At 43.7% G+C, this 144,179-nt stretch overlaps 4 protein-coding genes across 5 annotated transcripts in view; 1 reads left to right on the top strand and 3 right to left on the bottom strand.

Moving 5' to 3' along the window:
- Positions 1–23,575, bottom strand: part of LOC115403905 (kinesin-like protein KIF21A) — a 29,416-nt gene extending 5,841 nt beyond the window's left edge. The window contains exons 1-25 of one of the 2 annotated variants that reach the window (XM_030112934.1): positions 23,274–23,575; positions 12,949–13,171; positions 10,032–10,214; positions 9,385–9,534; positions 8,910–9,044; positions 8,648–8,812; positions 8,163–8,278; positions 7,660–7,855; positions 7,386–7,575; positions 7,111–7,174; positions 6,682–6,870; positions 5,916–5,963; positions 5,165–5,225; positions 4,966–5,077; positions 4,687–4,875; positions 4,402–4,601; positions 4,212–4,319; positions 4,022–4,090; positions 3,791–3,936; positions 3,574–3,721; positions 2,436–2,630; positions 1,553–1,654; positions 971–1,136; positions 684–704; positions 40–97 (exon numbers count right to left, since the gene is read on the bottom strand). In XM_030112934.1, the coding sequence (XP_029968794.1) occupies positions 40–97; positions 684–704; positions 971–1,136; positions 1,553–1,654; positions 2,436–2,630; positions 3,574–3,721; positions 3,791–3,936; positions 4,022–4,090; positions 4,212–4,319; positions 4,402–4,601; positions 4,687–4,875; positions 4,966–5,077; positions 5,165–5,225; positions 5,916–5,963; positions 6,682–6,870; positions 7,111–7,174; positions 7,386–7,575; positions 7,660–7,855; positions 8,163–8,278; positions 8,648–8,812; positions 8,910–9,044; positions 9,385–9,534; positions 10,032–10,214; positions 12,949–13,171; positions 23,274–23,317 (3,278 nt within the window). In that variant the 5' untranslated portion in view covers positions 23,318–23,575. The remainder of the gene's footprint in view (positions 1–39; positions 98–683; positions 705–970; positions 1,137–1,552; positions 1,655–2,435; positions 2,631–3,573; positions 3,722–3,790; positions 3,937–4,021; positions 4,091–4,211; positions 4,320–4,401; positions 4,602–4,686; positions 4,876–4,965; positions 5,078–5,164; positions 5,226–5,915; positions 5,964–6,681; positions 6,871–7,110; positions 7,175–7,385; positions 7,576–7,659; positions 7,856–8,162; positions 8,279–8,647; positions 8,813–8,909; positions 9,045–9,384; positions 9,535–10,031; positions 10,215–12,948; positions 13,172–23,273) is intronic. The other variant, XM_030112935.1, reaches the window with a different exon arrangement.
- A 1,327-nt stretch (positions 23,576–24,902) lies between these two features.
- On the bottom strand, positions 24,903–37,053 carry abcd2 (ATP-binding cassette, sub-family D (ALD), member 2). The gene is made up of 10 exons (XM_030113406.1): positions 35,981–37,053; positions 34,658–34,838; positions 34,276–34,397; positions 31,931–32,093; positions 31,138–31,232; positions 30,850–30,995; positions 29,978–30,123; positions 29,306–29,390; positions 29,062–29,187; positions 24,903–28,979 (listed from the first exon to the last, which is right to left on the bottom strand). The coding sequence occupies exons 1-10, from the start codon at positions 36,923–36,925 to the stop codon at positions 28,775–28,777; spliced, it is 2,214 nt and encodes a 737-aa protein (XP_029969266.1). The 5' UTR covers positions 36,926–37,053; the 3' UTR covers positions 24,903–28,774.
- A 7,699-nt stretch (positions 37,054–44,752) lies between these two features.
- On the bottom strand, positions 44,753–91,502 carry slc2a13a (solute carrier family 2 member 13a). The gene is made up of 10 exons (XM_030113811.1): positions 90,853–91,502; positions 82,204–82,363; positions 80,783–80,991; positions 64,298–64,406; positions 48,505–48,668; positions 48,288–48,408; positions 46,531–46,656; positions 46,324–46,442; positions 45,867–46,019; positions 44,753–45,037 (listed from the first exon to the last, which is right to left on the bottom strand). The coding sequence occupies exons 1-10, from the start codon at positions 91,430–91,432 to the stop codon at positions 44,811–44,813; spliced, it is 1,968 nt and encodes a 655-aa protein (XP_029969671.1). The 5' UTR covers positions 91,433–91,502; the 3' UTR covers positions 44,753–44,810.
- A 3,517-nt stretch (positions 91,503–95,019) lies between these two features.
- On the top strand, positions 95,020–115,252 carry LOC115404632 (mucin-19). The gene is made up of 40 exons (XM_030114037.1): positions 95,020–95,068; positions 96,073–96,298; positions 96,911–97,040; positions 97,136–97,199; positions 99,429–99,554; positions 99,634–99,754; positions 99,862–99,997; positions 100,092–100,169; positions 100,250–100,319; positions 100,393–100,530; positions 100,693–100,842; positions 100,981–101,075; positions 101,190–101,322; positions 101,978–102,221; positions 102,321–102,361; positions 102,503–102,591; positions 102,845–102,999; positions 103,083–103,221; positions 103,360–103,464; positions 103,646–103,840; positions 103,917–103,989; positions 104,072–104,241; positions 104,330–104,486; positions 104,601–104,711; positions 104,882–105,023; positions 105,303–105,922; positions 106,817–107,038; positions 107,127–107,368; positions 107,464–107,650; positions 107,725–107,953; positions 113,128–113,300; positions 113,399–113,468; positions 113,579–113,685; positions 113,782–113,813; positions 113,975–114,128; positions 114,250–114,287; positions 114,379–114,486; positions 114,694–114,733; positions 114,847–114,955; positions 115,084–115,252. Exons 1-40 carry the CDS (start codon positions 95,020–95,022, stop codon positions 115,250–115,252), a joined length of 5,637 nt encoding a protein of 1,878 aa, XP_029969897.1.
- The last annotated feature ends 28,927 nt before the right edge of the window (positions 115,253–144,179 follow it).

Raw genomic sequence — 144,179 nt, 5'->3', positions numbered from 1 at the left:
TATTGATGTGAGAAAAGGAGAAAGCGAGGCTGTATTTACCTGCCCTCTGTGGCCGGACTGGGGGTGGATTCATCACTGCTGCTGTCGTCTCCATTCTCTGGAAACACACACACACACACACACATATACATAAAAATGAGAAATGAAACTTGGTGTATTTTCAAGACACGACGTCCATTAGGAAAGCTGAACACTGGAGGTCAGGGTTCACCGGGGCTAATCCAGCGTCACGAGGGGCGATGACAATGGGAACACAGAGGATGGAGAAAGCGTGAAAGAGACGCCGAGAATGGACACAAACACCAAACACGGGCACGCAAACGTCAGGAGCAGCTGGGGTTTTTACTGCTGGTGAGTTTTAGTGACCGCTGTCCTGGTCGGGCGGGGCCGGCTAGCAGGTGACGGAACAGCTCATGCACATTATGGCAGAGTTACTTAAACCAGGGTTAGTTTTTTTGTTGTTTTTTTTTCTTGAAAGGAACGGGATGCACTCGATGCGCACGACAGGATGTCATTTCTGTCTTTACATCTTTGAAGATTTAACACTTCACATTTGCATATTCTCAGGTTGAACTGTCCCAAAATCGTTTCTTTTTTTTTTTAAATCCTGCTTTAAATGGAAATCCTGTCGTGTGCATGCGCCTTGCTCCATGAAACAAACTCGCTATCGATCTTTTACTCACCTGGCGACAGGTAACCTAACTCTGAGTTCACACCAACACAACAGAAGAAACAAACAGAAACCAAATCAAAATCAAACCCAAAGATGATCAAGTGGCTGCTCTTTATTTCACTCGCTGCTGCTTAGATCAAGTTTGCATTTGACAACAGGAACAATGTGTTTTTTTTGTTTGTTTTTTTTCCGGTCTGTAAAATAAAGCGTAGCCACAGCGGAAAAGATGACTGAGAAGGTGATTGGCGTGCTGAGGCCGGCCGGCCGGCCGGCGTGGATCGGCGGGGCGCTGCGTACCTTGCAGGGCGCTGCCCAGCAGGGCGTCCAGCTCCGGGTTGATCTCCGCCTTCTCCTTCAGCATGTGGAACAGCAGCTGGTTCTGCGTGGCGCTGTTGATCTCCGTCTGCTTCAGCCGGCCCTCCATCACCTTCAGCTGGGAGTCCTTCTGAGCTGCCTGCAGACCCTGACAACACACACACACACACACACACACACACACCTAATGTTACAAATAAACCCCTTTTTTATGTGCGTTTGAGAAAGTGATAATGATGTCTTCGGGTTTCGTGTGGCGTTGTAATCACTTCAACGTCTTCCTGTGGGCTGAATGTGTTTCCTCCCTGCACCAATTAGGTTTCATCAAACGTAATCAATTTAATCTAATAGAGACTTAATTTAATTGAGTTGTTCCATTTAAAGTCTCATTGAATTCAATCTCGCAAAGGGGTCACGGCTATGGAAACAAGCACACCGAAGACGAGAGGCGACCAAAACAACCCGAATTACACACTACCACCCGAGTAGACTTATTTAGAGAGATACCTGTAACAAATAACACAACATCAGGCAACACTTCAGGTTCTAAGGAGTCGCAGGCACCTTATTGATGGCCATTGTTGTGAAATGGTCCAGAAGGAAGCGAGCTTCTGACAGGTTACACGTGCTGATCACAGCAGCGATGTCGACGGTATCGCCTTCCTCCTGCAACCAAGATCAACGGCAGTTGTTATGAGAAAATCAATTTATCATGGAAGAGTTTTGGGACATATGTAGTTCTGTACTGTTAGTTCAGAACTATAATCAGAGAAACAGCAGGAAGTTCAACAATCAGTGTGGGGGTGGGGGCCATTTCCTCCCACAGAAGATTTTCCACGTCTAAACCGATCGGCGGTCTCAGGGACCGCCCACACAGGTGGTCCGCGGCGCACAGATGCGCTCGCACTTCATTACATAACGCCGCTTTCTCATTAGCGGCTGCAGGGTTACGTCTGATGAGTAACGGCACGGCTAAGCCCCTCCGACAGCAGTCATACGTCTCTGAAAGCCAATACGGCCACTTTCTCTGCTCCCATTCAACTCCAAAACTGCTCTCTTCAGGAGGAATAATTACACGGTGGAGCAGTGCAGGGAGCTTAAGAGCGAGGGAATTTACCTCATTACACGCTGCTGCGCTTCGGGCCGCATTTATTGGCCAGAGCTTGTTGTTTTATCGAGCCGCTGTTGCTCGGACAAATGAGGGTCTGATGGTTGTTTGTCAAAGTGACGTCCGAAAAGCTCGGAGGTGTTTAACTGTGCAATTATTTGCTGAATTGACTGAGGGTTAAAACCGGACGCTGGCCTGTTTTTGCCAATTGGCAGTGGTTAGCGTAGCACAGTGTTATCGCTACAACATATACAAACTATCTGCTTTCAGTCATTTCTGAATGAACGTTAAAACAAAAAACACCCTGTGATCATGGAGGAGTAATCCGATCCCTCTCACCTTGGCCTCCTCCATCTGCATGATGTTGGCCTGGCAGTCGGCGATGCTGTCGTTGATGTAGTCGATGTTGGCGCCGAGAGACTCCAGCTCCTCGCTCAGGGAGGCCAGCGAGCGGTCAGCATCCGCGCCGTCCACCGCCACCTTCTGCCTCCTCCTGGACACTCGCTCCCTCCGCCTGGTCAGATCCTCACGTTGCTGGAAACACGGACAGAGGAGAGAACATGGAGCAAGGAGCAGGCGCATAAAATGTTTAAATCACAGTATATGAATGCAAGTTGTTCTTTGTTCTTTCAATATTTCAAAGATATTCAGTGACCAAGTCAGATGATAAAAGTCCCCTACACTTGGAGGATTGTAAGAAAATCCTTTAATTAACACTTTTTGCTTCATTTTGTCACAAATAACTTGGGGAAAAAATATACTGGACTGCTTATTATTTATTTATCTGCACATACACTAACACGTGAATCATGTTCATGACAAATAAGTCCAGAAACATTACATTACCTGTCTAGCATTTTTGTTCTTCCTCTTCTTTTGTTTCCTTAATGTTCATGTAAATAAGTGACATTTGAATGACTGAGCTCTGATCGTTCAGAAATATCTCACAGTAGGAACAGGGCTCCCCCTGCTGGCCTCCTTTTAGACCTCTACCAGACCACACTGGAGACAATTTATCTCCCTTTATATCTCCTCTTTGCCATCTGCCTTGACACTGAAGCTCCGTGGACAAAATGGGCAGGATTATGAATGGATGAACGCTGCAGTCTGAAGGTGCTCATGAACAGATATGCACACATCGCTGGTTTCTGGAGCAGATCGGAGAATCGTCCATCCCTTTAAATGGACTTTACCTTGCATTTACCCATTTTACTGTCTCAAAGCTATTTTCCATGCTTGGATCAGTCACATTCACACACACATTCTCACACTAAGGGGGGTGGAATTGCCAAGCAAGGTGTAGAATCACCATTAAGAGCAATAAGGTGTTCAGCGTCTTGTCAATTCTGGTAAATGGACCAAGATGTGATTTAAACCATCAACCTGGAGCTTCATTGATCCCAAGCAACATGTCGGAAATCAGTTTTAACAGGTTCATCCAGCTCAGAACAGACAGACGTGCGTCTACAGTACCTACCTTCAGCAGTCGGTTCATTTCGGTCTCCATGTTGGAGATGGTCAGCCTCTGCATGATCACGTCGCTGACCCGCCTCTCCAGGGACTGCCACTTGGCCCTGGCGGTCCGGTTGAGGTAGATGCTTCCCATCCGCACCGGGGAACTCCTGGTGGGAAACATTTATTCTTTCACGACCGTCACGAGACAAACTCAGGCTTCCTGAACATACGCAGCGTACCTGGTCCCGTTGGGGGGGTTTGTAGCGGAGAGCTGCTGGCGTCCCGGCGCGGCTCTGGGCGAGGCGTCCTGGTGAGGCTCGGGGACGCTCACCTTCCTGCTCACCTTTCCAGACACGGGCCTCACCTGGCGCCTCAGAGCTGTCACCTGATAACATCGGCAGGAAATGAACCGCATTAGAGGAGAGGACGGAGGGTCGGATTCAAACCCAGGCTGACGGCGAGAGTTTCACCTCTTCGTTTTTCCTGCGGAGGATCAGCTCCTGTTGCCTCTTCTGAGCCTCCATCTGCCTCAGCTGATGCTGGAAGAGTTTTAAGGAACAGGAAACTGAAAATCTCATTTATAGATGATCAACTCTTCACAATACGAGTAAAACTACAGAAAAACATAAAAAATACAGGAATGAGAAGTCCTTGTCTTACTTCAGCTCTGCGCTGGTCTTTCTTCAGAGAGGCGATCTCTCGGTTCCTCCTGCACTCCGAGGCCCGGTTCCTCTCCTGCTGCTCCTTCATCTGACGCATCAGCGTCACCTGGTGGTCAAAAGAAAAACAACATAGCGGCAGGAAAAGAAAAAAATGTGAAAGTGCAAAGGGAGCAGAAGGGAGGTCTTACTTTGGTCTTCTTCATCTCGGTCACATCCTGCTGAAGCTTCCTCAGCTGTTTCTCGTACTGCGACTGGTTCTTCAGCAGGCGGGCGTGTTCCTTCTGGGCCGACTGCAGCTTCTGCATTTCTTTGTTCATGGAGCTCAGCTTCCTCTCGTACTCTGCTTTGATCTTTTTGGCCTTTTCCTCCGAACCCGACTCCACTGAGCCTGTCGAAGGCAAGAAAGTCTTGATTCGACCCTGAACTCCTGGAGTTCTTGTGTGATCGCTCTTCCACGGGCTGCCCTATCTCACCCATGTTGTGCAGCACTTTGTCCCTCTCCAGCTGTGTGTCTCGGATCTTGTTCTGCAGCATCATGAGCTTCTGCTCGTACTGCTGCTTCAGCGTGTGCAGCCGCCGCTGGCTGTTCTCCAGCTCGTCGATCAGCTTCTGCTTGATGGCGATCTCGCAGGTGATGTTGGCGAGATCGGCTTGGACGTTTTCTGCGCACAAACATTGACAATGACTCAGGGTCTTTTTTTTTTTTTTTTTTTATACGTAAGCAGTGTGTGAAGGTTAAAGGTCGACTTTACCTTTCTCGTCCAGCTCTTCAGAGTCGGACTCCTCTGATGATTCCTCGCCGGCCACATCCGAGTCGTCGTCCTCGCCGTCTGCGTCCTCGACCTCCTCATGATCGCTTCCCTCCTGATGAAGTGAACACAGGAAAACAAGACTCAACACATTTTGAGATATCAGCCCAATATTAGTTACATTTTGGGATTTTCAGCCTACCAGCTCGGCCTCTTCATTTCCTCTTTCTTGTTCGTTATCCGGGACTTCCTCTTTATTAACACTGCATGAGAAAAAGTGTTTCAAACACTTGGCATTAAACAAAGCTCACATGGTTTGGACTTGGATTAACAGCATTTGAGATGATGACGATGAGATTATAAAAGACACATGCAAGCGATTACACTTCAGATCGTGAACAGATGTGGGATCAATGCTGATTAATGAATGATTTCATGGCGATTGACACAATGGGACCGACGACACGATTAAACGATCACCACTGACGGCTACTACCATCCACAAACTCATATCACTGTGAGAAGGACGGCCGCACACTGCAGTCCTGCTGACTAGATACCACACAACAGCACAACACAAATTGATATATTATCAATTTTGTTTTTCTGTAAATGAAATTCACAAATTCCTCCAACGAATCTAGAAATAACTTAGAGTAAGATCTGATCAGCGCCTTGCAGTGTGCGGTCAGAGGGAAGTGCAGCTAGAACAGAGGGTTAGGAGGAAGAGGTTGGTTAAAGTATCTGCTCTCCTCCAGGAGTGTAAACCACCTGCAGGCGCAGAAAAAAAAGTTAGTATCAGTCACTTTGGGAAGTTGGGAAGGAAGATTTGGGTCAACAATCAGCTGAAATCATTTCGATAGAGCCACAAACTGGAGCGTCCCAGCTCGGCTGGAAGCCAAATCAGTTTCAGATTCTGCATTTGGCCCAATTCTGGATGGGAAATGGCAAACCTGGCGGACTCAACCTCATGGTGGTGACTCTCCTCGTATCGCCGCAGTCTTCAGAGAGGAAGGGCGAGGGCGGAGGGTGAGGAGGATGAGGTGTGGAGGAGGAAAAGGGAGCGGACAGGCCACACAGTGTGGGTGAGGGAGGGGAGGTGAGGAGAATTTATAGGACAGCAGAGACAGAGAGAGTGAGGCAGAGCAGTGAGAAAGTCCAGACGAGAGCTGACAGATACATTATGGTCAAACTGATGAGTAATATGGAGATGATACGGACTAATTAAAAAAAAAAAACCTGTGTAAGAGTCAGATCTGGAGCTGGTTTTCACATGTACAGAGACAAAACATGATAAAAGACTGTGATTTTTATGCAATATTATAAGAGCTGCAAAACTCTTCTTTTGTGTGCTTTCCATAAAGAAAGCATAAAAGAGATATCTGGTAACTAATATATGATTAATATGTTGATAATTACCATCAACTGGTCTAAATCCAACTCCATTAAATCTGGGGGTAAACTGCTAATGCGGTGAATCAGAGATAATTACCCACAACACACCGGGCCACACACAAAGGCACCGGAAATATTAAAGCTTTTGAGTTTATATCTCTGACACCGTCACAATGAGGCTCTGATAGTCGAAATGTTTAAGTGAGGCGAGATTCAATGACAGAATAAGCAACACTACAAAAACGGAATTGATTTCTTTGATTATTGTTTTCATCCTTCTTTAAAAAAGGAAAGTCAGAAAACGGCCGTGGTTTTGTGGCGTACCTCTTTTTCTTTTTCTTCTCCTTCTTCTTGAGCTTCTCCAGGTCCTTCTTGGCCATCTCAATGACCTCGCTGGCCTCTTTCTCGGGGGCGAGGAGGGCGGGACCGCCGTACAGCGAGGAGCGAGTGGAGGCCCGCGACAGGTTCTTGCGGAGGTTCTCGTTCACGGCCTCACTTTCAAACAGCTTGGCCCTGGGAAAACACGATGGAGGAGGAAAAAATAAAGCATTTCAGATGTTTTTAAATGTGCCACATAAACAAACTTCAGCTTAAAATTAGAAATCTATCTCACGATGAGGATAATCTTTTCAGTTCATAACTAGGAAATTGGAAAGGTCTCACTTTCAAGTCAGAAGAAAAACATGTTTTGCATTTTGAAATGAAAGTTGGCTCTACATGACAGGATTTGTGTCACATGATGTGTGTTCATACCTGAGCTCTTCGATTTCTTTGATATAGTTCTGGATCATGTTCCCGATTTCTTCATTACCTTCACCTGGAAGCAGGCGGGACAGATTTTTAATATGATTATAAATGAATTAGAAATGAAAAACTCGGCAGGTACAGCTACAATCACTCGATACTGTGGTAATAGCAAAAAAGATCCATGTGAATAGTTGACAAGTTGTGGCAGAGAAAGGGAGAAATACAGTTTTGAAGCAAAAAAAAGAAAAGAATCTATGTGGATGTTTGAGGGTCAGTCCCACCTGCTTTGGCCAGAGCCTGGTTGGCCTGGTCACTGAGGACGTGTGTGAGTCGGGCTCTCTGGGCGTCGATGGTCTCCTGCATGGCCTTCACTCGCACGCGCAGGTTGTTGTTCTCCGTCTGCAGCATGTTGTTCTCGTGGACCAAGTCGTTGATGCCCTCCATGCCGTCCTCGCCCACCATGCGCTTTCCCTACACACGAAGAGGAAACATGATCCACTCAACTCCAGTCAGACTTTCCATACCTCCCTCCTGTTCTGATGTGCGTCCCCTTACCGTCTTGTACTCCATCAGCTCCATCTGCAGCCGGGCGATCTCCGTCCTCAAGGCGCTGATCTGCTGGCTGGCTCTGTCCTGGTTCACCATCACCTTGTTCTTGATGTTCCGGGCCCGGTTGGCATACTTCAAGGTGTTTAGGGTCTCCATGAAGTCGCGATCCGACGGGCTGATGCAGGCGATCATCACTGTTTGACTGCAGAGGATTCAGAAAGAGAAGAGCACCGATCGGTCAGACAGAATTACATTTTCTTCCTCGATTTATTTAGTGTGAACAGTGGCTCAGTGCGATTTAAAGCAAAATGTGTGCAAAATATAGATAAATACACTTGTTTGACTGAAGGAATAAGATGATATCAAGTATGCAAAGAGCAACTACCCTAATTTAGTATATCATTTGAGAATTACTATACAAATTTGACCTACAACTATAAACTTTTAATTGATTTGAGTCTAAAAAAAAAATCCCACAAGTAATGTTTGAATAAACAAGCTCCACAAACCTGTTGCCTCCCAGTGAGTCCTGCAGGAGGCGTGTCAGTTTGGAGTCTCTGTAAGGCACGTGAGTGGAACGCTTGCTCCGGTCGCCCAGGGCACTGATGACGTTTCCCAAGGCGAGCTGATGGAGGAGAGATGGGAGGGGCGAGCGAGCAAGAGAGAGAGAGAGAGAGAGAGAGAGTTTTACTGGTTGAAGTATTCAAATGACCTTCGTACTTTCATGAAAGCACAGCCAGTGATCAGAATGAGTAAAGGTTCACTGCTGCGGTACTCAAACTTAGGCTCTCACTCCACACCTGGCTCCAGAACCTGGCAGTCCTGTTCCCATCCTGCATGATTCTGAATTTTAACAGGATCCAAAAACACTTGACTTCAATCAAGTGTGACGAAGCAAGTGTAACTTGCATCCCAGCCAACAGGGGGCGCCATCACTCCACTGATATTCCAACCTGCTCTATAGCCGCCCAGGCAGATGTGACAGAGCTCTCACCAGTCCACAGTTGATGGAGATGCCCTCTTTGGCTCGGTCACCGGTCGCTCCGGTCCTCTTCAGCCTCTCCGATCCGGCCAGATCTACAAAGTGGAACTTCGCCGTCAGCGTCTCGAACTCATCGATCTCCGAGTTATTGGCCAGGCGGTTATCCGTTTCATTATCCTAGAAGAGAGGGGCGCACAAATAGAAAGTAAGAGACTGCGTGTTTCCAGGAGATGTGGCTGTTTCGCCCAGATTTCCTGCGTGCGGCGATACGAACGTTGTTATCGGGCGAGCAGACTCGGACTTGGCACAGGTGGATGGTGAAGATGGCGTGGGAGCGTGAACTCTGGACGTTCATCTGGGTGCTGGCGGTGGTGCGAGACAGGGCGCCCAGCTTCAGACACTGCATCATCTGTGAGGAGGACGGGACGGGGCGCACAATCAGGGCTCCGCTCCAGACACAACACAAGGAGAACATTCAAAAACAAGCTGCCGATATGCAGCCTTGCATGTGCCAGAACTAGTTCATGGAGAAAAACTACACAGTTTTGTTGTTTTTGTTTCTTTCTTTAAAGATCAACCGGTGATCACTGTTTTCTTTAAATTTCCAGCAGCAGGATGCACTGTTGACCCAGCAGGCGTCGTAAACGTCGTAGTTTAGCTTCAGTCGGTGCTCAGTAAATACACTAAAAAAAAAATACAGCCTGTGAACAAATGCGGTTATCGGGACGCGTTGATCTGCTAACGCTGACCTCGGCGGCAGAGGCGACGGTGCGGGTGGTGACCCCCACGGTGTAAATGCCTCCGTTGGCGTCCTCGTGGATCTTGATGTTGGATTTCTGCTTCCTGGCCTCCAGATCCCGGGCGGAGTCGAACAGGTCCAGCACCTCCTCGTTGTACAGCTGGAGAGAAAATACCCCCCCCCCCCAAAAAAAAAGACATTTTAAAAAGATTCTTAAAGAGCTGATCATAGCTTGGATGATTAGCTCGTCAGTGGCGCTGTCATGTTCGGGTTCCCACCCTCACCTTCTCCCTCAGCTGTTTGCTCACCAGCTGTTAGCAGCCACTTGTTGGCTGTTAAAAATAAAGCCAGGAGCTGACCCCAGAGACTGACTAATGACAGTTTAATGGCAGTCGGGTCATCTGGGCACTTTTAACAACCTGAACACATACAAGCGACGGCTGACCCTTGACCTCCTGCTGTCTGCATGTTCTGACTGTGTCTGACTGATGGATTTTTTTTTAGTGGATTTTTATGTTTTGCATTGCAGATGGAGCTGGAAATCTTGATTTGAGGTTTGAATGTCTGACTGTTTCTGGGTCAAACTTTGTGCGCTCATTCAGTTTAGTGTGTGTGTGTGTGTGTGTGTGTGTTTGTGTGCTTCTGTTTGATCTGCACCTCCAGGAACTGAGCGTTGATCTTGAACTCGGGTACCGGCCGGCCCTGCTCCGTGGCAGCCTGTCTGCGCTCCTCAATGCCTCGGAACAGGTGGTTAACGGCCCGGGGAATGATGCCCAGCTCGTCTTCTCCTATGTTCACGTCGAAGCCGGTTCCCATGGTGTAGGTCTTCCCTGAACCGGTCTGCACACACACACACAGGAAAAGAAGAAGCAATGTGAAAGGAGAAATCTCCTGTTCATGTCCGTATGCACAGAAAGTAAAAGAATCAACACTGTATCAACAATCCTGAGTAGACACCCTCAAGTCTTCAGGGTTTAGGGGCTGGAAAAGGGGGAAGGGCGCAGTTCACTGCAGTTTAGGGGGGGTCAGAAGAAATGGGGTGATCACCAGGGTGACAAAAAGAGGAATGCAACTTGGAGTTCAAATTCAGACGTCACCCTCCTCCGTCGCGCCGCTGAAAGGAGACTCCCGACGGGAGTGTGTGTGTGTTTCTGAGCTGATGGACGAGTGTGTGTGTGCACAAGAAATTTAGTGTGTTTTATTCCACAAGCGCACACCTGCGCGGTGGCCACATTCACGCGCGCGTCTTCTCTCTGCGAGCGTGAGCGTGCACGGAGTCCACCGCGCTCCGTGAAAAGCTCTTTGACGGGAGAATAAGGCGCGGGAACAATGTGAGGAGAGAATAATGGAGAGAAAGCAGCGGAGCGCAGGGGGAGATTAACAAGAGGGAGGCTCAACAGCGGCTCTTCCAGCAGAAAGTGTCTCCTCCTTTACACTGACCTTCCATTCAGCTTCAATTTCAGTTTGTACATAAAAAAAAAAAAAACCTTGCAGTACTTCAAACAGACCTTTTCTTTCCTAAACAGCCTTTATGCTGGCGCACCTGCTCTGTGCTTCCTCTGTACCAGACAGAGCCTTCATGCTGTTGCTTTCAGTAAGAAAAGAAGAGACGAGCACAAAGAAAATGAGCAAACGTTTAGGAATATGTGAATACAAAGAAAAAGCACAGTAAACCTCAGGTGTGTGTCATCCTACTGTACGTTACACAGCAGCTGGCATCGTGTCTAATGTACAGTGAGCTGGAAGAGTCTCACTTCCCAGGTGGGGGCGATCACATGCCAAAAAAAGAGTAGAAAAGTCGGTCTAATGAAAATCACCCCTGTATCCACCTCGCTGATGAAACTCAGGCTTGTAAGATCAATGTCGCCAAAAGATGTCAGACGCAAACTACAAAGACGAGGCTAATGAAGCAATTAACTGCAACGGCAGTCATTAGATTTTCACACCATGTGTGCAAAGTTTTAAGTGTTTTAATTTCACATGCATGGATTGTTCATAGTCTGCAAAAAATTAGCAGCACTGTTTTTTTTTTTTCTGCAATCCTCCGCCTCTTTTAATAAGCCTCCACATCTCAGAAGACAAAGCTGACTGCTTCAAGCCCTGCTGGGTGATTTCACCCATCGATTCGTTCTCTGTGCCTGCTTTATTCCACTTAGGACTCATGAGGAGCAAAAGACACACCCTGGACAGATCTCTAGGCCATCACAGACGAACGGGCGCGTTCCTGTTGCATGAAATCTGAAGTCAGCCAGAAGCCGGATTGCAATGACGCATATTTAAAAGGAAGGTTAAGACGACCCGGCGTTGGCTTTCAAGGCTCATGTAACCTCCAGGGATGACGCCCATGAATAAAGATTAACTCAAAAGCACTGGTGTATCGCACCTTGGCTTTCAGATACGCTCTGGCAATATATTCTTCATCTGTGGTATGAGGCGAAGCGGACTCTCCTTACTTGATGGGGTAATAAAACGCTTCTTCTATCACAGCTGATATAACTCCGGAGAGGGCAGGTTGGAACCTGTCAGCTGTTCTGACGGAGCTGCTGAGGCTGGAGGCCTCCTCGCTTCCTGATTACAAGCCTAATGATAAGAAATGAAATCAACCTCATGTCACTCGCTGCCATAAATCTCAAGATCCTGGAAGCTGCTCCGCTTCCTTGAGCCATGCAGCCCTGTGAGCGTACAGTGCGAAAGAAAGAGCAGGCCAAAGGAAGAACTGCTGCGTGTTTGAAATGAGCAGAGGATTGGCTCTGCCCATGAGTAAAAAATGTTAAAAATGACTTGGCAGAAGGAAGTTTTACATCAATAGTTAATAGTTTTTTGTTTTTTTTTACCTTTGGGATGTGTATTGACAAGACACAGACAAGAATTTGGCAGATCTTTGCATACCTCAGCTCAGGATGTAGGATTATATAATGAAATATATATTATCAACACTGTAAAACTAGATTTATACTGCCATTTATTTTACTTTAGGCTGATTTTGGAAAAGTGGAACACCAACAAATAATATTGTAGCGTTACGACATTGAAGCAAATACTGGGAACTACTTTTTCTTTTGAAATCACTACGCCCATATTTAGTAAGTAGTTCCGTCTTAGCAATCTTCACATAAACAAGTCAATCTCGTAATTTTGCATTAATATTTCACACCGTAGTGAATGTGCGGATTATAACGTGTCCACCAAAGTGTTTTGGGGTTGTTGGATTGTGTATTTGATGAGTTTGACGAGGGGGAACAAAAATACCATCCACTTCCATTGTGTCCGTCCCGAAAACCTTCCCCGACTCACCTCTGGATAAACAACAGCTCGCCCTCACAAAAAAGTAAGTATGCTGTTCGAAATGACTTAGGAATTGCGCTAAATGGGCCAATTTGCCAAAATGTTGAAGTATCCCTTTAAATGACCACATAAATTTTATTTACTGCTGCCAATAGGTGGCACTGTATTGATTTAAACTTGGCCATTTCTACCAAAGAAGAAGCACAGCTGCAAATCAAAGTTGAGTCAAGTCAAATAAAAGATGGATTCATCAAATATTCTGGTATTTGGCATAAGAATGTTGGCCAACCTGTCCGTATGCAAAGATGGTGGCGTTATAGCCTTCGAAGCAGCCCTCGATGAGCCTCTCCGTGCAGTGTGTGTAGATGGCGTCCTGCTGTGTGTCCATGTCGAAGACGTAGTCGTAGGTGAAGGCCTTGTCCTTCCCCAGGACCACCTGTGGCTCCCCGGGCATCACGTACGTACAGATGTGGCATCCTTCGATCTTTTCTTTGGCCAGCTGAGGACGGATCCTGACGGACAGAGACAAGAGGAAACACAGGAGCTCATTATTATCAAGAGGGTTTGTTATTTATAGAACAGAATGGCAGATTGTGACTGATCACAGGTTTAGTGGTGAAAGTGGAGTCGAGCTGAAGAGGGTAACACACACGCCCCTCCCCACCCCGAGGTGGAAGGGATGAGTGCAGCTACTGTGCAGCACGAGCATGTTTGTGTATGTGAAATCCACGCAGTGCCAGCACACACCCTGCACACAGCACAGTGCGCTCACTGTTCAGACGCGAGGCCGAGCGAGAGCGCTCTGGGTAAACAGTCCCACCCTGGATTTCATTTAGGAATTGCTCTGTCTGCTTTCCTTCAAATAAACACACCTCTTTTTTTTCCTCTTCCTCTTCTTGTTTTTTCTAATATTCATCGTTTTCTCTGTCACTTTTCATCACTGGACTGACAGTGAGCCCGAACAGGAAGCGGACATATTGAAGGCAGAGCAGGGGAATATTTGGACATATTGGAAGCATTAAAATATTTGAAATATTTGAAGATTTGATGGAACACGACAAGGTCAGAATGCAGATGAAGGGTGTGAATGCAACATGACGAGGCTTCAAACTTGAAACAGACAGCAAGTTATAAGATCAAGATGAGTGGTGTCACTTTTTCATTTAAGAACAGAATGAAGATAACATGGAGACAAAGTGGTTAATAAAACATGCTTAATAACTTAACTATGAGTCAAATAAGTTTTGGACTGTCAGAAGGAACCAAACTACCCGGAAAGAGTTCATGTATACACAGGGAGAACATGCAAACTTAACAGAAAGGCCTCAAACATACATTTCTATTCCAAGCAACATCCTCAGGCTGCAGAACTGAAACCAGGCGCTGAAAGATGATAAAATCCTCTGTTCGGTTGAACAACCCTGTTAAGTCACATTTCACTACATATTCACAATACTGCGATCTAAGACCAGATTTTTTTTTGAAGCACATCATCAGTCACACAGCTTCACAGTACTGTGATGGTGAAAACGTGCGCTTCCCAGCACGATTATCGCCGGTTCGAGTCCAGACTTGGGTTCTTCTCTGGGTGGAGTTTGCATAGTCTCCAAGTGAGTGCATGTTTTTTTTTTTTTGATCTGGTAACTCTGGTTTCTTCCATTAGAGGTAAATTGGCGACTGTAACACTGCCTGCGGGAGTGAATTTCAAAAGTGCCCGATAATTTGTGTATAATAGCGCCTGCAGATAAAGTTGATGTAACGGCAGTCGTCAGAGGGTTTAGATCATCGGAGTTGGCTGCGGTTTAATGGTAGGATGGTTAAAGCAGGTACAAAGGTTGATCTGCATTAATCCAGTTGGCCACCTTCCCAAAAGCCTCGCCGGAGAGCCGTAATCCGGCGTAACAATGGAGTCACTCTTCACAGCTTACAGCGAGGGCATTAAGTCACTGGGTTATCTTCACTTTGAGGGCAAAAAGCAAGAAAACCCCAGAAAAAAATGTCAAATTCTATTAAACTGCAGTCTTAGAAGATAAGCGCGGACTCTCTGATTGTGTTTCTCTGTAAAAAGCTGTGACGCAACATTTGTTTTCTTGAGCTTCCCGACATCCCCGGGGTCCTCCATTTACGAGAGGCCGAGAGTGGGCTGGAGAGGAAAAGAAACGTCTGAGTGAATGGGATGGAAAGATAAAGAAGAAAGAAACAAAGAAAGAAAGAGAAGCTTGCAGTGGTTACAGCAAGGGGACCGTCTCATTTTATTGCAATTCAAACATAAGTTGCTAAACAACTGCAATTCTTAATACTTTCTGTGCATCGGCAGGTCGAAAGCTCAAGTGTGTTCATTATACAAACAATACGCCTCTATTTCCAGTGTTTCTGGGGCATGTGTGTGTGTGTGTGTGTATTCACAACTCGCACGAGTTCTGGCATCAAACGCGGCCGGTAAAAGTAAACAGGTGAGAGGTGCGCGGCGCGTCCTGCCGGCGTGTTATTAGCCGGGCTGACTGTGATTATCAGCTGGCAGGCGTCGCTCTGTGGTTCAACCCAAAACACCGGTTTCTTCTGGCAGAATGAGGGCGGCGATTCAACTCCGCAGACTCCCAGAGCTAATCCGCCTTCGAGGGTGACATGAGCAGGCTCCAGGAAATTTAACTCCGCCGCCTGCTTTCAGGTGCACATGTGAGCGCGCGCACACGCTCACACACACACACACACACACTGCTGTAACACAGTTTCAGTGTACTGTGTCTTGTTTTACTGAGAGGGATACGGATGTCTTTCATTACCAGAGAGATCAGGGCCCCCTCCAATTCAGAGACGTTGCATAATGACTGTAACACATTAATCTGCTGAGTTCACGGAAGAGAAGAAAACACACAAGATTTATAGAGTGAAATTTTACAGTGTTTCTCACACTCTTACACTTAAAGATACAGTGAAGAACTGTAATGTTTCTGTGCTTACCGTAATGTTTTTTATGCTTGTTACTACAGTTTATTACAGGAATGAGTCTTTTAACTTGGAAATAATTTGACTTTAAAGCACTTTTAGTGGCTAATGAGCACATTTCATCTAATAGATGTATCAAGTGTAAAAAAGATTAGTGCATTATAAATTACCAGGTGGAAGGTTCCTGATTGTGATGTTCATCTACATGCATTCACGTTTGGACAAAACACAGCTTTCTGCAATCTTCTTGCTAATGCTTTGAAGCAACACTGAAGTGTTGTGAAGATTTTCCATGATGAAAATGATATTTTGAAACGACTAAGTATAGCCAGCTATTAACACATAAAAATTTGTAGTTTTAGTGGTGCTTCTATTTTTAGTTACTTTGGTGTTGTGAAGGTGGATGAGCAAACTTATTTTTTTCCAAACTAAATTCCAAAAAAAAAAAAAAAGAAGTGACAAAATGCGAACACATTTTAAGACGCTTAAATAAAAATGGAAATAAACCAAGCAGCTTCACATAAAGTACAACTAGAGGAGAGTCTGAATGGCAGCGGCAGAGATCAGAGTGATGAGATCGAGTTGACTGAACCCTTTAAGAGATGAAAGACACACACACACACACACACACACACACGAATACAGTGCAGCGCACAGGCACATATACCTATTCAAACACACACACATTAGGTTGGAGAGTGAAGCGTGCACACAGAGGGGCTTTGTGAGACTCCCCCCCCATGTGACCCGTCCTGTTCAGTTCCTGTTCTCCTTCTCATTACTGCGATTACAGTGACCGCCTGAGATAAAGTGAAACCTTCTCATTCACACACACACAAAGAAAACCTAGACATGACACGCCTTCATCCTGTTTTTAGATCTTAAAGTTCATTTTTTTGAAGGCTGACAAAAGACCTCGAGGAAACTCCTTTTCCCTTAAAAGTGTGTGTAAATTGCAGGACTTGCAGATGTTTTTCACATCATAATATATCTACGTGTTAACACAAGGGATGCAGAATGATTCCTCTTATGTCTAAAATCTGGTAAGTTTTTTATATATGTATTTTTGTCATTTTACTTCATCTCTAATATAATCACAACAAAATGCATAGAGAACCATCAGGTTAAATAATAAAATAAAAAATAAACCCCAAGATGAGTCACTGTGTCGCCACCATGCTGCTGATCTCAAACACGCCATGCTGAAATCACTGACGGTCAAACCAATCAACTGACTCCCAAAGGAGTCCACCGTCATCCCTGACAATAGCATCACGAACCAACATCAGATCTCAACCTAATTAATCTAATTTAATCCCGAGTGCAACTGGTGACTCAGCAGGAACAGAAAAGGAAACATCCTGAGCCCCCCGCCCCCGAGGCTGCAGACAACAAGACCTTGCTCTCTAGAGTTCACAGCAGACTCATCGTCACATCATGTTCAGTGACGCTGCAGTTTAACCAGCTTCGTCATCTTCTTTTGTTTTTTTTTTGTTGCTTTTAAATTTATCTTCATTGCCTTTAAGTCTAATGGAAAATGTTTGATCTAAGGTCAAATTCCTTCAAATCAGTTGGAATTATTATTAATTAACAATCCACCCAATTTACAGCAACCGAATCCAAGATATTAAGTGCTAAATATACATAAGCATTCTCTGTAAAATCATATTTCTGGTCACATATTTGTTAAAACAGTGGAATACAAACGGTGACAGCAGGCCACTTTAAGTTTTAATAAAGAAATACATACTATTTAGAAAGATCTAAAAAAAAAGTGTTATTGTGGTTATTGTGTTTTGCAGCTTTCCAACAGATGTGATTGGATAAAAATATACAGCGGTGTTTATGTAGCTCTGTATATCGTTATGCATCTTTTTTAGCTTTGACTCGTTTTAGTGAGGTTAATTAAAGACTATGAGGCAAGTTGAATTATGGTCTCGTAAAAAATCAAGCCGGTGAATCCGTGCTGACAAACCGTTTCTTCTAAACGTGGAGGCACGAACAGCTGAACTGTCTCCGTCTGCAGTCACATTTTACACAGAGCATGTCAAACAAAAAGCCACAATCACATGTGAGGCTAAGTGCCTGAAGAATGTCCGAAAGAGTTGTGACGGAGATGGGAGCTGACTGTTGTCCTCTGGTGTGCATTAAGGGAGGGACAGTCGCCGCTTTTTGTCATGCTGTGAAATCCCGATTGACGGTAATTGAAGTAATGCTGGAAACAATGGTTAATGCACAGCGAGGAAGTCGGTGGTGATTTTTTTTTTTTCTACTGTATTTCAAACTGAAAACACAGCAAGGCATAAGTGAGTACTTGTACTTGCAGGCACTGCATGCTGACACACGCAAACGTACAAATGCATTCCTCTTTTCAGACAGAAAATGCATTTGTTTATTGTGTTTCATGCACGCGTGCAGACCGGCTTGTCTAAAATGTTCCTGCGGTCTAATGGCCGCCTTCAGCCAGAGGAGGAACGACGCGAACATAAAGAGACAAAGTCAGTAAAAATGGGCGTCAGATGGAGTGCGACTGTTTTTAGAAACAGCATCTACTGCGCAGCAGCTGATCTTGGCATGAAGAGTCCATTCATCGGACCGCTGTCTTCAGAGACGTCAGCGGAGAGCTGAGAAGAGAGTGGCGGGGGGGGGGGGGGGGGGAACTCGAGACAGGGATCAATCTGCGCAGGAGCATGCAGGCTGCATTTTAAAGCAATAAACCTCTCCGTCCGGTCATTATTTTAAAGACATCTCATAAAAAAAGATTTCTAAGTCAGCAAACTGGATTAATTTCAGTGAGCCTGAAGTTGGACAAGGCAGTAAAGAAGATAATGGAAAGAGTCACCTGCGTTGTTGGTCGTCCAATCCCGATTTAAAAAGACAATGGTACTCAGATGAGCACAACTCAGAGTGGAAAGGATTGTGTGTTCAGAGTTTTCACTCCCAGTTAACGCAAACAAATGCTCATAGTTTCCTGATAATGGGGGTCTTGTGTTTCCATTCAGTGGAAGTGAAAGCCACTTCCTTGTCATTGAGCAGTGAGTGTGAACAGTTCAGACCCTCAGCAGGAGCTGATAGAGGAGTACTGTACGGCAGAGGCCTTGAATCTGTCTTTTCTCCGAGTCCGCTGTGGAAACAAGAGGGAATCTGGGAGCGTCGCTGGACAATGGAGGGAGGTCAAAAAGAGTCTGAGTGGGAAAAGAGAGAAAAAAAAAACACAGAGGGGCCTCTGCTGACACAACCTTTTGGTCCCAAACCCTGAGAACGGTGACTGACAGCCATCCAATCACAGGCCGTCGCACAAACCCAAAGCCTTGAACAGACGTCACGGTCAGCATTGTGAGGGTCCCACACACACTGCCCCAACGGGTCGCTGATCAAAGTTCCGACTGCCTCTGGGGTCAAAGGTTCCCGAGCCGGGACGGATGGTCGTCATCACGCTGAGCGGCAGTCGGGACAGGGCACACGAGGATATCACACACCGGTGCTGTTACCAGCCTCATGGAAACATTCCTTGTTGACAAGGACAGCTTGGCAGAGTGGCAACACACACGGGAAATGAAATGGAAATTCAGGATGGAAGCAGGGACGACTCATGCGCTGTCACTTTTTTCTTTTTTTCTTTTTTTAAAGCAACTTCCCGAAACGAGAGGCTCAAAAATGCAGCTAAGTTAAGTCAGAAGCCACATCTTTATCAGAGAATTTCACAGTGGACGAACCTGAGCTGCAGCGAGTTAGACAGAGGTGATTGAGTATTTGGGTAAACGTGAGATCACATGACGGCAGCAGGCAGATGGCTTGCAGCACGCTCTGCTTTGTGTCTCAGTTCACTTGGCTGGATTCATAAATATTCATCATTTAATGTGCTTGGATGGACACCGGATTATGCATGCACACACACACACAAACACACACAGACATATGAGTCCTCACTAAACCCAGCAGGCATCATGGGAAAAGGTCAGAGGGGGAGGGGCTTGTGCTCAGATGACCTCGCAGTAGAGCCTCTGTGGTTTAGATCATCTGGATGTGTTAATGAGTTTCAGGTATTCTAATTACTTTTGCAACTATTACTGGCACATTTCAGCTCAGACACAAGTAATCATGAATCCAAACTACAAGAATTACAACAGTTGCAAACTATAAACACTGACCATGTATATCATATTGAAGGCATGTAACCAGTACAGGTAGAGTTATGCTTTCCATAGTTTATTAAGTGCATCATTTCAAAGCACTTAGTCTGAGTTGTCCAATTAAAGAGAAAAAGCCCTCTGGGAATTCAAAAGTAAGTACGAAACTCAAGTCCTGGTCAGTGTGGATGTCGCCTCTGAATTATTTAAAGCTCTGCTTCATGTATATTTACAAACCAATGCATCAGCGGGCTGGCTCCTCCGGGCTACATGAGCAACACGATTTACTTCTGGGATAAATCGTTAACTTCTCGCAGAAAAGAGCGTCACTGGTGTCAGCAGACGCAGATGGAGGAGTTACGTAAGAGGAGGGATGTGGAGCACACACAGCCGCTCAGGGGGATAACCCAGTAAACATATCCGACAATGTACGGGCGGGCGGCACTTAGGTGTGAAAAACATCCCTAAAAACCACTAATGACAGCAGGGCAAACGCATCCAGGAGGGAAGCTCGCCGGCGAGGAGCGAACACAGCTTCAGGTTGCGTCACCTTTCCAGTAATAAATCAAAAAAGAGACACAGGACCTCCTTGTAGTGCCTTTCCTCTGTTCAGGCTCCAGGCCGCTGCCAAATAAAGGAGATGATAAAGGAACGTTTCATCGCCGCGGCCCTGTTGGGGTGGGGGGATTAGGACCTCGCCAACAGACAGCATTAGCCTCACAAGCTCAGGCAGGTAGTGGCTGGAAACTTGGTAGCTGATTAGTGAAGACACACTCGCATGCACGCACGCACGCACGCACGCAACGCACACACACAGGCAGCTAACTAAACTATTAGGGAAAGTCTCACACAGACTCTCCTCAAAATAATTAGAGTGATTAATAGAGCTGAAAACACGTCTCCTGGTTTGACGTTCAGACAGATGTGACGATGAGCCCGACGGCCGCAGATGAAAAGGTGTTGCTCCCGGCGACCGTCGGGGTAAATGAGGCGTCGGCTTCCTCGAGTTTCATCTTCATCAGCAAAAAGCTTTGACAGCTTTGAAAAAAATACAAGACTCGTCTGTCTGACTGTGTTTAAACAGTGGAGCGTGAGGTTCTGACATGTGAGGGTAATGCCACTGAGAACTCATTAAACTGGAAGGAAATTGATGTCTGCTGAAAGACATTGTTATTGTTGAATCAATATTGTTTGTTGTCCTGAATAAAAATACAGATAATAGTCACAGTGCTGTATTCTTCATCAGGATTATCTCCATCTTCGTTGTGACTCATTGCATATTTTCTTCCATATTTAAAATCCTGTCATATTGCATGAATGCACAGTGCAATGAAGCACAATGTATCACAGTTCAGTTACTCTTTTACAATATGTGTATAGTACACGCTGACATAATGATACATTTTCCCGGAAATTATGCAGGTCTAATCTCCATGAACCTTTTATGAAATCAAACAGTAATTCCATTAAATCTACTTGAGCAACTTGTTTACGAACTCATTTCAATAAATATTATCTCATAATGACATAAGTGTAATTTACAACATAATGAAATAAATGTAGGAGAAGTGACTTTGAGTAAAATGAAGAGTAAACAAAGGCAATAAAGGTAGGTAACATGTGTCTGGGGCTAATTTAAAGCCTCCTTTTGGTGACCATGCTAAAAGATTCTTAAAAGTTTAAGAAATTATAACTGTGGTATATAGTGACAAGTGTTAAAACACAAATATTTACTAAGGCTGGCTGGAAACTATCAAAACGAAGGTGAATAAAACTTAAGAACTTAAGATGACCATAAACAATGAGTTGATCACAAAGTAGATCTGAGGATTCTTCAAAAGTTAAGTTTTTGGTTCTTTTTTTTGCACTTTTCAAAAAGCAGTTTTCTGGTTCAGTAAAATGCAGTAGGTTTCCATGACTGGATTTCTATGAGACATAGGACTGTGTCTGGTTAATACTAAATTAATGATCCGTGTGACTTTGCAGGTAAGGTCAGCGTGACGAGGGGTCGATCAGCACGCAATCGTTCCCATTTTCGTGCTCGAGATTTTGAATGAAACACAAAAGTATATGAAAGAGGAAGGAGACATCACAGACTAGTGGAGTTATGAATTTATGAGAAAGCTATTTGTGTCTGATCACAAATGGAAACCCAATCACAAACCTCTCAATAATTCATGAACCTGAGCTTTTTAAAAGACATGTGAGAAACAAACGTCTTATCTTAAATGGAACTGGTTGTGGTTGTACTAATCAAAACTGTCTACAGTGCTCCTGAAAAGTATCTATTGTAGTTTTCACCTGAACTGTTCAGGGGAAAGGAAAAACAATACACTGTTGCAAAGTGGCGAGTGCATGTGTTCACTTTCTTTCATGTAATTAAGCTCTGATTCAAAGAGCTGACTTCAGAGGCCGGGTAATAAGCTGATTAAGAGCATTGTGCAGTCACAGTGAAGCTGAGAAACTTCATAAACATCAAGACTTTCAGCCAGACGCCATGTAGCCACGCTACTGTGAGCCTAAAAATATCAAAGAGTTCTTTAAAATGGGACTGAAGACTGACGAATGACGGGACAGGGTCTTCTGACGGATTATTTATGATGTAGGAGGGGGAGACGTGGGCCTGTAAGCTGAGTTGACTCAGTAAACAGAGTTCTGGGTCAAAGTCTGAATGCAAAATAACAAGCAAGGCCTGGAGTGGAGAAACATGAGAGGGAGCAGCTTTTGTCCCCTCACTTCCACCCGGTTCACATGACAGTTCAGGTTGTCTTTTCAGTGGAAAGACACACACACACACACACACACACACACACACACACACACACACACACACACACACACACACACACACACGCACACACAAGCTTGATCACAGCTGCTGCCATATCATGGGACTCTATTGATGGTGATATTGATTTGTTTTATATTGTTTTGGCTTCTGTTCAGTCTCACACACACACACACACACACACACACACACACACACACACACACACACACACACACACACACACACACACATAGCAGCAAGCAGACGGTGTATATCTGCTGTGTAAGTGACGGTCTGAGTGGCCTGTGGGACAAGGGTCAGATAAGAGTGATACAGCAAATACACACCGCCTAAAGCGCCACACACTCAAATAAAAAAGAAAAGACAAACAGACAGTTTATGAAGGATCTTGTGCAGGTGATAACACGCATGAAGCTATTTAATATCATTAAATGATGACTCTGCACATGGATCTGAGCTCAGGAGGGAACAGGCTTTTCCAAGGCCTAATCCTGATCTTCATTCATACTTCCCTGACAAAGCAGTGCAGATAAGAAGCTCATGCAATGAAGGCCTACTGGTCTATATCTGTCAAAACACGCATTACTGCAGCTAATAACCGGGGTTATTGATGTGCACGGACGTGAACAGACAACAATACCAGTCCGTGTTTACAATGGTGAGGCGGCGGCGAAGGGGGGGGGACATGTGCACATCCCGGAGCAGGTGTACCACCGGAGCATCTCTGCAGAGGGGCGGCATCCTTACCTCAGGGCCACGCGCACCGAGCTCTCATCCGCTCCACTGGTCATGGTGCCCGCCCCAGACAGTCCGCTTAAAAATAGCGTGAATTCCCTTTCTTCTTGATCCTCTTAGGAGGAGAAAGCTCTCGGCCGACTCTCTTGTCTATTCCTCCCCCGGTAAGGCGCTTCTGTCTTGAGCTCCGCCGTTCTTTCACGTCCTGCGCTTGCGCGCGACAGACAAGCGCATTGCTAGATTCGGTAAATGAGCGTGTTTCCCCGTCATGGCGGTGTGAAGGTGCGTGAGGGTCCGGCCGTGGTCACCTCTCCAGAGGAAGAGCCATGCTGGACTCAGCCTCCGGGGCCGGGAGGAGCGGACTGATCGCGAGCGAGCGAGTGACGACGAGCCGCTCGGTGCGCGAGTCCCCGGCACGGGGTGACGTCACCGGGCTCCTCCCACAGAGCCGAGCCGCTCCTCACGCGCCTTTAAAACACGCTCTTTATAATAGAAAGATTGAACATTTAGACATTATAAGACACGTTTATTGTACATAATATATACTATTCTACCTTCTAGCAGTATATGTCTTCCTTCATTTTGGCATCGTGATAAATAAAAAAAAAGGACGGAGAAAAAAACTGTAACTCAAAGAAGGAGAAGACAATAAGAAGGAAAATGGAGATGATGACAAGAAAAAGGGAAAAGAAGAGGAGAAAGAACAGGAAGGAATGTCAAAAAAAAATGTTCGGAATCTTCTGTCACTTCTGTTTTGGACTTCAAAACACAGCAACGGACTCTTTAAAACGAGTACACAATAAGAAAGCAATAACGTTTTTGAACAACCACTTATTCCCCATATTCTCCAGTTGATATTATGCCAACAATTTGGTTCACATTTTTAATTTGCTCTGTCAGAAGAAAGGGGACAGGAAAGTAATAAGAAAAGTTACAAAAGGAGAGAAAGAGTAGACAAAAGTAAAAGTGGAAGATAACTGTTCACTAAAAATACACCCACATATCAGTGCAATTAAATGTTGTTGTAAAGAATATTAAATTATAATGTGAAGAAATGTCCGTGATGTTTGATATAATTAATATAAATGAATGAAAGAGCCTTATGAACCCAGATGACTGTTTTCTGCTTTGTCATGCTGACACCTGGTGGTCAGTGTATGTTACTACAGTGTTAAAATGTAAACATTCCTTTCAAAGTATCTACTTCAGTGTCCTAAAAGAAACACACAAGCAATCAAAACAAACACAGCCTTCATTCAATGAATTAAACATTGAATATACCTGCTGCTTCCACATCTTTTCATCTGTATTTGTTCTATTGTCCCTTACAAGAGGAATATCTTTCTTAAGCAGCTTAATGATTCAGCATGATCATTACTCACACAGCAGGAACAATGTAATACAGAATTTTCCTAATTGGAAACTGTGAATTTTTCGAAATTGTTGAATAATTCTCAATATATTTGTCATAAGGGAAAAGAATAAAAGGATGTTTGACTCCAAACTGAAACTATTGAAATATCCGTAGCTGACTCTCTGGGTTGTGATATTTCTCCAAAAATGTTTGAATTGCTTTTCATTCTTGAAGCTCTTGAATGTCGGTTCACAAGAGAAAAAAAAAAAAAAACCCAGCACGACTCATTTCTCTGAGGTTGTTCTGTTTTTATTTTATGTACAAGAAAAATACATCTTCATCTCTCAGCACAAAGTGACATCAGAATGTGTTTTCTCAACAGATTACTTTTTTTCTTACTGTAACTAAATTGATGGTAATCTTTAAAAAAAAAGAAAAAGAAAAAATATTCCTACATTGACACTAGGAGATGTTATTAAACGAGGTCTGAGCTACTGTTACATGACGTTAAAAGATGAAACAATTACATGTTCGGGAGTCTGCAAACAGAGCCAAGTCTCTTATCGATAATTCAGTGGTAACTCCAGACTGTAGTAACGCCTGGAGGAGCAGTGCATGCTGGGTACACAGCAATCTAATTAAGGGAACATTTCATCCTTATATTTAGTAGATTACCCATTCAGTCATTTGCAAAACTTTCATGTATGTATATATTGGTTTGAACACCTGATACAATTCAAATAAATGAAAACTTAAGATTTATTTTTTTCCCCACTGTCCTCCCAGCACATGTCAATTGTCAAGTCTTCATGTCTCTGGCAAAATAATGCAACATGCCCTTTCAACACAATCATAAAACAACACATTATGAAAATAAACACAATATATTTGACCTGATCGCATGTATTCACAGGTTTTTGCTGCTTGGGAACGAATTAGGAATGTCGTTCCAATTGTTATCGAGTTGAATGGATTGATTCATGTAATTTTTATTTATCTATACGAGTGTTGAGAAAGAGGAAGTTTCCTTCTCTGACCTTGATTCTGCAGAATCAACAACCTCTCTGAGCTGCAGGCTGATAAACTCACTCCTTCAGCCATCCTTCAAATTAAAACTACTGATCATCCAGAACGAATCCATCATTTCTCTTATGTCCAGCTCAGTATCAAAGCTTCATTATCTGGGATGGATTCACTTTTAAACATTATAGTGTAGCTGATTCACAACACCTCAAAAGAAATACAGTTAACTTTAACGATTTTAAAGTTAACAAATGAAGAAATTGAGTTCCACTATTAGAGAAAATGAAGAGAATTCAAAATGCAGTTTATATTTTTGGTCACTAGGGGGCAGCAGCTGTTTGTGCCACACTGGATTTGTTTGGTTACTTCAGGAGTTTTGAAAGTGTGTTAGAGTTTGAACCACATTGTGGTCAAAGAATAACTCCGTCTGCACTAATTAATATATATGATTTTGTTGTTACTCCTATGGGTTTGAAGTAAAGCTCGTTTTAGCGTAGATTTTTCCGACTGTTGCTGAGTCCTCTGTCACATGCAGAGAACTTTCTATGAGGGAGATTTTATGTATAAATCGTAACCGATCGATCCCCTGAAAATCTTTCCTTTTTCTGCTTGTTGCACCTTGACCATCACCAACTCTCAGCCCTTGTATGCAGGTAAAAAGTCTGCAATGGGATAAAAACCTATTGTCCCTCTGAGTTAAAAAATACAAGTTTATATGAAGCCTACAGGAACCTAGAAGAATCACATGAAAACATGAGAAAAATTTAAGTTTTTAATTCTATCGTTTCTAAATAAAATGTCTGTTTTCTATCTGACTGTTTCCACCCTGTGTCATTCGGCGGCTCATGAGCCGTCCTGTCGACAGAGTTGGACTGACAGCACAGAAAAGGTTCGTTGAGAAACTCCAGAAAAGGCTGACTACGCACTTTAGAAAGGCCAACAGTGCTGTCAGTGTTGGCATGCTCGCCTTGCAAAGTAGCCTACAGCCCTGGACCTCCACTGATATGTGGAAATTGATATTTTCTATTTCTTCAGTCACATTCTGGGGTAAAACACGAGTTCCTTCAATGACTTTCAAGGTTTTAAGAGTCAGAACTGCAGCTTCATCGCCTCCACATGCAGATGTAGATACATCCTTTATACTGGATTCATAACAAATCAGATGATTGATCTGGACTGTATTAGCCTGTATTATTACAGGCTGATGTGGACTGAGAAATCCAGCAGTGTTTATGCATCTGATTGTCCAAAATAGTGGTATTATAGTCATTCCATGTATTATTATACTGTGCTCGAGAATGAAGGCGACATTGATCGGGCCTGTTCGTCACAATTCTCTTACATTAATGATCACTTTACTGAGGCAACAGTAAATCCAAGATGAATTAGTGTCAGCCAGCATGAGGAAGTTAAACTGTAACAGCTCTTATAATGTCTCTTTCAGAGCCAGAATGAATGAAAGGAATCTTTTCAAAGATCTGATCTGATTACAGTTCAGTACATGACATGGTGATCATGTACACAGGTTTGAACCATGGGAAAAAAAGCTATTGTTCCAGCGTCTCACCCATTCATTTGAGTCAGGTGCGACGGAGCAGGATGGCATCAAACTCCTTCCTATTTTAGGAAGGTGTTTGTTACCTAGATCAGAGATAACCTAAAAAAAAAAAATTAAAAAAAATAAAACCAAAACCTCAGCATTTACAAGCTTTTCATTTCAAAACAAACTGTACCAAAGTTTCACAGTATCACAAATTACGATCACTGCCAGCATCTGCCGAAAAACTAACAGCTGGAAACGTTTCTGTGTATTTACAGCTGCAGAAAAGCGTATTGAACCTCCACGAGCGCTAAACTTTATGAAACAGGCCTGAGCTTTTTCACTTCTGCACACAGACGGGCGACAAACGAAAGGATATGAAAGAGAACGAAGCCAGTATGAAACATCTGAGAGAACCGCGCACGTGACTACAAAGATGTTGAGGCTCGAGACGACGCGAGTGGAAAGTCTGTAACTCATTAAACTCTTTTCAGGTTTTTCGTTTGCTTTATGATCGGCCGATTGCATCTGAATACAAACTGTGTTTTTCCGGCAGTTCTCCTGTATGCCTGCAGAGGAAAGTTCAATATTTAACTCTGTCACTTCATCATTAAGTCAGAAAGACATGTAGACCAAAAGCATGCCTGCAAAATACTATTATTCCTGATCATTTCATTTGTCGCCCAACTGTAAATGCCCTGCGATTAAACTTTGTTTGTATGCTTAGATTGAGAATCAGCTGGCTCGTACCGTGGAAAAAAATGAGAACTATCGACACTGAGCAGAGGACAGTTTCTGAAGTCTCGTGTTGTCAGTATTTATTGACGGGTGCGATTCAGCAGCTCGTCCTTTCGGATTGAACACTACGGCGAGTCTCTGCGCCTGTCTGCGTCCCGCAATTGCATTTAACAATTTCATAAACGTCATGAGACACATCAAACGCACCCCGTCTTCTGCTTTCATCTTACAAATCGCACCCTGTGCACTCTCCATCCTGCCTCCACACACACGTCAGCTCGCCCCTACGGAGAGGACCCTCTTTCCAAGCTCATTGTATTTGTTCAGCAAACCAGAAAGCTATAGTTTTTGGAGCCAGGCCGGCGTCACTAATTGCTCTAATAATAGACGCAGCGGATCCTGCGTGTGTCGCTGCGACACGGCGAGGTATAAAGGCGAAGGGACTGTGCGGCGGCTCCAAACACAACAAATCAAACAAAGGCATATTTGGACACGGGGGGGGGGGGGGGGGGGGGGGGGGGGGGGGGAAATGGCCTCTTCTGACCTAATTGAGTTCAAATCTCTGACTAAATGATGGAGGTAAACACATAAAGGACCTGGAATACTGATAGTGGTTCAAGGTTAAAAAAGGTCTCCGTCTGAATTCGGCTAAAAGGAAAGGGAAGAAGCCCTCTAAAGGCAGAGTAAAGTGCTGTAAAACAAATCAAACGTCTCAGCGAATTTGGGTTGATCACATGGGAAGGCAGCAGACTGATCCTGACAGCTGAGCGCTCTAAAACCAAACGTTAAAAGAGAGGAAAGAAAGGAATTGTCAGAATTTTCCATATCTCTGTTTTTTCTTCACCCCCCCCGCCCCCCTCACTCCTGGGCCGTTTTGAGGACGGAGTCGTCTCCCAGGATCTTGCAGAGCTCGTTGAGGCGGAGCTGCATCTCGGGGATGCCGGCCAGCTGCGCCTCCAGCCGCTGCTTCTCCTCGGTGAGGGAGAGGCGCGTCGCCGTGTCCAGCTGCTCGAAGCGCCAGCCGCCCTCGCCGTCGAACTGCAGCAGGTGGGTGTGGTACTTCCTGGAGGCGGAGAGAGGAAGGGTTTGAGCGCGGCGAGCGCGGGAGAGCAGTCGTGAGCCGCTCATTCAAACCGCCGTGTTACCAGAGGGAGGGCCGGTGCGTGATGGAGAGCAGGGAGATGTCCGTATCCTTGGCGGCCTGGAAAATCTTTCCCTCCACGTCGATGCTCACGGCGCTGGTGCACTCATCCAGCAGGGCGTACTTGGGCCTGAGATCAAAAATCAGCCTTGACTGTGACATTTAGGATCGTGTATTCACTTTTTTTTTTCTTTTTTTTCTGTAAGCGTTCAGTTATTCAGCCAACAGTGAGACTTGTTCCGTCTTACTTGTGGTAGAACATGCGAGCCATTCCCATCCTCTGCTTTTCGCCGCCTGACAGCACGTCTTTCCAGTCCAGCTCAGCATCCCAGCCTGGAAAACACAAGAAACGCGCTTAAATCAGGAACTGAACGAAAGAGGAGAAAATTGTGAATGCAAAGAGATTCAGCATCAATGTTTACAGTCAATAATAGTATCCAGAACTCAGCATCAGCTGCTGTAAGTCTTTCGTGTGACTAAGAACAAATTCACTCCTTGTACAAAGTGTTATTATATAATAATAAGAGTTAATTTGCTTGATAACTTCAGCAGCTTCGATCTAACACCGAAGCATGGGTTCATAAATCCACATGTAATTCTGCTGATTTCTTATTGCAAATGTGTGATGAAATATGTGTGAACGGCCAGGAGCTTTTCCCTGAACGTGTTGACAGAGTGGCCATTCATACGTTAAACCCTCTTACGGGGCCGAGGTCGGAACAGGAGCCGACAGCAAACAATGGCGCCGTTTGTCTGGAGGAGCGCGGCGGCCAATTAGTCACAGACGCAGGTTTGGGCAACACCAGTAATTCGCCCCGATCAAGACACGGGTCCAGTATTTAACGCCATCTGCTGGAAATGCCTGGACCGTCTCATTTTGAGGCGGGTTGAGGATGAATCGGTCCTCGCTGCCCTCCTACCTCCTTCTCTGGTGACAATGTGGTTCAGGTTGACGATATCCAAGATGGCCTCCAGGTCCTTGTCGCTCAGTCCTCTGGCGCTCATGTCCTCCACCGAGTCCGGGTAGATGACCTGGTCCCGGAGGGAACCCATTGACATGTACGGCCTGGAGACACACACACACACACACACACACACCCCTGTGAAGTGGGCCGATGTAGCGGGACTTGAAGGTACTTAAAGAACAAACGACACATAAAAAGACCCCCGTTTTGCTCCAGTTGTCTCTTTTGTCCACAGCGTGTTGGATTGTGTTACAGCTGCCAGGTGGCCGTCTCATCCTCGGCATAAAATATTCACCGCTCTGCGGGAGAGATGTCAACCGAGGCTCCGCTCGTTTGCAGCTCTGGATACGATTACATCTGAAGGTGTGTCTTATCTCCAGCTCAGCTCCGCTTCCTGGGCGATGGTCCTACTCCCCGCCTTTGAAGATCTATTTGTTCAAGAACTAACGTCCTGATCAAACACAGGACTTCAGGAAATCCAGATTCATTTTAAATTTCACATCACGTGAGAACGTCTCGCATCGAAAGTATTCATTCCGGCGAGGATATTAAAACATCCACAAAAGCCTCAAACAAACACAATACCGACGAGAGAAATGATTAAAGCCTTTCGAGTTACTGAAATGATTGAAAGAATACCACATCTTCTCTGGCTCTGGCTTTTGTTTCTCGGTCAGCTACACAAACACACACACACGTACACACACAGGTCTGGTTACGGTGGATTAGATTACTTATGAGGATACGACGATCAAATCCTGCAGTGTTTTATAGCACTTCTTTGAAGCTGATATTGGATTACTGCGCGTCTGTGTGTGTGTGTGTACCTCTGAGGGATGTAGAACATGTGTTGAGGAGAGGGTTTGTGCAGCCGCCCGCCGTACACGGGCCACAGGCCGCTGAGGATCCTGAACAGGGAGCTCTTGCCGCAGCCGTTGGGTCCAGTGATCAGCAGGTGCATGCCCTCCTCCACCTGGAAGACAAGTTTATTCACCGCCCTGAAGCAGATCGCCGCCACAATCAATTATCTTGTCATACATGCACCAAACAGAGTAAGAGGAAATCACTCTGATGCTCCCAAAGCTGGAGCGATCAGAGGAGTACAGCAGCGTCACCTTGAAGTTGAGGCAGGACACCACCACGTCTCCGTTCGGCGTGATGATCGGGACGTTCTCGCACACGATGCCCTTATCCACATCGATCACCTCACCTGCAAGACGGAAGAGGAAAAACAGCGACAGATCAGTAAAAATAGATCAGCTGTGAGGATTATTCTCCTTCTGCGGAAGCATGAGCACAGACATGGAAGGGTTGCTTACAAAGCAGAGCATATAGGATTAAAAATATATATAAAACCCTTCTATAGCGCCTCATTTATCGCTCAGCTTAGCAGTATTCTCACATGAAAAGCCCTCCGGGGGAAGTGTCATGCATTGATTCCAATCTCTGGTATTGAGACTGTCGACTGTTAGTGCTGTAAGTTGGCGATCTTTAGCTGTAAATGTTCACAATTCGGCGTTGGGAGTGAGACTGCGGCCTGGAGTCAGAGTGCGGGAGGAGATGATGAAAAGACCGCAGTGTGACCAAGACGCTCCGAGCAAAACAATCACAGAAAGCACATGTTTTCTCCTGCAGCGTCCTGTAAATGTCTGCAGCTGAGACCAACTTACACTGGCTCTCTGTTGAATTACATTCGATAATAACATCACACTCCTCGCTTTTTTTTTTTTAAACCTCAGCCGAAGTCACTGACCTTCTAAACTGCTGTGTCCACTTAAAACTAGCATAGACTTGTCAAAGTTTGATTTAGAAAACCATAATAACATCAGCTGTTATTTTGCACACACTATCAAAAGTGTTTTATTCTTTTTATTTATCATTTTTTTCCCGCAGTGAGGGCGGCCTCACCCTTGATCTCCAGCGGTCCGTCGATGTGCATCTCGGGTTTGCTCTTCTTCTCCGTCGCCGCCGTGGCCGACAGCGACGAGCGCTTGTAGATGCCCTTCTGGACGTCCTCGAACACCACAAACATGTTGTGGACCCTCGCCGTGTAGCCCGCCAGCTCTGTGACCTGCCGGGACAAACACGCAGGTGGGGGGGTCAGAGGTCACGCGGGTGCATCGGCCCGCGATGTGGGTCACCGTCACGGCCGCCGGCTGATAAAAGTAACCGTGCGTGTGAGTGAGGTGCGGACGCGGCTTTCACACACACACACACACACACACACACACAATCGACACAAATACACACGCACGCCCGTGAGAAGGTTCATCTCTGATGAAAGAGTACATTAACATGACCCAAATGACTGTAACCACAGACTCAGCACAAACATACGTGCGCAGAATCCAGAGAGAGCCAAATGTTCACAGAGCGCTGGAGGTCGTTGCTCCGGCCCTCGGCGCAGCGCAGCGCCCCGCCGAGTGACACAGAGCGGCCTGTTGACACAGCTTCACCGTGTCAAACAACAAAACCTGGTTCTGAGAATCCACTGGGTCTGTACTTCAGGAGGTTTGCAGCATCAATATGAGGACTAAAGTGTCGCTGTGACACTTAATCCTGCACCGTGTGTGTGTGTCTGTGTGCAGGAGTGCCGCACGCAGCAGGTGCATCCTGGGAGGTTTCGCCTCGGCGAGTGTATTCCCGGAAACACGACACGTCAGGGTCAATGCACCATTTTCCACTTCATCCAGCGTTCAAATGAGAGACAGCGAGGGGGGAAAGTGGAGAGAGATGCAGAAGTGCTGGGCTGAGAGATCAACAGATGGCTAAGCCCTGGGAGAAGGAGCTCTGTGTGTGTACACACACACACTCGCACACAGAGGCGTCACAGCAGGCTGACCTATAAACGAGTGGCAGTGGGGCAGTAGATTCACTCTTCAGGAACACATGTTTTCTTTTTAATTCAACAAGCTAGAAGCAGTCGAAGGTCTTCACTGAACTAAAAAAAAAACACATCCAGGCACGTTACAAGCCGAGTCACATCACGGGTCCGTCTGATCACACGCGTAACAACGTGCACCCTCTGGTTCGAGAGGCAGAGTGTCTGGGGGCGTGCGCCGGGCACTCTGCCGCAGGAATGCGCTCCATCCCTGCCGCCTGTTCAATCACACGCGCTCGGCCGCTGCGTGCACGGGCTTGCCGCTCCGCATCGCAGCCACCGGGAAGCCAGCTGCTGAAGGCCGCGTCCTCCGAGGAGGCGCTTTACGACAATCTGCTGTGCGAGGCGCTCATGTTTTAGGAATAAGCCTTCCTGGTGGAGTGCAGTGACACAGCAGTCAGTCCACCCAGTTTCAGCTCCTGCTCTCTTCTCGACTTGCTAATTCCTCCTACAAACTCGGCAGATAATGCTCCCAGCCTGCAAACTGTATTCTGCAACAGGAATTACGCAGAGCTGGAACACATGGCACTGCACAGTGTGGCATGTGATCAAAACTGGAACCGCTGTCGTCCTGCAGTACAGATTCAACACAAATGTTGAAGCAGCCAAATCCTCTTACGGACCTCAAACTGCAGCCCGAGAGACAGAATGCATGAATGGGTCCGCCTTTTTTTCTTTTTTTTTTGTTTTGGATTAAAATGCAACAAGAGATCGGGGATTTGGCCCTTAATGAATGAGTCCTTTCATTCACTGATTTCTTTATTTGTTTTTTTTTTTTTTTTGAGCTGGAATTCCAAGTGGATGTGTAGATCCACAAGTGGAGACGCGACGTGCATGTGTCAGTCATCCCGAGGGCGCGCTCGTCCGACACCCACATTCACGCGTTCGGCCACTTGCGCGTCCAAATGCCGCCGGTGGAAATCCTCCAACTGTGCAGAAACTGGGGCTGCTTTATCTCTTTAAGAACAAACCGGGCTCTCGCTGCGGCCTTGTGTAACCGTCTTGCTCGCTGCCGCGCACAAACAACCTTCTTTACTCTTCACTTTTATCGGCATAAAACGGACAAGTCATAACAAGAAAATGGTCTTAGGTACTTCACGATTTAGGAGGTGTATATAACAGCCTACCACTGTGTCGCTTTGCTTTGTTCTGTCAGTTGTGAAGTACTTTGAATTATATTTAAATAAGTGGAAACGGCACTGGCTCTGTGGATTTTCACTTCCAGGTTCATTGGTGACTCTGAATTTCCTGTGTCTCTTGATATTTGCTAGTTCAAGATTGGGAGCCTGCCTGTGTGTAGTTTGCATGTTCTCCATGTGCAGAAGAGCTGGGGCTTTTAAAAAAAAAAAAAAAAAAAAAAAGAAGCTGGCACCTCTTTGTAGGAGGACATGATCCTCTCGATGGCGTCGGCTCCCGACGCCAGGAGGTTGCGGGCGGTGGTGAACGCCTCGGTCCTCTCGCTCACCATCACCTGCGTCTGTCCGTCGGCCGTTTCTGCGGGAGACACGACACAGGTGTGTGTTACGTGCGCGCTCTGTGGCGAGTAACCCGCGTTCTTTGAATGTCAAATAGTTACCCTGCAACTGTGGCAAAAAAAAAAAAAAATGACTCAACTGTAGCTTGTTTTTATAAAGTCATCAGGGAGGTGTGGGAAGCAGCAACTGTTTTCACATGCAAATGGGCTCTGGCTGCCATTAGTCTGTGAATTCACACGGTCGCTTTTCAGAATGAGACGCCTGGGAAGGAAAGCTCACCGTTGTCGGCGAAGCCGGTGGCCGTGATGATGGGCACGGCCACCATGACGAGGCCGCTGCCGCTCCACACGTACTTCATGAGGAACTGCTCGATCATGATGTACCAGAGACGCTTGGACAGGATCAGGTTCATCTGGTCCGCCAGAGCGCGGTAGCACTTCTGCAGCTGACACATCTCCACCTGCAAAGAGCAGCACGCTGTTTTAAAGGAGTTTTCGAAGCTTGGGTGACCCGCCGTACTCCTAAACTATACCTCTATGCCATTGTTCAGGCTTGATGCTTCTGCAATCAGCATTAACTTCTTGAGAACATTTCAATTTATTATCAAGATATTATAACATGAAGACCATATGGTCTGTTGCCACGATGGTCCTCACTGATAAATTCTTTTAACATGTGTGATCTACTGGAATAAAACTCAGTGAACAAGCTAAACAAACTACAGAGTCAAAATGAAGACTTATTAAACATAAATAAAAGAGGAAAGGTTAAATTTGCTTAACTTTAAGCAGTTGCTGTCATCCATCTACTGTGTAATATTGTAAATCATCAATGTTTTCATTCAAATCTGCTTTTTTCAGATGCAAATAATCAAGATTGCTTCTCTTATTAAAGCAAGTCTGTCTTCATTTTACTCAATAATCATTATCTTTACATAAATGAGACCCAGAAAAACAGTTTTGCTCTGAAGTTTTGACTCTACTTAAACACTGTGTACATAAACTAGTGCGAATATAGCCTCGTCAAAAATGCTGTGCTTGGGCAACTTGTAGCAAATAAGTAATTATAATGTCAGACTCATATATGAAATGTCAGTTGAAAAAATATAAATGTAAAACTGAACATTTTACCCAGATCTTCAAGTTTACTCAGATTTTAATTTTATTTTAAGATATGTCAAATGAAATATCGAAGAAAGTGATAATCATTTATCAAAATGTTTTAAATGTAAAAAAAAAAATCTTGAAATAATCTACAATAAGAGGGTTTACCAGTCCAGTTTCTAGTATTTTCATAAGTGAAGAATGAAAGGGTGATCATTAAGTTTGCCAACATTGTTATACTCAGACAAATCTTAGATAACCGCTGAGTAATGTTTTGGTAATGTGTAACTGACGTCTGTCATGTTCTAATTTTATTTTTATCACACTGTGCATCTTGTTGCTTTCATGCAGCACTCTTGTCACGCAACTTCTCTTTCATGCACCCTCTCCCCCCATGCATGCACTCCCTCTCTCATGCATGCACTCTCTCCCCCTGCATGCACTCCCTCTCCACTGCATCACCCCCTCTCCCGTGCATGCCAGCTTGCACCGTGCATACCTTGTGTCCTCTGTAGAAAGCTATTTCCTCCGCATTAGCAATGATCCTGGAGTGCACATATCGCAGGTAGCCCTTCCTGTGAGCCTCCTCGGCTACCAGCTTACCAAATTTGGGCGAGCACGCGCGCAGGACCTTAGCCGTGGCGAAGACCACCAGGCCGGCCAGCAGCGTGGGCCCGGTGGCGTTAGCCCCCCGGGATCTGGCCGTCTGGATCAGCGTGTAGGAGGTCAGCATCACATCCAGGATGGGCTTGGTGAGGTTGGAGTAGAGATGCGCCACCGACTGGGAGAACATCATGACATCCTCGGTGAGGGACTGGTCCGGGTTGGCCAGTCTCCCGTCCATGTTGCTGACTCTGTAGTAGGTCTGATCGGTGAAGTAGGTCCGGTAGGCATGGTTCACGAGCCGGGTGCGGAAGGCCAGAGCCAGCTTGCACTCCAGGTACCGGATGGCGCTGTTGACGAACGTGGCCGGGATGGCAATGAGGAGCCATTTGATCAGCTGGAAGACGAAGCGTTTGGGCTTCTTCTCCACGATGGTTTTCACGATCTTCCCGTCCAGGCTGGCCACGTAAATAGAGAGAAACGTCCTGGATATGAGCGCCACCGAGTGCAAGGAGAGCAAGCCGAGCTCCCTGGAAACCAGCTTGGGGAAGAGGATCTTGCCAAGTTCGAGGATCTGCCTGAAAAATTCCGCATTCACCCCGGGGGAAGCCTTCTTATGCTCCCCGGCGTGGATCCGAGGGTTCTCCGGAAACGCGGAGCCATTTTCGGCTCTGGCTCCCCGGCGGTTGCTCCCCTGCTCTGTGTTTTTGCGGAGCTGCTTGCAGATGATGGGGTACAGTGTTTTGACGCCGTACGCGGCAGCCGCAAGGAACACGGCTCGCTTCGCCGCGGCCGAGCGGTCCCATCTCACTTTGGACGCCGCATCGAGGATGTTGGACATCTTTCTCAAACGTTAGTGTTCCCCGCTGCAACACCCATCCCCCGCACCACGATCACCGCGACGACGACATTAGAACCCGATAGGAGCCTCCCGATGGCCGGATTGATGTGGAGAGACAGCCCGATACATGAACCGCTACATCCTGCTATTTTCTGAACCAGGGAAGCGCGAGAAAACTACGACACTTCCGGCTAGTGTTACCAAAATAAAAGTCAGAATCATATTCAGCTTTTAGTGTTATTATTAATTTTGGGATGTAACTTCCGGTAATCTTGTTGTATTCCAGTACACTTTATGCTTTTGATCCCTGCGTGATGCGTCTTTTTTCATTGGTCGCGCCCCCGGATTGGTTGCGTGACAGACGTAAACAAATTATGCACGACTGCACCGAACCGGACAGAACTTTATCCTCACTGTTGATTAAATAATCGCAAACAAAAGGAACCATGGGAGTAAAATAACACTGTAAAAAGAATAGGATACAAAATAATTAAAATTGTGTACTTATGACAATATAAATTATTATTATTATTATTATTATTATTGTTATTGTTATTGTTATTATTATTATTATTATTATTATTATTATTATTATTATTATTATTATTATTATATCCTTCATGCTGTATATTTTGTCTCACACCAAGTGTTGATTTATAGTTGAAAACCATACTTCGAAGTAACACTTCCTCTACTAGTTAGGCTTTTGATTTGATTTGACATCTGTCTTAATAAACAGTCTGCAGATGTGGTTAAACTTATATTGAAATTTTATGCAATAACTCTTGGTTTTTGCTTTTTAATATAAGAAATTGTAATATAGCCATTACGTCATCAAATCCATATTATTAAAACACTTCCATGTAAATTGTATTAGTCTAAGGAAGGAAATAATTTATAGATATCGAAATAGCAATATGAGTACATGCTGGGGGAAAAAATTAGAAAACAAAAGTGCACCTTTAATAAACGGAATTATTTCCATACATGAATATTGATTATGACAGTCACGTGACACCTGTCATGGACCTCGTGCCACTTCATTCAGGGAATTAGCATTAGCTACCATTTGCTACATAATTAGAACCAATGTTTTACACTTAAGCAAGAGCTGTTTACCAACCTCACTAAAACCACTTACACATCTTAACTTGTGCTTTTTAAACGTAGAATATGAACTGGGTCGGCGGTTCCAGGTAAGAGAAGCTAGAATGCGGATATTAATTGAATAAGTGACTAAGTGAAGCTAAATTAATGAGATATTAACGGTTATGACAGGAACCGCTTGGTGATAAAGAATGAAGCGAAGAGGCAAAGGGTGATATAAACTTTACTGTCACGACTTACCCATGAAATTATGTTTATTTTCTTGCTAAATGATACAGTTTTGTTGCAGGAATTCTTTGAGAGGAGGAAAATGCAACAGAAACTAAAGGAAATGGGCCTGCCAGTTTCCTCCGCTTCAGAGCCAGGCTCAGGCAGTATGGATTTGGTGACTTTGTTTATCGTCAACCAGATTGCTGCTAAAAAAGAAAATAAGGGTAAGATTATATTCGAGATTACAGTGGCTTCATAGAGAACCCATGCTTGTGTACTGTATATTCTTCTTTTGGAAGCAAATGCCATTTCGAAACGGTCTGCTTTATATCGTTCTTTTATAAACACATATGACAGTAGTCATCTAGATCAGGGGTGTCAGACATAAGGCCTACTGGACCAGGAGCAACTTGTAAAAGTTTCAAGAAAATATGGATTGTTTAAACATAAGAAGAGCAGACAAAAACACAACACTGAGGCCTAAGTTGAGATCAAACTAGCCTCAAAGCCTTGCTTTCAGGATAATGCAACAGCTATAGGAGAAGGTTTTTTTTTATTGTGACATTTCAGTATATTTTGCAACAGACTGTAGCACTAATTTAAGATTTGTGTTAAGACTAGTCATTTTTAGTAATAATTGTTTGGTTTTGTGAATATATAGGTATTTTCACTCTGTGCCACAATGTGTTGGACATCCCTGTACTAAATTGATATGCACTACATATATCCTAAAAAGATAGTCGAGGTGCTTCAAAAACATTAACCACAAACAGATGTACAGTAGACAGGAAACCCTACATCACTGCAGGACACCTCAAATCAAGTCTGATGCATAGAACTGTGTGTTCATCAGTGTACGCCTCCTCACTGTGGGAACTGATGCAAGTATAAAGCATGTCTTTTTATAGATCCTCCAAAACTGGCAGTTCTTGGCAGCTCCAAAGGAAGATCCAGGCATAAGGGAAACGGGCCTTTAGTTCTTCCAATGAGCCCCTGTTCTCCTTCACAGCTGAGTCTTGTTGAGAGTCAGCCTCTGTACAGGTACATCTGAGCTTGTGTGTGAGAATGATTTGGAAGATTCACTCACTCAGCACGATTTAACCCTTAATGTAACTTTTCCACTGCAAAATCAAGTATGGAAGGAGGCAGAAGAAGACAGACTGTTATTCCTCAAGCATTCAACCGTCGTCAGGTGAGTCACACTCTAACTCTTCTTACGTTTTCTATTGGACAAATGTTAAGCCTGACAATAACATTTCCGTTAAGCTGTCACCAGTAGTGGAGTCAGCTTTCTCAGACAACAGTGCATCGGACTACCTGCCACCCATAACTGACTCACACAGCCCCTTCTCCTCCACCTCCTCTGCCTCCTCTGGCCAAGGTTGTCTTATGAAATGTTTTCTAGAATAAAGTCTGACGAAATGCTTGCACATAATGTTTTTTTTTTTTTTTAACTTGCATAAGTAAGCCTTGTTGGATCACAAAATAAATCTGATCTCCTCAGGAATATTCCCCCTGCAGCTCAGTCTACAGAAGCAAAGCCAGACCCCGTTATCACACTACTCACCTCCACCCTGGGACAACTCAGGTGTACAGCAAACTCCGGTACTGAAAAGATTCCATCATTTTTCAGAGAATTAAAACACACTATTCGCTCAGTATAGGTGTCTAGTTATCAAATAGTCTTCTTTAAAAAAAAAATTGCATTTCATACTGATATGATACTATGCTTGGATTGAAAACTGATAGTGTCTGGTTCTTACAACTCATTCAGTGCAAACCAGGGTCAGACTGAACAGCCTGCTAACCTCTACACCACTGAACAGAATAGAAAATCGTCAATTGTGACATCCAAAAAAATTAAATAACAGTAATTTAAACTTTAAACTGCCAAAGGACTGTTTTCTGACAAAGTTTTTTTTATATGAGAATGTGAGTGTATTCCTAAAACTGTGCAACCTTCAGTGCTGAATGTGTTTTGTTAGTTTCAGCCTTTTTTGGAGCCCAGAGGGATGACTGGAGCATGGCCCCGTGAATCAAACACACCCTTCTTCCAGCTGCAGACCCCCGCGGTGGCACGGTCCCTCTTTGGAAATCCAGAGCCAGAGTGAGAGAAGGTTACACGTGTAGTGTGTTGTTTTCAATTTCTTTCACCAGTTAGTCATTTAGAATCTCCTGAAATGTGTTTTCACAGTAGGAGTGAGGACAGAGACTATGCAACACATGTCAACGCCTTCTCCGATACGGAGCCCATGTTGGACTTCATCCTGAACCAGTCCGTAACCAAACAGCAAGACGACATCTTCAGGGGCTTCCGTCATGAAGAGTATGAAGGAGAAGGTGAATACTGAGGGAGAGGAATCACAAAAAAGCTCCTTGTATTTTTCTAGTCTTTGCTAAATGTCACATTTTACTCCAGTTTCTCATTTTGAGAGCATGAAACCGAAAATACATCTCACAGACGAAACGTCAACCAGAACTTCAACGCCTCAGTGAGTTCTTGTAATCCAACACTTATCATGAAAAATGTGTTGAATTTCTCATAATGTTGTTTTCTTTCTCCCTGTTAGAATTGTGCCTGCTTCTCAGTGTGTGGGAGCAGAGGTTTGTTTGCTATTTACCACCACACAGTGGTACATTTAGGAATTGCAGTTGAATGAGTATTATTTTAAAGAGGAGACATAACAGAGTTGATATCATTTCATTGGCCTTGATGGGAGTGGATTTATACAGATACTGCTTCAATGTCATGTTTATGTAATTTTTTTTCTTATTATTTTCAGCTCTCCAACTGCACTGACATGAACTTGTGTACGTTTTTAAAACATTTGCAGTTAAATTACCCATTTATTGATCTGCTCAATTTGTAAAAAAATGTTTTGTTTTTTTTATCCCCCAGCATGCATTGGACCGGACGCTGACCACATGAATGACTGTGAACATTTGTCAATTCACTCCTGTCAGGGAGGTTACCTGAGCTCAGATTCAGCCGAGGTAAGTTTGTTTTTCATCCAACATACTGAGATTTTCCACCCGGTTCGTACACCTGTTCTTTCACATTTAATTTAACTGGTGACTCACTGTCAGGATTTTAATTAGGCTTTGATGATCACATGATCTTTCAGCGAACACCTGCCAGAAAACACATCTCCAGTTTATTAACACTTGCTTTAAAAAGGAACTGACACTGTAGTTGCACATTAAAGACCTTTGCTCTGGCATTGTTAAATAGCAATTATGAATTTTCCTCTTTGTGTATTAGGATGAAGAGTGTTGTTGTCCACATGTTCAGGACCAAGCTGCAAATATAAGCAGCACAGACAGTGGATCACTGGGAACTTCAAATCCAAGACACTCCCCGTTCAGCTCTTTGACCTCATTCACAAAACCCAGAGATCAACAAGTTACAAAGAGCATGGCTCATCCAGATCAAGCTCATGGGAAGAAAGACCAACAGACAGAATGCAGCACGGCTCGGATTTTGTCTCCTCGCCCTCTCGGTCAGCCTCAGAGCTCACAGATATGCAAATGCAAGAAAACATCCACTGAAATTCGAGATGCTGAAACCCAAACAGCGCACAGCCCCGCATCCGAGATGTGCAACGCTTCGACTCAGTGCAGCTTTATTACATCCCCCGGGCTGAGCTCGCATCTCCTGCCTGAACCGTGTCCAGCCACAGGGTGGCAGACCGACGCCGCTGCACAGACGAATCCAGTCACTCCTTCAGAAGACAGCAGGGGCGAGGGAAAGCAGACGCCCCGGAGGACTGGTTCCACATCAAGCAGCAGCTTTATCCAGAAATTCAATCCTCCCAACACTGGGAAAGTCATATTACAGGGACCCAAAAATCCATTTCTGCATGATCAGAGCAAAACTAATGGAAGAGGTATAACAATTATGTGAAACATGTCAAGTATCCATATATTAAAAGCTCTGTTACATTTTACTTCTGCTGCTGTGTTTCCTTTGTAGGGAATGGCAGCGTGGAGGGCAGAGATGAGAGCGGCCGAGAAGACAAGAACGACCTCCCTGATGGAGGGACAGAGGAGGTCACATCAGCCTCCAGAGCCAAACACTCGGCGGAGACCGAGACTCTTCGGGAAATCGCTGACATCCTGCTTTTGCTGAAGCAGAGGAAGAAGGACTGACTACCAGGGCGGGTGGAGAAGGCAAACAGGAAGTAAAAGACATAAGTTCTGCGACTGTTCTATTCCAGACTTTTTAAGTTTAAAGCACTAAAGCTCCTTGTTCTTAACGTCTTGATTCCTTCAAATAAAGCCCCAAGGCATGATTCAGATTCATTGGTTTATTTTTTTCACCATATACATAAGATTTCATGAAGATATTCATCTTTATATAATATAAACTCTAGCAAAACATTTACAGCTTGAACAATAATCAAATATACTATACAGCACTCCTTTTTTTCATTTTGTAGTTCTTCTTAAACGTTAGAAACACATAATTGATTCACATAGAAAATAAACCGCAACCGTTTCACCATAAGTACACATCAAACGTCCTCCAGCTGTGGTGGAGGACAGTGTTAACACAGGTGGATGTCAAGGGCCGAACACCACAGCATCCTCCACAAGGTGCAGCCTCAAACAATTACATTGAATATTTGGTCGACACAAGTTCCTTTCACGCAGTCTGTGTTGTGGACACGCTTAATCAGAGTGTGTTTTATCTGTAATAATACTTTCAGTACAAAACTAGTGTGGTTGTCGGACAGTACTTCCCGGACCAAAACAAACGAACAGTTTCAAAAAAGAAAAAAGAAAAAAAGTCGTCACATTTCGAATTATAGTTTCTTGATCAGAAATGACAGAATAGTGTTTTGCAAAGAATTGGTGGTATCTGACTTTTTGTGGCTGTTTCATGGGAATCAGCAGGTCGATTTTGGCCTTTGTGCGCGGATGACGGTTCTCATACAAACTGTGACACATAAATACCAAAATGATCGCAACATTGAATCCAAATAACTCAGAATTTGAATTAATTCATTGTGCCAGAGTATCCGCTGACTTGAGAGGAAATAAATCCTAATGATGGCGATTTTAAATCCATAGACATGGCCATTAGAAACCTGTTCAATAAGGACAGTAGCAGCCATTTTTGTTTTGTTACACAAAGTTGTCTACTCCCCAGTAGATTTTGCTACACAGACACCTACTCTGTATTTAACTACCAAGGTGTAATCTCACACGGTTTTACGATTTTACAGAACAACATAGCCAAATTACGCGAAAGCCTACTCCTCAACTTTGGACACTAGAACCACAGAAATGATATGCTCTGCTATTTGTACATAAGGCTATAGAGGAAGACTAAAATCAAAACATGTCAAATCATAGTTAAAAAAAAAAAAAAAGAAAAACAAAACATTACGTCACACGTGAAAAATTGCACATGTCAAATAAAAGAAAAAAGAAGACGCTGTGCAGACCTACAGGGAATGTGACTGAAAAAAATGGCCATTAGGCACCTTCACAATACACAGGCACTAATATTATCAAGTTCAAATAGAATAAAATACTCCAAAATGTCAATCATAAAACTAGGGTTTTTTTTCTTTTATTACTTTACAGCTACAGGTCAGACACACTGGGTTGCTTTTTGCCGGACGCCACATATACAGCCTATCCAGAGTTAAGTACGAGAAATGGGTCATGATGTGCACGTTTGTAACACTGGCTCATTGTGGAGGTGCTTTATTATCAGTATTATACTAAAACCACCTTGTTAGACGAATGTATGCAGCAGAATTGGTCTTAAACCACATAGAAAAAAAAAACCCAAATGCATTTCAACAAATAAATAAATAAACCTATAGTCCTTTCAGTGAGTTTGTTGTGACGGTAGGAATATACTCTGCATCTCTGCTGATTGCTTCTCATAAAAATATCACGAGTGACCACGAGCCGAGGACCAGACTGTGTGCTGTGCTGCACAACCCAAAAAACACTGAACTCTCCCCTGTGTCATGAAAAAGGCATAATGGTTCTCTCAGTCAACAAGTACTGGACTGATGTTGAGTAAAGTATAAATTACTGGTTGCAAACTGAGATTTAAAATTATCAATACTGAATCTTTATCAGGAAAATAAGACTGACATGACGCTTTGGGAAAGTTTCTATGCTATATAGACAATCCTGAAATTCATGGAGATCAATCCCCCATTGCGTTTTCTTAAACAATCATGCTTCCTAGGCAAGATCCCAGACTTATGGAATGAAATGTTTGTGGGAAAGTTGGAGAATTCATCTGCCGACTGAGGCAAGTCTGACACCACATCGGACGTCTGTTCACTTTCAATTCAGAGAAAAAATGCTAAAAGTTAAACATTCACACTCTTGCTGAAGTATTTTTGTAGATTGGGGTTTTCCTGAATTGGCTGACTTGAAAGTGAACTGACTCCTTGAACTGACCAAAGCAAAATGTCTTAAATTATAGATCTCAGCTTTAATGCGAGGGGAACCGGTCGCGCTCCAGATCACCGTGAACGTTTCAGTAACAGCGGAATCGAAACACCCTGAAGGAGGTCGTCAAAGCTCCAGCTCTGGCCTAGTCCACGTCCGACGCGTCGTTGTCTGACAGGTGGTAGTTTGAACCTTTGACCCGGATGTATTCGACCTGCCGGCCCTCGTCCGAATCCGTCGCGCCGCAGGAGCAAAGCTGGTTCTCGAACAACGCCTCGATCTCCTCCAGGCGCCGGCCCTTGGTTTCCGGCAGGCAGCCGTAGATGAAGGCGAATCCCATCAAGGCCAGGCTGGAGTAGAGGAAGAACGCTCCTGGAAGCACAGCGACGGAGAACGCACGGTCACCAAGGACGCCCGCCCACGGAGGAACAATGCCACAACTCTCCTCTTATAAATAACTTCGCCTGTTTTCATCCGCCGCCGAGAAAAGAAGTGCTTTTAGCGACAGCGGATCCCGCGGACGGCTGAGCGTGGACGAGGGCTGCCCACGCTCCGTCGAGGAGACGGAAGATGAAAATATTTAACAAAACGGATATATCACTTCTAAGAGTGTCACTCGCCGTGTGGTAAGCGTGGAGTACGAGGAGCACGCCCCTGCCGAAGTGCCAGAGCGGCGGGGGTTGAAGGGAAGACAGACGACTGCATAACACGACGCTAACACACGGGGAAATACGCATTCGCACAGCGACGGAGGTTTAATGGGATTTCCTGGCCTCTGTGGTCTCCATTTTCTCCTTGTCGAAGCACAGTGACATTTCTAAGTTATAGCTTACATGTTGCTAAGCTAAAGATCATTTCTATGACAACACCGCTGTGGGTATCATGACTGCTATGAACCGGATGATTGTGCGAACGACTCCGATTGATTATTAACCCGCTGCATCTCAGGACGCCTCCGCAATTATCCCCGATGGATCGATCCGCAGCCCCACCAAAGGTCAGTTCCTTCCTGTCTGCGCAGGAGCCTGCTGCCGGCTGACAGGAGAGGGTTAGACACCGACAATGCTTCAGGGCCACGGCCAGCTGGTACCTCCTCACTGGCCTTGACGTCAGAGGGCAGATGCATCATGTGTCGAGTCAAGAATAACTGGACTGAAGGAAGACTTGTGTAAAAAGCACTCTGTCGGACAGAGACACTAACCATAGTAGGTGAAGTACTGCGCCAGGTGGAGGAAGGTGAGGGACACCAGGATGTTGAAGGTCCAGTTGACGCCGGCAGCGTAGGCGTTCCCCGTGCTCCTCGCCCACAGAGGGTAGATCTCAGAGTTTATGGTCCATGGCATTGGACCCATGCCTGAGAGAGAGAACGGGAGAATGAGCTGTGAGCTTTGTGGCTTCCGAAGATTTCTCCCAGCCCCGATCTTGCCTTGCGTCTTGTCGACATGTGAGTGAGGATTTTGTTTGTTCAGCTCGGACAGATCTGCAATTCGAAGTCTAAAGGAGTTAAACACCAGAAAAGTGGCGAGCCAGGGTGAAGCGGGATTAGGCCGAATCCCCACAGTCTCGGTGAACACGGCCAGACAAGAAGATGACCCTGGCATACAAACCAGTTCCGAGGCAGTGAGGAGTGGAAACAGCCTTTGTGTTTTTCCTCTTACCTGGAGCAAACGCAGCCAGGTAGAGCACCAGACCCAGCAGGACCAGCCAGGAGTAGGAGGTGGGGCAGTAGTTGTAGGCCCAGTAGGTCTGCTCGTTCATCAGGGTGGAGTTGGAACACCTGGAGGAGCGACACGCAAGGTGGATTTCCTGCTCCGGCGCCGCCTGTGCGTGCACGGCACACACGCTGGCCGAGCATCCGGACTCACCTGCCCCACGCCGCATGCTCGGTAGAGGCCTTATTGACTGGAACGCAGGAGGAGGCCAGGAGCGCCGAGCCGTTCTCCCGGTAGCAGAAACCACAGCCGGGGTCCAGCATGCACAGCTCGCACAGCCTGCACGGCACAGCAACATCAAGTTCCTCACTCAGCTTCCATTACCGACTCTCTGACAGGTGGAACTTTCACAAGGACACACACGCTCTGTTCTTCCCCTGCTTTCTCATCGGGTTTGAATACATAATTATCAAAGCCACAAGATTTTTCTATTGATCAACAATGAGAGAAATCGGCATCCTGCTTCATGCACAAGTTCACGGACGGTGAGGCGGGACGTCCAGCCGGGCCCTCTGGACGCCGCCGCGGTCGCCGAGGGGATGTGTGGGCTCACACGGAGCGGAGTGAACTCAATGAAGCCATTCCAGTGTGGTGAAAGCACTCATCTCTTCAAATTACACCCCTTATTTGTGTGTGTGTGTACGTGCTGCGATAGTGTGTGGGTGCCGGGCGCCGAGTCCATTAGGCGCTGTTTGTCGTTATGATGAAAGACCGTGGTTGCGCCGGAGTTTCATCTTGTGTGTGTGCGTAAGTGAGAATAAATTGGGACATGGAGCATCTGATCTGTGTCTCCCAGCTCACTCAGGTTCACCCTCTCTCTCTCTCTCTCTTTCTCTCTCTCTCTCTGTTTGTCTTTTGTTGCTAACGGAAACAATGAAAAGTATCATAAAAGTCACACACAGGCGGACAATATTTACTCAGTTATTTCCGCGATAACTGTTTGTTTCACCAGTTAAATAGTAAACCAGGCAGAGGCAAAAGGGTGAGCACAAGGGCAAGCGTGGTGTGTATGACTCAGGTTAAGTGGAAAGATGTGCATTTGATAGGCAAGCAGAGGAGAAACAGAAAGCGTAAAGAGGAAGACGAAGGTATACTTAAGGTCAAACAGAGATAATTCTGAAAAATAACAACTTGAGATGAATGCATTAATAACATTTAATTAAGAATAAAACTGATTACATGAGGCATAACTTATTATTCACGAGATAGAATTGAAATATAAAGAAAACTGTAAGAGCTCAGTAAGACAAGGTGGTAGTTTGGTTGTGGTGAAAGTAAAGTAATCCCATTTCAAAGGTCAGCCTCTAAAACAAAGCTGACTTGTGGGTGTTGTGAAGTGGGAGCACCAGAGTTATGTAATGCTGAAAAGGTGACGTGCGGATTAACTGCTAATTGTTCACAAGAGGCTTGTAGTCCGGCTGCCGGTGCGAAAACCCTGAAATCTGTTTTAACGTAAATGTGTGAAAAACTGCAAGAAACTCTGCAGTTTCAAGTCCTTTTCGGCTGGTTTTATCCTCTGAAGATGCTCCGGACTGACACGCTGACACGGCAAAAACACTTTTCCCGAAGAACAGAAGTGCTCTAAGGTGGACCGTCGTTTTCTCATTCTGCATCGCTTCTTTTAAAAACTTTCGCTCTCCACTCCATTACTGCGTCTGCGGAAGCTTTATTAGCAAATGATGATTTTGCAGTCTGTGGCTTTTATCCGCACCTCTTCAGAAAACCATTAAAAAGTGAGTAATGGCCCTTCTCACCCCACAGAGGACACTGCATCTTCAGTGTAAAGCTGTGTTTGGACTGATCGTCAAACAAAGACTTGCACTTCTCACCTACCGAGTGGTTAATTGCGGCTTTTTATTAAGACTGTTAACTTAACAGACACGATAAACGGCTTTTATATGTTTACTCACTGGTACTTGGCGCAGGTGGAGTTGGTGGTTGCAGGGTCCAGGGGGTGAAAGGTCACAGGTGGGCTGTGCTGGGCCGATATCAGAAAACCGACGGCCAAGAGACTCAAGCTCACACACGTACCTGTTGAAAACAAGAATGAAAACACATCGTGAGCAAAAAAAACAAATGCTGATGCTGCTAACTGAACTCCTTCCTCCCTTCCTTCCTCTGTCCCACCTATCATGCTGCCCAGCGTGAGCTTCCGGCGGCCCACTCTCTCCACCAGCCACACCCCCAGGAGGGTGAACAGGAAGTTGGTGAAGGTGGTGAGGCCCGCCAGCCAGATCGCCAGCCGGTCGTCCCGCACGCCGGACATCTGCAGGATGGTGGCGCTGTAGTACCTGAGTCACGCGGAACAATAATCACATTCAAACCATTCCATGTTCCAATGAATACGTAGAGACAAGTCAAGAAAGTCATCGATTTAACGGGAAAACACTTTACCTTCAATCTCCGTCTCTCCACTCGAGGAGTAGCCTCTCATCCACACAATTAGTGATTGACTATAAATAGACGAGCACCTCTCAATTTCCCCGCTTCTTCCTCTTATACAACGTAATTGTGCTTGTATATCTGGCGCCGTGCTGCAACATGCAGGCAGATTACCTCCAATTATCACCAACAAGGCTCTGAACAGGCCGTGGTCAACAATACAGACACCTGCACGGAGGGGATTTCCAAGTTCACCTCTAACACACTGTCAGAAACGGGGATAATATGAGCCGGTGATGTGCACAATATGATGACTCATTTTCAGTGAGAATATGCATTATGTGCAAAGAAGGTAAAAGTGAAAGAAAAAGACAAAATGAAAAGTTTTCCATCAGTATCTGCTTCTCTACCTGCATCGACAACAACAACAAAAAAATTAGCATTCAGTGTTTTATCTCTTCTAAAGCATCATCATTTCTTCCCCGTGCTCGCTTTCAAAACAAAGACATTCAATTGAGGGATTTGCATAATAAAACGGAACTCTCCAGTCAGACAGAACGAGAGCAGAAACGGAAATGAGACGCTGTGAAACTCTAGAAACACACAGATGTACGGCGAGCGTGAGAAGATAAGGGCCGGAGATCGCCTCAATAGTAATCTTCAAACTTCAACGTGCACCAGAAAGTGCCTGAGCCTGACAGATACACACACACACACACACACACACGCATTTCTCCATGCACGAGATCAGGGTTGGTTTTGGAGCAGCAGCAGGAGCAAAAGTACTATTTCTGCTCTCAGCAGTGCAGCCCGCTGTGCTCCATCTCCAGACCTGCATCTCACTGATTACAGCACACACACACACTCACACACTCACACACACACACACACACACACACAATGTTCTGACTACAAAAACAACGGCCAATAACAGCCTGTACAAACGCTATTGTATTTCTTGATGCCCAGAGTACCATAAAGGTATGAAATGGTCATTGCATTTCTGAAGGAGTAAACTTTAAAAGCACCCGACGGGAGCTCAGATGGCAAACGGGAGCGAGCCGGCTGGTTCTTCGCTCCCCGACTATCAATCTAATGCAGTCTTAGTTTACAAATGGATTTTTTTTTTTTTTACTATGATTACGATTTTGTTGCACCTTCTCCACTTGTAAACCTGCAAAGAGTCACAATATGTTTCTCACCCTGTCATCTTGCAGCATTTTAAGAAAAATAGCTCATTTCAAAACCGAACCTTCGTGCCAGAAATCAATGTGTGAAAAAGCGGCCACGATTATTTCACAGCAGGCTCAGCAGTGTCACTTAAATTCCCCCCTAAAGGAGAATACATCATCTTAAAGGGTGCACACAGAACGCCGTGGCACAGAAAGTGCTCTGTATTTATTTTAAAGCATCATTAAAAATCTCTGGAAAGGCACATTGTTCAAGTCAGTTTTATTTTTATGTGCATGCTGGGGATGGAAAGTGACTTTTGTGACTATTTTTCATCACATTTCTTGCAAACTTATAAAGCTGGCAATCACAGAATGCATTAATCAACAGTTCCAGCAAAAACTGATTAGAGAATCCTCAAAATAGACGATTTGTTTTAACCTGAAAATACAAAAAAAATAAATCATACCTTAAATAATAATACATATAGAGTGTGGGGAAGTCCAATCCAGTATATGAGCTGTGAAATTATTCCACATGACAGCAGCACTGCATTGAGAAATGCTTCCTAGTTAATGTTTTCCAGCTACAAATCATGAAATATGTGTGAATTTTTTGAGTTTGCTTCCTAACACATTGTATTATAAATGACTAATGGTGTTTACTTTAGAAAAGGTAAAAGACCCAAGGTTGAAATTGCTCATTTTCTGCAGTACAATAGGTTCAGAAGCCCCTTCCCTTCCTTTATCAATTTGACACATTTGCAATATAAATGCAAAAAAAAAAATGCCTTTTTATCACATAGAAATGCAAAAGCTGCAACTTCCTTTCTCGCAGGAGCTTATCACCACAATATTACTGACATACTTTGTGTTTTGTGTTCCATCTGCAGTGCTGCCAGTTTGATTATTTCTGCAAATGCGGCTGATTGAAAGTGACATCTCTGACGCTGAAACATGGACTCATCACCGACTACTGGCAGGATATTCCACCCAGGACATGAATTAAACTATTCTCCCAGGGGCTTTCCTGAGTACAGAAAGTGTCACGTTTAAATTGATATATTTATTTTAACCATTCATGCATTCCAACTTAATCTATGAACAGCCTCGCCAGCCTTTGAGAAACATCCAGCAGCAGGAGGGAAAATAGAAAGGGCCAGTCAGTGAGTAGCCATAATTCTGCACCGAAGGGAAACTCCTGGCTTTAATAAGAGGCTGCCAGCTGGATTTTGCTCCAATTACCTGCAACCCGAGAAGCTGCAGTGCAAAAAACCTCAAAGTCGGAATGACCACACAAAGAAATGAACGAGAATGAGAAAAGCAGAAGACGCCATGATGAAATATTTATAAAGAAATAGTTGATAAAAAACAAGCAGGAAGCTCTTCCGGGAGGTAAAAGTAGAGCTATGAAGTTGCATTAAGGACAAGGATGGCCATGAGCCACAGCTGTTTCCAGTTGGTGTCCTTCACGACACTGTGTAGATGATAAATCCATATTCTCAGTGTACATACATAACAAGCTTTTCTATAAATAAATACTCAATTCTTGGTTAGATTACTGTATTCATGCCCTAAAGGCCCATCCGGAGACAGAACTGGTGAAAGCAAAGACAGAGAAAAGTGTAAAAGTAAGGAGAAAAAGCAAAAGGAAAACAGGTGATAGTGCGTTTCCTCTGGGATGGAAGCAAATGGGTTTAAAAGACAATGCAACGCAAAGATGCAGAAAAATGTGTTAAGTTTATCATACGACAGACTTCACCACACAGATTTCATGAACTTGGGTAACTCTGGCTGCACAACGTCGCTCTTCGCTGCATCAGATCCTGTTGAAGTTCTACTGGTTATTAGCAGCTGCAGCATCGCTGGCAGCAGTCACAGCGAGTCGTGGTGATGTTCATGTTTCTGAACCGTTTAAAAGACGAACTCCAGAATATTCATCTGTTGTTTAGAGAAGGACAAAATCACTGTCTTTCAGGGTGCAGATGAGAAAATCTTCTCAATTACAATATTTTACAGGCAAAGCCAAACGACCACTAACGATTTGTTTTCTGTAAAGATAAAACTGTCAACAATGACGCCAAACTCTCACAGAGAAGAGATCCATCTTTTTTTTTTTCTTTTCAGGCCATCAAACAATTTTATTTTGTGGAAAACGAGTAATTAATTCTGAGAATAAAGGCTGATACCCAGAGCCATTTGTAGCCAAGAGCCTGAAGAAAAAGCCGTCTTATCCAGTTTGCTATCATTATTCGCAGCCAGTAACGATACGAGCAAAGGTTAGAGCTCTGCTAATATTCTATAATCACCTGATTATGGCAAAGTCATTTTAATGCGATTATGTCTCCGTGTTGCATCGTGCAAACACAAACTGGAAGCAGCACGAGCGCTGGCAGCCAGTTAAGACAAACAAACACACACACACACACGCACACACACACACACACACACACACACACACACACACACACACACACACACACACATGCACACGCGTCCCCCCGGTTTTTACATAAGAGACCCTGTGGAGCGCCGGTGCAAAGAAAACAAGGGAAGGTGTGATCTGGCCCTGACCCCAGTCTGAAAATGGAAACACGGATCCACACTGCTGTCATGGTTCGATTCCAAACCTCTCAGTCAGCACGTTAAAGGAGAGTGACAACACACACACACACACACACACATACACACACACACTTGTGCAGATAGACAGATGCTGCAGGAAGCAGAGAAATAAGTGAAACATAGCAAGGAGGCGGAGACAGAGACAGCCCCGGGGAGCAAACGGGTGAAGGAGAGAGTGGCAGGTGGAGGGAAGAAGACACACACACACACACACACACACACACACACACACACACACACACACACACACACCGACTAATTTCACACTTACTTTTATGCATCTATTTCAGTTCTTCCACCATATTTCACCACCCTGTCAGGGAGTCATTTACACATATCACGTGCTAAAATTGAAAGAGTAAACCGAGCCTCTAACAATGTAGTCGAGTCAAAAATGTCTGGTCTGTTGCTGTCAGTGAAACGAGAAACATCCTGAAGAAACAGGAGATGACAGTGTGAATGGAAACAGGCTCGGCCGCTGTGTCTTGACTCCTGCTGGACCAGTCCTGACCGCTCCTCGTCCATTCAGCGAGGCTGTCGGTGGACGACGCCTCTGAGGCACGGCTGACATTTTCTGAGACGTTACAGGACAGTCTTGGCTGATTTTTAGGAGTGCGTACCATGTGGGCTTAAAGGACAACACTGATGGTTGAATTCAACATGTCTTATCATTCGATTCGATTTCTACAAACAAATTTTCATGACGTAAATCTACAGTCATGAGGCAACAGTCAACAACATTGAGCACACACAGAAAAATGTGTGTGCTCTTAAATTATATTAAGCCGTGTTGTTGATTCCCAGATGCAGACAAATCAGTCATTCCGATGGTTTCCTGCAGGTTCTGTCCCTCCACTTTGCACTGAGCGAAGTGGAAACTAAAAGCCTTGTTGCTCCCTGGCAGAAAGCCATCAGATCCTCAGCAGGTGGTAATTCACATACATTCACATCATGACTGGAAGAGTGTATTAAATCGTGAAAAACGTGAGACGCGGCCGCTTTTCCTGACACTTTAATTTGCGTTTTCACGATAATGTGCTGAATCTCACAGTGTGTGCACTTCTGATGTCGGAGAGGCAACTCCGGTTTACCTCCGTGTGGAGCCTGCATGTTCTGCCTGTGCTTGTTTGGATGTGTGTGACGAGAGACGGCAGAGGTTATTTTCCTTGGGCGAGAACACGCTAACAGACTGCTCCTTATTGACAGAGCGCTGATCTAATTATGGAACCTAATAGTATGGATTTCAAGGCAGTTGAAGGCAGAGGAAAGGGTCAACTGTAAGGCAGCAGTCAAGTAGGAAGATGGAGAGCGTGTGTGTGTGTGTGTGTGTGTGTGTGTGTGTGTGTGTGTGTGTGTGTGTAAGAGATGAGGTGTTACAGCAAACAGGAGGAGGCATGAGAAAGAAAGAAGAGCAGGAAGTAAGTGAGAAAAGGACTGAAAGGCGAGAAAAAGAATGAATGAGGGGAAAAAAAGACAAGGAAACATGTGGGTGTGAAGACATAAACAAGTGGACAGGCAGGACGACAGAGAGAGAGAGAGAGAGAGAGAGAGAGAGAGAGAGAGAGAGAGAGAGAGAGAGAGAGAGAGAGAGGAGGGAGGAACAGAAATGCTCCGGGGAACTGGCCTATTTTTCAAACAAATGCATACGAACACTCTGCGTCACAGCGACGCTCCGGAACAGAGGAGTCTCGGTCCAAACCGGCGCGCTGCAGATTGTGAACACACACACACAGACACAGACACACACACACACGCACACACACACACACACACACACTTGCGAGTCTGCACCTTCTACCTGGTTCCGTGCGGGCTTGCGGCGGCGTGTTGACAGCGCCGACCTTTGGGTGACTCGGAGTGATGGCGAGCTATCATGGCTGATTAGGCGCACCCTACACTTCTATCGAACCCGCCGCTGCAGGGGGGGAGGAAAGGTGCGACGTTTAATAACTGTGAATAAAGGTCAGTCAGAAGAATGAAAATGTATATCCGTACAGTGTTTAGGGAGGTGACAGTTTTTTAGAGAAGTTCTGGTTTAATGATCAGTGAATTTGGAAGTCTGATCTAAGTCTCACCAGAGAAGTGAACAAAGTCTTTATTAAAACACACTTTTACACAGCAACAATAGCTGCAGGCTGCACATAAAGACAGAGTACTTATGTCAAATTAAGTTTTTACCTCCAACGAAAGGAGTCAAAACAAACGTCCATGTCCTGTGAAGCGGGACTCATCCTCCCGGAGCTTACAAACCTTTCCTCTAAGATTACTATATAGTGTGAGAGCAGATCCTCTTAATTAACTGCTGCTGACAGAAGCTGCCATTTAAAGCGCAGTCCTGCTGATCGGAAGACAGTGTGCTGCTTTTCTACGCTTGAAATCACACCGCAATTCATTTTGAACGCTTCCAAGCGAAACGCTGCGATTGCGCATTCGCACCGTGTTCTTCTGCACATGTGCAGGTAAAAACCAGCAGAAACACCTGTCAGTCAGATGCTAAATTCTGCTTTTGTACGATGTGTGGATTTCTGGATCACATAAAAGTGCAATGGTGTATTGTTCATCCTGTGAATGACGGTGTACTGGCGGAACAGGCATCGCCGTGCTGTGAGGAGCGTGTCAGCCTGCTGCGTTTCTCTACGTGTTTGATTGGAGGGAAAATTACAATATTTCTCATTAAGGAGGGTCTGGCCGCGAATCCGTGGGAGACCGTGGAAGAGGCTGGCGTGATTAAGCAGCTCATGAATGCTTGACAACATAGAAACACGTACAGCACGCCGAGGGGGGGGGGGGGGGGGAAATCTCGTTTTATTCTGGGATTGTGTCGTGTGAAAAAAAAAACAAAAAACACAAGTCCAGGACAGAACGTGTGCTCCGCCAGCAGAGTGGACACGTAGAAACTGGGTTTTCGTGACATTTCCAACATGACATTTGTCCGTGGGACCATCTGTGAGAGCCAACTGGCCTGCGTCAACAATGTGATGAAACAAACTGGCCACTGAGAGGCTTCGCATGCTACATATCCATATATCAGCTCCAGTCAGGCACACTGTTCGGATTTTAAAAAGAATGGATGAATAAATTAATTCAGTTAGCTCACCAGCTGTACCTTGGTAAGAAATAACACAACTTGTTGTATTTTCCAACAAATAAACAACGTCTATGTACATAAATGTTTTAAATATCCTGTTAGATTAAGAACAGAAAATTTATTGTTGTGTACATTTTAATGCCCGAGCTTTTAATCAGGAACTCTAAAGTAGCACTGCGACGGTAATTTCCTTTTCACACTTTGTCATCTGCTGGATGTGTAAAGAGCTTTTTTGCTTCTACAGTAAGCGTGCATTAGCCGCAGCTCTGCTCGGCTGTGCAGACACGATACGACTTCTCAGGAACTGTAAGAGTCTTTTCAGACGACCTGTTACACAACGAACTGAAGAAATGCTTCTTTTTTCTTTTTTTTTTTTTTTTACCCGGCTCAGTATTTCTTATTCGTCTTTCTCTGTCTGCTCTTGTAAATCCATCTTCGCCTCCTTCACCTGTCATCTGCCTTGATCCCCCCTTCGTCCCCCCAATAGCTCATCATAGTCACTGTCGTCGTCTCCTCTTCTGTTTCACTCGTTTCCTTTTTCCCTCTGCTCTTCGGCCCGATCCATCTTCTGTCCCCCACTGCTCTGTCAACACACACACATTCACACACACACGAGCTTCCACCAGTCCACGGTGACCTTTCCATGTGAGATTATATGGCTAATTGAATCAAAATGATCCAAACGGCTAATGGGAAAGGATGATATCTAATTTGACCCACTGCTGGATCACATTATTCCACCAACAGAGGCCGGCTTTCGAAAGGAAAAGAAACTCAATGGCAGTGGACGTCCAGTGTAATCCATGTAATCCACGCGGACAAACATCCATCCCTTCGTCTACTGGCAGACGGCGGAGCGGGGAATTCATTCGCACGCAGGCAGAAAAACAAACAGACCGGACACACCTCCTGACACAACTCCTTTTTTCCACCGAGATGTGTTATTGACAAATGCATCTCTCATCACACAGCCTTCTCCGGTGTGTCAGTGTGTGTGTGTGTGTGTGTGTGTGATATGAAGGGACAGGGAGGTTATTCCTATAATAACCGCAGTCCAGAGAGAGGCCAGCTGACACACAGGTTCAAATCAACCTGCTGCAAAAATAGCGTCGACTGCCCGACGGTGTGCATGCGCTCACATTCCATGTTCCTTTGCCTTCGCATTGTGTGGAGTTTGCATGTTCTCCACAAGCTGAGGAAGCACCTGGACAGGTAGCAATCAAGTGCAACATGGCGAGCTCGAAGGTGGGTGGTTTGATTTCAAACTAAATTTATAACACTGAAGAAAGGCTGGCGTGACTTTAATTACAGAATATATGTGACTAATTTTCAGGAGTTACTGGTGGCGAAGTTCCCGGGTTTTTTTCTCAAAAAGCTCATTAAAAGCCCTGAAACGCAAAAATAACAATCAAAATGCTGCCAGATCCATGATATATTGGATAAAAGCATCATACTATAAAGGAGAGTCAATTTCAGAGTTGATTTTGAAATAAGAACACATTTTTTTTAATACATCCTTAAATTATGACACTGGAAGCCTGTCCGCTAGCAAATAGAAAGTAATTTTCTCACAGTTATTTTTGTGTGTTGGATAGGACATTAATTATGCAACATAACAACAAGCGTCCTTTCTCCCGGAGCAGCTGTGTGGGCTCGGCCGAAATATGTCCTCAGATTGAGCGCTGGCTCGGCGCGTCGCTCGAGAGGCGCCGCTCTGCCAAGAGTTTGGATGAAGTTCATCCGACGGAGTTCGCCTGCATAAATCACGGTCATTAGACGGAACGGTGTCGGCACAGAACACCTCATTTGCATTCACGGATGTGATGTGGATCCGCACCAAGTGCATTGTGTAAGCAAGCGTGCGGAGGAACAAGCAGTGATTATTCAACCTGTGTCTCCGAGGGAGCGAGCTGTGGGTGATGACTGCAATATGCATTCTACTAATAGGACCGTCTTTTATTTTCATGACAAGCACATGCTCTCATGAGCTGGAAGAGAGTCATGTTGGGTATTAATGAACAGAAAAAAGTCCATTTTATCCTCTTGACAGTCTCCTGTTTCCTGTGTGTTTACTTCTCGTTGCCAGCTGAGGTCAAATTTGATTCACCAAAGACAATCAACAAATACAGAATTGAAAACCTTGAAATAGAAGCTGTTTTCACACGAGATATAGAATCTGTAGTCATGACCTGCACCTGCCTGATCACCCGATCTTGTTCAGAGTAGGTTTATGTGAATGGAATAAGATTACTGCAAAACAGTCAAACTCAATAAAGTGTGAAAGAGAATGCATACAGAATTTATAGGCTAAAAATGTATGGTTTTGATACATTTTTGTGGTTTTCAATAGACTCCATTACATATTAATGCACATAAAAACGCCTCTTTATACTGACTGAACGCTCTGGGGTTGAAAGTTTCATAGTGTACATATTTTAATGATAGTTAAATTGACCTTAAGCATATTTTCCTTGAAAGTTCAATTCCAGGATTGCTGGAGGGAAGACCCGAAATGGACATCATGCAAATAAGGACTTAAATATATCCTTTGTGTGAATATTTGACCGAGAAAAAGGAGAAAAAAAAAAAGAGAAGAAGAAAGCTGCAAAGTCCATCGGCCCTTTTCTGTCAAGTTCCTAACTTGAGAGAGAAGACTGTTAGAGCAGAGTGACAGCCAATATGTGCTTTTCTAGTTCAGTTTGCAATTTTTTCGCTTGTTTTTTTTTTTTTTTTTTTTTTTGCCTGTCTGCCAGCTTTTCTCGCTGCCCTTTTTCCTTCTCCCTTCGTGCCAGCCTGGTGGTTTAATCAGGAAAGCAGCTGGGGACAGGCAGAGAGAGTGGCTCGTCTCTAAGCCCGGCTGATTTACCGGCCGCTCACACCTCCTTTATGTCTTCCCGGCTATTAGGGCGAGCCTGGCAGCTCACTGTGGAAAAGCGGGGCGGTCAGGTATCCACAGGCAGGGCTCTGCCACGATAACACAGAACTCCCAGACGGACATGAAAGACATGCTGGAGGTAAACCTGGTGTGCTGCAACGCATGCAAGATATCAGCTCTTAAAGCATTGATTGATATTTTACATATTTGCATTATATTGGACGTGAAAGGACGACTGTTGTCATGGTAACAGCTGCAGTTTCCCCCATTGTTCCTCACCTGTCATGCAGCCTGGTTTAGTGATAGATACATAGATAGATTTTTATTTCGGTCATGAGCACAACAAACAAACAAAAAAAATAATAATAATAATAGCAAGCAAGACATGTACGTATATACAAATACACACACAACTACATACACATATACAAATATATACATATATATGCACATATATATACATACATATGTACATATGCATGTACATACATGGTTAACATATTGTTTGACCGAAAAGGTTTAGGGCTGAAGCCAAAGCTTATTTTGCCCACCTTTACCCTGCCGCTGTACGAGAAGAGAAAAAAACCCCAAAAAAACCATTATATAGAAGTCGAACCAAAGACAACAAGACAACAGTCCAAATAGAAGATAACAAAGGGAGTGATATATTTTCCATTTTTTCCTATCCATTATTGCTTTTAATTTCTTCCTATCCTTTTTATTCTACTCTCTCTTCCATTATTATTTTCCCCTTCCTTTCCTTATCCTCTTTTTCCGTCCAATTTTTCCTCCTTTTTCTTTCATTCTCCCCCTTGCTGAGGCCGCTAAAAATAATACTCAAAGTAAATGATAAACTGAAATAAACAAAAAACAAAACAAACAAAATAATTAATTAATGATTAGTAAAAAGAAAAAAGAGAGAGAAAGAAAAGAGAAGAAAAAAGTTTAGCTTGGTTGAGTTATGCAGGGTATGTGTTGTTGGGTTTGTTTGCTATTTCAAAGTAATGCATTTGTCAATAACCCTTGTTTTGTATAATTTTATTCAAAGACGAGTGTCCAACATCGTTCACTGTAAAATGCAGGGCAACTCAGATTATCTAGGATTTGGTGCATGCAAAAATAACTTTTTTTTATTCTGTATGCATTATTCTTTGAGATACTCTTTTCGCTATAAAGTCATTTCTTTTCATTCTATCCACGGCGAGTTTGTTGAGGACATAAAGAAAAGTCCCTCCAGAACTGCCACCTTATCGTGGTGGGGAGTTTGAGAGCCTGCATGATCCCAGGAGCCCTATCCCAATCATTTACAGAGTGAGATCAGCTCATAAATACCTTTTTTGTGTCTGTTCGTCCAGCGCCTGGCTCCCAGCTTTTAGCATCGTAGTTAGCTTAGCTCAACTACGGCAGGTGAAGAGGAGACAGAGCCAGACTGAGAAAGTGGACAAAATACTTGTCTCGGCTTACGGGCCGAACAGCAGTGCAGAGTACCCGGCCTTCTTGGAGTCCCTGGGAGGGGTGCTGGACAGTGCTCCGACTGGGGACTCCATTGTTCTACTGGGGGACTTCAATGCCCACGTGGGCAGTGACAGTGAGACCTGGACCTGGAAGGGGGTGACTGGATCGCACAGCCTCCCCGATCTGAACCCGAGTGGTGTTTTGTTATTGGACTTCTGTGCTAGTCACAGTTTGTCCATAACAAACACCATGTTCGAGCACAGGGGTGTCCATAAGTGCACTTGGCACCAGGACACCCTAGGTCAGAGGTCGATGGTCGACTTTGTTGTCTTGTCATCTGACCTCCGGCCGCCTGTTTTGGACACTCGGGTGAAGAGAGGGGCAGAGCTGTCGACCGATCACCACCTGGTGGTGAGTTGGATTCGCTGGCAGAGGGGGAAACCGGACAGACTTGGCAGACCCAAACGTGTTGTGAGGGTCTGCTGGGAGCATTTGGCGGAACCCTCTGTCAGCAGGGTTTTCAACTCCCACCTCCGGGAGAGCTTCTCTCATGTCCCGAGGGAGGCTGGGGACATTGAGTCAGAGTGGACCATGTTCTCTACCTCCATTGTCGAAGCAGCTGCTCGGAGCTGTGGTCGTAAGGTCTCCGGTGCCTGTCGTGGCGGCAACCCCCGAACCCAGTGGTGGACACTGGAAGTAAGTGCTGCCGTCAAGCTGAAGAAGGAGTCCCATCGAGCCTTGTTTGCTCATGGGACCCCAGAAGCAGCTGACAGGTACCGGCAGGCCAAGCGAACTGCAGCCCGAGTGGTTGTGGAGGCAAAAATTCGGGTCTGGGAGGAGTTCGGGGAGGCCATTGAGGAGGACTATCGGTCGGCCTCGAAGAAATTCTGGCAAACCGTCCTGCGCCTCAGGAGGGGAAAGCAGGTCTCCGCCAACACTGTTTACAGTGGAGGTGGGGAGCTGCTGACCTCGACTGGGGATATTGTTGGACGGTGGAAGGAATACTTTGAGGACCTCCTCAATCCCGTCGCCACGTCTTCCGTGGAGGAAGCAGAGGCTGAGGTCTCAGAGGTGGACTCGTCCATCACCCAAGCTGAGGTCACCGAGGTGGTCAGTAAGCTCCTTGGTGGCAAGGGACCGGGGGTGGACGAGATTCGCCCTAAGTATCTTAAGTCTCTGGATGTGCAGGGACTGTCTTGGTTGACACGTCTCTGCAACATCGCGTGGCGGTTGGGGACAGTGCCTCTGGATTGGCAGACTGGGGTGGTGGTCCCCCTGTTTAGAAAGGGGGACCGGAGGGTGTGCTCCAACTATAGGGGGATCACACTCCTCAGCCTCCCTGGGAACGTCTATTCCAGGGTACTGGAGAGGAGGATTCGACCGATAGCCGAACCTCAGATTCAGGAGGAACAATGCGGTTTTCGTCCTGGTTGTGGAACAGTGGACCAGCTCTGTACCCTCCATAGGGTGCTTGAGGGTTCGTGGGAGTTCGCCCAACCAGTCCACATTTGTTTTGTGGACTTGGAGAACGCATTCGACCGCGTCTCTCGTGGTGTCTTGTGGGGGGTGCTCCGGGAATACGGAGTCCGGGGCCCCTTGTTAAGGGCCGTCCAGTCTCTGTATGACCGGAGTAGGAGTCTGGTCTTCATTGCCGGCAGTAAGTTGGACCTGTTCCCGGTGCATGTTGGACTCCAGCAGGGCTACCCTTTGTCACCGGTTCTGTTTATAATCTTTACGGACTGAATTTCTAGGTGCAGCCAGGGGCCGGAGGGGGTCCGGTTCGGGAACCACAGGATTTCATCTCTGCTTTTTGCAGATGATGTTGTCCTGTTGGCTTCATCGAACCCGGACCTACAGCATGCACTGGGGCGGTTTGCAGCCGAGTGTGAAGCGACAGGGATGAGGATCAGCACCTCCAAATCCGAGGCCATGGTCCTCGACTGGAAGAAGGTGGCTTGCCCCCATGTCTCTCGGCTGGCCTTGGAACGTCTTGGGATCCTCCCAGAGGAGCTGGAGGAAGTGTCTGGGGACAGGAAAGTTTGGGCATCCCTGCTGAGACTGCTGACCCCACGACCCGGCCCCGGATAAGCGGTAGAAAATGGATGGATGGAAAGAAAAGTGCTCGAGTCATTTCATTAAGCACAAATAAATGATTTTCTTTCCTCTTTTTTGTTTTAAACTGACACACTGTACACAACACTAGATATTAAATGAAGCGTGACATTAGAAAGCCAAACGCCTATTATTTTCTTTGTCAAAGTTTTTCACCTTTGTCATTATTTTACAGCAGATCTGTCACCACTTCACGTCATTTATTCAAAACTGCACAGTGTGCTAATGCGTTCATGTTCTTGTGCTCGTACGCGGGGAGCAATTAGTAAATTAATCAAGGGGTGGAAGGGGTTGGTGCATCTTTTACCAGGTGCTAAATTATCCAAACTGAAAGTTTAATTAGCAAAGAATGAAATCAAATAATCCAAAAGAAAGATACTGTACTGTGTAAACCATGCATGACAGGTACAACAGGTGCAAGTTATAAAATGAATATTCATCCATCCATGCAGGAAAATGCATGTTTTTGCATGAAAGTTTTGTGAGCAGAAGCCTGTTGATGATACGTTCATCATTTTCACTTGTCTTTTTAACTTCACATTTTGTGAAGTCGCGTTCCTCAGTCTGTCTGATGAAAGACATCCCCGTCTGGCAGGGAGCTTCCACACATTATTTTATGTTCCTCGACATAATTACGTCTTCCAGGCGTGAGATGATTACAAGTCAGAAATCTGCAATTATAATAATTGTGACAGGATGTGAACCTGCAGCACTATGTGGGTGAGCGACGGCTGACTTTTTCCTCACCTGATAAGAAAGAGCAATTTCTTCGCTTATCGTTGTTTATAGCATAAGTTCTTTAAACAATGACCAGCAGTTTTTTTTTGTTGTTGTTTTTTTTTTATACATCTCCACCTTGTGGCCAAAAGCACAATTTCTATCAAAAGAAGCGTAAACACTGGGTGCAAACGTGTCCTTCTTGACACAGATAAAGTGGCAGGCAGACCTTTTCGGGGAGGCTGCTAGACTGACAGATACATAAGTCAGAGAGACGGAGAGGTGGATCGGGACGAAGCAGTGACAGATTGAGTTTGTCCCCTCTGCGGTTCACAGTGTTGACAAGTGAATATGAAGATAAATATGCAGGACAGGCAGACAGTCAATAAGCAGTCATTCGGTCAGAAACACACAGATTAGTGGCACAGAAAGAGTTTCTCTTCATCTTCTCACATCCACGCACACGCGAATGACCTTTGGCCCCGAGTGTGCACTCAGTCCATACTGTCGCACGCCGTGCGTCGAATCCACACACGCTCACGCACACGCACCCGTGCACGCACACACTCATCCCACTGCTCTCACCTCCGACGGTTGCCAGGCAACAGCACATACCCGCAGATTGTTTACAGAGCCTTGTAATATAGTTCATCTCAGAGGGGAGGTGAGGCACAGGCGGATCACGCAACGGAGAGACACAAAGGATGGAAAGGGGAGAAGAGGTGGTCCGTCCCCCCACAGCCAAGCGGGCAGTAATGTGACGGGGTGGGGGGGGGGGCATTGTTCCCCAGTGTGCGATGAAAGAAATGCTTTCTGATTTAATACTGCCGCTGGAGCAAATGCACCCGTCTAGACTCCTGCAGCTGAAGCGGGCACAAGACGCGGCGGTTCGGTGACATGGAACATCATTGTTTTGATGAGTCGTGAGGCCGAAAGAGATAAAACACACTTGATATTTTTTTTCCCTTTCAGGCAATGTGATGCAACAGTATGAAGCTTCCCTCTTCACTTGCTGGCAGTAGAAATGACAGGTTCTACAAATACGATTTTTTACAGAGACTTCTAAGCGTATGCCAGCAAGAAATACACAGTGACATTCAGTTATTTGGTTAATTCAGGCAAAAAAAAATAAAAAAATAAAGATATATATCCACGATTCATAAATATTCAACATCAAGTGCTATTTTAGTCCTGTCAGCATGTGTTCAGTGTGAAAAGCATTATGCTGCAGATAGCTTTATTACTGTGGTGTTACAGCTGAGCTTTGTGGGTAATGACTGATTCACTTAACAGTTAAATTAGTGAGTTGGATGAAGATGCTCTAACCAGATTGAATCATATCTCTCTGGTCTCTCACAACGCATTCACATAAAATCACTCCTCTCCTCTGGGGTCCACCAGGGCTCTGTCCTGGGTCCCTTCCATCAGTATAATACAGTGATGAAAACTATTCTGTTGACCTGGGGACCGTCAGGTTGAGACCGGTGCTATACTTACGTGACCGTGTTGATTCCTGAAAGCTGCTGGAACATCTGAAGACCGCAGCCCACCAGGAGGGCACGGCGAGTTGGGGGGTAGGTCAGCATCCGCCAGATCACCGGGCCATCTGGAGACACGAGCAGAGGCACAGCACAAATTAATTTCCAACCCAGCACGACATCTCTGTGAAACATACCAAGGCTTTAATAGAGTTTCACTGCAAAGCAAGTCCAGGATCATGAGAAAAAAAAAATGGCCTCAGCAGCTCTTGAAGCAGACCTGCCTCCAAAACAGTTTGGTTATTTCATAGATATCCCTCCCTGATGCTTCCATAGACCTCATGAATTTAAGGCAAAAACAATTTTTACTCCAATATCCACATGACTGATATGGAAAGATTGATTTGTTTTACATCAAACACGCTCCCCATAAACTGCTCTTTCTCCACAGTGCTGCAAAATACGCCTCATCTCTACTCTGGGCTTTCGCATTTAAACAGAATCAAGTGGAAAACGAGGGATTGTGATGTGATTATTTTCATCATCTCTCCTTCCCACAACAGGAGTGACTCACCCGTTTATACAGCTATTGTCTCACCTCTGCTTTGCCTGAAGTATTTAACTCCCATTCTGGCACACGGGCACAGCAGAGGTATATCAGCGGCCCACGAACAGCCCATATCTATTGAAGGCAGCTTCAAATAAGAATTAATAGAAAGAAATGGCTGTGGAGAAGTGATAACAGACACTTTGTAAGTAACTTCAGGACCGTTGATGCTTCAAATATTCATTATCAACCGAAATTGTCAAGCATTTAGAAAATTTAATAGAGTTGGTAAAGATTGAAAAACGATATTTGTGATTTCAGTTCTTAGAAAGAAGGCTAATAAATCAAAGGAACCGAGACGGGGTATAAAACAACCAACCTCCAGATTGGACGACCACCTGCTCGACCAACTGAGCCACAGCCTGGGAACCTATTTGTTTTGCCACACTTAATGAAATCTCAAATTTATCATATATTTATGATTCGGATGCCAAGTTAGCGTTATTAAATCAGACCTGCGGACGAGTGACGCTTTGATTCCTGGGTTTTATTAACCTGAAGGTTTTTGTTCAGATTCCATCAACAGCCTGTTCAAGGTGAAGCAAAAAACATGAAAAGACGATTTGTCTCGAGAGGACGGCCGCAGCGCGCTGGCCGCCTTCTCCTTACTCAGATGGCGAACATAGCAGCGTGGGATGCAACAAATATTAGATTTTGGCTTCGGGCCGGTGGAGTCCCGCTTGGCTCAACTACAGAGGAGGAGAAGTCTTCAACGGGACGAGAGAACAGACAAGGAGCCGAGGGATTAAAGAGAGCTGAGAGATCAGTAGGAACACGGAAGGAAAAACTCGCAGGTAGCATCACGAAACACGAGCCGAAACACAAACACAAACAAAGATGCACGAGCCTGCACATATGAGACGACACACGCGGGCTGATTATTTGGGAGCAGCTGTGTGTGGGAGGACTCTGGACCGGCGAGCATCTCCCTTCGCTGTTCCACAAGCAGACCGGACTCAGTAAAGGAGGCTCCTCTAACACACACACACATACACACACAAAAAAAAAAACACACCATGTTGTGATGGTCGCCCGCCAGACTCCTCAGAGGGGACGTTATCGTCCACCTCTTGTTTCTCTACATTTTAAATTCTGAAAAAAAAGACTTTCTCACTTCCACCTATTTGTGCACATTTTCGCAGAGGAAGCCACTTTTCACCTCCATTAAAGAGATTACAGGTTATTTTTCGCAGCACGCAGTTGAAAGCATAACTTTCCGTGACATGTAATTCCTTTTCTTTTTTTCCCTTCTGAAATACGGTATTTATCCTCAATTTATAAATCACATCTTTTAAACAAAATTTCCACATGAACAGATCTGAGTGAGTTATTCAACTAGAAATTACTGTGTGTTTGTTATTTAACTGTTAAACTGTTTAACTGTTAAAAGAAGCTTCATTAAAAAAAAAAGAGAATAAAAACCTTCAGCTTCTGCATTCTGGGTCTGGTTTGGTGAAAACTTTCCCCTGCGACCTGCTCTGAGCACGGTGTGTTTTCTCCAGTTCTTTGTGTCAGAGCCCCGCTCAGATAATAAAGAGGAAGCGAAGTGTTTATGGGCCGAGCCATTTCCATGGTGATAACCTGGTGGAGTGTGACTGGTTGATCACAGGGGGCCAGACCAGAGGACTCTTATCTGATTAGCCGGCAGGGAAATCAGGATTCATGGACCCAACTCAACTATCGAGACAGTTGAAACCCGGCGGCCGCGAGAGGAGTGGCTAAATCTACTTTTCCTTGCAGGGACAATGCATTGATTGCTTCAGTTCCTGCAGACTTACTCAAAACGTAACTGTAACTTCTACTTCATGCCCAGCCTGATTTAAGGATATGCAACCTTTCAGGTCAAATTAGACGCTTTAAACATGTTACTGTAAATTCAAATTTGAAAGTGCTAAAAAAAACAATTGAAGCGACAGAAACACACACAAACACACGAGCCATAAATCATACAAACAATGCGGTTTTTCCTTCTTGCTCTCTTTGCAGAAGTCCACACAGAATCACAAGATCAAACAAACAGCACAAATAATGGTTTGATGACACGTTACCAACGCAAGAACTGTAACACACACGCTTGTGCACACAGATTTGCTTTGAAATCCACTTAGGCACAAGGACTCACACTCTCACACACACACACACAAAGTCACAAAACACACAGCTTCATTTCCTCAGCTGAACACCACCCAGCTGTAATTTAATCAGATGAGATATTGAAGAAGAGAGAAGGCAATGAAAAACAAGCCAGCGAGCTCCCAGTAAGCCACAAGCAGAGTGATTAGGTCCCAGAGCACTGCTGTAATTGCACGTCAAGTTTTTTTTTCCACATTGAACCTTTCCAGTTGCATCTGCGTCATTTGAATCCTGTTGATACAGCAAGGTCGAGTTTGTCAAAAAAAAAATACAGAAACTTGACTTGTAACGATGCAGTGCAAAACGCCAGGAATCAGTGACTGGATGCATAAACAAAACGGGGGAGAGTGTGTGTCTGCTGGAAATGGGAAGAGGCCTGATGGCTCGGTACAAAGGCTCCTCCTCTTCATGTCAATCCAGCCGCAGAAGCTCTGTGATCAATCTTCCACCATCACCACCTGCACTCTCTCTCCTTTGATTCCCTCACCAGCCTCCAATCTGGCGAATACAAATCCCTCGCCCTGAGACCGTGAGACGATTTGTTTGTACAGGCAAACCGGGGGAGCCCGGGATGTGCTTTTTAATGAGAGCGGCGTCCGTCTCCGTCTCCCTCCAACGTCTCCTCCGCGTCTTTGATATCCGGCGACGGAATCTCCAATTAGTTCTTTTTCCTGGGCTGCCTGCGTTTGGGAAACACCCGTTCCACTTGACAAACCGGCCCTCACGGCCAATTAGAGCGCCCGTTTAGCACCGATCGTCCCGTCACACGTTTCCCTTTCATTCAGGCTTCGACGTCGACTTAATCAAATATACACAAGGTAGAAAAGGAACAAAGAGAGGAGCTCGCTTTTCAGGAACACGAAGAACTAATAATCGCTGATTTCAATTATGATTTAGTGAAATATACATGCATCCGTGGCTGCATGAACAGCGTCCAATTCAGGACTCGAAGGCGCGCAGAGAGGCGGCTTTTAGAGAACCAGAGGGAGCAATGACAAAGATAAAAGTCCGACTTTGAAGAGGAGCAGCGTCGCTCTCAGGACGGACAGGAATAGCTCCCTCCATCCGATCCAATCACCGTGTCCCGGGGAAGTAAGAGCCTGGAAATGGGCTCCACTTACGTAAGGGAGCGGGTTGCAATCACGGACGAAGGCCCGGGCTGGCAATCTGCAGCCCCCCCTACCTCACACACACACACACACACTCTAATTATTCCTTCTCCATACATCCCCCTCTTCCCTTCTTTCTCACCTCTCTTGCTCTTCCTCATCAGAGCTCGATCATGACATATCTCGCCCTCTTCACAGAGGAGAGCAGAACAGAAGGTTGAGGCTAATGGAGAGGAGAAATTAGATCTCTCTCCGCTGCGGCTCCGACCACAGGGCAGCCCACTCTGTGTGTCACTGAATTACAATAAAACGGCTGATTATACACCCACTGCGAGGACAGGATCTGCTAAATGATTCTCAGCAAAGATTTTGACGTATTGAAGGAATAGCTTGACAGTTAAAGAAAATATTAGACTTGTGATAAGGTCGGATTAGAGGAAAAAAACAAGAATTTCAGATTAAAGTGATGCCACTGAAACTTTTTCAATTCAGTTTGACAATCAAATCCCAACATTAAATTACAATATTCGTAGATATCTTAACCATTCAACTGTTTTGAAAAATGCATTCCCGGCTTTTCAAACATTAAAAAAGTGGACATTATTCTTGAACTGTTGTACTTCACTCTCAAAATGGATCCAATCAATCCCGCTGGATGACCTTCTGAAGTCTGCAAATGATTTTTAGCACTCAAAACAGAAAATCTTTTCACTTGCAAAGTAGCTTGAGCACGCTGGGAGGGTGAATTCATAAAAACACACAAGCTGAAGGTTGAAAATTGTCTGGAGTCTTTGTCTTTCACAAATATTAAACTGAGTAGAAGAAGAGAAACAGTGTCGCATCGAGGATTTCAGATTATTATTATTACAACAAAATCTAAAGAGAAACAAAGTTTCATGCAGCAGTAAATTTTTGCACAAATACAAGCATTCAAGAGATCAAAATGCATTTCGTCGAGAGCAAAATGCATGTCGTGTGACCACTTAACAGTTTTATTTTTCCTGTTAAAAAGGAAAATAATAGCGTAGCAGATGTACATCTATTCCTAAAGCATCCTTATGTTCAGCTCAACAAAATAAGTCATTGCTGGCCTGTGGAATAAGAACCAAAAAAGATTTCTACATTCTTAGAAAACTTTTCAAAAAGACGACAAACAAAAAAAGTTAACTGGTCGTCCTTGAGAACCAAACTGACTTTCAGAAATAAAGATATTTCTTAGTGTTATTTTCAGAATAGAGGAGCACTTGAGAATGGATTTATTTATATACTTGGTACTTTAGCAGCCCATAACAGCGGTGACCTTGACTTTAGGTGGGAATGAGGAGTGTCGATATGAGGACGGAGAAAATCTAATCAGTCAGAACCCCGTCAAACACTTGTCAGTGGAGCAGTTCTTGTCGGCATGTGTGATCATGTTAAAAAGAAATGCTTCGCCATAAGTGGAAACATGCCCTCTTGCAACAGAACTTCAAAGTGTAAGACTAATGTCTCGCATTTCCATGGAGGCATGAATCCAGATTGCTTCTCTCTCGGATAATTGAGAATCACTCAGGTGCCGTCATGTTGAGGGAAAGGAGCCTTTTAGGTGGAGCTGATCAAATCTCGAGCGGAGCCCGGCCTCCTGTCTGCAGATGCAGGGGAGCAGCTGTGTTTATCTAAGGGCGCCGGGAGGCCAGTGGTTGCCAGGAGCTGAGCACCAGACTCACAGATGGACGGACGGACGGACGGAATCACACAAGCCGACCAAAGTCAAACACACACGAGTGGCCGTGACGTTTACACACAACGCTGCTCATTAATGCACGTATCTAATCAGCCGATCACACGGCAGAACCCTAATACATTCAGACATGGTCAAAGACAACCTGCAGAAGTTCGAATAGAGGTTTGAGGAGGCTCCAAAGATGATTTTGATTAGTTTGATTGGCGTTAAACAAGGTTCGTCAAAGTATTCCTGCCTGTTTGAAGTGATTTTTACAAGTTTACAATTGCTGAGGTGCACAGTCAAGGATCAGAGGTAGAAAAACCATCCAATGAAATTGAGGCCAAAATCACATAGAAATGGCAAAAAAAACAAAAAAAAACAGTGTGGTCAGATACAGGTCACCTTCCCTGTGGACTGTCAGGGGCTATTGACATTTTCTGCTGAGAAGCATCCTCTAAGAGATTTGAAGGGAGTTGTAGGTGATACGGATGTCTCTAGCTTCTTCGTTCTCCATTCTTCCACTGAACAGGCTCGGTGACAGAAAACTCAGTCAACAAATGCAGTGCAGGTTAGTTAAAGCAGAATCAAATTAATTTCCTGATCAGAGTCCAATACTCTGCATAAGTGAGCAGATGAGGTGAGTTTGAACTTCTTCTTTTCCATTTCCTGTTAATAACGTATGAGTACACTGCAGTTTTGCCAAAATACTTTCTCTCTGCATTTCTGAAAAACAGTCAGACTCACAACAGAGTTAAAGACGGGAAGTCAAAAAGCCACTTATTAAATTCCTCTTACAGCTCATTATTTCTCTAAAAGCTCCTGAAACTTTCCAACACATTTTAATGTCTTCAAATTTCATGTTTCCCATTTGGAGTTCAGCGACTCCAAACGCTGCTCTTTCACACTGAAAGGCAGTGAGGCACAATAAAACGACAGAAAAGAGAGAAAATCCTGAACAATGGGGAGCGACCGTTTCCATTCATGCTTACAGTGTCAGTGCGAGAGTCGATAAAACTACCACGTCTCCAGAAACTCATCAGAGGGAGGAAATCGATAGAGGTGGACTCACATAAACTCACTAAATCTTTAATCGCTCTGGAACACAAGGGAGATAAAGAACTGTATTTGATGTAAACCCAAACTACCAAAACACACACGCATTTTATATTCCTTCCACACATTCGTACTGCAGCATGTGGGGACTTGAAATTCATTATTATGATTTTAAAAGGGGAAATAATGGCGCTGGCCTGTCTGCCCGCCTTCATAACAGCGAAGGTGTGTGAAGCCGTTTGCTTCAATATCCATCTGGCCGAGCAGCGGCGGTGGCAGGAGCAGAGGGGCGAATCATGGTAGATCTGCCGTTGCACGACTCTCCTTGCTCAATTATTAATAAGCTGCTTAAAACCTACAGGGGGACAGCGGAGTATGGAGAGAGGAGCTCGTTTTGCTCTCTGCTTTCTCTGCCGCGCAGGGAAAGACAAACTCCTCAGCATTCGTGTCGACGCCCGCTGAGAGAGGCAGAAAGTTAAGCCCCAAAATAATTACCGCTTCAACTTTCCAGCACAATGATGGGAACAATAGCACATCTTGGACCTGTTTAAAAACAAAGGAATCTACTTAACCAAACATTTGGATATAAGGCCAAGCAAGACAATTTCAAAAAAGGCAATTTTAAATCCGAGCAAGTGGGGAAAAGAAGCACAACATGTGGAATGCATCCACTTAGACAGCAGGATTTACCACCTGATTTATGCTGAGAAGCATCTACAACACCTTCCAGTGAGATTACAGGACGGTTCGGTGTGTTTTCACTCGGTCGTGTGTCGGTTAGTGAACAGATGGTTCACACACTTTCAGTTCGTGCAAATGAGTCCAGTTAAAGATAAGAGCCGACGTGATTCAGTGACTGGCGGCGTGGACGTTTGGGAAAAGAGTGCGGCGCAGCAGGAGAGCAAAGTGTGATCCTCGATTCTAAAGTGACCTTAACGCCGAGAAAACATGATCACCTCAAGGTTTGATGAGTCAAACACGTTGATAGGAAATAAAAGCAAGCAGGAACACAAAGAAATGAAAGAAAGCCCGAATTCAGAGGAGGTGAGAGACGTGTCATCAGGTCGCATCTCGAGGTGAACTAATGTGGACAGTGGCTACAGAAATAGCAGACAGACGGACCCTTCTGCTCCAAGACACAAGCGACACCGACGCAAGAAAATTCAGCAGGAAGTCTTGTCAACGTGATCACCGGGAGGCAGCAGGGGTTTAGTGACAAACTCCTCACATTTGATCTCATCAAACTCTTCCGAAACTTCTCCGAACCCACTGAGTTTTCAACAATCCTACGCTGATGTGGACCGTCTGCCATGTCTGCAAAGCCTCAACAAAATAAAGATTAGGTAAACAAATCGATGTCTGATTGATCCAACCAGGCAGGGTAAATATTGTGAACTACAAGGGAGAGAGAAAAGGGGATTGTTCAGTGGGTAATGTTCAGAAAGTTCCCTTCAAAGCAGCAGCCCGGAGGTGAAGAAAATACTCCTCTGAAACTTCTTATCATGTCTTTCAAAGTGCTGGCTCAGTGATCACAGGGCGCCCGATGCATTTAAATGGAGTAGAATGAAACAAATGTGTTGAAGAGGAAGTGAGATCTTTAAGGAGATTCGTTTAGGGGAAACAGAAATCTGTGCCGTGTAATTAAATGGGCAATGATCCAGAAGATGCATTAAATTTCTTTGAAATCTGTGGATCTAAGAAAGACTTCATCTCATCAAAAAGGAAAACCATGACTGCCTTCAATGTAAAGCAGAGATGAGATGAAACATCTTTCACGTTGATCCCGATGCCCTTTACTGACAGGTCATCACAGACGACGTGGTTATATTCACGGCGCTGCATCTGCATGTCCACAGCATGTTACTGCTGGAAAAGCCGCAGACAGAAACGCCTTTCTCCACAAGTTTAAACACATTTCGTATTCAGGAGCAGAAGATAAAATCTGCACGAGGTGGCGAAATGATTAATGAGAGAGGGAAGGAAGGAGGAACACATTTCTCATTCATAAATCTGTTTCATCACCATCTATTGTGTGAAAACCTGAAAAGGAACTGGATCTGTCAGATTGATGGAGGAGAAACCGCATTATTCAGTGGGAGCAGAAAGCAGCATCACACAAATCCACTGATGAAGAACTCACACTTCAAATGTGTTTACTTATGTAAAAAAATAAATGCATGCACTCTATGTACTGGGGTTTTGACGATGTGTCGATTACTGAGTAATCATGATCCATCCTGGTCAACTGTAGTATAGCAGTGAGTGGCTAAATAAGAAATTATTTGAGGTATTCTCTTCAAAAACGAGAGATGCCACTTTTAATACCAAAACAAACCTCTGAAGGTGCAAATCCCTGCTGCTGTGAATCAGACCTTGCAGTTGGCACAAGATGCTGCAACCGCTGCTAAAACTGTGTAATCTCTGTCCAGGGTTATGTCACATTTGCAGAAAACGAGACGGGGACAAAATCTGCAAGAGCTCTGCCCACTGATAAACTCCCCTGAGCCGCCTGGACATCTGTGAGCAATCAATCTCATGAGTTATTGAGATTCATGACATTCCCGGCCGCGCACCTGCTCCGATGCAAATGAGGGGGATCTACCTGAGGGACGCACGGCAAGAGGACTGAGCCAGGCAGGAAACGGAGGCATCGTTACCTACATCGTCTCGATTTTTTTCCGTTTCCCATTAAAACCTATTCAAGTGAACATTTTGTCGAGAAGAAATGAATGCTCTCATAAAGCCACGTTTCTGGACGGAGCCCTTTGAGTCAGAAGCATTAGCGTTCCTGTTAGGGCTCGCCGGGGCGCCCGAGACCATTCAACAAGTGTGCTCTAATTGAATGAGGCGTCTCTGGATGAGTCACCGCCTCGCCGCCGTCACTGCATGTGGGGGGGGGGCACGCAAATACACGCTTCCATACAAAATCTGCCACACGTTGAAGTAGTCTTTGATTCCACTCAAATTCCTTTCTGCGTGTTCAAATAGGTGAAAAGCTCCACTGGCGCTAAATAAAAACCTCCTTTTGTTGTTTCTGCCTTTGTATGTTGAGTGGTGATTATTGGAGGCTGAGGAGCTGCCGCAGACTCCCAGATGGAGACAATCTTCTTTTTTTTTTTGTATTTCCCTTCAATAGCTTCTCCTATATGTCCTCATTGTCCCTAAAGTGCTTGCAGTGGTTGCTGATGCTTACATAATGATGATAAAAAGGCAATTTTAGGGAGATTTCTTGTACTTTTCTTGCAGGCTAGTGGTCAAGTGGCCAGATTTGGCAGTGGAGCGTAATTTCTTCCTTCTGTTTGTAACATATTTTGATTTCTTTTACCCAATAAACAAGATAAACTGGAATAAAAGATAGATGGATGAACACAATGGGAATTAACAATTAGCTTTGCTTTCTGCCAATTCCTCCAGAGGCCACTGAACTTTTTAGCTTACCTTTTCCTCTTGCTGGAAATAAATAAGCAATCGCCTCACTTCTCCAGTATTAAGTGCATTGACTTTTCAACAAACCGTAATGAAGGCGGCGGGGCCCATGCGAGCGCATGCTAACGCTCGGAAAATCAATGCAGCGCCGCGGCTGGAGAGTCGGATCATAATTTGTAACGGTAATAAAACGCTGGAAGACGCCGGCCTGCAGTCTGATTGTGTTCGCACTTGTTTCCGAACTTGCAGGAACAAAGCGGGCCTGGACAGAAAGCAATTACTGAAGCAGAGAGGAAGATAATTCCCTAATCTCCTCTCTTTGCTTTTTATCAGGGGCGGCTTTGCCTCGCCGTGCATCCTCTGCTAATGCGGCCCTCCGTAAATAAATTCCCAGTTGGGACTTCGGTTTCATTTCCCTGCACTCCACCCTGCTAACCTCGCCGTCACCTCATTACCGTTTAAAGTGATTTTCAACACAAACGTGTGATTTCCGCCGCTCGTGCGTCCAAACGTTTATCTGGCGCCGGGGCCTCGTGAGCGCACTCGTCACAAATCCCAAAATGTTGCGATGGAAAACAGTGAGCTTTTGTTTTTTTTTTGTTTTTTTTTAATTGAAAAGTAGATAAGCGGTGACGACAATGCCGCCGGCGTGTTTAGATTCAATTAAGTCTGATTTGAGTGCAGAGCAGGGAACCCGCAGCACAGACATCAATAAAAAGTGGAGGTAGGATGCGAGCCGCCGCCTGCTACTTCAAAACAAGCTGAATTACTCAAATAAAGGGACAGGACAACCGCTCTGGTTGAGCATGCATTAAAAAGATAATATAGATCAATGGCAGACAGCAACACAAAGCAAGAGAAATGTTATCTTCTCGAAATTCATTCAATCAAAATTGGAGACGGTTTTATGGATGAGTGTAGTACGTCAACACACACAAAAGATAAATGACTAAATAACTACAACATCTGGGTTTTAGAGAGGAGTATATTCCCAGTTTGTACCGAAATGAACTTTAAAATGGGACAAACACCCACTTTTGGATCACAACCCACAAAATTGAGAATCACCACTTCATCCAGCTCTGGCAGAAAACCTGAAACTCACGCATTGAGAAGAATATTAATGAACGGGTCAGATTTATTTTGGCAACCCTAAAGATTTTCTTTCAGACGCACAGCAGCAGTAAAGTTTCATAAAATATTCTGAATTATTAAAGATCAGCGGAGGTAAACAACAAAACTCCCTCATGTGTCTAGTGTGTGTGTGTGTGTGTGTGTGTGTGTGTGTGTGTACAGGAAGTTGTTACTGGGTACTCCTGTGAATAAGCAGCAATAAAATCATGGCATAAAACCAGCCGTTTGGAAACACGTGGCCGGGACGTGATCGCAGCACTAACACAGTGTACCGTTCAATTACTTAGAGGCAGATGGCAAAAATATAAAAACAAGTCTCACTAAAGGCCGGGTTACAGATTGGAGACCGGTTTGGCGCAAAAATAAACAGATTTTCAATGTGATAAAGCGTCTGCGTTGATGTGAATTTGTTTGAGTGTGCATATTCCCTGCGTACCTTTCAAATGAAACGGTGCTCCGTTCCAGACAGTAAATCTCTTCATCTTTATTACCGGCCGCCCGTCTGGACCTCTCTGCCCAGCAGACATCTTAACTAACGCCGTGATTGCAGTGCTCCGCATTGATGTCAGAAGTGCTTGACATCGAGCGACTTCTTTCATCCGTCCCGTTCAAATCAAGGTTTTGTTCCTTCTGGCTGGACAGAATGAAAGCAAACCCGATTTAAAGGGACTTTCCAGCTCCAGCAAAAGAAGAAAAAAAAACAAAAAACTTCCATATTGATCTTTCAAGCTGCACTTATCTTTGTGTACTTTCAAAGAGATCACCTGTTGTGATGTTTATACTGAGAATTACCTCCCTTCTTCTTGCCATTTCCTTCCCCATTAGCATCTCGCAGCCCCGTGGTTTCATTGCTACACAGCTTTGGAACCCTCTACTACTTTAAGCATAAATCAGTGTGATCAGGGTTTCACTTTCTTCCAGAAATTATGCACAAATGAAGATTTTATTCTTTATCTAAAATGTATCCCATCCAAGTGTCAAGTTTTATCAATATTTAGTGTTGACTAAATCCCAATATCACCATTAATTCACAGCCCCCCCCCCCAAAAAAAAACACTACAACAAATGAACAGAAAGGCGCTCGGCGTTGGAGGGACGGCGAGGATAAAGCGACCGCCTGCCCGACTCGGCCTCCATCACTCAGCACCCAGACGTGCCCTTTGTTTTTGTAAGGTTACGTCTCAGTCTGCTCGTCGCTGCTCGGAACAAGAATTGTTATGAACAAGCTTTCCGAGGGAAAATCAATGAGCTCAATAAGGTGCGCCGCGAAGTCGCTCGTGAAGAATGGCGATATAATGGCTGACAGAGCTGCCCCGCGATATTGCCACAATATTGCTTCTCCGTCATAATTGCCGCCGCAGCGCCTCCATTTTCCACTTCGCTTTCGCTTTTGTCTGCGACCTCTCCTCCACTCCTATTTTACCTCCTCTCACCACAAAAAAAAAAAAAATAATAATAATAATGATTGGAGCTCATTGACTTCGTCATCATCATCATCACCCATCTTATACCATGTTTCAAAGAATCAAGTCAAAGGGCCAAATAAAAATGAGGCTGATGGTCAAAAATACCATAATTAATATGCAAATAGTTTTGGCACAAGTTTCTATGTGTGAGTGTGAGTGTGTGTGTGTGTGTGTGTGTGTGTGTGGGGGGGGGGGGGGGGGGGGGGGGGTCGCAGGGCTTCACACATAAAAACCACATTATGTCTGAGGTGAGAGAAAAATAGGTGAGGAGTATTGTTTCTATGGTTACCGCTGAGCCTTTGTTTTCCAGGTGACAACACACGGGCGCACACTACAAAGCTACAGGTAGACGTCAATACCTGCTTCAAAGGAGCCGAAGAAGAGCCGAGGCCAGGCTGGGTGGGAAAAGAGTTCACTGCAGGATGTAAAGACCAAAGCGGGGTTATCCTCTAATCTCAAGGGCAAAAGGACATTTTCATGATTAGAATATAATATTACAATCTGTACCCATAGTGCAGCTTACTCCTGGATATCTTGATTTCTTTCTTTTTCTTTTTTTTTGCAATGGCTCTTAGAAAAGTGCAAGCTGTGCACTAAGGGGCCAGACTCTCCTGACAATGACTCACAAACCCTGCATTAAGAGAAGTGGTGGGCTGTGGTCGGACCCTTTCAGAGCTGGACGGACCAAACCGCCAGAACACATCGTTCCTCCAATCGGTCCCGTTCAGGGTCACATGATCGTGACCAGGCATTCGTCCTCTTTCACTTTTAATTCACAACTTCAGCTGATGGCAGTGATGAATCCCTCATGTGAGTTGGTAACAGTGGTGGTCGAGGACCATATGGTCACAACGATACAGTGAGAAATCTTGAGGAACAAAAACAGTTCTGTTCTTTACTAAAAAAAAAAAAAACAGACCGTCTGGACGTCTGTGTGCTGCAAAAAGTCAACAGATTAAAAAAAAAAAAGAAAAGAAAAAAGAAAAAGACCCAATTAATTTGGAGGAGAGAAGCAGAGCAGAATAACATTGGTTTTTAATTGTGCTGAGAAGTGGATTTAAAAGGTCAAACAGCTTCGTGTCATGTCGCGTCTGTACTTTTCGCTTGGCAAAGTTAGACCTCTTACAAGTTCAGCCTCCTCGCGGTGGAGTCAGATTGGTTTCTGCTTCTTTTCTGATTCCAGAAAATGTGTAACAATCTAAAAGATGAAGGAAAGAGAAAGTGATTGAGTTATTTCCCGACCAACTCGTCAAAAAGCAGCATTTTGCTCGAGTGGTGCTCTAACATACCCCGTTTGATTCTGGCATGGGAATACTGTATTATAGCTAATACTGTATGTATCTATGTGGTGTATGGATGTTTTTTTCTCTTTTATATCTTTTCTGCAAGTAAAAAAATATTTCACACCTCAGAATGTGCATTCATGGTGATCTGATGACTTTACAATAAACTTTAAGCTTTAAATGTGAGTAAAATTGAGAAAAGCTGGTCGGTTTGAAAAGTGAGTTGTTCAAGCACCAACTTAAACTTAACAGCATCACATACATATCACCTATTTCTCCCCAATCATTTCTGTCTGTTTAACCCTCCAGAGCCATAATCCCAACCAAAACCAAAAGGAGAATACTCTGCATGCAGAATAAAAGTAACAAAAAACAGAATTTTGTTCTGGTTTCTGTCACGTAAACTGGAGTGACAGAAACAGACACAATGGAAACGAGCTCCGGCAAAACAACATCCTTAAAAATATCGACACTGCTTTCATGACTCACATTTCACATTGAACCCAAACGTTAACCACCGGCTACAGGATAACAAGCGGGTGCGCGGCGTGAGGCGCCGACACGCTGCGTCCCCGCTCGTCTACAGACGCCGGATGATGGCTGCAGTGAAGAGGAGGGCAGAGACACCGCACTGGAAGTGAAAGTGCCGGACACACGCTGAGTCTCGCAAGAAGGACACTCGGCCGCGAGTGTGAGCATGCACTTTTGAACATCGGCGTTCGATTATTTGGGAGCGAGCGGCGCGACGGAAAGCTGCAGGCCACTGGGACCTCAGGGGATCTGTGGAGGCCACTCCTCTCGGAGACATGGCGTTCTCTGTTGTCAAGGTTGATTAGTTGCAGGATGAATCCAATTTGGTTTCATCTCCTCTTCCTTCTGCCCGATTTTCTTCCCTCACACTTCCCCTCTTCTCCAGCCTTTCAGACTTTAACTATGAAACGATTATTGGGCGAGGAGTGTACGGTCAATACTGATTACTGTATGATTATAATACTTTTTGATCTTATTTGTCGTCCTTCGTAGTGCTTATAGATGAAGTAAAAACCCATTTTGTTGATATTGCCCAACTTTATTCAAGACTGCTTCAGAGGAAGTGTCTGTATCTGTATTCAGCTCTTAATTCAGCACCATGGACAGCGCCATGTTTCCTCTCTGAGCATGCATAAGTGCTGTTGAGTGTCTTTGAAGGACTTACACTCTTGAATCGTCCTGATATTGTAAATGGAAAAAAAAAAGTTTAACACCTGGATTTAAAACCAGAAGCTTCATGCCTGTGACTGTGCATAATGTCTCTCTTTTGCCCTCTTTCTCACACATTCAAACAGATGGCGGCTGAAGATATAACTAAAGTGAGAAGACACTGATGTGTCTGTATACAATGTGCACGCCGGTTATTTTTTTTCTTGCTTGTCTTCTCTGTCTGATGTAAACAAGCATCGACAAGAGAATAAAACGACTTGTAGGCTCAAATTTGAGAGCGTTCCTCACACACCGTCGGCAAAAAACAATCTTATGATGCTCACGAGGCAGATAATAAAGCTGAATCCGCCATCGCGCTGATGACCTACTTTAATACTGCCTGTGCCGAACATCGAATATCGAACATCAGCGGCTCCCGTGCGATGGAGTAAAGGTCAGCTCACATGATAATTAAGCATGAAAAAGGAAGGATTTTCTGCTCTGTGACTCTCTCTTCTCATCTCGCTTCTGCTAGAGCTCCATTTGCAGCGCCGATTCACTTTCTCCAAAGTCGGAGCAAAGTTAATCAAGGCAGTCTCAGCGTGTGAAAGAACGTCTCAAAGCCGAATGTTCCCACTCAAAGGAAAGACTCCGTCAAGGACTGTTGTTTTAAAACCAAAAGTCAACAAGGTTGAAAGGAGCAGACGAAAGACGAGAACCTACAAAAGCTGAAACTGCAGCAAACAAATGATGCGACAACGCTGATCACGCTGTTTGATCGACAGGTCAGTGCCGTCGCTCTGGGAGATCGGGGAAACGCGACAGAGAGAGCGAATGACTTATTGTTCCTCCGACAGAAAGACGACGCGACGCAGCGGGAGGAGAGAGTAAACAGTATAATCAGCCCTCGGTGAGAGGGACATCGGAGTGAGTGAAAAGAAAGTTGCCGCAGCCTGGGAGGTTTTAGCACCGCGACCCCGTCAGATGACAAGTGTTAATGATGTGCGTCTGGTAATTAGCCAGTCCCTTCATCCCTGGAATCACAAATCCTACTTGAAGGAACTGAAACAGCAGTGCTACACTTCAACAATATGATCAAGTCTCACTTTTTGCACCATTTGAACAACTTAGGAACAACTTCCTGCACATATGAGCCTTGCAAGATTTTATATTCTGATTATTTTTTGCCACACCGGAGCTGATGGATGAATCTTCTGAACGGAAGAAACTGATCTCACATCGACACTGTAACAAGGCTTCTGAGGTTTTGTGTATGGATGTGTATAGAGACCAAGGATCAAACAACAATGTCAACACGAAAAGCCGTTTTGTAGCCAGACCCCCCCCCCCCCCCCCCCCCCCCCCCCCCCCCCCCCCCCCCCCCCCCCCCCCCGGGTGGCCTTCCTCACCTCCCCCGCTGTCCTTCTCCTCCTCCTCGATGCTGTTCTTGATGCTGTCGTACTCCTCGTCGATGTTCTGGTTGCCCCGGATCTGGCTGAGCACACGCCGCGCCTTCTGCGTCAGCCCGCGCTGGATGAGCCAGCGGGGGCTCTCGGGCAGGAAGAGGAATCCCATGAACTGGAGCACGGCGGGGAGCACCGACAGGCCCAGCATGTACCTGGAAGGTGCGGCAGAGAGGGCGCATGTGGAGCAAACCTCTAATTCTCAACGCAGAAACCCGATAGCCAGGTGTTTCAATTATTAAACTTTACCTATTATGACGGCGAAAAGGCTTTGGTACCGCGCTAATTCTTTATTCCGTTATTTCTGCACAGAGAGTGTTTGACATTCAGCGAATGCTGAGCGATTTGTCAGCAAACATCAGGTGGTGCAGTTCATTAAAATTAAACACCGGGGAAAATGTCAAGGCTTTATTGAGATTCCTCTGCTTAAAATAACCTCTTATATTTAGCATTTGACTTTAACACTGAATATTAAGCCATTAACTGCTGTAATAATAAGTGGATTCACATGAAATGGTGGGAGCCTGGTTACGCTATTTTTTACATATTTTATGCTGCTTATGGTCTTTAAATTATTACATGATGACTGATCCTTGGGACAAAAAAAAAAAAGCAAAAGTTTTCTGGGAATCGTCGTGGATAATTCAGTTAATTGAAATTAACAAAGATGGCTTCCAGAAGATCACAGAAAACTTGAAAAAAATGTGCTGTTTATATAGGGTAAAAAAAATGTCACGGGTTAAATAGTGAATGAATTTAACGTAGGTGTGTTAACCTAACTGCCTGTCTCTCTGTGTGACATTAGCAGGAGAACATTTGTTCTCTAAACCTAAAAGTGCCTCCAAAAAGCCATCATTATGTGCGATTCATGTTAATCTAGGACTTTCCGAACCATCTCCACTGCACACGGCGCAACTGCAGTCGAGACAAATCCTTTGAAAAAAAGGACAATTCTTATCCGCACCATCGCTCAGCTCAACGTTTTAACACTCTGGAGGCTGTAAAGCAGCGTTCAGTGTGACAAAAGGAACAGAAGCAGGAAGGCGTGAAGCAGATAAACGGGAGAAGGAAGTGTCTGGAGTCTTTCAAATGTACAGTACAGCTACTCGTGGTAAATGTTAGGAGCTGACCCACACACGGGCTGACATTTGAAATGAGGGTCTGAGCTACAGCGGCTTTCCCTGGCATTTCGTGAGATAAGAAATCCAAAGAAAACACAGAAACGATCATATCTGACTATATGGATATGTGCAATTTGTATCTTTATCTGCCTCCATGTGGCATTTCTAAAATGGAAAGCAGCGCCGAAGCTGCTCTCCCTCACACATTTCGTGATACGCGCGAAAGTGTTTGCCGGGCCGCCTGACCTCCAGCCGTCACGCCGCAGGTAGCTGAAGGCGCCGTCGATGAGGCTGGCGGTGAACTGTCCCCCGGTGATGAAGAGGGTGTTCACGGTTACAAGCTGCCCCCTGAGGTGGGGCGGGGAGGCCTCGGCGATGTACACCGGCACCGTCATCGAGGCGATCCCTTCACAGCGGGGGAGAGAGAGAGAGAGAGAGAGAGAGAGAGAGAGAGAGAGAGAGAGAGAGAGAGAGAGAGAGAGAGGGGTGTTAACAAGGATGTCTTCGACAGTAGGGAAGGAGAAGGAGCAGCAGGAATTCGGTTTATTCAGCACAAAAGTGTTAGGGATTTGAAAGAAATCTTCAACCATTTCAGTCTGACTTTTTCCAATAACAACTTTAAAATTCTTATAACTTGGACTTTTTAACCAAAACCCAACCTAGATCTAATCAGGAGACAACTAAAAATCACTAAACCCGGAAAATTCAATTTCATTCAATTCAGTTTTATTCATATAGCACAGGTACAACATAGTCCGTTTTAAGAGAAAGACTGTGGAAAGGCAAAACTCCCTGAAAATCCCAATGAACTCCACAGTAAGCTCAACAAATTTAAGAGAATAATCAAAAGAAAGTATATAGAGCTACAAATCTACAAATATTCCAAAATGCATGACGTGAGGCTGAATAAATTTACAAAAAAATTCACTTTATTCCAAATTAACCTGCACCACAGCTAATCGTCCAATAACCATAATCTCACAAACAATCTCACGGAGGTCACTTGTCCAGAGTAACTTAACATTTATAAAAGTGTACAAACCAATAGCAGCTCTGCAGTCACCGAGTCGTTCTCAGCTCTACTGCTCAGCCCACAAATACATTGAATTAAATACAGAGTGAGAGAGAGAGACACAGAGTTCTTCACTTTTTGTGCAGCTTGTATGGAATATTTTCAGAACAAATTCTTATTAACAATGACTTGGCAAAAGAAGAGGGGGAGGAGCTACACAAGCAAGTTTCAGTTGAGTTTCTTTTAGAAAGAAGTTCCTTTATACTCAGGAGTCAAATGTTTAAATTGTATAAAAGTAAACAATAGAATTTTGCAAAAATGTTCAGTAAAAGTAACAAATGCTTCAACATGTGCAAAATATGCACTGAAATATGTATTTTTCAAAAGACAACCTTCAACTTTGACCTTGTTTGACAGCATAGTGGTGGGGTCACGTGGCTGTAAGACCCCCGAGACGCACACAGCTCTCTGCTATCCTGACATGCACACACACACACACACACACACACACACACACTTACACACACACAGACCGTGTTATGGATTTCTGTGACACGGTGCCATGAGACTGAGCCTTCGTGTTCCTGATGAGCTCTATTAATAGTCTGCTGATGCTTTCTATACATCCCCTTCTCTCCTCTCCTCTTCCCCTCCCTGCTGCCACCACCCTGCCCTAAACGGCCGCCATGACTACGTGGTTACCCGTTGCCGTGGCAACCGATGGCTGAGAGAATCTCCAAGCGGGCACCACATTGTGGCGGCTCGGGGAAGACAAATCAATAAAGAGTAGGGAGGATGTGTTTTGGTTCTTTCTTTTTTTTTTCAGAATGAGGGTGAATGCGAGGTTAAGGAGGGCAGATGACAATACCACCAACATTTCAAAGCGCAGCAGGGAAAAGAAGTAAAACATCAAGACAGGAGAAATCATGCTTCAGAAGTGAGGACCTCACAAACCCGAACCATCAATCTCATTTTCATGACTGTAAAAACAAACTCTGAGGATTTAGAGCCAAGTCTTGATCCGTGATATGGCTTAAAAAGGATTACTGTCTGAAGACAGAAATCTGAGATCCAGATCGCCGCTGAAATCCAATCAACCTCTCCTTGGCATGAGGCTCGTCTGCTCAGATGCCGCCGAACAACCTAAAGACACATAAAAGGAATGACCTCGTGTGTAAAGGAGGGTGCTGTGGAGTTCAGTCTTCCGTTTCAGCAGGTCGGACTATATTTACTTGAGTCTGCTGCGTTCCTGGAACAGCAGTTCCATAATGCCGAGCGTCTCCCATGGGTGAGTGGATCAGTGCGCTCTGGAGGTAGAATAATGTCCCTGAAGATACTTTCACTTTGGCTTTACCGTTTAGCGACCGAGGTCACTGCTGCTCTGTACCTACAGGTACATTAACAGCACACTCTGCTGCTGCTACGTAGCAGGAAATACCACATTTAGACCCTTTTTCTTCTGACTTGCTCCACCATTCTTAAATTAAGTCCAAGATTTCAAACTTAATGATATTTAAATAACAAGATCAATAGTAAAAAATCAGGTTATAAAAATCATTTAGAGCCACAATAATGTCACTGTACACAGAATGAAATCATTATATTCAGAGAGATTTCAAGTTTTAGGAACTTTTCTTACATCAGGATTCAGGAATGTGACATTTGCATTACGTTACAAAACAACTTCAACAACAATGTACACAGCTTCTTGAGAATTTCTTGGACTTGGGATTTGAAATCAACTAGATTTAAAGAGACCAAGTCACCGGGTCTCATGTCTTTGGACAGCGGGAATAAACCAAAGTTACAGAAGGAACAAACTCACACAGAAAGATTCTCCAAGCATAGAATCGAACGGTGAATTTCCCTGCCGGGAAGTGACAGCGCTAAAATCAACTAAACGGCTGAGCAGAACACACGAAAGCTTGTATTTCCTTTCACAACTGTTTGAAGGTTGTGTAAAATACAACTCCCATGATGCATTGTAATGACCTTCAAATCCCTTAAAAGTGCGACATACACTGCGAACAGTGATAAAACACATTGATTAAATATTCAGCAGCTGAGTCAAGCTCAGATTTTTTTTGTGTACTCTCTTTCACACAGCAGGAACTGCTGTAGTGGTTCTGGGATTTGTAAATTTTCTTGTTGAACCACCTTCCACTGTTGGTATTGACTGCAGTTCATGAGTCTGAAGAGCAAACACCAAAGCTTGAAATCTCTTCTCATTTGTGTCTGACTGCCATGTGTTTGCACTACTTGTGCAGATGCACAGACCTCTGTCTTGAAGACAATCATCTTCACTTCACGCCTTTAATCTGTGGTAAACACACACGATCATATCTTCTCCCCTTTCTATTTCACTTTACAAATTTCCCCCCTCCTTCTGTTGTTTACTCTATTTTCACTTAATGTTTCGCCGGCTTATCTGTGTCCAAGATCCGCCTGTTGCTATAGACGGCCCATATGGCGAGATGCTGCGGCTGATATCGATGCATTAAGTGAGTAATGGATCATTTCCATTTCCCATTCTGGTGCAGTGGGTGCCAGGAAAATTGTGTTAGAGCCCAATAAAGCTAACACATTACAGACCTATAAAAAGGTTAAATACTGGACAGGTTTACGCGAGTTTAGTGAACACGAAGAATGAAGTGTTCTCGGCCGTGATTTCTTTTAAAATAACTACCCTAAGTGGTTCTCATGGGGTAATGTCAAGCGTTAAACGCTCTCTATTGCAAGTATAATAGGCAAATCTACATTATATCCAGGTTGCACTTCAGTGTGGCTTCCTATACAAACCCAGTCACTCCCTTTCTTCTTAATGAGCTTCCTGTTCAGCACCAAGGACAGCTCCCCCCCCCCCAGTCACCGTCTGGTCACGCTCAGCCTCAAAGCGCCGCGGCACGCTTACACAAAGGATGCGTCTGGTCGTGTGAAGGCCGCCCGGAGGCACGCGGCACAAAGCTGGAGATTGACTCACTTGATGAGAGAGGAGAGGGAGATGCTTCACCCAGAAGCTCCATCACTGTGCTCTGCTAAAGAGACAGGCAGGATGGTGCCGGTACTTAGTGGGTGGCTGTGATGGAGGAAACTAATTCAGTGCTAATGGAGGATTCTTGAAAGTGCAAAGGAAGGAAAGGAGGAAGAAGAAGAAGAAGAAGAAAAAAAATCCCCCCAAGATGAAGTTGTTATTGACTTTCAAATGGGTGACTGGTGTGAAAGGCGATTAAATTCAGCCGTAAAAGCAAGAAGTGTTGTGCTCTTTGTTAATTTAATAGAGCTGATTCTGTTCAGCCGTTTGCAAAAAGGAAGAAAATAACGGAAAAATGAATCACGTGACTTTGTATTTGTTTGTGGAATTTCTTACTCTTCAGTTATTTCAGCCTATTTATTTCTATCTGAACTCTTTTAGTAAAAACCTGACATTTTAACAACAATAACACAAACACACAAACAAATGTCTCATTAAAACTACACTTAGCTGTCACCGAGTTAAAAAAGAACAGATAATTATATAACCCTACCTATTAATTGTGGAGCATCCAGGTCATAATTGAATATTTTCATAATGTAATTAACAAGCGTTGTCTTTTTTTTCCAAAGGGCAAAATGATTGAATGTTCATAACTGCAATGATTTCAGATAGAAAACATGATTATGGATTCAATGGCGGAGTGACTGAGTGTTCTTTGGTTTGAGCGAATTGATTATGACTAAACAAAGCAGGAGACTGACCAGGAAACAACATTTTCTGGCTCTCTCGAACCCTCACTCATTACGATGACTGAACCCAAAAGAACATATTGTCACGCAGCGCTGCTGATAATCACTGGTTGTGAAAGATGAATAAAAAACATCCGGTCAAAATGTTCCCTCGAGAGACTTTCTTCATCCATTTTCTGTTACTTCCTGACACTCTTTACTACGATTCATGGAAACTTGTGTTTGCAGGAGTCTTAAATCAAGTGTTTTCTCACCTGAGATGAAAACATCTCTCCACAAACATCCCGAAACCCTTTTAATTTGACTGAACCTGCCGCGTCACGTAACAAAATCATCATTCATGAGCGTCTGGCTCGACACCGTCTGTCCGATCAGACAGGAAACGACTCATATCTCGCAGCAGTTCCTGTATTAAGGCAAAGGTCAGCTTGACAGCGATGCGTGCCGCGAGTTTATGTGTAGGAATAAAACGAGGCAGGGCACGGCGGCGGCTGGCCTTTCCTGGTTTGACAAACAGCTCTGATGACCTTTGTGGGGAGTTCAGTTCAAAAATGCTAAGTAGTTAGCTTTCCTGAGGACTGGAGTGTGCAGGTGATGAGCTCCTGCCAGAATAATTGTATGCAATGAAAGAAAGAAAAAAAAAAAAAGTGTTGCCTTATTAGTGTCTCCAGGAGCTAATTATAGTGCCAGGATGTGTTTCATTGTCCATCACGGCCTGACTCATACACGCTCAGTTAATGAAGACCGCTGTATGGGAAAATGTGACGGCAGCACAGAAGGAGATAGTTACAATAAAACAGCCGCTAATATTGTAACTGTTTCAATGGCCGGCGTGATTGGTTTCCCTCCTGCTGTAGAGCCTGTTGTGTGAAGGATAATGCGCAGCGACCATAATAGCAAATGTCCATTTTATGTCAGCTCATTTGAGAAAGACAGAATAATTTTCCTCACCTGAAATCTTTCAGAAGGAATAATGATAATTTCACCTCATTTTTCACAACTGGTCATTCTGAAAGGGCTCAACGATGATGATTCAACAATAGCAACACAGCCATGACCGAATATGTGCATGTAACATGTGGACTGAAGCTTCAAATAAAAACTGGATGCTGTCTGGAACACACAAATCCGTAATGCCTGTCAATCTGGCAGTGTCAAATGTCCAGAAAATCTCATATTTAACTGTTTCACACAATTAATTAATGTCAATTTACCCAATCATCTATGCTTTCTCTATATTTGTTTTGTCTAAATCAGGATCAATCCTGACTTTTTTGAGTTGTTAGCAAAAAAAAAATATTGGTTTACAATTTCTGTTCATTTTTGTATTGAATGTGAGAAATCTGGAGTTTGGGAGAGAAACTTTTTCTCAGTATAAGAGGCAGAACTAGTAATTCCTCTATTCAATGGCACAATGTTTTAAATAAATGACTGTGAGCGTAGCAGAGACAAATTAAAATGAGCTTCAGTGGAGAGCCATAAGTGCAACCGTAGGAGTTGAAGACCATATAGAGACTTGCAAGATGTTTTAAATTAAATGCATTTATCTCGCAGAAGAGTAAGCTATACTTTTTTTTTTTTTTTTTTTGCCTGTGATTATACTAGCCATTTCCAGAAATTATTTATTTAAAACGTTATAAAATGCAGCACTGAAATGAAATGTAATACTTGGTGTGAGGGGTGTCATCTTCCAACACTTCCTGCTTTGTGGCTATGAAGTATCCTCAAGACACACACTTCACACCGAAACCTCGTCCCCGCTCGGCTCAGCTGACGTCAGGAACGTGACTTTCTTCTTCACAGGTTAAGTGTGGCTTCAAGCACAAATTCAGCAAAGCACTGGAAATGATTGCAGAGAGATTGCGAGTGGGAAAAGATGACTGGGAGGGCAGATTTAAACTTGGAATGGGGAGTTTTAGCAACATGTTCAATACTGTTTTTGTGAAAGCAGCATAATTAGACCATCGGAGCCATCTGTCACAGCGACCATGTTAACTACTCAGAATTACACATTCAATTTGCTTTAATCAGGAAAAGTGGCAGGCATTTACTGTCATCAGCAACTCTGCCAGGTGTTGAGCTTATTTTGTCTGTAGCTGTATGGATTATGCAAGTCGCCTTGAGAATCCGTTATTTGCTAGAAAAAGGCGACCATAGGTTTTATAAATATTTCTTCACGCGCAAGATGAATATATCACACCTTTCACACTTGGCTCTATCAATCACTGATGTTTTATTCTTCCAGCTGAATCAAGCTATAGTCCATCCCAGCAAACATGAAGCCTTAACAAGGTCTTGTCACAGTATCGGTTATTATTTCACTGCACCCACACCGAGCTTCTTTTTTTCCTCTCTCCTTCTTATCAGCAATTACTGTCAATCACCAGGCCTGCACGGGGAAATGGAGAAGTTTCCAAACGCTGAACAAATGTCACCGTGACTTCCAGGCCTTCTTAATTGGGTTGTCTTCGAAACCCATTTACAGATACTATAAAATAAGCGCATGTCATTTCAAACATTACTAAGTTTTTATGTGAAATCCACATCAGACCAATAGATTTCACATTTCCTGAAGTCAGTGGTTTACCCATTCTGTGTTTCGCCACCTGCTGAATGAACAAATATATGCAAATTATATCATAGCTAGGCAGTAAACACACAACAATCTAAATTAGAGCCATTTATCAAAAGAGGCAGTGGGAGAATGGTACTATCAGGGGTCTAAGTAATGAAGGGCTTTACTTTGTAAAAACAACTGCACAACAGGCTCTTCTCCTCCAGCCAGAAGTCTTCATTAAAGAGTTAAGCTTTCTTTTCCATCCCAGTTATTCACCGAGATGAGAAAATGGCCTGCAATTCCTCCGTTACTGAGAAGAGTGCTTACTACTCTCACAGGAGGCGGCAGGCAAACGGGCGCTGAGCCTTGACAGCCAGCTTTAACAGCCTCCTTTTCACAGCAGACGACACGTGAGTAACGGCAGCCGCTGTAAGCGACGCCCGGGGAACCGATTTCTGATCAAAAGGCGCACTGCATGTCAAAGCAGGTGCACATTGTGTCGCGGTGATGTGGATGATTCAAGAAGGAAACGCATTTATGCGCAGTAATGAAGGAGAACACTTAGAAACGTAGCGGTGGAAGAAGAGATGAAAACAGCCGATCAAATAAATCCATCTCTGGCATCAGAATCTGCTGGAGGCGACCTGATTGACACAAGTTTATCTTTACCTACCTCAGCGAGTCACGATAGGATCTCACGCTTCATTTCTAATGAGTTTTCATGTTATCACTCATTGGTATCCGGCCAAATCTGATGATCATAATGATGATGGTGATGATGGTGACTTTCAGCCCGAGACAGCAGAGGGTAATGCTGTGTATTTAGAAGCTGGGAGTAATTGAGACTGTAGTAAGACAAACTCACAAAAACGCTTTGAGAAGCGTGACCCCAAAGGTCGGCTAAAATCAACAGAGTGCATGATAAGACTGTTGTGGATAATAGGTTTTAGGAACAGGCCACCCAGAGTGAAGCTATGTCAGACTTGATCCAGACTGCTGAGGGAACTGTTTGCATGCTGGGGGGTTTCTTTCTTCTTATTTCATGAATTATTCCTCAAAGGTCAAGACTGGTGGAGAGATGAAGGAAGGCGACTTGGAAAACTACTGTGTTTACATCTCTCCGAACGCTCAGGTCAGATCAGGTGGAGGACATCTGGTGGAAAACTAGTTCAATCAAGCAGATCACGAGATCCACTTTGGAAGACTCACATTTATTCCTTGTATTTATTGTTTCTGTGTGATTCCAGCAGCATGAGGGCCAACACGCTCACTCACAACAAAGACTCCAGCTCATGTTAAGGACTGCTGGTGATGGAGTTTGCATGTTCTCCCTGTGGAAATCTGGGTTATTTCTACAGGATTCCTCCCATGAACCATAAAGACATGCTCAGAATTAGGATTAACTGACTCCAAAGGGCTACGTGTGTTTGTATGTGTTGGTCTCGTGACAGACTCTTTCATGGATGTCAAAGTCTGGAATTTGTTTGATGCTTTATAAAGTTTGATACATTGTATCGAGCAGTGCTGACGTCACAGCCTGCCGATCTTCTGGGGTAAATACCGATCAGACATCTGGAAGGGGAGCGGGCTGAACGGATCTTACCCAGCCCCAATCCGACGACGAGCCTCCCGGCCAGCAGCACCTCCTTCCCGGGGGCGGTGCTCAGCACGATCCCGCCGACGGTGAAGAAGAAGCTGGCCAGCAGGATGCACACCCTGCGCCCGAACAGCCCGTTGAGGAAGCCGCCCAGCAGGGCGGAGAGCGCGGCGGCGGCCACGGTGCTGGAGATGAGCAGCTCCTGCCAGAGCGCGCTCAGCTCCAGCTGCCGCTTCAGCAGCAGCATCGCGCCGGAGATCACCCCGGTGTCGTAGCCGAACAGGAAGCCCCCGAGGGCGGAGAAGGCGGCCAGGACGTACACGAATCCGGGCGTGACGTCCTGCTGGAACTGCTTGCGGGCGGCCCGCTCTAGATCCCCGGTGGAGGTGGTGGTGGAGGAGGAGGAGGCGGCGGCGGCGGAGCCCGCCGCTGCCGGGGCGGACGCGCCCTGGCTGCTGATGCTGGCATTGGACGGAGCCTTGATGAGGCTCCGCTCGCCTCCGTCGTTCACTTTCTTCCAGCGCTCGCCCATCAGGTTGCTCATGCTCCGGAGGTTGTAGTCATGGTCGCCCTGCTTTCGCGACATATGGGAAACACAACACAGGAGAGGGCGGCTGAGTTGTATTTAGACGCGTCTAGAAAAGGAAAAAAAGAAAAAGAAAAAAAAAACAAAGAAAAAACACGTTTTTCTCTTCTCTTTTCTCTCTCTCTTCCCCCCTCCCTGCAGCTCTAAACTCTTTCAGGTGTGATGCAAAGTTGTTCTCCAGGCTGGAGTTGATGCGCGCATCTCATCCCGGTGGTCCTGATGGGAGAGTTGGAGAAGGAGAGGAGAGGAGAGGTGGAGGAGAGGAGAGGAGTGGACCACCTCGTCACCATCAGCGTCGGCATGACGCAAAAAAACATTGTCTTGGCCGCGTACAGTCGAGAGTAAATCATATACAGTGGGGATCCAGGGGCAATAAAGGATGTTTTCCATTTAAAATGACATTCATAGAAAAAAATTAAAAAATAGAACATAAAGGTGGACCACATGTGGTTTGTTGGTGTAACCAACGACGTTTTTATTCATAAAAAAACTAGGATGCAGGACCGGTGTTCCTGTTACACAGTGATCACACGCAAAGCGATTAATTCCCCCTATAATTGATTAATCATTTTTTTTCAGGGAGATAATATTGATTAAAATGGAAATGTTTACGATTTTCCACATACACACACTCACACACGCACCTGCAGGTAATCTAGAGTCATCAATTAACCTCAAACATATGTTTCGCAGTGTGTGAGGAAACCTGAGTACCCAGAGAGTAAACACAAGCTCTGAGGCTGGTCCTAATCACTAAATCCTGTGTGGCCTGCCACGCACAAGATTTCACAATAAAATGACAGTAACTTCATAACATATCATTTTGCATTAGGAGGAAAACATTCTGGACTTTTCACTGTTTGAATGGAATCACGTTGAATTATTTGAGGAGCAGATGTCTGAGGAAATTCAAATCACTCCGAGACCTCCTGAACACGCGAACTGAAAACAAAAATCACAGCCCAGCTTTTTTTTTTTCTTTTATAGGGACACAGCTTCCAATATTCTTTCAAATCTGTACATGATCAAAAGTCAGCTATACTTACTACTGATTAAGGTTAAAATCACCCGAGAAGACATGTTGTGTATGGCTGCACCCTGAAGAAGAAACAGTTGTCAGTTCATTCATGTGTGATGGAGAGGATCAATACATTGATGATGGCGTTGCAGACAGCAGAATAAGCAACCCTTTGTCTGAGCACTGAAGTGATGAAACTTACAATGACTCCGATGAGGAAATCAACCTGGTGACTGCAGCCGATTAATCCTTAGGGTTAACGCTTAATGATGGTAAAACGCTCCAGCCATCGATCCATCTGACGCAAGAGAGCAAATCAGAACTACAGATTACAGACACCAATACTGAGTTCACAGGATGTGCAAATATCAGTCAGTGCATTCATCCTTCCTGCAAAAATGAAGCTGCAGATTCAGTAAAATTGTCTGAATGGATAGTATCCCTTGAAAAGTAAAATAAGCATGCAGTTAATGCAAAACTCCAGCATATGAATAAAACGCAAAGCACTTCTCATGCCTCTGTTAATAAACACAATAATCTGAAGATGTGATGACTCCCTCTACTGTCTGTTCAAACACATAGCATAAACACTTTTTTGATAAGCTTAGATTTTTCTTCAACAAACATGCTATAAGCAGGGGATATTCATCATATTCTTAAAAATGCCATGGAATTGTAATGAAATTTGGAGGCAATTTTGAGAGCAGGTTTTTGCGGTTGAGAAAGACCGAGTGCATTCACAGAGAAGCGTAGCAGAGCGCTGGCTGGAGAGCGGAGTTTTTTTCCCCCACAGAGGACACTGTGACCTGTCAGCTGTAATCAGTGACCCTCATCGTGGCCACACTGCACGGAGAAAGGTCGTGCTCGGGGTTTGAGATCTCGGAGAAGCTTCCTGCAGATTTTCTTTCCTCTTTGATGTATAATGTATGGTCATCCATCCATTCCTCATCCATTCATCCAGTCACCAGTGGACACTGGGCATGAGGAGCACACGGGACTCACCTCTCAGGAGGACATGAGCAGATGTGCACAAGGTTCCGAGTGAAACAAACCCGCGGAAAGCAGCAGGCCCGGAGAACATCTCAGGCCGTGACTCAGGGTTCACTCACCAGAGCCAGCTGATGTGCTCGCTGACGTACTCAACCTCTCCTCTGTACCCGCCTGATGACGTGAGATGATCATCGACCCAAGTTCAAATAAAATGTATTTGTTTCATGAGTGATTTTGTGCATTACTGCACTTCGCCATTTTGTTCTGTCTTCATGCTTTTTCTGTCTCTTTATGCTTATTGTGCAAAATTCCATCAAGTTGAAATTTTTTCTGCTCTTTTTTTTTTCCATTGTTTTGTATCTGTAGCAAACTTCTTCTGGTCTTGTCTTTGTGATCGCCTTATTTTTTGATCGATTTCCAATTCAAGTCGAAGCTTCATTTGACCTTGGCTGCAATTTTGAATCTCATTTCCAGCAGTCACAAGTCCTTTTTTTGTTTATTTCCTTCTCTCTTCCGTGTTAGGTTGAGGTCATTTTCTAACTCCTTCAGGTTTTCAGACGCCTGGGTCTCTTGGTTCTGTGCCCAGTCGTCCTGTTCGCTAATCTGCCAACTATTGAAACGTGTTCCTTCAAATGATAGAGGCAGGTTGCTGCAGTGAAAGTTCTCAGGTTTAATGTGAGCCACTTAATCCTCGGTACCACCTCAGTGACAGCAGCACTAAGCTTTCAGAAATAGACGCCTTGGAAACACTATGTGGTGGTTTTCCCCTCGCTGCAGGTCTTAAAAATATTTAACTACATCCTGGTTCGTGCACTGTGGTGATTTACGTAGCCTCTTGCTTCATATTTTCCACTGTGGCTTTGTCCAGTTCACCGCAGTTGACCAGAAAGCAAGCATCCTTTCTGCTTCACAATGCAATACTTAACATTTCACCGATTGGCAAATAAAGTTGAAGACAGATTGACAGATTGCCTGTCTTCCTATGTTTATCTTCTTTCTTAGTTCCTTGTTGAAAATCTCTCAGAAAATTCAGACATTTACCCAATACTCCTATTTCCTGCAACTCCTGTTTAAGGAAACAGGTTTGAAGAAAAAAAAAAATGGACTCAAGTTTCAAGCTTTCCTTCAACGGCTGTCGGTCAAACTGTGTTTGTGTTTTTTCTTTCTTAAACTCTCTTTCTCTCACAATTTCCCACGGGACTACATGTCAGGTGGCAGTTTTCATGCGGTGGAATAGATTTCTTAAACTGCTAAAGCAACATGATAATCACAGTGTGCTTTGAAGCGGGCTGGTTTCCCTGCACTGCGTGATCACTTCCTTGTTTTTCCTTAATCACTATTTAACTGAATGTTTAATCTGATTTTGTTTGCGTTCCGTGCCTCAGTGACAGAATTTTAGGCGTGTGTGTGCGTGTGTGTGTGCGTGTGCGTGTGCGTGTGCGTGTGCGTGTGTGACCAGGGTGGTGATTTGGGTGTCTTACGTGCGGAGGATGCGTATATAAAGCCGGTGATGGGCCGCAGCAGGCGCACCTGCTCCTGGATTCATCTGCTCTCCTGCAGCGAGGGAGCGTCGGGCAGCATGACCCCACAGCAGTGGACGCTGGCCGTCGGCCTGTCGCTGGCCTCAGGTACCCCGCAGAAATATGTCCCCCTATTTTTATGTTCCTGATTTCATCACTGCTGTGATTTCACTCGGCTTGACCTGCTGTTTTTCCTCTAGTTTTTGGAAACATTGCAGCTATGACAACTATAGAAACACAGAAATGTGAGTACAAATAAATAACCGCTGGACATGATTGAGATTAATTCTTTCTTTGCTTGAATCCAACTTTTTAGCCATAGTTTTAAATACATCATGATATCAGAATTTATATCTTAGTCTTATAAAAATGCACTGAGCCTTTATACACATATTTTACTAGTAACACAATCATGATTATGTTTTATGCATAGCATTAAAAATGACTGAGTTTATATGGTTTTCAATGAAAACTGCTTTTCTACAACGTGTTTGTCTATTGCAGGGGTCTGCAACCTTTATGACCAAAAGAACCATTTTAGTGACTACCATAAAGTGAAGTTGTTCTGGAGCCAAAAAGCACATTTAAACATTAAAATGAGGCGAATGCAGCTCATGCAGTTACATACTTGATGTTGATGCACAAACAAAAACTATATCTTTAGAATAGTGAGCATTTTATTACCCTGAACCTATTTTTGTGCCTGATTTTAACAGTTTTGTTCCTTTTTTTCCAGCTTCTTTTTGTTGACAGCTTTGAAATTGTAGTTGTTTAAACCTCTTTTTGAAACAGCTTTGTATGTTTTTTCCTGCCATATTTCATTTTCTTATGCTAGAAATTGTAGACATTTCAGGTTTTTTAAGCGGTTCTACCATTTTTGTTCCCCATTTATTCTGGTTTTGCTGTTTTTCCCAATTTTACTTGTACCTTTTTGAAGCCCTTTTGAACGAAGAGTGACGAATCATATAATAATATAAAAATAAGTTAAATTTTTAATCACGTATCATGTCGTAAAGCCTTCATGGAGCCACCACAGAGACAGGTTGCAGGCCCCTGGTCTATTGTCATGTCGTTAATTGTGTTGAAGTAATGAGACGTTCTAACCCTGGCAGACACTTGCAAGACTTTCGGCAGCGGCGTCGTGAAGCCCTTCGATGGCTCGCACTTCTACGTGTCGTCCGACTGCCCGTTCACCTTCGCCCGCTTCACCCTCAACCGGGTGGAGTGCGACATCGCCATCCGGCGAGGGCCGAGGGGGCTGCTGGCTCACGTGGAGATCATCATCAACAAGATCAAGACCGTCCTGCACGGCGGGGACATCTCTGTGGAGGGCAACAGGTGTGGCCTCAGATCTCAACACAGCCAAACCCTGGAAAACAATATGCACAAATAGAGAAATATCATAGAGGATTTAATTATGAACAACAGATATTTTGGATGTTTAACAGGTCTAGAAGCTTTGACTATGGATAGATATTGATCAAAACGTGAAAAGAATACGTAAAACATGGTTTTGCTTTGAATCTTATGATTCTATTTCATCTCTATATTTCAAATACATTAAATTCAGTTCTAAACTGTGCTTTAATTATACAATTATTAGTCTCCTTTAACATGATTTCACCTTAAAATTTCTAAATTAGAATAATAATGTAAGGAAAAGGCATTTCCCTGACCCTTAGGTCTTTGTCATTTTTGTGGAACTACCAAAACTCATGTCAAATTATTTTAATCAGCTTTCAGCATACATGGTTACCATTGTGAGTGTTTTACAGAAAAAACACCTTGCTCTCTCGAGCTGTTTGAGTTTTCCTGGAAGTGTCACCTTCTACGAGGTGACTTGCCAGATGTTTTGGAGGTTTATGAGTCAGCCATACTTTAAATATCATCATCTATTAACTTTCCACCAAAATTGAGGAAGTGAGGAGATGCATGTTTATTCTTTGGCAGCGTTTCTCTCCCCTACGATCACACCTACCAGCACATTTTCCGGTACGGCATCTACACGAGGCTGAGGAGCTCCCTGCTTCCGCTGTCGGTCACCTGGCACGTGCTCCCCGGGGGGATCGACACTCTGCGGGTGAGAGGTCACGCATCCTGCAGGAGGGCACCTTTAAAGGCGCGGTGCTTCCAAACCGCAGGGCCCCTGAAGCTTCTGGTTAATGTGTCCTGTAGGTGGAGCTGGAGCACGAGCTGAGCGCTGGCGTCGCCGGACTGTGTGGAAAAGACAACCTGGCAGGTGTGATGAATAAATTAAGCCCGGAGGAGGAAGCAGAAAATAATTGTTTTTGTTTCAAATTAAAACATAATGTAGGGGTTGTAAAAGTCTACTCCGTACTTCCAGTAAAACATAAGAGTCTTCTTGTTTCAACCAAACGGGTGTAAAACTTTTTATTTTTTAACTCCATGAACGGCCTCACACAATAACAAGTCCCCGTAGAAACACATCACAAACAATAGTTCCTCTTGTTACAGGGGCGTTTGTCAATGAGTATTCATCACAAGTCTGTCTAACTAGTCTGTTGCGCTTGTGAAATCATGAAATAAGTAAGGTTTAAGAAAGGTACACAATATTTGCTTTGCATTTGTGCGTTAACATTATTTAGGGCTTGAAGCTTTGATACGCATATTATAAAACCAATTTAAGGTAATTTTTTTCAATAAGAAAAAAGTGTGACAGCTTCATCTAAACTACACAAACAGTAAGGGAGCTTGTTTTTGGTAGATGATTTAATATTGTTACAACAGTTATTTTAATTAATAAACCCTCCCCAAATAAATACATTTGGGGAGGGTTCTCTCTCCGTCCACCAGTTTTTCAATGTCTTTGTGTGTCAGTGTGAAAGAGTAGACCGAGCTACAGCCTGATATGGTGATGAAATAGCCAATCCACCACTTTGGTAAGGATTAACAGTCGGTCCCTATTCATTGATCAATTCCAATTCGCTGTCCATGTTGCTGATATATAGCCAATTGACTGTTCTGGTAATGATTAATATTAGGTCACTGTTGACGGATAAATCCAAGGCGCTGTCCATGGTGCTGGAATGGCCAATCCACCATTGTAGCGGGAGTATCAGTTGGTCATTTTATCATTAAAAATCCAAGTCGCTGTCCATGGTGCTGAAATAGCAAATCCATTGTTGCAGTGAAGATTATCAGTGAGTCTCTATTCAATAATGAATTCCAGTTCGCTGTCCATTTTGCTGAAATAACCAATCCACCGTTGTGGTGAAGATTATGAGTGGGTCACTGTTTTAATAAATCCAAGGCACTGTCCATGGTGCTGAAATAGCCAATCCACGGTTGTGGTAAAGGTAACCATTTATTTGAGAAATAATCAGTCTTTTCAATGGTGTCAGAATTATTGCCAGTAGGTATTTCTACAGCAAAGAAATAATCAACCAAACACAAATTTCCCTACTTTTGGTGCATGGTTACTAGTGACACCTGTAAGAAGTGATAAAGACATTTTGAGTTTGCTCTCTTACCTTTTTGTTCTAATAGTTTTAAAGCAAAATGCTAAGAAGCAAAAAGACTGATGATTAAAATCATTGCACTTCAGAGACAAATCTAGACTTGAAATTCAACATAATAGCACCTTCGACAAGGAACTCCTCCAGAAGACTCTGTGCTTGGTGAGAAGAGAGAAGAGAAGAGAGAAGAATTTTTTTTTTTTTTTTTTTTTTTTAGGAGAAGAAAAAAAATGATGTAAGAAAGTGATCAAAAATAAAATGGCTTAATTTTGTGAATTTGCATCAGTTTATAGATCATGAAAAAAACTGCAAGCAGCAGTTGAACTTAAAATTGGTATTTTATGGAACTGTGCAAAAAAAATTTTTTTTATTTTCAGGCAACAGTCAGCAGTTGATTGCGGAAAGCGTTCTCACTGAGGAGACATGTCAAATCCGAGATCCCATAGACACACTGAATTGGGTAAATTTCTGTTTTCAATCACTGTTTTGGTTTAAAATACATTCTGGTAAGGAAAAGAATGAATGAATAATTACTTATGATGACTCTTCTCAAGAATTTTTGTTATTTTTCTGCTATTTCAAGTGATTTTTTTTTACAGTACAGTTTATTGTCACATTTCTGTTGTCTGCATTTCCTTTGACTTTTGGAATAGTTGCACGCACTGTTATAACTGAGTAAATAACCCCTTTGCTGATTTTTGCAGGCATGCAGACACTTCTTTTCCTACACTTTGGACTGTCTACGAGCCAAAACGCCTTCATTTATCCAAATCTGTGAACAGAATAGTCACAGCTTCGAAGAAAGCCCGTACATTCGCTGTGCTTTCTTCAAAGAGGTGGCCGAGCACTGTGGAAACACCAGCTTTGTTTGGGACGTCTGGAGATCCGTGACTGAATGTGGTACAGGATTTGAACTCATTGCCTCACACTCTGCACTGATTTACTTGACATTCCTTATTCTTACCGCTCGATGTGATTTTCTTGGTAAATAGTTCTGCCGACATGCCCTGGAGAACTAGTTTATGTGGAGCAGGGTGCTGCCTTTGTTCCTACCTGCTCCAACCCAAACCCCAGGATCTCCACCCAGGATCTCACCAGCTCCTGCGTTTGCCCACATGGTGAGAACCGTCCACTTGCAAGATTGTTGCTCAGCCCATTTGAATCTAATGTTAAGAGTTATACTAACCTGTATTGCAGGTACGGTGCTGAATGATCATGCAGACTCCTACCAGTGTGTGAAGGTGTCCAGCTGTCCCTGTGAGTTCGCTGGTCGGATGTATTCAACAGGGGACATAAGAAACACGAAATGTCAGTCATGGTAAGCAGGTGGAGAAAATGTCAGGATTGAATGGGGTATCCATGACTTGCAAATTTCCTGATAAAATAAACATTTTCTCCATTTGCAATTCAAATTCCTGTCCTCAGTGTGTGCCATGGCGGGAAGTGGAGCTGCTCTGAAAACTTCTGCCCGCCCAAGTGTCTCATTGAAGGACAGTATGTGACCACGTTCGATGGGAAGCAATACGTTGTTCCTGGTAAATGTACATACATGGCCTCAGAGGTAGATTTTCCTTCTCAGATTTATTGAGTAACATGAATCCAATCTTGCTTGTCTGTGAGTTATGAACTGTTTTTTTATTTCTATGAATGAGCAGAGCACCGACTGGATGGTCACGATAGTGTATTCTAAAAAAGAAGCTTCCCTGAAAATGGTTACTCTCCAGCTGTATCAGGTACAGACTGTTTGTAAAGGCTGACTGTAATAACTTGCAGAGGAGTATGATCTTTGATATATATTCTTTGCAACTGATAGGAAACATTTACATTTGCACACAACATGGTGAAATTTGGAGAGCAGGACATTACCGATCTCCATCAGTCAGGTATGAGTAGAAATATTGATCAGCTTGATTTGGTTATTCATGCAGTGAAATACTGACCTGTGCCCCCTTTCAGATCATGCGCTGGTTTTCTGGCAGTCCTCGATGTATGTTCAGGTCCAAACATCTTTTGGCATGAAGCTCCAAGTCCAGGTGTTTCCTGAAGTCCAGGTTTACATCACACCGCCGTCAAATCACACAGCCATGATCTCAGGCAAGGAAATGACTTCTCCTTTTAAGCAGTATTTAGATCAATGGTTCACATGCTCTATTAAGTCCAGTTCTTCCCTCACAAACTGGATCAAGACCCCGGTTTAGGAACCGCTTTATAACCTGGTCTAGTTGGCTTTGTGACGATACCCAGGCCTTCTTTCAGGTCTGTGCGGCAACAGTAACGGTGACACCACCGACGACTTCACGACCAGCAGCGGGATCGTGGAGAACTCAGCTCAGGCGTTCGCCCTCTCCTGGAGTGTGGGCCCGTGTCCCGTCAACATTCCCCCCACCTGCATCAACACCGACAACGGTACCAGTTCATGTAACATGAGCCTGGATAACAGACTTTTCTTAATCTGTTATAAAAAAATATATATATATATATATATATGGTATGAAATAGTAGACTTTAGGCTGATGTTTTGTTTATTTTTTAATTTTTTTGTAGAAATATATGCAGATGAGAAGTGCTCTATGTTGAACAACCCGGCTGGGATATTTGCCGAGTGCCATGAGCATATCCCGACCGATCAATACCACACAGTAAGAACACTTTCACTCTCCAATCACATCTTAGAAACTCCTCCAGATGTCTACAGATATTCAATTACTGCATACACTGAAAGCAGTTGAAATCAAACCAATCACTGTTTCCAGGCTTGCATCCAAAGAACCTGCAACTGCGGCAGCAATCTGCACCAGTGCTTATGCGTTGCTCTGAGCAGCTACGCCAACGCCTGCGCCCGACTGGGGGTCCAGGTCAAAGACTGGAGGAAGGCGACGAATTGCAGTGAGTGCAGCTTCACTGGAGAAACATTTGTCCTCCTTTTTCCGTCCTCTCCTCAAATGATGTGGCAACTATTTTAAACTTTGACTTGAAATTTTAAATAGAAAAGTAATGAAGTGATCAGATAAGACATTACAAAAATTGACCTTCTTGTGTTAAAAATGGATAAAATTATCAGTTTATTGGCCATTGTTACATTAATTGTTGTTATACCAATAATGCAATTTCTGCTCATTGATTCCTGGAAGCATAAATAACAAAATGTTAGAATCTGACATTCTTTCTAAAGTCTGACATCTACTAAAGTCTGACACACACTCTATTTTAAAAAGCAATTATTCAATGCGTTTCATCAGGTGTGCATGCGAAATACCTTTAATGACCACAAGAGAGAGAGACTTTATTCTCCCCTGATAAATAATTCAGCAGAAGAGGGGATGAAGACCTGAGGGAGGAAAATCTCTCCCATCTCTTCCAGTAAATCACCTCCTGCATAATAAAAACTGCTCACTTAACTCAAACCATGTCACTTAGAAATCTTTTTTTTTTTTTTTTTTTTTTTGTGATCAACAAAAAATTCCCTTTGCACTATGAATGCTAATATATTCACAAAAGGTAAATTGGGATGCCCGTCTCATTTTATTCTCAATATTCACAGCTCTCCAGTGTCCGAAAAACATGCAGTTCTCCTACCAGACGGCGGCCTGCAATCGCACCTGTCGCTCTCTGTCCGGGCCTGATCCCTGCTGCGGGTTGGAGGACGACCCCGTGGAGGGCTGCGGATGTCCAGAGGGAACCCACCTGAACCAGGGACAGACCTGCAGCCCGAAGGCGGAGTGTGTGTGTCACCACCACGGCGGCACCACACCGCCAGGGCCCGTGGTTATAGATGGCCGACAGTGGTGGGTTGATCACTGAAGTGTGGTGTAGTGCTTTAGTAGCTCTACTTTCATTAAAAAAAAAGACTGTTTCACAGTTCAAACATTATGTGTTTTCCAAAGCATCTGTGAGAACGGAGAACTGCGCTGTTCCAAGGATTGTGGTAACTATCACTTTTTCATGAATTGATCCTTTATCGACATTGTTGATCACTGGTTCAACAAAATAACACATTTCCAGTCGGGTTTGACAAAAGACAGTTAATGGTGTAAACAATAAGTAACACACTGATGTTTCTGATCAGGTTGTCGTAATGGAAAGGTGTGTTTTCACTGCTCTGAATATCCGGTTAACACGGCTCTGAAAACCTGCGACAGTCTCAGCAAACCCCTGGTAGGTTTCTCTTCACAAGCACACACCTGCCAAAACATAATGGCCTCTGACAGGTGAAGAAAATAACACTGATCATCCTGTGATCATATCATCCATGGTGCCTGTCGGTGGATATAAACGACATTTTGTTCTTGAAGTGAATGTTTAAAAAAGGAAAAATAGCTCAACCTGTCTTCCAAAACATCAACATTCTTATTCTTGAACCTTGTGATAAGTTGAGGAGAAAAAAAAAGCTGTTTTCTGATTCTCCCAGGGAGCCAACGTGACCTGTGAGAGTGGCTGCTACTGCCCTCACGGTCAGTTTGAGGATCATCGTGGAAACTGTGTTCCCAGGGAGAGCTGCACTTGTGTGTTCAGCGGCAAGATATTCAGCCCGGGACAGCAAGTCAAGACAAACTGTAAAACATGGTAACGCGTTCGGGGCCGCTTCTGTTCCGCTTCGCCCGAAATGCCTAACCCGTTCATAAACTCACAACTTCTGTGACTTACAGCGTGTGTGGGGCGGGACAGTGGCGCTGCGAAGACGAGCCGTGTCCTGGAACGTGTCAGGTTTACGGTAACGGGCAGTACCAGACCTTCGACTCTAAGTGGTATCGCTTCAATGGACACTGTCAGTACACGCTTGTAGAGGTGCGTTCAAGAAACATTACTTTTACTATAAGTTATGAAAAAAAAAGCAGGAAATGAGAGGATGAATATTCATGTCTGCATAAATACACAAATGTTGGATATTGGGTGTAAAGTTTGTATGCATATTTATTTCTTTAGGATTACTGTGGAAAAACAAGTGGGACTTTTTCAGTCAGTGTTGAAAGCGTTCCTTGTTGTGACGAGGCACTGACTTGTTCTCGCTCCATCGTCCTAAATCTGCAGGTAGCCTGAAACTTATCTACACTTAATCTGATCACTGTTTGTTTTAATTTATTCCTAAAGAAATTTGCCATTACTGTTTTCACTCATGCCTGAATATGCACTGGTATAATACAGAATTAAATGCCATTTATCACATTGAGAGGCAATGCTTTCACTCATTTTTGGAAATTTGCCCGTCTAGGATGAAGTCAGCCTGATACTGAGCGACATGAGGGTGACCAAGAAGGTCAACAAAGGCTGGACACTGAATCCAGACTCACTCTACACCATACACACCGTGGGGCTCTATATCCTGATCTCGGTGCCAAGCAGGGGGATAACGCTGATTTGGGACAAGCACACCAGGATCACTGTTGAACTGCATTCATTCTGGAGGGTGAGTCACACACAGCGCTCATTAAATGCACTTATTCACTGAAGTCTTCAGCCGTTTTTCTACTTCTCTTCTGCAGAACAGAGTCTGTGGCCTCTGTGGGAATTTCGACTCCAATGAGATGAATGATCTGCACATGGCTGGCTCCGCGGGTGAATCCTTTACCCTGTTTTTCTTTCTTTCATCACCACTTCAACCATTACGGGTAAAATAAAGTGTAACCTCTCCTCTCAGTCGTGTCCGGTCCGCTGGCGTTTGGCAACAGCTGGAAAGCCGACACGCCTCCTTGTTCTGACGTGACCTCTGAGATATTCCCGTGTGAACGCCACTCGTACTGCTCAGCCTGGGCCCAGCGGCGCTGTCTGATCCTCACCGGGGACACCTTCAGGGAATGCCACTTAAAAGTAAGTCATTCAGGAAAAACGAAAGAAATGTTATAATGACGTTTATTTCTGACGCAGGTTTATTTGTTGTGTTGTAACTACTCCGCAGGTGGATCCGCAGCCCTACTACCATGCCTGTGTGCAGGAGTCCTGCTCCTGTGAGTTCGAAGGGAAGTTCCTGGGCTTCTGCACATCTGTGGCGGCGTATGCAGAGGCCTGCAGCGACCAGGACATCTGCATCGATTGGAGGACGCCAGATTTGTGTCGTAAGTTAATATCTTCATTCAGCTGATGAGCAAGCAGGTGATTTTCCATCTGCTGTTTTGTCTCATATTATTTTGACTTTTCTTTGTTGCTATGCTAATTACATCGCCCCTCAGCGGTATACTGTGACTACTACAACGAGCAGGGTCAGTGCAGCTGGCACTATGAAGCCTGTGGCAAGATGATGACCTGCAGCACAGGAAACTACTTGACTCACAGGCTGGAAGGTAAACAAACTATCACAGTTTCACAGAATTCATTTAAAAGTTAAATATAAAACAAAATGGTCGATCTCTGCTTGTCAGTATTGCTGTTTTATTTAAAGTAAATCTACCATTACAGATGATTGTCATCATATTTGTGTGATATCAATGACGTGTTATTCATTCTCGAAAAGGCTGCTACCCTAGATGTCCAAAAGAGGCGCCGTATTTTGATGAGAACACTGGAAAATGCAGCCCGTTAACCAACTGCACATGTCTTTACAACGAGGTTGTTGTTCAGCCTGATGAGGACGTGAAAATAAGCGACATGGAATGGTATGTGGATACGTTCAAAATGTGTAACTTATATCTCTGTTAATTAGAATAACTGCAGAGGGCGTCACTTTAACTGCTGGATTTTCATTTTATACTTGTCCTTTCTTTATTCAGCACCTGCAAAAATGGAACAATTAAATGTCGTGAGTATGAACGTATTCATTGGTACTGACTACAATTTGATTAATCACATATGTGCAAGAAAATGAGTTGTATTTAAATATTTTTGGTATTGAAGAGTTGAAATCGCATGTGCCTTCGCAGAACCTTCTCCCAAAGCAGCACCCCTTACCACTGCCTTTACTCCAACAGTGCCTCCACCCACAACCACCCCAGCAACCACTTTACCAACAACCACGCCCAGTACAATGACTTCAACTACCAGAGAAACAACTGTACTTTCAACTACAACCACACCAATCGCAACTACTTCAACTACCAGGGAAACAACTACGCTTTCAACTACAACCACACCAACTTCTACCATCGCTACAAACTGGCCAACTTCCACCAGTCCTCCACCCATGACAACTACTTCAACTACCAGGGAAACAACTGTGCTCTCAACTACAACCACACCAATCGCAACTACTTCAACTACCAAAGAAACAACTACGCTCTCAACTACAACCACACCAACGACAACGATCGCAACTTCTACCACCGACGGGCCAACTTCCACCACTGCTCCACCCACGATGACTACCTCAACTACCAGAGAAACAACTGTACTTTCAACTACAACCACACCAATCGCAACCACTTCAACTACCAAAGAAACAACTACGCTTTCAACTACAACCACACCAACGACAACGATCGCAACTTCTACCACCGACGGGCCAACTTCCACCACTGCTCCACCCACGATAACTACCTCAACTACCAGAGAAACAACTGTACTTTCAACTACAACCACACCAACAACAACAATTGCAACTTCTTCAGTCACCACTGAAACATGGTCAACAGAACCCAGCACCATTTCAACAAAAACTTCAGCTACCACTCAAGCGACATCCTCTTCACCAGCGCTGACCACTACAAGGCCTTCTTCCATCCCTCCGACAGCTTCAACTACCGCTGAAACATTTTTTACAAGCCCCAGCGTCACAGCTACATCACTGACACCCTTCACAAATGCTTCAACAACTGAAAATTGGTCAACCGTGCACCCTGGCACAAGTGCACCACCAACTACTGCATCTCCGACAGCAGCGAGCACTACCAGTACACCGACAACCACCACCTCATCAACATCTTCAACTGCTCCTACCACACAAGCTACATCAATAACAAACACCACTGGATACTCAACAGAGCACACAGATGCGCCTACATCTGAAGCTCCTTCCACCTCTTCCACAGGTTTAAGTACTTTATTGACCAATGCTACAACCACACCAACGACTAAAACTGAGTCCACGACCACATTGGCATCAACCGCTTCCTCCACAACTCAAGGATCAAAACCTACAGAGCCGCCAGTAATAACATTTTCACCGAGTGCAGCTACGAGCCCTGTAACCTCAAGTCAGATTGTCTTTACCAGCACACAATCAACAACGTCATCGTCAACAAAACAAACCATTTTTACCACCTCAGAAGGAACAACACATCATGCTTCAACAGCTACAACAGGAGGGTTTACGTCGACATCCAAGTCTTTCCCAAATGGGACAACAGAACCTCCCTCAACATCGGGTATGTTCCATGTAGTTGTTCTTCCTGTTACTCTGTTTTTGCACAATACAGTGAGTTCGCCAAATTCACTAAATTCGTGTCTTCTACAGTTGTGCCAACCACACCACCAGAATGTAAATGCAAAGACCTAAAGAGGAAGAAAAGCTGGCACTGTGGTGAGAAATGGACAGAGGACTGCTTCGTGAAAAAATGCATAAATGACAAGATTGAGTTGACTCCAGTGGATTGTCCTGAAACCACGATTCCCACCTGCCCCAGAGGTCAAGCTACAAAGGTCTCAGATGGATGCTGTGAAACATGGAAATGTGACTGTAAGCATGCACCTTTTTGATTTCAACTCTTTTATATTACTTTCTCTTAATAAGCACTGCAGTAACCATTGATTCTGTCTGTTCCCAGGTCAGTGTGAGCTGTACGGTGATCCCCACTATATTTCTTTCCAAGGAGTAGCGTTTGATTTCCTTGATGACTGCACCTACACTCTTGTTGAAGAGCGATTGCCACAACATAATCTGACCATTGTGGTGGATAACTTTTACTGTATTGCCGGCCTGGATGGCTCCTGCGCTAAAGGCATCGTACTGAGATATCAGAACAGCATAGCTTCACTCAGTATTAGTCCAAAAAAGTTTGCAGTGCAGGTAAGAAATACATCAATTTCTCTATTGAATAAATACCCATTAATTCATTTTTTTCCTTCATTAGTTGCTTTGCATACTGATTTTTCCAACCTCAGGCCACTTTGAACAATGTGACCATCGAGCCGCCGTATGAAGAGCATGGCTTTAGATTTGAGACCACAGGGTACCAGGTCTCACTTTATCTCCCAGAGATCCGCTCTTACGTCTCCCTGACACCGTCTTACACCGTGGTGGTCAATCTGGCCATGGAGCACTTTGTCAATAACACCCAGGGACAATGTGGTGAGTACAAGGAAGCACAAGTTATAGGTTCCTGACATGATTTAGCATTGAGGTTTCTCTATCTCCCATCCCAGGTGTGTGTGGTGGTCCATCATGTGTACGGAAAGGAGGGCAAATTGAAGACGACGACTGCTGTGATAAAACGTCTTATGACTGGGTGTATCCTGACCATTCCAAGCCACAGTGTGCTTCTGCACCCAGAGACGTACCTTGTGTTCCCAGTTCAACGTCAGAACCCCCTTACACACCTAGATCCCCCACCGCCTGCCCTCCGAACCCTCTGTGTGACCTGCTGCAGCATCCGTAAGCTCTTTACATTATCAATAATTACTCTTTTCCTTTAGCTTTTTATTCTCACTTGCTTTATCTAATGTTTCAGGATTTAAATGATTTTAAATGTGGATTTTGTTTCATAGTGTTGTTCTTCCATAGTTAATGGAACATAAAGCGACCCATAAATGAATGTTACAATGTGAAAAACCCCCCAAAACACTTGAACTCTGAACTACATGCCAGACTTTCGATAATATCATAATACATCTCAAATTAAAACATGATAAAATAAACAGGCCTTACGACTATAAAGAAATCGAGGTCTTTGGTGGTCTAGAAACTTTCACTTTGAAATTTACTGAGTCTGAATATGTAGCTTGTAACCTTTTGTTTTTTTCACAGAAGATAAATTGCTTAATTTTGTCAAATTGAATTACCAGTATATTAATTAATGCAAAAGCCAAAGTACCTCTTTCTCTTAGAAAGTTTAAAAGTCATGCCTGTTCTACATGTGGTTTTATTTGAATTTGCCTCTATTCATTGTATCAAATATTTAATAACTTATCAGATCAGATGAGACAGAGTAACAAAAATGACTTTGACCACAACAAAAATATTGGTTTGTTCCAATGGAATAATGTAACCTTATTATTTTACATTTGAGAAAACACAATGTTTTGTTGAAAAGAAAAGGACAGCTCTTATGAGTGATAACACGTTGCAGTTTTGACCGTCTAAGCAAAATACACCAATCATACCATACCATGTAACATGTAACAACTGTTTGACATTTCAGAGAGCACAACCTATTATAATAGGACATTTCCTAAATAACAACTAGTTTTAATTGGAAAGAAAGAAGGACACAAAGGTGGAGTTCTAATAAGTTTATTAGATGAAAAAGTTCCAAAACACATGAGGTCACAAGGGGTCAAAACGCACACAAGGTTTTTGTGACAGTGAAGGCTCGTCCAGACTTCACATGTCCGCGTGGGTCCACGTTGCACATTGGTCCCTGTGACGTAAAAATCGTCATGAATTCCCGTCCGCTAGTGTCCGTGCAGATCGATCCGCGGACATTCGCGTGCAGCCCAAATTTTGTGACCGCGTTGCGCGTAGGCGTCGGTCGCGCCGGTATACGCATGCGCCAGAGCGCCACAGCAAACAAAACACGAAATACGCTAACTTTGAAAAGTCACTGTGTGAAGCCGTCAGGCTGTAGTTCCATCTACAAAGACATCGAGAGAGTGAAAAACTCAGGGACGGAGAGAGCAGACTCTGTCAGGTGGGATGAAACGGTCTGCCTACAGAAGTGAAAGTATCAAATCGCTTGGGCGCCGCCCCCGTGATTCAGAAACAGAAAAAAAGGCTAAATAAATCGTAATACTAACTGATAATGTACTGACAATGCATGTGCTTCATTTTCTATAAATAATCTGTAATAAAGGAGTAGATAAACAGTCTGTAGGGCCAGAAAAGCTTCTTGAGGACGCGTGGATCAGTGCGCCTGCATGGAACACGCACCGCTGAGCCCAAAATGTAGCATTGGTGAAACCGCGTGCGCATCGGTGGTGCACGGACGCGGACACACGGACATGTGAAGCATGGACGAGGCTTGAGAACACGAAGAAAGCAGGTGGGATTAACGACACACACAAGACAAATGCTGCCCGACACAGACAGGGGATCTGATGGGATCCTGACATTTTTGTTAACTTCAGTATTCAACTATTCTTAAAATGTATAAAAACCTGATGCAAGGAATATGCTACAACAACACCCACCCCCCCACCCCCCACCCCATCACCACCACCAACCCCCACACACCCCTTGCACTCAACTTACACCCAACAGCGCAAACTCTGAGAGGCGGACCACCCAGACCTAGGAACGTCTAGCAGCTAGGTACGAGACCTGCAACTACGAACTGGAGACAACATGAGGAAATGGGGGCTTGGAAACAAGACCACAAGCTGGGGGCTTAGGGGCTGGGGAATGAAGATTTGATAGAGGCCCGGAGACAGCTGCGTTGGAGAATGAAGGATTAGAGGAGGCCGGGAGCGAGCTGGGCCGGAGACTGAGGGATTGGAGGAACCCCGAGGTGGCCTGCATGGCAGAATGAAGACTGGAAGGAGCCCCGGACCAAGGTGTACCAGAGAATGAAGACTTGGAGGAGGACCGGATCCAGCTGTGCTTGAGGATGAATACTGGGAGGAGGCCCTCGGCCAGCGGCGCCGAACATGGGGTACTTGGAAACCTGGAGCCATCTGTGCTTGAGACTGGAGGCTTGGAACCCTGGCACCAGCCCCGGAGACTATAGAATTGGAGGTCCTGGGCCAGCGCCCAGGAGACTGGAGACTGGAGACTTGACGACCTGGAGCCCTCTCTGTTGGAGACTGGAGACCTGCAGGCCCTGTGCCAGCTGCATCCAATACTGGGGATTTGGAGGCCCGGGGCAAGCTGTGTGACCGAGCCTGGGGACTTGGAGACCTGGGCCCAGCAGCACTGGAAACTGGAGAATTGGAAGCCGGAACCCAGTTGCGCTGTTCACTTGGAAGCCTGGGACCAACCGTGTCAGAGACTGTAGGCTCGGAGGTCAGGAGACTCCTGCGCTGATGACTGGAGACTTGGAGGCCCTGGCCCGGCTGTGATGGAGACTGGAGACTTGGAGGACCTGTGCCAGCTGGGTCCAAGACTGGAGAATTGGAGGCCCAGGGCAAGCTGTGTGACCGAGACTGGAGATTTGGAGACCTTGTGCCACCTTCTTCAAAGACTGGAGACTCGGAGGCCCGGGACAAGCTGTGCAACCGAGACTGGAGACTTGGAGGTCCAGAGAGAGCTGCACTGGAGACTGGAGACCTGGAGGCCTGGAGCAAGCTGCATTGGTCACTAGAGATTTGAATGCCCGGAGCCATAGATTCCTGTACCGGAACCTGGAGAGGTGGAGACCCTGTGCTTTGAGATTTGGAGGCCTGAACCTGGAGACCTGGAGCCCGGGTACGACCTGTGCCCAAGACTGCAGGTCGGGAGGCCTGGGACGAGCTTCCCTGGAGATTGGAACCTTGGAGGCCTGGTGTCAGTTGCATCTGAGACTGGAGACTTGGATGCCTGGATCCAGTTGCACCAGAGATTGGACACATGGAGGCCTGAGGCCGGTTGCATCTGAGATTGGAGACTTGGAGGCCTGGACCCCGTTGCACCAAAGACTGGAGACTTGGAGGCCCACCAGACATTGGACACATCGATGCCTGAGACCAACTGCTCCCTAGACTGGAGACTTGGAGGGCTGGGGACAGCTGCCATGGAGACTGGAAACTTAGAGGCGTATCGCCAGCTGTGCCCAAAACTGGACAGTTAGATCCTAGGATCCAGTTGCTCCCAAGACTCGAAACTTGAAGGCCCGGAGCCAGCGGTGCCGCAGCCTGGACACTTGGGGGCCTCCAGCCAGCTGCACCGGAGCGAGGACAGCTGTGCCAGAGGCTGGAGACTTGGTGGGCCGGAATCAGATACACCGGACTCTGGAGACTTGGAGACCCGTAACAGACTGCCCTGGAAACTGGAGAGTTGAACCCTTGGCGCCATCTGTGCCGAAGACGGGACACTTGGAGGCCTGGAACCAACTGCGCACGAAATTGGACACTTTGAGGCCTGGGTGCAGCTACATTGAAGCTTGGAGACCTGGAGGGCCAGGGCCGGGTGTGCCTCAGACTTGGGAGAGCCAAGACACCTGGACGGTGTCGTGGTCTTGCTGGGTGTCCGGCGGTGGTGACATTTCGGAGCTGGTACAGACGCGAGTCTGCTGGGTCCATCGCGTACTCAGATCGTATTGGCATGACCATGGTTGAACCTAAATGCAGACGGACAAAGGGATTGAGTTCTGGTCAGTGTATTGGATTAAAAAGTCCAAAAGCACATAAGGCATGGGATCCAGACAGCAACAAGAGGCTATATCATGAGTAAGGCTGGATGATATGCTTCTTTCCCGATTCGATTTATTTACGATATTTTGGGGTGGTAGTTCAATTTAATTTGCGATTCTTCGATTCTGACATTTTTTTTAATTAGCTTTAGCACCAGATCATGTGAAAAAGTTTATTGATGATATCTACAGATTGTATGAGGAGTCAAATTTGCCCCCCGAAATGAACATAACATCTGAGTCTAATTTGTTTTACTTTGAACGTTCTTTTCATTAGCTTTGACTATGTAAAAACGAAGCAAAAACAAAAGCATAAAATGTGTAGTTTTCTGACAACCCAGCCATATCATCCTCATGTCTTCTCAAACTACTGTAAATTCAAAAGATAAATTCAAAAGAAAAAGCACTGTCACAAACAAACATGACTTAACTATATTGCAATTTACATAACTAGTCAAACTAAAACTATATTCATAATAAAGTATACTAGTTGTACTCATGGTATACTTGTTCATCAAAGTGTACTTAATAATATCAATCTGGAGTAAAATTATTTTTGGTAAGAGAAGTATTTTTACAAATAAAGCCTTTCTACCAGAATGAACTTAGACATACTGAAGTGAACTGCTCCCTTTATCTGCACACAACACAAATGGCATCACTTAAATTAACGTACTCCATCATAAAGTAATCTTCAACCCTCCTTTCAAAGCTTTTCAAAGAGTTTACATATAACTTACCACATTTCCAATTTTCTGATGCTTGAGGACATATCTTGCGAAAACTAAATTGCATGTCTGAGTATTTGTGCATTCGAAATAATCCGACCATAAAATTCAAAATCATTCAGACTGGATGTCTTACTTACCACAACTCAGAGGTGAATTGCTCATGAGCTACTGGAGTTCTGCAGATGCAGAGTCCTGGAAAATGGCAGAGGTGTTGTGAGTTTGGCTGAAAACTTCATAATCACAATTTAAATACTCCTGAGAATGCTTTAAAATAGCTGCAGAAGAGGATTGGAGGAGGACTTGAAAGGTTTTTGTTGTGAAAAAAAAAGATATTTGAACAAAAAAAAAAAATCATTTTAAAATTGCCAATCAAAAAAAATCCCGATACTTATGTGACTTGATTTTTTTTCTCCTCCCCAATTGAAAAATTGTCCCCAAAAAAGTATGATTGTACATAATCTGTAACGTAATTCAAAAATGCAACAGCAGTTTATTGAGCCATTTCTCACATTCTTCCAACAAATAACAAAATATCCAAATCTCTGTTTTCCCAGGGTGTTTGAAAACTGTAGCACAGTTGTCAATCTGAACCTGAAGAAGAAGAACTGCGAGTTTGATTCGTGCAGATCTCCAAATGTGTCGTGCTCGTCTCTGGAACAAGCTGCTGAGGAGTGCAAGAAAGCTGGTTTCTGTATCGACTGGAGAACGCTCACTAACGGACGCTGTGGTATGCACATAGGAAACAGTAAATGTCAATTATCAATCATCCTTTTTGATTTCCTTGTCGAAATCTTTCAAAATGTGAAAGTGTTTGTCATCTTTCAGATGTATCGTGCCCAGAAGGACTGATTTACAAATACTGCTCGGATACGCTGGATGATTTCTGCTATGGAGGGTTTGCTGACTTCATAGATAAACTAAACTGTTTTTAGTGAAAACCTATTTATTTATTGGTTCTCAAAACCTTTTCCTCTTTTTTTTTCCTCCTTTTGTTTGGATGAACAGTGCAGTCCATGAAGGGGCTCAGATTGAAAAGAGAGAAGGTTGCTTCTGCCCCAGCGGCCTGCGCAGGGCAGCAAATCACTCTCAGCTGTGTGTGGCTGAATGTATCTGTGAGTGAAACACCCACACATGTCACACTGGGAAATTGTTTTCAATCTAAAAGGGTCAATTTAAGTGAAAATTTCCCTATTTCTCCCTTCATACAGATTGTAAAGGACCAAAGGGAGAGCCCAAACTAGTAAGTATTTCGTTTTCCATCATTATTACTGGTTTCAAAACAGTTAAATACACAATTTGACACAAAGTAGCAATATGCCCCCTGAAAGAATCCTTCAATCTCACGTTGTCTGAAATAAAATCACATGACGTTTTAAGAATAGTTTTGTGCATTTTGTGCAGCCCGGTGAGGTTTGGGAGTCCAACTGCATGCTGTGTACCTGTAACAACCGGACTAGGAGCGAAGAGTGTGTTCTGAAGCCTCCTGGACCGGTCCCTCAGTGTCCTCCGGGCACGGTTCTGGTCAACGACGGGTGCTGTGGGGGACAGACTTGTGGTAAAGACCGTTCTCTCACACTTATAACTTTACATTTTACAAAGACCTCATGAGCATGATTGGTCATAATAAAATCTCATTTGCCTCACTGTAACACCACATGTATCATCACCTGTTTCAGTTGAAAAAAACTGCACTTATAATGGGAAGACCTACAAGGTAAATGGTGTCTAATGGTTTTTTAATACAGATGTTTTGAACTTTAAAAGGAGACGATGCTGCTCAGTGTGACGTGTGTCTCTGTGTGTAGGTGGGAGACCGATGGAGAGACGCTGCACGTCCATGCAAGTCATTCAGCTGCAGCACAGACGGCATTGAGACTGAAACTAAAGTCTGTCCCCATGAGAACTGCCCACAGGTACTTCACTTTAAACTTCATACTTTTATTATTCGTTATGGAGCCAAGTTTTTTTCACCAAGAGGCCTCTTTGATTTTTGTGGTTGTGGTTTTCTCACATTTTATCGGATATTCTACAAAATGTTTCAGGTCTTCAATTGAATATGTGATGGATAATAACATTAAAGCTCAATAAACCGACTCACAATGATCTGATTTGTTCTCCAGGAGGAGAGAATCTGGGATGATGAACACTGCTCCTTCACATGTGAGTCACAAAGAGAACAGACTGAATCGAACAGACACAAAACATATAAAGTCGTAGGTGATAAACTCATGCTCGCCTCACTTGACCTTGTATTTTGTCTTTTCTAAATCTAGGCAATAACGTCTGCGCTCCCAAAATGTCCAACATCAGTGTCACCATAGAAAACTGCACCACTGTTGTAGAGATGCCTGTGTGTCGGGGGCAGTGTGAGTCTGAGCCCAGGTGAGAGGAAGCCAACACCTGACTGCACCATGTTGTAACTCTGTCAATAAAGTCCAAACAGGAACAACAGTCTATCTTTGAAACATGCAGTCTCTCTGTAAAGCCATCTCTCCTCATGTGGCCTCCAGACTGGTGCTGTTCGGTGACCTGCAGATCGAGCAGCCCAGTAACTGCTGTCGGGAGAAGAGCTCTGAGAGGAGGTCGGTGACCCTGCACTGCCTCGACCTCTCCACCAGGCACTACACCTACAAGCACCTCACCGCCTGTGAATGCAGAGCCTGTAAGATGTGGCACTGAACGGAAAAGACCAGTCACTGCGATGTATCCATTCACATTTAAATCTACGAAATCAAACCGAAAATGCAGGTGAACTGTTTTTGATTAACAGTGATTAATTTGATGATTGAAGTGGAACAAGTGACCGTCGGGATCATTGTAAAGAAGAATCCAAACATCAGATTGTTCACCAACTGATAGGGAATGTGAGCTGGGGTTAGACCCTCGTTAGATAAGTTTTACACCCCTGATGTGTTGTTGCAACAGATAACCAAGATCCTGCATGAGGGGGGGCTCTGTTCCACTCTCACACACATAGATTGCCTCAGTTTGAGTGCGTTTGCAGGTGATCAGCTAACAGGAGTTCACTGAGTTCAAAAAGCTGCAGGAATTATTCTATATTTGCCTTTTATATCATCTGATTTCACTTGTGCACACAGTCTGTTGATATTGATTGTTTATTCTCCATCAGTGGGTCTTTGTTTGTTGTCACTGTAACTAAGAAAGTCTTCTTCATGATTCTGCAGGTTAAATATGAATAAATGAATGAAAATTTGTGCCAAAAAATGTGTTTTTTTTTTTAAGGAACAAGTTCCTCATGACAGTGTCATTTAGTCTAAATCCGCACATGTATTCATATATGTAGCTGAAAGATGTCGAAAAAAGAAACATTTTAATACATTATTTAATATAAACTCAATAAGGCACAACAATGTCCTTAAATTTAGCTACATTGTTGTTAAATGTATCAGTTGCTGGGATGGACTCAAAGCACACAAATTACAATGTAAAAATTAAATAAATGAGGACATTACAGTAAAGCGTGGCCTTGTTTCCTTCATTTTTATATAGTTACCAAATCATTTCACTGACACATAATTTTGCGTACACTTAAGCAGTGGTTTTGTCAGGCCTATGTTAAGGGGCCAAAGCCCCCTTAAATTATTCTTAATCCCCTCCAAACAATTTGTTGCTGTCTATTTTTAAAGCCTACATTTTCAACATAAAGTGGTGGAAATATGAGTTGAAATGCACACCAACTTTTTCATAGGATTGAAAGAACTAATTTCTTTTTAACCCTTTCCCTGCTTCACATACAAAACATAAATCACATGTAAATGCACTGGATTGATAACCCAACATCAAATTAGACATAGTTGACAGAGTTTGGCTAGATCTATTTTGCTTTTTCGTCGATTATCTGAAGACTGAAAGATCTGAAAACCTCACATACTTAAACAGTGGATTTAATGGTACACATTTCCTTCAGTGGAAATGTGATAGCTGTTTCTGAATCTGATGAAGATTCATGGTTAAGTCCAGCAGAAAGCCAGATAAGGAGCCTCATTGCAATCAGCTGTGTTGAAGCAGGGAGACATGAAAACATGATGGACGTCGGCCTTTCAGGACCGACTTTAGACACCCCTGAAATCTGAATATGTGGATGATATGCAAAACATACCATTCTAAATTTCACCAACAGAATAAAAGAAACGCAAACGGTTTGACCCAGAGGAAGAGAGAAAATAGGTCATAGGGTCTGAGTCACTACAAGATGAGGAGACCATGTCGCCCTCTGCTGGACAAAAGCCGGAATGATTTTTCAACCCGCCTTCGAAACAAAAAACAACAATCACAGCATTCTAAGAGACCCACTCCAATGAAAATCGTGCTTTTCACGCTGTTCACATGTTTATATGGCCATTTTCTGATGCTGTAGGACATATCTTGCGAAAACTAAATTGCATGTTTGAGTATTTGTGCAATTAAAATAATCCGACCATAAAATTCAGAATCATGCAGACTGGATTTCTGACTCCACCGACAACTCAGAGGTGAGTTGCTCATGAGCTCCTGGAGTTCTGCAGATGTAGAGTCCTGGAAAACTCAAGGAAATGTGCACCATCAAATCCACTGTTTAAGTATTTCAAGTTTTCACATCTTTTAGTCCTCAGATAATAGATGAAAAAGCAAAATAGATCGAGCCAACCTCTATCAACTATGTCTAATTTGATGTTGGGTGATCAATCCAGTGCATTTACATGTGATTTATGTTTTGGATGTCAAGCACGGAAAGGATTAAAAAGAAATAAAAAGAAATCAGTCCTTGCAATCCAATGACAGCCCCCTAAAATAGGCCTGACGACTCCATTGCTTCATTGTAGGCAAAATAATATTTCACTGAAATCATTTGGTAACTGCAAAAAAATTAAGGAAAATTTACCACACATTACTGCAATTTCCTCATATATTTAATTTTTCCTTTGTAAATTTTGTGCTTTCAGTCCATCCCAGCAGCTGATACTTTTAATAACAATACAGCTAAATTTAAGGACATTGATGTTTGGGACATTTTGTTTGCCTGCTGCCTTTTGTTTCTTATTGTGTTTTTTTAAATAATGTGTTAAAATGTTTCCTATACATATATGAATACATATGCGGTTTTAGAATAAATTACACTGTCATGAGGAACTTGTTACTTTGAAAAAAAACACATTTTTTTGGCACAAATTTTCATTCATTTATTTATATTTAACCTGCAGATGCTTGAAGAAGACTTTCTTAGTTACAGTGACAACAAAGAAAGACCCACTGATGGAGAATAAACAATCAATATCAACAGACTGTGTGCACAAGGGAAATCAGATGATATAAAAGGCAAATATAGAACAATTCCTGCAGCTTTTTGAACTCAGTCAACTCCTGTTAGCTGATCACCTGCAAACGTACACAAACTGAAGCAATCTATGTGTGTGAGAGTGGAACAGAGCCCCCCTCATGCAGGACCTTGGTTCTCTGTTGCAACAACACATCAGGCGTGTAAAACTTATCTAAAGAGGGTCTAACCCCAGCTCACGTTCCCTATCAGTGGGTGAACAATCTGATGTTTGGATTCTTCTTTACAATGATCCCGACGGTCACTTCTTCCACTTCAATCATCAAATTAATCACTGTTCATCAAAAACAGTTCACCTGCATTTTCTCATGAGAATGCTTTAAAATAGCGACATAAGAGGACTGGAGTAGGATTTGAAAGGTATTGGGGTGCAAAAACAAATTGATGTTTGAACAAAAAAATAATCATTTTAAAAATGTCAAGCAAACAATCCCAACAGCAGTTTATTGACCCATTTCTCAAATTCCTCCAACAAATAACAAAAGATCCAAATCTCTGCTTTCCCAGGGAGTTTGAAAACTGCAGCACTGTTGTAGAGATGCCTGTGTGTCGGGGGCAGTGTGAGTCTGAGCCCAGGTGAGAGGAAGCCAACACCTGACTGCACCATGTTGTAACTCTGTCAATAAAGTCCAAACAGGAACAACAGTCTATCTTTGAAACATGCAGTCTCTCTGTAAAGCCATCTCTCCTCATGTGGCCTCCAGACTGGTGCTGTTCGGTGACCTGCAGATCGAGCAGCCCAGTAACTGCTGTCGGGAGAAGAGCTCTGAGAGGAGGTCGGTGACCCTGCACTGCCTCGACCTCTCCACCAGGCACTACACCTACAAGCACCTCACCGCCTGTGAATGCAGAGCCTGTAAGATGTCGTTAGATAAGTTTTACACCCCTGATGTGTTGTTGCAACAGAGAACCAAGGTCCTGCATGAGGGGGGGGCTCTGTTCCACTCTCACACACATAGATTGCTTCAGTTTGCGTGTGTTTGCAGGTGATCAGCTAACAGGAGTTCGCGGAGTTCACCAAGCTGCTGGACTTATTCTGTATTTGCCTTTTATATTGTCTGATTTCCCTTGTTCACACAATCTGTTGATATTGATGGTTTATTCTCCATCAGTGGGTCTTTCTTTGTTGTCACTGGAACTAAGAAAGTCTTCTTCATGCATCTGCAGGTTGAATAAAAATAAATGAACGAAAATTTGTGTCACTCTCCATTTATTTTTCCAAGTAACAAGTTCCTCATGACAGTGCCGTTTAGTCTAAAGCCACACATGTATTCATGTAGCTTAAAGATGTAAAGGAAACATTTTAATACTCTATTTAATATAAACACAATAAGAAACAAAAGGCAGCAGGCAGACAACATGCCCTAAACAACAATGTCCTTAAATTTAGCTACATTGTTATTAAACGTATCAGCTGCTGGGATGGACTCAAAGCACAAAAATTACAATGGGAAAATTAAATATATGAGGACATTGCAGTAACGTGTGATCTTTTTTCCTTAATTTTTTTGCAGTTACCAAATGATTTCAGTGAAACATTATTTTGCGTACAATGAAGCATTATAATCGTCAGGCCTATTTTAGGGGGCTGTCATTGGATTGCAAGAACTCATTTCTTTTTAACCCTTTCCCTGCTTCACATACAAAACATAAATCACATGTAAATGCACTGGATTGATAACCCAACATCAAATTAGACATAGCTGATAGAGTTTGGCTTGATCTATTTTGCTTTTTCGTCTATTATCTGATAACTAAAAGATGTGAAAACTTGAAATACTTAAACAGTGGATTCGATGGTGCACATTTCCTTTAGTGGAAATTTGACAGTTGTTTCTGAATCTGATGCAGATTCATGGTTAAGTCCAGCAGAAAGCCAGATAACGAGCCTCATTGCAATCAGCTGTGCTGAAGCAGGGAGACATGGAAACATGATGGACGTCGGCCTTTCAGGACCGACTTTAGACACCCCTGAAATCTGAATATGTGGATAATATGCAAAACATAACTCCAAATTTCACCAGCAGAAAAATGAAGAGCAACTGGTTTGAGCCAGACCAAGGGGTAAAATAGTTCAGGGGGTCTGAGTCACTATCACGTGGACGGATGGATGAAAGACTGACATGAGAAAGTTTTTCAAGAAAGTAAGTATTGATCATTCAGGTAGCAGCAGCTGGTTGGCTTCAGGGAACAGCAGAAAGTCGCATGTGGTTAAATCACCTGTTCCGTGTGCACTGATCTCACATTTGCCCACTGAGCGGCGCTGTTGTCTAACCTGTTGCAGCCGCATGTACGTCCACTCAATGCACCTTGTCTGAAAAATAAAAACCTGGCTTTGTCACGACAGAACCGGGTTCTCAAAGTTTTGGGATCAAGGGACGTCTTACAGGGGAGAACATTTTTCAAGGAGTCCTCATAATCCTCATGTTGAATAAACAATCTACCTTTTGTAACCCCACATGCCAAATGAATTAGCAAATTTATGAATGCTCAGACCTAAATATTTCCGATCGGTGGAGTAGAAATTAACTGAACTAAATTAAATGTGAGCAATGTCAATATCAAGCTGAGGTTTAATTGAAGCTACAATTTCACTTCATAGCATCTTGAATTCACAGCTATTGCAGCTTTCAGAAGAGGACCATTGTTCTGAAGGCAGGTCAGAGTTCACCTCACACATTCCACCGGGGTCCTTCAGTTAGAGGAGGCTGCAGGTAGTTAAAGAGTTAATCAGTCAGTGTGTGCAGTGAGGTATTCAGTGCAGCAGCTGTTAATAAAGTGTGGAGATCTGAAGCTTCACCCCAGTGCTTCCTTCATCTAAACAGTGTGAACACTGACACCGTCCGAATGAACCTAATTTATTCGAAAATCAGCTCCAAACCTTCTGAAGTATTTCAACACTTACTGTCACTTCTTAGAATCATTGGCAGAAAATTGACAAACATAACAGTTAGAGTCACAGAGTAAATATGTATATCTAGTCTTATCACTCACACCTCAATCGCTCACATCACTAACAGTTTAAATTACATTTTACAAAGATCTCATGAGCATGATTGCTCATAATATCATCTCATTTGCCTCACTGTAACACCACATGTATCATCACCTGTTTCAGTTGAAAAAAAACTGCACTTATAATGGGAAGACCTATAAGGTGTCCAATGGTTTTTTAATACAGATATTTCGAACTTTTGTCACTACAAGATTAGGAAACCATGTCGCCCTCTGCTGGACAAAACCAGGAACGATTTTTCACCCCGCCTTCTAAACAAAAAGCTACAATTACAGCATTTTAAGACCCACTCCAACGAAAATCCTGCTTTTCATGTTGTTCACATGTTTATGTGGCATTTTTCTGATGCTTCAGGACATATCTTGAGAAAACTAAATTGCATTTATGAGTATTTGTACATTCATAATAATCCGTCCATAAAATTCAGAATCGTGCAGACTGGATTTTTGACTCCACCGACAACTCAGAGGTGAATTGCTCATGAGCTCCTGGAGTTCTGCAGATGCACAGTCCTGGAAAATGGCACAGGTGTTATGAGTTTGGCTGAAAACTTCTAAATCACAATTTAAAAACTCCTGAGAATGCTTTAAAAAAGCTACAGAAGAGGACTGGAGTGGGACTTGAAAGTTTTTGGGGTGGAAAAAAAAAAGATGTTTTAACATAAAATTAATCATTTTAAAATTGCCAAGCAAAAGATCCCGACGCTCATGTGACTTGATTTTTTTTTCTCCACCCCAAATTCAAAAATGGTCCTGAAAGGTGTGACTCTACATAGTCAGATAATTCAAAAATGCAACAGCAGTTTACTGAGCCATTTCTCACATTCTTCCAACAAATAACAAAAAATCCAAATCTCTGTTTTCCCAGGGTGTTTGAAAACTGCAGCACAGTTGTCAATCTGAACCTGAAGAAGAAGAACTGGGAGTTCAGCCTGAACTTTTGAAGGAGACTATGCTGCTCAGTGTGACGTGTGTCTCTGTGTGTCGGTGGGAGACCGATGGAGAGACGCCGCAAGTCATTCAGCTGCAGCACAGACGGCATTGACACTGAAACTAAAGTCTGTCCCAATGAGAACTGCCCACAGGTACTTCACTTTTTACTTCAAGTCTGCTTTTACAGAGAAGAGCAAACAATTCCACATGAGCAAGCACAAGCGACTGTGGAAAGGAAAAACTCCCTTCGAAAAGGAAGAAGCCTGCAGAAACAGGCTCAGAGGTGGCAGATTTCTGCTTTTCTGGTTGGGATGAGGGGATATAGAGAGAAGAATAGGATGGACACATTGATTCTCTGAAACAATTCAGTGTTGCTCAGCTGGCAGCGGGTGGATCAAAAATAGTTACAGAGAGAGAGAGAGAGAGAGAGACTACAGGAGGGAGAGAGAACATGGACTACAAGAGAGATTAGACAGGAAAGAAAGTCACATGATCATGTCTTGCTGCAGATTTAAACATTAACAAGACTGGAGTGACAGAGCCAAGTTTGTTTTTAACCAAGAGGCCTCTTTGATTGATGTGGCTGTCGTTTTCTCACATTTTGTTGGGTATAATAGGAAATCCATCGCCTTCAGCAACATTAAACTAACATTAAAGCTCAATAAACCAACTCACTGTGACCCCATTTGTTCTCCGGGGCGAGAGAATCTGGGATGATGAACACTGCTCCTTCACATGAGTCAGAATGAGAACAGACGGAATCGAACAGGCACAAAACATATAAAGTTGTGGGTGATAAGCTCATGCGGAGAAGAAATAGAAGAAACTTATTAAAAAAAAAATCCATCACCTTCAGTTTCATGTATTTTATGTTTCATGTATGATTTATTCATTAAAGTGGCCACTTTTGCATTCTTTTCATACAAGATCATAATAAGAATATGTGTTATGCTTTGTCTTCAAGCTTTCAGGAATACAGTGCAAAGGCCCCCCTGTTTTGTCTGAAGTTACTTGGTATCAAGAGCGTTCCCCGGAGAACCAATATCTGCTATTCTCGTGAGATTTGTCTATACGACTTGGCTTTCCCGGAAGTTACACCAGAGTCGGGCTGGATTCTCCTCGGAGCAACAGCCTCGCTCTCAATCAGCTGATTTTTTGTGTGCTTCCTCTGCAATCCTGAATAAATCCTCCTTGTGCAAGCCTCAACACCTCGGCTCGTCATCTTTGGCTCTGATTCACCAAATATTCCGCAACAGTTTGGGGGCTCGTACGGGGATCTAAATACAACATAAAAGACGAGGTGAGTGCAAATGTTTCCCGTGTTAATGTTTGACTCGACAAGTAATGCCTCACCCGTGAAAATGTTCGACTTGGAATTGGTAAACACTTTGCTAAACATAAACGAGCCAAGAATGTCACTAAGTTCATGATTGCAATTGCTCGTCACTGGGTTTATAATGATATAAATAATATCCCGGACGAGCCTCCAAACTGTTGTGGAATTTTTGGTGAATCAGTGCCAAGTAACTCATTTTCACAAACGAAAGTGACAAAACTTAATTTTCCCCTTTACTACTGCAATACTAATTTCTACCGTCCCAGCTACACAACTGCAGTCTGTAAATGCAATCTTTCATTTTATGTAATGCAGAAAAAATTGCTGTGAGACAAACTTTTGACTTGACAAACTTTATTTGGAGTCAACTGAGATTACAGTGAACATCAAGATGGGCGAAACTAGTAAGGGATAAAAACTTGCCCACAATTTCTCTCTAACAGGTAAAACCTTGCTAAAACTGTGACTCTAACAGTAACAGTTGGTAACAGGTGCCTCATGTTGGGAACTCTAGTTTTCGGAGGCACGAAGCTCGGCAATCCTGGCACGGATCATGCTGGCAATGCTGGAGATCCGGATACGAGGCCATCTCGCCAGCGTTGCGCCTATGAACACAATAGGGGAAATGGGAAACAACAGTACAATTAATCGAAAAGTAACTAATAAAAGAAATCATCATTACATTACATTAATGGAATATTGGGTAGATACGGTATGTTTTCCATATGTCTCAGAATTTAACACCACTGACACTGTAGAATGCTGGTGTGGTGAATGAAATCAGGAAAAAAAATTAAGCATGGACTATAGACAAAGCACACAGCAGACTGAAAACTTACTGTAGATGGCATCCAGTTTAGTTTCGTCCAGAGGTGGACGAGCATCTCCTTTGCCTCGTTTCCCCCCAGAAAGGCTGCTCACCAGCAGTACCTCCACTGGGAAGACTGCAGTCAGCAGACGCCTCACAAATCCTTTGGCCGATTTCGCATTGAGTGCACAGATCCACACCACTTTCTTGATCATGACTCCACTCCCAGGATGGATCTCCACCTGTTTAAAACAAGGAGACATAGTGAGTACTTAGGGTTTGAATAAAATTTGATTTGATTTCAGACATTAAGTCAAAATTAACTTCGTCCATACTCATACATGTACATCTAAGAAGCAGTAGATGATGAAGTACATTTATTCCTTTTTTTTGCAAATCAATTACCATGGGCAACTCGGAGTCAGTTGTTGATGAAACAACAGCTTCATCCTCATCAGGAGCATCCTCCACGGTGTCTGGGAGTTCAAGCACTTCTATAAACAGAAGATGACAAACAAAAATGGTCATTCGTTCTTTAGTACAATGTAAAGTCTGGCTGCAGTGTTTTGGTTGTCTATTTGTTAAAGAAGTGATAAGAAGTGATACCTTGGAAAAGCAACTCCCTCATATGAGCATTCTCTTCTCTCAGATGTTGAATCTCCTGTTGTATTTCAGCCATTGTCTCTGGCAAATCTTCACCATGATGACCGACTGGACGTGAGGAATATCTGTCCATGGCAAGGAATTCCTCAGCACAGTTTTTCCTTGCGAGAGCCTTTGAGGTCTGGGTATACAGAGAGAGACAGAGACAGAGACAGAGAGGGAGAGAGAGAAAAGAAGACCAAATAGTTGAAAGCAAATAGATTTAACCTTGACTGGCTAAGTCAGACTCTGAGACTCATCTGGATCCAAGTCATCTAAATCATATTGATATTTTTGAGGACGGACTGATACCCTCTTGCTCAGTTCGGCGGGTCCATTTTCCTTCAGCAGTGCATTAAGTTTTCGGGTTGCCTCATCACGAGTAGCTAGAGAACAAAAGAAGAAAGAAGACATTAACATCATGAGATTACTGTGTTATAGTGTCGTTCTAGCATTCAGTTGTAGAAGAGGAGAATTATGTGGATAAGTACACAAATTCAGACAGGTAAACATTTACCCTGTCTAACTTTAGTCACCTATTTTCAAGTTATGCAGAGAGGACAATCTTCACTTTGAGCCATGGCAGCATTAACTTACCACTGACAAAAATAACAGTGCCCAGGTAGCGGGGCCACCCTCCACGCTTTTTCTTCCCATGGCGCCATTCAATGATGGCTGGGTAGTTGGAAATGGGATAGCCATTCTGGTCCATCCTGGAATCGTCATACCCCCTTATGCAGTCAGTCTTGACTTCGCTGAACTTCCCAGATTCATCCCATTGCACCACGGCAAATTTCCTGTCCTTTTGTTCTGAAAAAAAAAAAAAAGAAAAAAATTGTAATTTCTCAACAGAACAAAACGACCAACAGACATGTAGTATAAATGCTAACCATTTTTTAAATAATTTTTACAGCTTTAGGAAAGTGTAATGCAGAATTCTGCTGAGGAAAACCAAGGATAACCACTTTTCTTACTTGTTTAAATGTTTTCCCTTCAGCTTTAAGCTAACTATCACTTTTAGCCAATGCAACATAAACCGAAAATCAGATGTAAACTAACTCCTTTAAGTACATAATTTTACTTACCACTACCGCGACGCGTGTTTTTCTCCATTGTATCCGCGGGGCCGATGATAGCAGAGGGAGCGTTTTCGCCAACAGACCTGTCACACCTGCCGCCTTGCGTTCTACGCAAAATGATGCTCCGTCGCGCGACTTTGACAAGGGTAGACCGAGCGGGGTGGGCGGGGCTAGAGGCTAATGCCGGGCGTGATGGGCATAACCCCGCCCCTCGCTGCCTTTGATTGGCTTATCCTGATATGTTACCCAACCCCCTAGCAAATCAACGCTCTCGGGGGGTCAACATGGAGCCAAATGGTTTGTAGCTGGCGTTGCCCCTTTTTTTTTTAACTTTCCTCTTCTTTTTTTTTTTTTTTTTTTTTTGCAAAAAAAAAAAAGACTGTCAAACTGGCTCCAGACCAAACTTCATTATTCGACCACTGTTGCTTAATGTTACACTCAAATTAAATTTATCTCTGTTGTGTCTTTGTGTCAGGTGTACCAGTTTTTTTTAGTCCTCCAAATTTAGTATTTGGCCGATATTATGTTTTCTTAATGAGATACCACCTGAGATAGATAAACATGTACTACTACTATGTGGTTTGTGGTTTGGAGCCAAGAAGCCAGACATGTTTTGCTTCTTTAAACCATTTGTTGAGGAGTGTGCCAGTCTTTCTCAAGCTGGTTTTGAGTTGCAGCATTATGGTGAGCAGTCATTGAGATACATAAAAGTGCACACGTTGCGATGTGTGTGTGATGCAGTAGCACGGCCATTACTACACAATTTCAGGCAGTTTAATGGTAAGTATGGCTGTGGAGTCTGCCTTCACCCTGGCATTAGGAAAGGAAAAGGAAACACGAGGGTTTACACATGTAAAGATGAAAAGCCAAATGACAGAAATCGTAAAAACACAGTAGAAATAGGACAATTAGCTGAAAGAGAAGGGAAGACCATATTGAGCATAAAGGGCTCCTCTGCTCTTGTTGATTTACCATTGTTGGATCTAATCAATGGCGTGGCCCCAGACTGCAAGCACTGAGTGTTGCTTGGTGTGTGCAGATAAACGGCGACTTTACAGATGGATTCTTAAAGCAGCTCTGAGCCATGGTATATTGGTACACAAACAGCAATCATGGACAGACACCTCTTGTCTGCTAAATGTTGAGCTGATAACTCACGCACATGGCGCATTAGTCTGCTTTGTAGGAGGTGTGCATTGACTTTATGGGAAAGAGAACATGAGATTTAATGTTCATTCACTGCTGCATTTAAGCAAAAGCGTTGTACACTGGGGTCCTCTGTGGGCTCACTCAGCCTTCATGTTTGAAGATTTCAACAGTTGCCTTCCAAAACAAGTAAAAAGTAGTCAAGCTGTTCCACAGCAAATACGCAAACAAGCGGCATTATCCCGTGCTTTCCCCCGTTTAGCAAAGCAGTTCTTGACAAATGCACCAGCAGAAATTAAAGATTTCTGCAATGAAATGAGACAAAGACAGCAGCATTTGTGGCACCACAAGTAAAATTTGTAAGTATTTTCTGTAATATTTGTAACAGTTCAGTTTCCGTTGACCGGCCCCCTGAAATATTTTTAAGCCACTCTACATAATTTGGTGTTGTTTCATGAAGTTTTTTTTTTTTTTTTTTTAATGCCCACGTTTTCAACATAAAGTGGTGGGAAATTTGACTTTCAATGGATACTCATATATCCGTTCATTATTTATTTAAATACGATCAATAGTCTGTCAGTTTTCCCTCACTTCATAGCGACAGCTGGAGAGAGCGCTTCAGTGAATCCATTCCGCTTCTTCATGTAGAGAACGACCGCATCACTGAGAAACTAGTCCAGGTTTTTTTTTCCTGTGACCATGCAGGCTGCAGCATTGTTGAAGCGCTCAGCTGAATAAAACAGCTTCAGGAGGAGAGCGAGGACGGATGGATGAAAGACTGACATGAGAAAGTTTTTCAAGAAAGTAAGAATTGATCACTGCTGGTAGTAACAGCTGGTCAGCTTCAGGGAACAGCAGAAAGTCCCATGTGATTAAAACAATTCTTCTTGTCTGACAAATAAAAGCCTGGCTTTAACATTATAGAGCAGGGTTTTTCAACTCTTAGGATCCATACAGGGGAGAACATTTTTCAAGTAGTCCTCATAATCTTCATGTTAATTAAACACAATCTGCCTTTTGCAACCCCACGTGCCAAATGAATTATCAAATTTATGAATGCTCAGACGTAAATATTTCCGATCGGTGGAGTAGAAATTAACTGAACTAAATTAAATGTGAGCAATGTCAATATCAAGCTGAAGTTTAATTGAAGCTACAATTTCACTTCATAGCATCTTGAATTCACAGCTATTGCAGCTTTCAGAAGAGGACCATTGTTCTGAAGGCAGGTCAGAGTTCACCTCACACATTCCACCGGGGTCCTTCAGTTAGAGGAGGCTGCAGGTAGTTAAAGAGTTAATCAGTCAGTGTGTGCAGTGAGGTATTCAGTGCAGCAGCTGTTAATAAAGTGTGGAGATCTGAAGCTTCATCCCAGAGCGTTTCCTTCATCTAAATAGTGTGGACACTGAGTGCAGTTGAATGAACCTAATTTATTCGAAAATCAGCTCCAAACCTTCTGAAGTATTTCAACACTTCCTGTCACTTCCTAGAATCATTGGCAGAAAATTGACAAACACAACAGTTAGAGTCACAGAGTAAATATGTATAGCTAGTATATGGCTTATCACACACACCTCAGTCACTCACATCACTGACAGGTTAAACGGTGAACCTGTTTCTCTATTCTTGGATTGATGGATGACAAATAGACTCTAAGATCCTCCTCTACCAATAAATAGGAAGCTCTGTGGGCTTTTTCTCAAGGTGCAGGCAAATTAATTTGTTTTAGGAATCCGTGATTTTTATTGGTGCATTTCTATCCATGTGTAGAAATAAACTTTTTTGTTACCAATACAACGTGGTTAGTAATTTTATTTATTTTTTTTTAATTTGATGGACCCCCAAGCTGTGACTCGTGGACTCTCAGAGGTCCTGGGTGTCATAGGATTGCAAGAACTCATTTCTTTTTAACCCTTTCCCTGCTTCACATCCAAAACATAAATCACATGTTAATGCACTGGATTGATCACCCAACATGAAATTAGACATAGTTGATAGAGTTAAGCTAGATCTATTTTGTTTTTTTATCTACTATCTGAGGACAAAAATGATGTGAAAACATTAAACACTTAAACAGTGGAATTGATGGTGCACATTTCCTTGAGTGGAAATTTGATAGTTGTTGCTAAATTTCACCAACAGAAAAAAAGAAAAGCAACTGGTTTGACCCAGAGCAAGGGAGAGGAGAAAACAGGTCCAAATCTCTGTTTTCCCGGGGTGTTTGAAAACTGCAGCACAGTTGTGATTCTAAACCTGAAGAACTGCGAGTTCAGCCTGGTGAAGTTTGGGAGTCCAGCTGTATGCTGTGTACCTGTAACAACCGGGAGCGAAGAGTGTGTTCTGAAGCCTCCTGGTCTGGTCCGTCAGTGTCCTCCGGGCACGGTTCTGGTCAACGGCGGGCGCTGTGGGGGACAGACTTGTGGTAAAAATCTTTCTCTCACACTTATAACTTTACATTTTACAAAGACCTCATGAGCATGATTGGTCATAATATCATCTCATTTGCCTCACTGTAACACCACATGTATCATCACCTGTTTCAGTCGAACAAAACTGCACTTATAATGGGAAGACCGACAAGGTAAATGGTGTCTAATGGTTTTTTAATACAGATATTTTGAACTTTTGAAGGAGACGATGCTGCTCAGTGTGACATGTGTCTCTGTGTGTAGGTGGGAGACCGATGGAGAGACGCTGCACGTCCATGCAAGTCATTCAGCTGCAGCACAGACGGCATTGAGACCGAAACTAAAGTCTGTCCCAGTGAGAACTGCCCACAGGTACTTCACTTTGCTTTCTGCCACTGTGGTTGAGATGAGGGGATAGAAAAAAAAAGGAGAAGAGAATAGGATGGACACATTTATTCTCTGCTCTGCTCGCAGCGGGTGGATCAAAAATAGTTACAGAGAGAGAGAGAGAGAGAGAGAGAGAGAGAGAGAGAGAGACTACGGAGGAGGGAGGAAGCCAATGGACTAGAAGAGAGACAATGATTAATGGCATGTAGCAGTGAAACGTGAGGTGAAGACGGCCTCTCTAGTTAAAACTGGTTCCACATGGCAGGAGCCTGAGATTTATGTTTAGAATGGAGGATATGGAGTGAGGATTAAGTCTAATGTTTAACCATAGAACTACATTCACCTACTCCAAATTCCCCCACAGGAGAGAAATGATTGTTTGTCTCTTTTAACTGTTAACTAAATGTGTGGATACGGACAAGCGGCACAACATAGTGATCCTGTCTCTTTACCATTATTATTCCGTAATGTTACTTTTAACAAACTCAGAATAGATGAGAACTCGTTTAAGGAGGCACCATTGTGGCACTCTATGTGGAAGTTTGCTTCCTTTAGATCAGTCTAAACAGATTAGACAGTAAAAAAAAAAAAAAAAGTCACACAATCAAGTCTTGCTACAGATTTAAACATGAACAGAGCCAAGTTTGTTTTTCAACAAGAGGCCTCTTCAATTGATGTGGTTGTGGCTTTTTCACATTTTGTTGGATATTATAGGAAATATTTCAGATCTTTGAATGAAAATGTGATGGATAATAACATTAAAGCTCGATAAACCAACTCACTATGACCCGATTTGTTCTCCAGGAGGAGAGAATCTGGGATGAACACTGCTCCTTCACATGTGAGTCAGAATGAGAACAGACTGAATCGAACAGACGCAAAACATGTAGTCAAAACTTATCAAATAAATCCATCACCTTCACTTTCATGTATTTTATGTTTCGTGTTTAGTTCATGACTTAATCCTGAAGGTGGCCACTTTTACATTCCTTTCATACAAGATAATAAAAAGAATTACATAAGTGATATGCATCATGTTTTGTCTCCAAGGTTTTGTGAACACAGTGCAAAGGCCCCCGTTTTGTCTGAAGTCACTTGGTATCAAAAGCGTTCCCCGGAGAACCAACATCTACTATTCTTGTGAGATTTGTCCAAAACTTAATTTTCCCCTTTACTACTGCAATACTAATTTCTACCGTCCCAGCTACACAGCTGCAGTCTGCAAATGCAATCTTTCATTTTCTGTAATGCTGAAAAAATTGCTGTGAGACAAACTTTTAACTTGACAAACTTTATTTGGAGTCAACTCAGATTACAGTGAACATCAACATGGGCGAAACTAGTAAGGGATAAAAACTTGCCCACAATTTCTCTCTAACAGGTAAAACCTGGAAAAAAAAAGAGTGACATTCTAACAGTAGTTAACAGGTTAATCATGTTGTGAACAGCATGTCACGGCGGCACGGAGCTCTGCGATCCTGGCACTGATCATGCTGCCAATGCTGGAGGGCTGGATCTCAGGCCACCTCGTAAGCGTTGCACCTATGAACACAACAGGGGAAATGGAAAACAACAACAGTACAATCATTAATCGACAAGCAACTAATAAAAGAAAGCATCATTACATTAAATTGATGTAATGTTGAGTAGATATTTTATGTTCTCCGTGTGTCTCTGAATTTAACACAACTGACACTAAAGTCTGACACTGTAGACTGCTGGTGTGGTGAAGGAAATCAGTACAAATTTAAGCATGGACTATAGCCAAAGCACTCAGCAGGCTGAAAACTTACTGTAGATGGCATCCAGTTTAGTTTTGTCCAGAGGTAGACGAGCCTCTCCTCTGCCTCGTTTCCCCCCACAAAGACTGCTCACCAGCAGTACCTCCATTGGGAAGACTGAAGTCAGCAGACGCCTCACAAATCCTGTAGCCGATTTTGCATTAAGTGCACAGGCCCACGCCACTTTCTCTATCATGACTCCAGTCCCAGGATGGATCTCCATCTGTTGAAAACAAGGAGACATAGTGAGTACTTAGGGTTTGAATAAAACTACAAGTATTTATTTTTTAAAAATGAATTACCTTGGACAACTGGGAGTCCCTTGCTGATGGAAGAACAGACTCTGGTGTGGAGGTGGATGGTGGCAGCAGTGAATCTCCAGATGATCCGGGCCTGGACAGCGAAGAACTCTGGTGGAGCAGTGGTGGTGTGCTCAGCTCCAGACTGGATCTCCTTGCAGTTTCAGCCACATCAGGTACATTCTTGTACTTAAGGATTGCAGGCATAGCTACACACAGAAGATGACAAATAAAAATGATACACCATTCTTTAGTACAATTTAAAGTATGGCCACAGTGTTTTGGTTGTCTAATTGTTAAATAAGTGATAAGAAGTGATACCTTGGACAAGCATCTCCTTCAAATGAGCAATCTCTTCTTTCAGATCTGCATTCTCTTCTTTCAGATAATCATCCTCTTCTATCAGACCTGCATTCTCTTCTTTCAGACTTTGATTCTCCTGCTGTAATTCAGCCAATGTCTCCGGCAGGCTTTCATCATGGTGAGTTAACTGGGCCGGAGATGATAAATCAATGTCCATTGCATGGAATTCCTCTGCAGGGTCTTCCCTTGTGAGAGCCTTTGTCTTCTAGGTATACAGAGAGAAAGAGAGAGGGAGAGAGAGAGGGAGAGAAAAGAAGATCTGACATTCAATTTACGTGACACGACCAAAAATTACAGTCACCTCAAAATAGCTGAAAGCAAATAGATGTCACCTTGACTGGCTGAGTCAGAATCTCAGTCTCATCTAAATCCGAGTCCTCTGTATCATCCTGGTATTTTTGAGGAGGGACTGACACCCTCTTGCTCAGTTCTGCGGGTTGACGTTCCTTCAGCAGTGCATTAAGTTTTCGGATTGCCCCATAACGAGTAGCTAGAGAACAAAAGAAGAAAGAAGACATGAACATCATGAGATTACTGTGTTATAGTGTCGTTCATGCATTCAGTTGGGGACGACAACAGGACGACAAATTCATACAGGTAAACATTTACCCTGTCGAACTTTAGTCATCTATTTTCAAGTTATGTAGAGAGGACAATCTTCACTTTGAGCCATGGCAACATTAACTTACCACTGACAAAAATAACAGTGGCCGGGTAGTGGGGCCACACTCCACGCTGTTTCTTCCCATAGCGCCATTCAATGAAGACCGAGTAGGTGGAAATGGGATAGCCATTCTGGTCCATCTTGGAATCGTCATACCCCCTTATGCAGTCCGTCTTGACGTCACTGAACCTCCCACAATCCTCCCCTTCATCCCACTGCACCACTGCATATTTCCTGTCCTTGTGTTCTGAAATGAAAAAAAAAAAATTATAATAATAATAATTCTCATTTCTCAACAGAACAATATGACCTATAGACGTATAAATGCTAACAATTTTTCAAAAATAATTTTTACCGGCTATCTGTTAGGTGTAATTTCATATGCACAATTCTGCTGAGGAAAACTGAGAATAACCACATTTCTCACTTGGTTTAATGTGTTCTCTTCAGCTTTAAGATAACCATCACTTTTAGCCAATGCAACAGAAACCAAAAAAATCCGATGTAAGCTAACTCCTTCACGTATGTAATTTTACTCACCACTGCCGGAAGGCGCGTTTGTCTCCATCGTATTCGCTGATAGGCAGAGATCGTTATCGCCAACAGACCCGTCACACCTGCCGCCGCCTCGCGATCAAAACAATAACACCGTCGCGTGACTGTGGCAAAGGTCTAGCGAGGGTCGTGGGCGGGGCTAGAGGCTGATGCCAGGCGCGATGGGCATAACCCCGCCCTACGCTGCCTTTGATTGGCTTATCCTGATATTTTACCCAACACACGAGCAAATCAACGCTCTCGGGGGTCAACATGGAGTCAAATGGTTTGTCACGGGCATTGCCTTTTTTTTTGCTTTTCTCTCTCTCTCTCTCTTTTTTTTTTTTTTTTTTTGCCGGAATCATAATGCTCTGTCTTCGCTAAAGATTAAGGAAAGATTTACAGCTCCACTGCTAAATCTGACGAGAAATGTTATTACAACAAAATTGCCAACTGTACTTTATCAAACATTACACTTTAGTTCTGGAGTACACCATCATGAAACTAGACATGCTGCAGAAGGTAGATCTGAATTACCCACAGTGAAAACAAATCATGGGAAAAACACTGTTATGTATTGAGCTGTGGCAGCTTGGAACAGTTTGCCAAGACATATCATTAACAACCAGTAAATGTCAGTTTAAAATCTTTTTTTGAAAAGGCATCTTCTTACATTGTAATGTCATAAATATTTGCAATTGTTATAATATTGATACATGAGTTAGGTATATGTTGTACCACAGGAGTAGTAGTAGGATCTGGGTTCTATTTTCAGGTATGGAGGGTGTGCCACACATCAACATGCTGTGAATGTGCATAACTTCATGTGCATTCCCTTTTTTTTTTTTCATTTGTGTGAATGTGTGTGAATGGGGTGAATGCGGGGAGTGTGGGAGGGAAAGGGGAACTGTTATCTGTTATTTTGGATAAACTGGTGTAAAAATACTGTCTGTGAGGAGCATGCTGTATTGTCTTGTGGTGATGACTCCAGGAAGATTAGCTGTCCTTGCTACAGCTAATGGAGATCATAATAAATACAAATAAATACAAATACAGACCGTTAAACTGGTTCCAGACAGAACTGAAATATTAGATCACCCTACCCCTGTTGCTTAATCTTACACTGAAATTAAAATCATTATATCTGCTGTGTCTTCGTGTCATTTTTAGGAATGTGATGAAGATGATGGTGAGATGAGACAAAATTACAGTGTCATATAATCTTCTCTGAGGCTAACAGCTGCACACGCAGCGAGGAGTGTGTTCTTAAGCCTCCTGGACCGGACTCTCAGTGTCCTCCAGGCACGGTTCTGGTCAACGACGGGCGCTATGGGGGACAGACTTGTGGTAAAAACCTTTCTCTAACTCTTATAACTTTACATTTTACTGAGACCTCATGAGCATGATTGGTCATAACAAAATCTCATTTGCCTCACTGTAACACCACATTTATCATCACCTGTTTCAGTTGAAAAAAAAAACTGAACTTGTGATGGGAAGACCTACAAAGTAAATGGTGTGTAATCTTTTTTAATACAGATATTTTGAACCTTTGAAGGAGACGATGCTGCTCAGTGTGACATGTGTCTCTGTGTGTCGGTGGGAGACGGATGGAGAGACGCTGCACGTCCATGCAAGTCATTCAGCTGCAGCACAGACGGCATTGAGGCCGAAACTAAAGTCTGTCCCCATGAGAACTGCGATTAATGGCATGTTGCAGTGAAAAATGTGAAGTGAGAAAGGAAACTGAGACTGATTCCACATGACAGGAGCTGAGATTTATGTTGATTCAATGGCATCGATTAAAAATCAGCATAAAAAGATATGGGAATATACCTATAGATTTTATGTATGTTATGGGAATGTAATGCCATAGTAAATTATGTTTTCCTCATGTTTTTGTATCAGAATTCTTAAATGTCAGCCTATGAAATTTGCAATATATTATAAAAATTACATGTTTTTCTAAGAAGGATTTCATACGTCTGATAAATTTTTATCATAAGAAACACGTGACTCACAAATGAAAGTGACAAAACTGAATTTTCCCCTTTACTACTGCAATACTAATTTTTACCATCCCAGCTACACAACTGCAGTCTGTAAATGCAATCTTTCATTTTCTGTAATGCTGAAAAAAATGCTATGAGACAAACTTTTCTGTTGACAAACTTTATTTGGAGTCAACTGAGATTACAATGAACATCAACATGGGCACAACTAGTAAGGGATAAAACCCTGCCTACAATTTCTCTCTAACAGGAAAACCCTGGCTAAAAATGTGACTCTCTAACAGTAACAGTTGCTAACAGGTGCCTCATGTTGTGAACACTAGTTTGAGGTGGCACGGAGCTCGGCCATCCTGGCACTGATGATGCTGCCAATGCTGGAGATCCGGATCGAAGGCCATCTCGCCAGCGTTGCGCCTATGAACACAATAGGGGAAATGGGAAACAATAACAGTACAATTATTAATCTAAAAGGAACAAATAAAGGAAAGCATCATTACATTACATTAATGGAATGTTGGGTACATGTGGTATGTTTTCAATGTGTCTCAGAATTTAACACCACTGACACTGTAGACTGCTGGTGTGGTGAATGAAATCAGTAAAAATTTAAGCATGGACTATAGCCAAAGCACACAGCAGGCTGGAAACTTACGGTAGATGGCATACAGCTTTGGTTTGTCCAGAGCTCGACGAGCTTCTCCTCCGCATCGTCTCTTGCCAGAGAGGCTGCTCACCAGCAGTATCTCCACTGGGAAGACTGCAGTCAGCAGACGCCTCACAAATCCTGTAGCGGATCTTGCATTAAGTGCATAGATCCACGCCATTTTCTCTACCTTGACTCCACTCCCAGGATCGATCTCCACCTGTTTAAACAAGGAGACATAGTGAGCGTTTAGAATTTAAATAAAATTTGACTTGACTTCAGACATTAAGACAAAAATTACATCGTCCATACTCATGCATGTACATCCAAGAAGCAGTAGATGATGAAGTACATTTATTTATTTATTAAAAATCAATTACCGTGGAGTTGGATGGGAACAGCAAAGACCTTTGGGGGGGCCAATTGGTTCTCCTGGCACCTCCATCCAAATCCAAAACATTCCTCACGGCCCTTAGGAATTCAGGTCTTGCACGAGCTACACAGAAGATGACAAACAAAAATGGCAAACCGTTCTTTAGTACAATATAAAGTATGGCTTCAGTGTTTTGGTTGTCTAATCGTTCAGTAAGTGATAAGAAGTGATACCTCGGGCAAGCAAATCCCTCAAGCTCATGGACTCTTCTCTCAGATTTCTAAGCTCATGTATTATTTCAGCCAGTGTCTCCGGGCGTCCTTCAGCACGACGAAAGACTGGAAGTGAATTGCGGTCCATTGCAAGGAATTCTTCTGCAGGGTCTTTCCTTGTGAGAGTCTTTGACTTCTGAGTATACAGAGAGAGAGAGAGACAGAGAGAGGAAGAGAACAGAAGATCTGACATTCTATTTACATGACACGATCAAAAAATACGGTGACCTCAAAATAGTTAAAAGCAAAGAGATGTCACCTTGACTGGCTGAGTCAGAATCTGAGTCTCATCTGGATCCGAGTCATCTGAACCATCCTGATATTTTCGAGGATGGACTGATCGGAACGTGATGAAGATGATGGCCAGAGAGAAGAGGAGAGAGCAGAACCTCTCCCAGTGCCACGGGTGAGACAGAACTGCAATATTAAACCACTCTACCTCTGTTGCTTCATCTCACACTCAAAATTGAAATTACTATCTCTGTTGGGTCTTTGTGTCATTGTTAGGAACTTGATGAAGATGACGGTCAGAGAGAAGAGGAGATACACATCAGGTGGAACGGCACCATGACTGTGGAGTTAGTACTAAGTATATTGGTTCTTCAGTGAAACCCAGTGTACAGGAAGGACATTTCTTTATTAACGTACCATTAAAGGATCAGCTGAAAGATATTCTTGAAAACCAGGATATACATGATCTATGTTTTTTTTTTTGCTGATGCCAGTACAAAGCATGTATTTAAAGACATACGTGATGGCACCGTATATCAGACCTTGACAACTCACAGTAAAGAGGATTTTTTGTCCGTCACAAAAAATAAGTGGCATTATAACGTGCTTTTCCCCGTGCACCAGCAGAAGTTAAAGATTTCTGCAATGAAATTATCTATTTGTTGAATGCTCAGATCTAAATATTTCCGATCGGTGGAGTCGAAATGAACTTAACTAAATTGAATTTGAGGAATGTCAATATCAATTCTGCAAACTTAAACATAGGTGAAGTTTAATTGAAGCTACAATTTCACTTAATAGCATCTAGAATAAACAGCTACTACAGCTTTCAGAACAGGACCAGTGTTCTGAAGGCAGGTCAGAGTTCACCTCACACATTCCACCGGGGTCCCGGAGTTACAGCCGGCTGCAGGTAGTTAAAGAGTTAATCAGTCAGTGTGTGCAGTGAGATGTTCAGTGCAGCAGCTGTTAATGAAGTGTGGAGATTCATCCCAGAGCATTTCCTGCATCTAAACAGTGTGAACACTGACACAGTCCGAATGAACCTAATTTATTCGAAAATCAGTTCCAAACCAGGCTCCAGACTCCCAGGGGTCCTGGGAGCCCAGTTTAAGAACTGATGCCGCAAACATGCTCTTCATGTGCAAACCTATATTTGTTGTTGTACTGTATTTAAAAAAACCAATAGATATGATAATTAATCATTTATCGGTCTTTGATCGCTGTAAAGTTTTACAAAGAAAAATACGAAGAAGACTACAAGTTGACCACCAAGAAGTTGAGAGAAAAACGGAAAAAACAGCTCCTGCTTCCTAATCTTTTTTCATCACTTCATTTATCTGATTATGTTGACGATTTGCAAAAAATAAAATTCTAAAATTCACCAACAGAAATAAGAAAAGCAACTGCTTTGATCCAGAGCAAGGGAGAAAACAGGTCAGGGGGTCTTTTACGGCGAGGAGACTCAAGTTCCGAAATGTTTAACTCTGAAGGCTCAACAAGGAAATGATTAAACAGGTTCCTTCAGACCAGCTTTATAATGAATGTCCCCGTGAGTGAAACACCCACACATGTTACACTGTCAAATTGTTTTTAATCTAAAAGGGTCATTTAAGTGAAAAGTTCTCTATTTCTCTGTTCATACAGATTGTAAAGGGCCAAAGGAAGAGCCCACACAGTTTGACTAAAAGTCGCAATACGCCCCCTGAAAAAATCTTTCAATCTCACGTTGTCTGAAATAAAATCAAAGGACTTTTTAAGGATAGTTTTGTGTATTTTGTGCAGCCCGGTGAACTTTGGGAGTCCAGCTGTATGCTGTGTACCTGTCACAACTGCACACGCAGCGAGGAGTGTGTTCTGAAGAGTCCTGGTCTGGTCCCTCAGTGTCCTCCGGGCACGGTTCTGGTCAACGACGGGTGCTGTGGGGGACAGACTTGTGGTTAAAACCTTTCTCTCTTTCTTATAACTTTACATTTTACAAAGACCTCATGAGCATGATTGGTAATGATATAATCTCATTTGCCTCGCTGTAACAACACATTTATCATCACCTGTTTCAGTTGACATGGAAACTGTTCACAACTTGTTACTACATGTGTGGATACAGACGAGCAGACATAACATACTGATCCTGTTTCTTTATAATTATTATGCAGTAATGTTACTTTTAAGACACTCAGAACAGAGGAGGACTTGTTTGAGGAGGCACCATAGCCGCACTCGATGTGGAAGTTCGCTGCATCTTCCTTTAGATCATTCTGAGCACACATTATGCATTTAAGAAAGTCAAACGATCTGCAGGTTTAAACATTAACAAGACTGGAGTGACAGAGCCAAGATTCTTTTCACCAAGAGGCCTCTTCAATTGATCTGGTTGTGGATTTCGCACATTTTGTTGGATATTACAAGAAATGTTTCAGACCTTTAAATGAAAATGTGATGGATTAAAGCTCAATAAACCGACTCACAATTATCTGATTTGTTCTCCAAGAGGAGAGAATCTGGGATGATGAACGCTGCTCCTTCACATGTGAGTCAGAAGGAGAACAGACTGAATCAAACAGACACAAAACATATAAAGTCGTAGGTGATAAACTCATGCTCGCCCCACTTGATCTTGTATTTTGTCTTTTCTAAATCTAGGCAATAACGTCTGCGCTCCCAAAATGTCCAACATCAGTGTCACCATAGAAAACTGCACCACTGTTGTCGAGATGCCTGTGTGTCGGGGGCAATGTGAGTCTGAGCCCAGGTGAGAGGAAGCCAACACCTGACTGCACCATGTTCTAACTCTGTCAATAAAGTCCAAACAGGAACAACAGTCTATCTTTGAAACATGCAGTCTCTCTGTAAAGCCATCTCTCCTCATGTGGCCTCCAGACTGGTGCTGTTCGGTGACCTGCAGATCGAGCAGCCCAGTAACTGCTGTCGGGAGAAGAGCTCTGAGAGGAGGTCGGTGACCCTGCACTGCCTCGACCTCTCCACCAGGCACTACACCTACAAGCACCTCACCGCCTGTGAATGCAGAGCCTGTAAGATGTGGCACTGAACGGAAAAGACCAGTCACTGCGATGTATCCATTCACATTTAAATCTACGAAATCAAACCGAAAATGTAGAAGAACTATTCTTGATTAGCAGTGATTAATTTGATGATTGAAGTGGAACAAGTGACCGTCGGGATCATTGTAAAGAAGAATCCAAACCTCAGATTGTTCACCAACTGATAGGGAATGTGAGCTGGGGTTAGACCCTCGTTAGATAAGTTTTACACCCCTGATGTGTTGTTGCAACAGATAACCAAGATCCTGCATGAGGGGGGGCTCTGTTCCACTCTCACACACATAGATTGCCTCAGTTTGTGTGTATTTGCAGGTGATCAGTTAACAGGAGTTCACTGAGTTCAAAAAGCAGCAGGAATTATTCTATATTTGCCTTTTAGTTGATATTGACTGTTTATTCTCCATCAATAACAACAAGCAATAATAGCAAGCTCCTCATGACAGTGCTGTTTAGTCTACAACCGCACATGTATTCATATATGTAGCTGAAAGATGTGCCTAAAGAGGAAACATTTTAAAACACTATTTAACATAAACGCAAAAGGAACATACTCGCGCACTGCATCACAGACTATATTAACTTCTGTGTGGCGAGCAGGGTGCTCAAGAACATCTCTGGATTTGTGCAGAGTGCCAGAGGGCCAGCCGATAGAGACCAGCGCTGGGCGGATGAAACTGCCTGACACCAACCCCCCTGCCCCCCCCTCCCCTCCCCCTCCTCCTCCTCCTCCTCCTCCTCCCGACTTCACACATCTCCAGCCCAGGTGACACCTCCCCCCCCTCCCCGGGCCTCGGTCGGTTCCACCAGGCCGCTCCTGCCCCTCACCCACAATGACCGTCTCCAGCATACAGTAAATATGTAACTAGTCTTATCACTCACACCTCAGTCACCCGCATCACTAACAGGTTAAATGGTGAACCTGTTACTCTATTATCGGAGTGATGGATGGCAAATAGACTTTAAGATCCTCCTCCACCACTAAATAAGAAGCTCTGTGGGGCTTTTGTCAAGTTGCAGCCAGAATAATTTGTTTTACGAATTAGTTTGTTTTATTGGTGTATTTGTAAGTATAATTATAAGTGCACTTTTTTTTTTTACTGATACAACGTGGTTATTACATTTATTTATTTATTATTTTAATTTGATGGACCCCCAAGCTGTGGCTCGTGGACTCCCAGGGGTCCAGGGACCCCAGGTTAAGAATTGATGCTGCAAACATGCTCTTAGTGTGCAAACTTCTGTTTGTTGTTGTACTGTAATTAAATTAAAAACAAATTGACATAATAATGAATCATTTTTCGGTCTTTGATAGCTGTAAAGTTTTTTTGCTTGTGCGCTACGTTCACTCACATCTTGTGCAACTCCTGGGTGCTAAGCCTTTTCTTTACCAAGCTGAAAGCACACAAACTTTGGTTTTTCACACAAAACTCATGTTTTTCACTCTTTCCCTGCTTCACATCCAAAATATAAATCACCTGTTAATGCAAATAAAATATGAAGAAAACTACAAGTTGACCTCAAAGAAGTTGAGAGAAAAACGGAAAAGCAGCTCAAAAAGCATCATTGTGGTGTTTTGTGACCTTTCCAACAGCAAGGGCAAACGATTGCGCAGACAGATCGTAAAACATTTGGTTAATGAGTTCATGCTTTTAAAAACCCTCCTCTAATTCAAGCAAACAAGGCAAAGGGCACATTCTGAAACACGAGTGGAGAAGCTGCAACAGCCACAGAGCATCTCAACCGCAGGAAACGTAATAACACGGTTACAATAACACTTCCCAATCTGTTCTCATCGTTTCATTTATCTGAATATGTTGATGATATGCAAAACACAGAATTCTGAATTTCAACAACAGAAATAAGTAAAGCAACTTGGGTGACCCTGAGCAAGGGAGGAAATAGGTCAGGGGGTCTTTTATCGCGAGGAGACTTAAGTTCTGAAATGTTTAACTCTGAAGGGTCAACAAGGAAATGATTAAACAGGTTTCTTCAGACATGCTTTATGGCAACACCAAAGGGTTGTTATGTTAAGGCGCTCACACGGCCTCTTACCTCCACACAGATAGATTACATTCCTATCTTATCTCGGAGGCATCCTTTGGAAAGCAATTTAAGAAACTGAGAAATGTTTAGACAAGCGCGTGGTAAATCAAACTGCCGATACCCTCACACAATCGTGTTGCTTTGTAATTAACTTCAAACAGACTACAAACAACAGAGGAAGCCGCCTTCCTCACAGTCAAGAAAATAAGTCGGATGGAAAACCTACAGGTGGGTAAGGGGTTATACATCAGTTCACAGCAGCTCACACTACAAGTGGATAACGCAGACTCAAGAGACTCCAGTGAACATTAATAAATATGAAACAAAGCAGATATATGCAGAGAACGGACAAAAGCCAAAGGAGCATCCTCTCATTTTATGAAGCAATGCAGGAAATTAAACATTCTGGAAAGCGGTGACAAAGAATATAATTTCCAAACAGATTTTATTGGATCCCAAATATTTCTTTCTTGGTTTAAACTAAAAAAAAAAAAATTACACCCGCAATAAAAATGAGACACTTGTAGACCTCAGCTGCTTAGCCAGATTAATGCAAAAAAAAAAAAGAAAGAAAAAATGCATTGCATTATCACAGAAATCAAATTCCACAGCAACAACCAAGCAATGTTATCAACCTTACATAACAAAGGATAAGACGTTTAAAGCCCAATCAGCAGTTTTAGAAAAAAATGATGATTTCTTTTTACTATACCATACTTCTAAATTAGTTATCTATTGATTAATTTTTGTTTTTTGTTTTGGAGATGAGGGAACTGAATTAGTTCGGAGCTTCACTCTCTTTTGAATGAAAGCGCATCAATCTCTGATCAATTCAATCCAGATATCAAGGAGCAGGGTTATTATCTGTTTTTGCATCGCATAAACTTCATGCTGAATGATAAAGCTGCAGTGCCTAATTTGCATCTTAATCTGTGGCTTTTTAAACCTTCAAATAACGATTTTTTGGAAAATGAAGAAAAATAAAATCTGCTCCCAGTGTAAAAACATAGCATTTATCAATCTTGAAGAAAAAGAAAGAAAAAAAAAGCAATTTAGTCGCACAAATAAGTATTTTTATGGGGGAAAGTGTAAAAAAAATTAATTTCAATGCTTATTTCTTCAGCTTATAATAATTTTCAATTAGTGCCACTTTATTAGCGCAACCTCTTCATCTTTACATTACTTGTAAATCTATTTTAAATCTTTCTCTGAAATCCCTGTTCAGACGCTCACACAGCCCCGTAAACTACCTCGCGCACACTTCCGTTCACAAATTCTCAAGTTTCGGGAAATAAAAGCAAAAAATAAGCTAATAACGACCACAGCAGCTAATCTCCAAATGCTCCGCTCTGCCAGAAAGCTTTTCTGACGCTGAGCATCTCTCTCAAAAAGCAAAGAAAAAGTTTTTTCTTTTTAACTTACTGGAGTGGATGCGATGCGATCTTGGCTGTTCGTGACCTCGGATGCTCTCCTCGGGAGTCTGAGACCGCAGCAAGACGCGCTGCCGCAATATAAAGGTATCTGCGCATGCGCACTTAAGAAACTTTTTTTTTTTCTTTTTTTGCCACATTAAGCGGAGAACGATAATCCAGAGTTCAATTAAAGAGTGTTTTTTCTTTTAGCTTTAGCACTCATTGAGTGGGATTAAATGCGACTCCGCTGCGCTAACAGCTAACAGCTAGCACACGCCTGAACAAATCTGCCAGAAAATCTTAATAAACCACATCTCTCCTTGAATTTGTTACACTTTTGAAGTCAAAAACTGCAATTATGATATGTTAACACTCTGTTCATGGGAATTTACAAATGGTAGTGCACTTTTACGTCGAGGTATTTATAAGACATGTAACGTTCAGACACACAGTGCTTTACAATGACAAAGAAAATGCATTGCAGATAAGGCAATAGAAAATCTTAACCTGAAGTTTTTAAGATTATTAAATAGATTAACACAAATTGATTAAGAGAGGCGTCAAAAGGAGAATGAAAGAGGTAACAACTTTGATGAGATTGAAAGGCCTGAAGTGAACATGTGCTCAGTGATGGAAAACCTGAGCAAATAATTAAGCTTGGCTTCCTGTGTGTAAGATGAGAGGATGGCGGAGGAATGTGACAAGTAAATCCTGCTTCTTCACTTGATCCTCTGAGCAAACCTCTTTCTGAGGACCTCAGGCGTCTGGAGGATTTCATATTTGGGCCCGGGGGATTTTTAACTTGGCTCTCAGACACACAGGTGTAAT

Source organism: Salarias fasciatus, chromosome 17 (assembly GCF_902148845.1).
Source record: "Salarias fasciatus chromosome 17, fSalaFa1.1, whole genome shotgun sequence".
Taxonomy (NCBI): Eukaryota; Metazoa; Chordata; class Actinopteri; order Blenniiformes; family Blenniidae; genus Salarias; species Salarias fasciatus.
Note: the sequence above shows the minus strand (reverse complement) of the source record. Positions and strands in the feature narration are given on the sequence as shown.

Coding starts and splice junctions, on each gene's coding strand:
- slc2a13a (XM_030113811.1), bottom strand. CDS start 91,432: ATGTCGCGAAAGCAGGGCGACCATGACTACAACCTCCGGAGCATGAGC. Junction 82,364..90,852: donor CGTCGTCGGATTGGGGCTGG/GTAAGATCCGTT, acceptor CCCGCTGTGAAG/GGATCGCCTCGATGACGGTG. Junction 48,669..64,297: donor TCAGGAATCAACACGGTCAC/GTAAGTATAGCA, acceptor CGCGTGACTCAG/GTACTACAGCGCCACCATCC.
- LOC115404632 (XM_030114037.1), top strand. CDS start 95,020: ATGACCCCACAGCAGTGGACGCTGGCCGTCGGCCTGTCGCTGGCCTCA. Junction 95,069..96,072: donor CGGCCTGTCGCTGGCCTCAG/GTACCCCGCAGA, acceptor TAACCCTGGCAG/ACACTTGCAAGACTTTCGGC. Junction 113,469..113,578: donor GATGATTTCTGCTATGGAGG/GTTTGCTGACTT, acceptor TTGGATGAACAG/TGCAGTCCATGAAGGGGCTC.
- abcd2 (XM_030113406.1), bottom strand. CDS start 36,925: ATGTCCAACATCCTCGATGCGGCGTCCAAAGTGAGATGGGACCGCTCG. Junction 34,839..35,980: donor CTTTCTACAGAGGACACAAG/GTATGCACGGTG, acceptor TGCTCTTTGCAG/GTGGAGATGTGTCAGCTGCA. Junction 31,233..31,930: donor CGGACCGCTGGAGATCAAGG/GTGAGGCCGCCC, acceptor TCCGTCTTGCAG/GTGAGGTGATCGATGTGGAT.